The sequence below is a fragment of the Dasypus novemcinctus genome, chromosome X (assembly GCF_030445035.2).
Source record: "Dasypus novemcinctus isolate mDasNov1 chromosome X, mDasNov1.1.hap2, whole genome shotgun sequence".
In the NCBI taxonomy this organism is placed as follows: domain Eukaryota; kingdom Metazoa; phylum Chordata; class Mammalia; order Cingulata; family Dasypodidae; genus Dasypus; species Dasypus novemcinctus.
Window position 1 is genome coordinate 27,483,303 of NC_080704.1, and position 128,179 is coordinate 27,611,481.

At 37.9% G+C, this 128,179-nt stretch overlaps 1 protein-coding gene and 1 pseudogene across 7 annotated transcripts; one reads left to right on the forward strand and one right to left on the reverse strand.

The window, feature by feature from the left end:
- The first annotated feature begins 17,407 nt into the window (after positions 1 to 17,407).
- ZFX (zinc finger protein X-linked) lies at positions 17,408 to 91,487 on the forward strand. 7 transcript variants are annotated; one of them, XM_058291810.2, is made up of 8 exons: positions 17,408 to 17,670; positions 61,502 to 61,590; positions 64,513 to 65,082; positions 83,407 to 83,556; positions 83,765 to 83,908; positions 84,301 to 84,453; positions 84,981 to 85,121; positions 85,885 to 91,487. In XM_058291810.2, the coding sequence occupies exons 2-8, from the start codon at positions 61,530 to 61,532 to the stop codon at positions 87,066 to 87,068; spliced, it is 2,403 nt and encodes an 800-aa protein (XP_058147793.1). In that variant the 5' UTR covers positions 17,408 to 17,670; positions 61,502 to 61,529; the 3' UTR covers positions 87,069 to 91,487. The 7 variants fall into 7 exon arrangements, with proteins under 7 accessions (XP_058147793.1, XP_058147795.1, XP_004463815.1 ...); XM_004463758.4 differs by lacking the exon at positions 17,408 to 17,670 and adding an exon at positions 17,832 to 18,227; XM_058291809.2 differs by lacking the exon at positions 17,408 to 17,670 and adding an exon at positions 17,871 to 17,996.
- Positions 91,488 to 123,486: 31,999 nt separating this feature from the next.
- Positions 123,487 to 124,168, reverse strand: LOC101411796 (max-interacting protein 1 pseudogene; annotated as a pseudogene).
- Between the last annotated feature and the right edge of the window lie 4,011 nt (positions 124,169 to 128,179).

Consider the following 128,179-nt stretch of genomic DNA (forward strand, 5'->3'; position numbering starts at 1 on the left):
GATGTAAAGGAATTGTACACGAAAAATCACACAACATTGCTAAAAGAAATCAAAGAAGGTCTAAATAAATGGAAGGAGATTCCATGCCCATGGATTGGAAGTGTAAATATTGTTATTATTATATAAGTGTCAATACTACCCAAGCAATTTACAGATTCAATATAATGCTAATCAAACTTCTAACAACTTTCTTTGCAGAAATGGAAAAGCCAATCATCAGGTTTATGTGGAAGGGTAAGGGTCCCCAAATAGCCAAAGCCACCTTCAAATAGAATTAAGTTGGATGGACACTTAGGTTGCTTCTACCTTTTGGCAATTGTGATTAATGGCACTATGAACATTGGTATGTAAATATATATTCCAGTCCCTGATTTTGATTCTTTGAGCACATACCTAGTAGTGGGATTGCTGGGTCATATGATAGTTCTATACTTAGCTTTTAGAGGAACCATCAAACTATCTCCCACAGTGGTTGCAACATTTTACATTGCCACCAGCAATGACTGAGGGTCCTGATTTCTTCACATGCTTTCCAACACTAGTTATTTTCCATTTTGTTAATAGCAGCCATTCCAATGGGTATGAAATGGTGTCTTACTGTGGCTTTGATTTACATTTCTTTGATGGCTAAAGATGTTGTGTATTTTTTCATATGCTTTCTGGCCATTTGAATATCTTCTTTGGGGAGATGTCTATTCAAGTCTTTTTGCCCATTTTTTAATTGGGTTGTTTGTCTTTTTATGTTAAGTTGAAGGATTTCTTTACATATTCTCGATATTAAACCTTTTTCAAATATTTGGTTTCCAAATATTTTCTCCCATTTTGTCGGTTGTCATTTTACTTTCATGACAAAGTCCTTTGAGGACTTTAATTTTGATGAGGTCCTATTTGCCTAATTATCCTTTTCTTGTTTGTGTTTTGGGTGTAAAATATAAGAAACCACTGCTAAAACAAGGTCCTAAATATGCAATGATATGATTTTGAACCATTGCTGTATCAAAGTGCGATTCACAGTAGGAGCTGCATCCTGGCTCTTAAATAAGTTACTTAACCTCCCTGGGCTTCAGTTTTCTCATTTGCAAAATGAGGATAATAAGAACTCCTGTCTAATAGGGTTGTTGGAGAAGAAAATGACTCAATATATATAAAGCCCTTAGAACAGAGCCAGCCACATGCTGTGTGCTAAGTATTTGTTAGCTATTATTGTGAAAGATCATTTGGCAGCATGTGTGTATCTTTGGTTATATTTTTTTCCTTCAAAATTCCAGCTGTTGCTCCATTTTCTTCTGAAAGCTAATTTTGCAGAGCTTCTCTGAAACCCAACTGACAGTGTTTCCTCATAGCATCATGGTTAAGAGCTCTGGAGTTTGAGGACCTTGGATTGAATCCTGGCTGTCCCCTTACTAGATGTGTGACCTTGAGCACGTTACTTGACCTCTCTAGTCCTTATGCCGTCATCTGTAAAATGGGGCAATTAATAGAACTGTCCTGGAGTGAATCCTTTGCATTTCTTTGGCAAATCATCCTTCCTCCCTTTTATTTGGCCTTTTATTTTTATTTATATATTTATTTGTTTGTTTATTTTTAGGGTTCAGAGATTGAACCCGGGACCTCATAAGTGGAAAGCAGGAGCTCAACCGCTTGAGCTACATCTGTTCCCTTGGCCTTTTATTATTTTCCCCTCCAACCATATAATTCCGGTGGGACTTGCAATCATAATATCCTCAGCCCCTGGCTAATTATTGATCTTACTCCTTACTCTTGGCCACTGTGATGGATCCAAGGCTGAGCAGAGAACACAGAGACAACCAGGTGTTTGTATGCCAAGACCAGAAGAGAGGCTCTTTCTCGCTTTCTTCTGGGGTAACTGAGCTGGGATGATGTGAGAGCAGAGGAGGAAGCCTGTCTGCAGAGGAGAGGCTCAGGCTACCACACAGGATGAAGCAGCAGAGGCAGCTGGAGAGCAAACGGAGCCCGGCAAAATCATCTGAGTTCCTGAATCCAGGCACTTTAAAGGCCAGCACAACCACTTTATTGGGATGGTATGAGGTTTAAATGAGAGAATTCATGTTAAGAACCAAGTAGCATGCCAAACACAAGGTAAGCCATTAATAAATGATTTGTTTTCTTCTGTCATAATGATTGCCGGATTTTTTTCCATGTCGTTAAAATCGTTGTCAAATATGTCTGTGTGTAGGTAGTTAATTTTCCCTGAAACACGATGAGCTCGTTCGGTGTGCAGATAAAGATCTTTCTTCAGCTTAGGAAAATATTTTTCTAAAATATCTTTCATTACTGCATGTCTTTTATTTGTTCTGTTCTCAGCTGGGAACACCAAGTCGGTGTATATTGGGCTTCATTCTCTGTTCTCCTCATCTATCATCTCTCTCATAATTGTATGTCTCCTGAATGTTGGAGTTCCTCAGGGCTGGGACTTGGGTGATAGTATTAATCCTACGTCCTGGGCCATAAAAGGCACAGGGGGAGGGGGGGGATTTAAGCCTCTGGCTGCCGCGAGGCCAGCCCCTTTATCCTGGTCACCTTCTGGAATGGGTCTCTGCCATTTCCCAGTCCCAGCCGCCTCTCTGGCAGCCATGCTGGCAGGCACACGTAATACGTGCCTTATCAGTTACACAGATGTTACAGTCAGCAGCTCTGCACGATCCCAGAAACTTCTGCTGCTCAGACCAGCGGCATTGACATCACTTGGGAGCTTGTGGGCAATGCAGTATCTCACGTCCCATCATTCATTTCCCTGTAATTTTTTTCCCCTTCAATATGATGTTATCATAAAGTGGGGGCCCCTTTGCCAGGTATTTTGGGTCCACAACTCAGACTTTATTGAAGCTTAATTTTACTCAGTTAGAATCCTGCTGTCTTTGACTTGTCTCATTTTTCTGAGATTTACAAAACTTTCCACAGTTCAGCCAGCTGCTTTTAATTTTGTTCTCAATATGAGGCATTTGTTTCTGTTTGTTTGGTGTCTGTATGCAAAAAAAAAAAAACAAAACAAAAAAACAAAAAAGTTTGAGGTTCATTCAAAAACAGGGTAGAATTCAAATTTGTTCCATATGATATTTTGTGACTAGGAATTCTTAAGTTCTATAATTGGTGAGTATATATTTTCCTTAAGTTGTAATGTCAAATTACTTCTTTTAGCATATTTATTTTTTAATGTGTTTGGGGGTGAAAAAGTCATTATTTTATTAAAAAAGGAGTCATTGTTCAAAATGTGGTATAATTTTCAAGAGCTACTTTGGAAAATGTTGTTAATTGAAGGGTCATTATGTAATGTGGTTATGTATTATATTATATACTCAAAATGTGGTTTGTTGAGAGATGCCAGCCAATGAACTCTGTTACTCATCTGTGACAAGATAAATTGAGAGTGTTTAGAAACTTGTATTAGTCAGTCAAAGGGGTGCTGATGCAAAATACCAGAAGCCTGCTGGCTTTTATAAAGGGTATTTTTGGGGGTAGGATCTTACAGATACCAGGCTATAAAGCATAAATTACTTCCCTCAACAAAAGTCTTTTTCCACGTGTTGGAGCAAGATGGCTGGCAATGTCTGCCAGGGTTCAGGCTTCCTGGGTTCCTCCCTTTCAGGATCTTGCTTCTCTCTGGGTTCAGGGTTCCTTTCTTCCCAGGGCTTGCTTCTTCCTGGGCTCAGAGTTCCTCTCTTCCTGGGGCTGGCTTCTCTTTCCTCTGTGAGCTTACTTCCCAGGGCTCCAGCTTAAGGCTTCAGCATCAAACTCCAACATCAAAAACCCTTAACTCTGTCCTTTGCCATGCCCTAATGACATGGCCCAATCAAAGCCCTAATCATAACTCAATCATGCCCAGGTACAGACCAGATTACAAACATAATCCAATATCTATTTTTGGAATTCATAATCATATCAAACTGATACAAAACTTCTGTAACTTTCACAGAGTGATTTTATGTTTGATGACTCTGATAGCAAAAAATTCGGACTTGCACATTATGCCAAGTGAAATAAACCAGACACAAAAAGACAACTATTGCATGGTCTCAGTAATATGAACTAATTATGAAGAATAAGCACATGGAGTTAGAACCTAGACAATAGGTTACTAGGAGACAAGAGGAGGGCTGAGAAGGTGTACTGATGCTTAATGTATGTAGAAGTTTTAATTAACTTGACTGTAAAAGTGTGGAAATGGGTAGAGTCGATGATAACATAGTGAGTAGCAGCTGGTTTATAAATGGGATTATGATTGAAAAAAGCATAGTCTAGGGATGTAAATGTCAATTGAAAGCTAGAGAATAATCTAGGGACTGAATAACACAGTGAACCTAGAGGTGGAAGAGAATTGTGGCTAATAGTACAAATGCAAGAATGTCCTTCTGTGAACTAGAACGGATGCAAGTTACTATTGCAGGGTAGTGGGAATGTGGAGAAGCATGGGGAAAACACAAGCTTCTAATGGAACCTATGGACTAGGTTAACAGCAATACTGTAATATTCTTGCACCAATGCCAAAGATGTACTGTGTTGATAATGGGGGGAAATATGTCAAATGTGTGCTGTGGACCATAGTTAATGGTAATAGTCTGATTATCTTATACTCTGTAACAAGCGTGCCACAGCTGTGTAGTGTGTTGGTGAAGGGGTGTTATATGGGAATTCCATACTCTGCATGATTGTTCTGTAAGTTCACAACTTCTGTAATAAAAATCTATTTTTAAAAATTCCGTCTTGCATTTTATGTGTCAATTTTTAATTTCATTTGTCTAGTAATTTATTTTTATAATATTTTACCACATTTTCAGTGTGCAATAGATTGGAAAAAGAAAATCTGGTCCTTCGCCTAAGGTAGTTTGAGCAGCATTGATATAGAGCACATTTCCTGGCTTCAAGCAACAAAATGTGATATAAATAATATAATGAAAGCACAACTTTCCCCTACCCACAGTAGGGAAATTTAAAAAACATCTAAATAATTATTGGGTTAAAGAAGAAACCAAAATGAAAATTACAAAATATTTAGAACTGGACAGCAACAAAGCAACCTGTCAAATCTTGTGTGATATAGTGATATTTAGAGGAAAATTAAAGATTTCAATGCATATATTAGACAAGAAAAATATCAACAATTAAGGAGTTAATTATTCAGAAAAGGAAGGTATAAGTTAGGGTGCAGGCTAAGTAACCTTTTCAGTGAGACCCCACGGCATAGAAACTTAAAATTAAATACGATAGAACTCTATTTTCCTCCCACAAAACAGTTCTACAGTAGGTAGATGGTCCAGGGTTGGTACACAGCATACATTAATTTTTCATTTGCATGTCCAAAGCACCTACATTAGGTTGTCATCACCTCCCGGTAATCAGAAAGTGAAAAAGAGCCCAAACGTGTGCACATACAATTGTTTGAAATGCAGAACACTGACTCACCACCTCTTTCCCATTCCATTGGTCAGAACTTGGCCATATGGTGGCAAGTAGTGACAAAAGGAACCAAGAAATGTGTTTTTTAGCTGCAAAGCCATGTGTCCAATTAAACTTATTTTACTGGGGAACAGATGTGGCTCAAGCAATTGAGCGCCTGCTTCTCACATGGGAGGTCCTGGGTTTGGTATCCAGTACCTCCTAAATCCAAAAACAAACATCAAGCAAACAAATGAAAAAACCAACTCAGAGGAGCTGACATGGCTCAGTGGTTGAGCTCCAACTTCCCACATACGAGGTCCTCGGTTCAATTTCCAGCCCCAGTACCTCAAAACAAAACAATAAAAAAATTTATATTACTAAAAAGTAAGGGGGGTAAGATGTTGGGTAATTTGCAGTCTGCTATAAAAAGCATATTAATAAACTCAGAAAATTGAAGGAAGAAAATATGTATAAAAGCAAAATGCTATAAATAAAGAAAAATAAATGATTAACAAAACCAAAAGTTAATTAATTGAAAAGAATTTAAAAAATAGGGCAATTACTTGCAAGACTGGGAAAAATAGATGTCATAATTGACAATGGTAGTAATGAAAAGGGGGCATGATGATAGAAATGGTAAAGATTCAGAAACTCACAGGAGAATATTATGAACCACTTTATATAAATACATTTGAAAAGGCACAATGATATAGTCAATGTTCTAGAAAAATAAAAATTTCCTAAATGAATTCAAGAGGAAATAGAAATCAGACCCATAATCATTAATGAATTGATACAATAGTAAAGAGATCTAATCCCTTAAAATGCACACAAAAAATTCAGTCAGGCTCAGAGAGTTTTATAGGAGGGCTTTATCCAGCCTACAAAAGAACAAACAGTTCTTAACAATTTGAATAATAGTAACAATAATAATACTAAAAGAGAATGTTACACAATTTATTTAGACGCTAATTTAATCTTTCTGTGGGGTTGGTAGTAATGTCCCTGTCATTTTTTATTTTATTTATTTGCATCTTCTCTCTTTTCACTTTGTTAGTTTAGCTAAGTGTTTGGAAATTTTATTGATCTTCTTGAAGAACCAACTCTTTTTTTCAAAGAACCAACTTTTGGTTTTGTGGATTTTCTCTAATTTTTTTTTGTTCTCAATTTCACTTATTTCTGCTCTAATCTTTGTTATTTCTTTCCTTCTGCTTCCTTTGAGGTTAGTTTGCTCCTTTTTCCTAGTTTCTCCAGGTGTGCAGTTAGGTCTTTGATTTTAGCTATTTATTCCTTTTTAATGTAGGCATTTGGGACTACAAATTTCCCTCTTGACACTGCCTTTGCTGCATCCATATGTTTTTATATATTGTAGTCTCGTTTTCATTCATCTTGAGGTAGTTACTGATTTCTCTTGCAATTTCTTCTTTGACCCACTGATTACTTAAGAGTGCGTTGTTTAACCTCCATATATTTGTGAATTTTTCAGTTCTCTACCTACTATTGATTTCCAACTTCATTCCATTATGATCAGAGAAAGTGCTTTGTATAATTTCAATCTTTATACATTTATTGAGACTTGTTTCGTGATCCAACATGTAGTCTGTCCTGGAGAATGATCCATGAGCACTTGAGGGGAATGTATATACTGCTCTTCTGGGGCACAATGTTCTGTATGTCCTTATTGGCCCCCTGTCTAAATGTTCTATCTATTGATGAGAGAGGTGGGTCTTTTTTCTCTCTTTATGTTTTTTCAAATGTTACCTTCAAAAAATATAAGAAGTCCCCATATACCCCCTACCCCCCTCACTCCACTCCTCCTACAACAATCTCTTTCATCATCATGGGACAGTCATTACATTTGGTGAATACATTTTGGAGCACTGCTGCACCACACGGATAATGGTTTACATTGTAGTTTATATTCTCCCCCAGTCCACCCAGTGGGCCATGGCAGGACATACAACGTCCAGCTTCTGTCCCTACAGTACCACCCAGGAGTCTATTGTAGCGGTGTCTATTTCTCCCTTCAATTTTGCTCGTATTTACCTCATGTATTTTGGAGCATCCTGGTTTGGTGCATAAATATTTATGACTGTGTTTCTTCTTGGTGGGTTGCCCCTTTAATTAATATATAGTGTCCTTCTTTGTCTCTTATAACATTTTTGCATTTAAAGTCTATTTGGCTGATATCAGTTTGGCTACCCCAGCTCTTTTTCAGTTACTGTTTGCATGCAATATCTTTTTCCAAACTTTTACTTTCAATTTATTTGTGTCCTTGGGTCTAACGTGAGTCTTTTGTAGACAGCACATAGATGGACCATAGTTGTTGTGCTTTTTTTAAAAAGAAGTACCAAGGATTGAACCCAGGACCTCATACATGGGAAGCAGGTGTTTAACCACAGAGCTACATCTGCTCCTCTGGATCATGTCTTTTAATTCATTCTGCTAATCTGTGTCTTTTGATTGGGGAGTTTAATCCATTACTATTCAATGTTATTACTGTAAAGGCAGTACTTCTACCACTTAATCCTTTGGCTTTATACGTCATATCATATTTTTGTCTTTCTTTTTATCCTTTTAGTTACCCTTAATGATAATCTTCATTTCTACATTCTCCTCCAAGCCTCTTTCACTTTTCCTTTCAACCTGCATAACTTCCTTTAGTTTCTTTTTTATTTTTAATTTTTAAAAAATTATTTAATTAATTATTGGTATTCCCCTTTAGTATTTCTTTTTTTAAAAGATTTATTTATTTTTCCCCCTTTTTCCTCCAACCCCCCCCCCCCGTGCTGTTTTTGTTGTCTGTGTCCATTCGCTACTTGATCTTCTGTATCTATTTCTCTTTTTGTCTTCTCACTTTTTCTCTTCTAGGATTCACTGGGATTCAATCCTGGGGACCTCTTGATGTGGAGAAAGGTTCCCTGTCAGCTGCATCACCTCAGTTCCTATTCTCCATTGCACTTCACCTTGACTCTCCCCTTTGTCTCTCTTTTGTTGAGTCATCGTCTTGCTGTGTGACTCACTTGCATGGGCACTGACTTGCCACGTGGGTGTGATTTCTCATCTTCTTTTTCACCAGGAGGACCCAGGGATTGAACCCGGTTCCTCCCATATGGTAGGTAGAAACCCTATCACTTGAGCCACATCCGATTCCCCACTTTAGTATTTCTTGTAAGGCAGATATTGTATTAACAAACTCTCTCAGCTTGTTTGTATTTTAAATTCTCCCTCATTTTTAAAATTTTATTTTTAAAGACATTTTAGATTAAAGAAAACATGGGGAATTCCCATATACCCCATCCCTCTCCCCTCCCCCTCACATTTTCCTTATTAATAAAATCTTTTATTAATGTGGTACATTTGTTACAATTGATGAGCAGATATTGAAGTGTTGCTACTAACCATGGTCTATAGTTTACATTATGGTTTAAATTTTACACCATACAATTTTATGGGTTTTTCCCTCATTTTTGAAGGACAATTTTATCAGATAAAGAATTCTTGGCTGGCAGTTTTTCTCTTTTAGTATCTTAAATATATCATACCACTAAAGAAGCAAATTTAATAATTTTTTTTAGGAGGTACCAGGGATCAAACCTGGGACCTCATATATGAGAAGCTGGTGCTCAACCATTGAGCCACATCAGCTCCCCTGAGCCATGCCTCTCATCTGTTTTGCTTGTTGTTGCCTTTGTTCTTTCAGGAGGCACTGAGAACTGAGTCCAAGACCTCCCATGTAGGAGGCGGGAGTCCAACTACTTGAGCCACATCTGCTCCCTAATTTAATCTTGGTGTCAAAACTGGTAAAAGGTCTTACAGGGAAAGAAAATAATAAGTTAATATTACTTATAAACATAGATGAGAGAGTCATAAATATAGATGCAGATGCACTAGTTGAATACATCAGAGTATTACAAAGATTAAGATCAAGTAGAGTTTATCCCAAGAATGCATGGATGGTTTAACTTAGAGAAGCTAAATCCCTACATTAGCAGATTAAAGGACAAAAAATATTATTATCTCAATTTAACATTAATTCCTGATAAAAGTTCTTAGCAAACTAAGGATAGAGGAAATGTTCCTTATCTTGACATAATTTAGTTATCAAAAACCTACTCCTAAAATTGTCCTTAATGATGAAACTTCAGAGGTATTCTAGTTAAAGTCAGAAATAAGTCAATGATGTCCACCATCTTTACTTTCATTCAACATTTGCCTGGCCAGTGTAATCAAGCCAACCACCAACCAACCAACCAATCAACATCCATGAAAAAAACAATATTTGAAAGGAAGAGTTGAAATGGTCATTATTTGCTGGGGAAATGACTGTCTTCATAAAAATGAAGGAAGTGTACAAACTTTGGAACTAATAAAAGAAATCAGCAAGGTTGTATGATACAGTATCAACACACAATAATCAATAAAAGCTCACAATTCCTTAATTGCCATTCTTTTTTAAAAAAAGATTTATTTATTTATTTCTCCCCATCCCTTTGTTGTTTTTCACTTGCTGTGTCTGTTTGTATTCCATGTTACTCTAGGAGGCAGCTGGGACCTCTGATGTGGTAGGGAGGTGCCCTAATGCTTGCGCCACCTCTGCTCCCTGCTTTGCTGCATCTCTCATTCTGTTTTTCCTCCCCACATGTCAAGTTGCGTCAGCTTGCTGTGTCTGCCCATCACACCAGCTAGCTGTCTTCTTTGGGAGGCACTGGGATCCGAACCAGCGACCTCCCATGTGGTAGGAGGAAACCCAGTCTCCTGAACCATATTCACTTCCCATTGTCATTCTAAAATAACAAAAGGAAATAGACAGAAAACCCTGAAACCAAAAGTTTTTTCTTGCGCATTTGGTGCCAATACACCTTTGGCAGCAAAACTCTGAGTCTATTTACAGTCTTAATTTAGCCTATTTAATGGAATGCTCATAAATTTCATTGCAGAAACATTAATGTGTTTGATTCTAGAGTGCTTCCCAAAACTGTGGTAATGTTGCATAATACACAGTAAATGCAAGGCATTTCTTTCTAAAATTTGAAAAAACTGGCTTTGGAAACACATCTGGCCCTAAGCGTTTTGGATAAGGGATTATGGGCATATATTGTTTCTATACACCAACAATACATATTAGAAAATATCATAGAGAAAACCCCTCAGTTGTAATACCAATAAAACCTATAAGGTACCTAGAAATAAATCTAACTAAAGATGTTGTTGGCAATTTTTTATGAAGAAAATAACAAAGCACTATTGAAGTATATATTAGGAGGGAAAAAATTAATGAATAAACATAGCATATTCGCGGCTGGAAAGATTTAATAAGGAGACTACTTTTTTCCAAGTTAGTCTATAAATTCAATGTAGTGAAAAAAACCATCAGAATGTTTTGTAAAATTTGACCCAGTATTTTAAAAATTTACATAAAAATTTCTAAGATGAGCCCAGACATTTCTGAAAAATGAGAATAAAGTTGGGGTGGGGAGGAACTTGAACTAATAAAAAAAGATTTATAAGAATGCTATAGTAATTAACAGTGTAGTTTTCATGTAGGAATAGATGAATAAATCAATATACCAGAAGGGAGAGCATAGAAACATTCTTATGCACATATAAAAACAATCTTATATGACAGAGTTGGCACCAAAAATCATTATATGATGTACTGTTTAACAATGATGTTGTTAATAATTGGCATTCCATATAAAGAGAAACGAAATGAAATCCTTACCTCAAACCACACATGATAACGATAATAAGTTCCAGATAACTTAAAGAACTTAATGGCAAAAATTTTAATTGGTTAGAAGAAACTTTAAGAGGCAATATTTATGATCTTGGAAAAGGCATGCACTTCTCAGAGAAGATGTAAAAAGCACAGACTATAAAGGAAAAGTGATAGATTTGATTTTATGAAAATTAAAGAGTGCCCAACCCACCATAGTCTTTCAAAAGTTTGACCTGTACCTAGAGTAAATACTAAATTTTACACTATGACCCATTACACCTCTCTGTATGAAATGAATAAAATGACTTCATCAAACAATACTTTACTACTTGCGTTATACTCTGTATTTACTCTACTTTTAAGCAATTCTAGTTGTAGCACACTAAATTCATGGTTCTGAACCTTGGTATACATTAAATCACCTTGGAAGCATTAAAAAATATTTATATACTAAAGCTGGGATCCCATCCAGACAAATAAAATTAGAATCTCTGGGAGCGGGGCTGGAAAATTGTGTTTTAAAAAAGTTTCCCAGGTGGTTTTAATTGACTTCATGCCCTGCAATTTGAAAAACTACTTTAGTCAAAGAAAATTAAAACACAAGCAGCAGACAGGGAGATGATATTTGTGATATATATTTTTAAATTTTATTTATATATTTATATTTAATATAAATATATTTAATATTTATATGTAACAAGCAAATAATTAATGTTCAGAATACATAGAGTATTTCTATAAATGAATAAGAAAAAGAAAGTTCAATAGAAAAACACACAAAGCTTATTCCAAAGTAATTGCCAAACATGAGGAAAAGTGAATAGCTAATAAGATACAAAGATATTCTGAACTTTCCCTGTTAGCAAGCGAAAATAAATTTAAACAATCTTACCATTATCAGATTGGGAAAAATTAAAACTCTGAATGCATCAAGAGTTGGCCAAGGAGTGGAGAATTGGGAATTCTTTTATTCTGCTGGAAAGACTGTAAATTAGTATGGTCATTTGGGAGAGTAATATTGAAAATGTGCCACACCCACCAGTTTTGCTTCTTTATACTCCAAGAGAAGCTCTAATAGATGTGGACAAAGAAATCTTTATAAGGATGTATTAATATTTCTCATGGTGTCTTTGGTGTGTGGGCCACTTGTCAGCATAGCATCTGGACTCCTTCAGATTCCTGGGCTCTATCCTATACCTACTAAATCAAAATTCCTCTGAGTTGGGGCTCAGGAATTTGCATCTTTGCCAGGCTGTTCTTTCAGCAATTTGAGAACCATTACCATTTTCTTAATCATAACTGGTCTAATTTAACTTGTTTGCTTGCTTAATTATGCTAATCGTTTTGAAAATAAGCACTGTTATGTAGTCCACAGAAAAGTGAAGAAGGAAGCAACTAATATCTGTGATATTTGCTCTGTTCCAAAGATTTTTGGAATTTGAAGGTAAGCTTTTCTTTGTACATTTGTTTTTATTTTCCTATGGAATATTTCAAATATATACACAAGGAGAATAATGTATCAAACTTGCATGTATTCAGTGTCCATCTTCAACAATTGTCTGCTCACGGCCAATCTTTTTTTTTTTTAAGATTTATTTATTTATTTATTTCTCTCCCCTCCTCCCCCCCACCCCGGTTGTCTGTTTTCTGTGTCTATTTGCTGCGTCGTCTTTGTCTGCTTCTGTTGTTGTCAGCGGCACGGGAATCTGTGTTTCTTTTTGTTGCATCATCTTGCTGTGTCAGCTCTCCGTGTGGGCGGCGCCATTCCTGGGCAGGCTGCACTTCCTTTCGTGCTGGGTGGCTCTCCTTACGGGGTGCACTCCTTGCGCGTGGGGCTCCCCTACACGGGGACACCCCTGCGTGGCACGGCACTCCTTGTGCACATCAGCACTGCTCATGGGCCAGCTGCACACGGGTCAAGGAGGCCCGGGGTTTGAACCGCGGACCTCCCATGTGGTAGACGGACGCCCTAACCACTGGGCCAAGTCCACCACCTCACAGCCAATCTTATCCTCAATCCCTCCTCTGACCCCCAACCCCCATATTAGGAAGCAAATCTCTGGTATCATATCACTTTATCTGTAAATATTTTGATTATGTAGCTATAAAAGATGACTCATTTTCTAGATATAATCACATCAATATACCTGAACAAGTTAACAATAATTTACTTATATCAGCATATATCCAATCAGTGTTCACATTTCTTCAAGTGTCTCATAATTTTCCTATAGTTGTTTGTTTGAACCAGGATTGATATATTGTTCATCATTGCAATTGATTGATATGTCTTTTAAGTATTTTCTAATCTATTGGTTTCCCCTCCAGTTTTTTTTTTTAACAATTTATTTGTTGAAGAAAGCAGGTCATCTGTCCTCCGGAGTTTCTGTACAGTTTGGTTTTGTTGATTGCATTCCTGTGGTTTCATTTATATGTTTCTCTGTTCCCTGTATTTCCTGTAAATTGGTAGACCAAAAGGATCGATCAGGTTTGGGTTTGATTTTTTTGGCTAGTGGCATTGTGTACTTCCATCAAGATGTTTATGTCTGGTTGCCTTTCTGGTTGGCAACCATTGATAATTGTTACCTAAATCGATTAATTCATTAGGGGTTGCAAATTGAGCTATTCTAATTCTACCAAATCTTCTTCATGTATTAGCTGAAATAATACATTTTTAAAAATACATTTATTTTTTTATTTATCTTTCCCCACCCCCTTGTTGTTTGCACTTGCTGTGTCTGTTAGTCTTCTTTGTTTCTTTTAGAGGCACCAGTAACCAAACCCGGGACCTCCGATGTGGGAGTGAGGTGCCTAATTGCTTAAGCCACCTCTGTTCCCTGCTTTGTTGTTTATCTCCTTATGTTTTTCCTCTTGTGTCTCTTGTTCCGTCATCTCGTTGTGTCAGCTTGCTGCGTCAGCTTGCTGTGCCTGCCCATCACATCAGCTTGCTGTCTTGCTCATCTGCTTTAGGAGGTGCCAGGAACCTCTGCTCCCTGCTTTGCTGTGTCTCTCATTATGTTTTTCTTCTTGTGTCTCTTGTGTCATCTTGTTATGCCAGCCCACTGTCTTCTTTAGGAGGCACCGGGAACTGAACCACGGACCTCCCATGTGGTAGGCAGGAGCCCAATCACTTGAGCCACATCTGCTTCCCAGGTGAAATGATTCTATTTAAAGAAAATTCCCTTCATCAGCTATTTAGTTAATCTGAGGAATAGTCTTACAGGATAAATGCTAGTTTTCAAAATAATGTTTAGGTTCCCTAAAATTCTCCCAAAGTGATCATTGATTTATAATTCACATACCATAAAATTCACCCTTTTTTAAGTGTACAGGTTGGTGAATTTTAAGATATCCTGAAGTTGGGCAACCATCATCACTAGTTAATAATTTTTTGTCTCATTATAAACTCAAGAATTTGAATATATTTGATGTGTTTCAATCCATACCAATTATAATTCTTTTGACATTCAAATTATCTTATCTTTAGCCATTTGGAACCTGTTGAAACTGGCTCCTGAGACCTTTTGACAATCCCTAGTAAGCCTGATAATTCTTTATTTGCTTCCTGGTGTAAGAAGATGTTCCTTGCCCATCTTGCAGGAATCAGACATTTCTCCAAGGAACCCTGGTTTCTTTAGTGGAAGACTGTATACAGAGGATCCAATCTGTGCACCAGGGGTGCTCCCTATTGCTGGACATTGTTTCTAGGTCTCACTTACTGGCTTTTACCTCTTTAGTGGTGCTAGTTTGTTTGCTATGTCCTGTGATATATAATCCATCAGCTAGAATTTGGTTACTGGTGCTTTTCAGGAATTAAACAGTGTCTTATTCACCTAATGACTTGTGTGAAAAATACTGCTTGAAAATCACTTGTCAATCTTTGTTTAATTATTTAAGAAATAGTTTCCTTGGGGAGGATGTATGGTTTAGAGATTCAGATCAAAAAGTCTTATTTGGTGTTAATTATAGCAGCTCAATTCTTACAGAATATGCAATTTGCTCATGTTAAGATAATTTAAGTATGAAGAATATAAATGGTTTATTTTTTTTAATAAGGCATAAGAAACTAAGGCCTTTCTAGAGGAAAATATTTTTTAACCTTTGGGATATAAAATAACGAATTACCACAATTTTATTCAAAAAGGTATATATTTCCTCATAAGCCAATAATTTATTGTTTCCTATTTGGATTCCCATGAGTCAGTGATGTGAAGTGAAAATCAACAGCTTTTCTGACTAATCAAATCTTTCCTGGAAAAGAGATTGAAAGGCCTTGTATTGGTTATGGCTCAAGGACCTATAAATATGTCAGGAATACTTGTTATTAAAACACTGTCAAAACCTTGAGTAGGTGCCTTGAACTATCTGAGATACGTGAACAGTTCTGAAGGAAAAAATACATTTGAGCACATAATCAAAAGTCCTTTGACTGCTTTGAAACCAGCTATTTTGTATTCCTAGCATATGCTTTTGAAATGTTCTGCTCTCAGTCTCCCTAAATAAATTTCTCTTTTATTGTGAGTTTATTTAAGTGAGAAAATGAAAGCACTTTAGACTGTTTTTGTTCCGCCATACACAGAGTCCTTATTCAGAGTTCCCCTAGGGCAATCATCACATCTTTGTTTCCTCCTGGGCCCAGAATTCTATGGGTCCCCAATACTAAAACTGCGATCAAAGTAGCAACATAAAATAGGATATAGCAGGCCCTTTAAGAGCAAAGTGTCAGGGGCCCAGTCACCCAGTGCTTGATTTCCATGTTTTCACTCACCTTTGGTGTACTTAATGTCCTATTGTGAACACTTTCATAAACGACATTTTGTATTTTATTTCACCAAATGATTTCTGATGGCTTATGGTTCACACCTGATGTCTTCACTTTATCATTAATATTTTGTAATACTAATTAAGTGTACTTCTAGTAAAATGATTTTTTATTATATAGAATTCTTTATGGGCTTCCACAAATGGTCCTGAGGTACACATTACTTTCCTTTTTGTGAAAAAAAATAGTTGATTTTTATAGATCTATAGAATAATCTTTCTTGCCTTTTCTAACTAATAGAACTAGACTATCTTTTCTTTATTTCCCACCAAAGTTAACAATATGTGTGGAAAATAATGACAAAGGGCCATTTAAAAAAGTACCAATACTTAAACATCTTTTTCCCTTATACTAACTTGGATTCCCTCTCTTTTTAAAAAATGCTTTATATGGGTGGACTTACAAGTGTTTGATGGTAATTGTGGGAGAACGAACAAGAATGCTGACTTCAGGTTTTTGTGTTCTGAACATGCTGCTTACAGTTACACAGATGATGTAAGATGCCATTCTTGGCATACCACAGCACTAAACGGAGGCCTTTAGAAAGTACTTAAGACACTGGTTATCAATTTTTAAAAACTGTATTAATGTGAGTACACAAGTTATTTCTCATTTAATTTGAAAAAATATTTAACTACCTTTCTGTGAGTACAGACTACATAGTGTTGTCATTTTTTAAACAAAATTTATTCACCTGGGGAGAAAAATCAAAGCTAAAGCCTTGAGAGGAAAATGAAGATCTAGTACATTCTCGGAGATTTCTTCTTACTGTATTTTTATTTCTCCTTTTGTGAAAGCTTATCACGAGTGTAAGATGTCTGAGAGAAGAGAATTTGCATTCTGGGAGTTTTAGAGAGTAATGATAGGAAACTAAAGTACCTGGCCTCTCTATCTAAAGAGATTTCACACCAGTATGCTATTTGCTTTATAATATTTGTGTTCTTTATTGTTCAAAATGTCTTTAACATTTAGTGCCATATTGAAAAGTAAAGCATGTCGGAATCCGGATTAATGTAGAGTAAGACCACACTAACTTCTTACTAGAAACTTTTAAACATAGGTTGGGTCCCAAGTTCAGTATATCAAGATTGCATAAAAACTTAAAACTAATGAAAATGCAAAATATCGTTTTGGAGTTGATAAATTGCTGTTTGTTGAATTTAACCCCTATTTCCCTTCTTTCCTAAAAGTCCTTTTAAACTTTGATAGACTTGTTTAAGCAGTTTGAAAAAACAAACACGTATGCAATTTTGCTGCTTTCGCTGTATGTTTATTATAGAATGTGGAAAATTCGTTATTAAACCATTACTTATTTCATAGTCTCTCAAGCCCTACTAGACATAGGTAGAAAATATACTATACTTAAAAGATTCTTGTTCAATGCAATGCGCGAAACCACTTTCCCTTATTTCGTTTGGAAACGAATAAAACCAGATAGGTTCTGACTGCTTAATTTTTTAAAAATTAAACGGTTTGGTAGATGCTCTAGGTAACTCCTCTCCCCCTCCTTTTGCGCACACCCCCATTGAGACTGGCAAGCCCATTTTCACTTTATTTCAAAAAAAATTTTTTTTTTTTTTGGTAAGAGAAGACGAGGGACAGCGGGGGTTGCTAAATGTATCTTTTTCCCCAGCCACGGGGATGAAGAAAACATTTACTCTGGGCGGGGGGCTGTGGGCCTGCACACTACTCGAGCTGGCGCCTCGGCCAGGACGGGCGCGGGGAGGAGGTAGGTCTCCCGGGAGGCCTCGGGGGGAGGCCGCGGCCCACGGGAGATGGTGGGGGTGCGGCCGGGCCGCGCCGGGTGCGGGCCGCCTGCCTCTCCGTGGGGTCGGCGGGCGGCGGCCCCGCGCGGGCTTTACGGCCGAGGCGGCGGCAGCGGCGGCGCGTGTGTGGCGGCGGCGGGCGGGAGCGCGGAGGAGGTGGAAAGAAGGGGGGCGCTGTCACGGAGACTCCGGCCGCCGGAGACCCCGCCGCAGCGAGGCCACTAGGTTCCCCGGTCGCGGGGCGTGAGCGGCGCCGACCCGGGGCGCCAGGGGGACCCACCGGGCGAAGGTGGGGGCCCGTCTACCCTTCCGCATTTTCCTGGGTCTCTCTCCCGGGCGGTGACGTGACGTGCTGACGGCGGGCCCGTGCCGGGGAGCTGGGCCGCTTTTTGTCAGCTCCGAGCTCGGCCCCTCCTCCCTCCCTCCGCCCGCCCCACCAGTCGGAGCCCGGCCCAGTGCTCCAGAGAAAGGCCGGCCTGCAGCACCCGCCACCGTCGCCGACCGCCCGCACGCCCGTCCGGTGAGTCCCGGGCGCCGCCGCGGCCGTAGGGCCTAGCGGGCGCGCGGCGGCCTGGTCTCGGCCTGGTCCGCGGCCCGCGAGGCCCCCTCCCGCGCTAGGCCGGACGGCGTGGCGTGCGGCGCCGAGCAGGCCCCGAGGAGGCCGCAGTTAGGCCCGAGCTGGAGCCTGGCTGCCCCGAGCGGCGGCGGAGGCGCGCTCCGTAAGCGGGCGGGCGGTGGGGGAGGGTCGCCCGCAGGCCTGTGAGGCGGCCGGGGGGCTCGATGTCGGCGCCGCGGCGGGCCTGGGGCACAGCGCGGCGGTGAGGCCTGGCGGGGAGGCGGAGGCTGCAGGCGTGAGGTGAAGGCCGCAGGCCGGCCGTGCCGATTTTCGCTATGTAAATATCGGCGGGGGGGGGGGCGGAGGGACGGGGGACAAGATGGCGGCAGCTCGGCGCTTGCTGCAGGGGACGATTGAGGGGGTTGCCGGGAGGGGGAGCCGCCATCTTGAAGGTGGTGTCGGGAGAGAAAATTCCGCTACAGCCCGTGAGGGGGGGTGGGAGAGCGGGCGGCAGCGGCAGCGGCGCCGGTGACGGGTCCCGGAGGCCCGGCGCGGCGGCGTGAGCGCGCGGAGGGGGCGTGCTCGCTCCCCACCGCGGCCATTGCCCTTGCCGCCATGATGAGCGCTCGGGTTCCAGGCGCTCGGCGGCAGCGCCACCTTTCTGCCCTGCCTTCCCCAGCCGCGTGACTGGCTGCTGCTTCCGCTGCATTTTAACTGAGCTGCCGCAGGCAGCCGCCGTCGCCCGGGCGTCCCGCGCCAACTCGTCCCTCCGTGTCCCCGGCCCCGCGCCTGTCCCGCGTTTGTAGCCCACGCGAGGGCCGTCTGGGCGGTTGGCAATCCGGGCATCTGGGCTCATCGATGCCAAAGGAACCCTGAGGAAATTTTTTTTTTTTTTTTTAATAAAGGCATACGTGGCTGCTAGGGTGTCCTTGATGCGGTTGTTTTCTAGCAATCACTGATTGCCCCCTCATGTACCAGCCTGAATAAAAGAACAAAAATGAAATTTGACGGGAAAGAATTTCTCATCACTCTTGTCCAATAGGAACAGAAGTGCAGATTGCACTGCAAGAAAGCGGAGGAATAAAATTTTGAAGGAGTCTTTGTTCTCGTTTATTTGGAAACAACTTTCTTGGAAAACTCCATTTAAAGTATTACTGATCTCCCTATCCTATTTACTTTTTTCGACGGTTAAGAAAAGGACGAAGTTTTTCATTTTCTAATTGAAGCACATCATAATGTGATGCAATATTTATTGTTCATATACCTGTCACGGTACTTAAATTCTCTATTTTAAGTTTTAAGGTTGAGTTCCAACCCTTGAAGTACTTAAAAACATTTTTTTTTTTTTGCTAGCGAGGTTGTAGGTTTATAGAAAAATAAGAAAATACAGAGTTCCCATCATATACCCCTTCCCTCTACACACAGTTTCCCTATTATTAACACTTTGCATTAGTGTGGTACCTTTTTATAATCGATGAAACATAATTATATTCTTAACTGTAGTCCAATATTTACATTGGGGGTCGCTGTTGTACAGTCCTATGGTTTTTAAAAAATTTATTCTCAACATGTAACCTAAGATTTCTCCTCCTGCTTAGGAGAAAATATATATCTTAGTATATACCTTGAAGTACTTTCGATTGCACATTATGCAACTTTCATGGTAAACTCCCGGAGGCCAGTGTTAGCGACCTGCTGTGCTAGATGCTAAGAAATATTAAAAAGGTTCTTTTTTTTATTCATTTTTTAAAAAAATATTACATTCAAAAAATATGAAGTCCCATTCAACCCCACCGCCCCCAACCCCCCTCCCCCCACAGCAACACACTCTCCCATCATCATGACACATCCATTGCATTAGGTTCTTATAATGCAGACGGTGCAAGAATTTCGTTTTCCTGAGGTTAGATGAGACAAGGTGAAATGCACTAAATACCGCGGAAGAGGTACAGCCAATTACTGGGATTTCAGAGGAAGGCAGGTTTTCCATTTGGAGCATCAGGAAAGAGTTCCTGATGTAGGTGGCATTTTGAGAAGGTTAGTGAAGGACGGGAAGGACTTTGTTAGGCAAAGGTGGGGGTGGGGAAAGGGCATTTCAAGAGTTTTTAGAAAACAGCAAGTATTTACAATTTGGCTGTAGTGGATAGTATAGGTAGTGAAGTGGCAATTCCAGGTAGGTTGTGAAAGAGCTTGCTTGCCAGGTGGAGAGGCAGGGAGTCCTCAAGTAACTGACTGATGATGACACACCCGAGCTGTGCTTTATATTCACTTAACAGTACTGGCTCCAACCATTGGACTGGGAAAAGTTTCAAAGTTGATCAGTGTTTTTTCTTATTTGTTGTTTTTTGTGGCCCATACAAGGTGAGTGGTGTTTTCAAAAATGAGAAAGATTATCAAGGATGCTAAGAAGTTAAGCAAGATTTGATAATTTTTGAATGATCCATCTCTACTAGACTGCTGCTGCTTTTTTCTGTCCTATCTCACCCCAAATAATCTTTTGCTTAGAGGTATTATAATTTATATAGTAAACAAAGAGGTGTTTTAACCCTTTACCGAACTGTACTGAGGGGTTACTTCACAAAAATGAGGAATGAATCCAATAAGTATTACAATAGTAGTTTCCCCTTGGCGTCCTCCCACCTGCCCCCCCACCATGGTAGTTTTTAAGAAGTCACTTTTGAAAAGTAGAAGCGCGGTTATAAAAAAGACAGTGGCTGTCAGGTGGCCTTTTGCAACTGGTGTGCTTTCCCCTGGTGAAAGAAACCACCTTTTTGTTTGAGAAGGTAACTAAGGCTTTATGCTTAGCCAAACCTTCCAGCTTATGTTTTGATTTAGATTTGGCTATCCTAGAAGCACAAGTTCTGTGGAACATGAGGGAAACTGGTTCTCTAGAATTTTAAGATATAAACCTGTAGGTAGCATATGTGTTCACTAGACATTTGTTTCAGTTTTTCCATTTCCCCTAACTGCATAAGTCATAGCAGTGACACTCTGTGAGAAGACCCGAGGGGACTTGAGAATCTCAAGTTGATCCTAAAGGGCCATGGTTTAGAAAAAGTTTGAGAATCTGTGAATTGCGGGAGGCAGGCTAGAAGCGAATTGCTAAGGCAGGCTGTGGTTGTTGAGGTACTGGTAAACATAAACTGAAGAAGTAGTTGCTTTATATCTTGACAGCTGGGAAACACACAGAAGAGCTATAAAGTAGAGTTATATTACCGTGCAATATAGCATCAGTAGATGTCTCAGTATAGCGACAATAGATGTTCAAGATTAAGATTAAATTAGGCTCAAGCTGTAATTAAGACAGGTACGTATAGTTTAGATGGATTTCCGTCAGAAATGGTTAAATAGAAAATGTTTTTTCCCTTAGTAGGCCACCCTTGATCTGGAATACTGACTGGTGGAACATCCATCTTAGATAAATGAGGTGCAGATGCAAATTTCCTTTAAAGAAAAAAAAAAACTCCCATTGCTTTTTGTAAATGCTTTCTCTTTAACCCCATTTGGACTTGTATTGTCATTGTTAATATTCGTGTTTGTGCACACTGGCACTTTAGACCTTTATTTTTACTCTCTCAAATTCCTCAATCCCAGTCCTTGAAATCCCTCACCCCAGCAAAGATGACATAATCTTTTACTTAACCGGAGAAGGAGCCATGGTCATATGATAGAATTGGTTTTCCCTCCCTTCCACTTCATGCTTTGTCTCTATCTCTACCTCGGTTTTCCTCCCTTTCCAAACTGGCCTCCTGCCAAGCCCAGCTGCTGTCCCTGTGCTTATCACCATATCCTGCCTCCTTTGGAATGCACGTTTGTCAATGTCTCTTGCATCATTAGCCTCTGATGCTCTTGCTGGCTTCCTTTCCTCTCCTTACGATTATCACTAGGTTTGCTCATCTTAGAAGAACCTCACCTGTCTTCTCTTCCCTTTCATCAGTACTTTTATTTATTTATTTATTTTCATACCACTTATTTTAAATCCAGTATTTCCTAAATTGGGAAATGGTTCTACAACATGTTAATGGGTGTGCCACATAAAATGGTTCTGTATTTCAGAAACTGTGTGCCTCCTCTGTCTCTGTGGTTCTTCTTTACATCACCTAAATTTGGGATTTCCCTCAATGTCAGTCCTCTGTCCTTCTTTTTCTCGAATCTCGTCCCCTGACTTTGGTGTTCCTTATGTGTCTACCCTCTCTTCTAGCATCTCCAGTTACCTTAGCCATCTCCACCTAGGTTCTCATTGACACCCTACACTTACCATGGCTGAAACTAAATTTATCTGGCACATTCTAGATGCCCAGTTATATTTATTGAAAATCTTTTCTGACCCAGAGCCCCTGAAAAAACTGCTTTTTGCTTTCTTTCTGTTGATGGTACCGTCATTTTTCCAGGCTCATTCTTTCTTCTCTGTTCCATAGAGCAATGTAGACATCTTTAACATTTAGTCTATCATATTTTAACTGCATATTTATGTTTTTGTCTTATTTCCTAAACTGTGAATGTAGAGACAGGTTTTCATTCTGCTTTGTTTTTGAGCAGTACCAGGCATAAGGTCATTATCTCCAAAAACAGTTATCTCATTATTGGGTACAGAGAATTGTGTGTAGTTGAATAGGTTTCCAGTTGAAATCAAATATCCAGTTGTTTTTTGACCAAGAGGTGTGAATTTTGAGACACACCACGTCTGTTAGGGTACCACATTGAGACACAGGAGCTCAGTAACTGTCCCTCCATACCAAAGACATACAAAATTTGATTGGAATCTGACCAGCCCATTCTTATTCCTGCCATATTATTTTTTGAAACAACATTTTATAAAATCGAGGTTATCTTGTAATTATATTTTACTCAAAGGGAGGTATACTTTGAGAAAACCATGTGACATTGAAGTGAACAGCCATTTGGCTTTAAAAAAAAACACATTAAAAATGTTTAACTATGAAATATTTCAAAATTACTGAAAAACAAATAAAGTGTGGTCCAGGGATTCCTGGGGATCCCTACTATTCTTTCAGAGGGTTCACAAGGTCAAAACTACTTTCATAAAAATACTGTTATTTGCCTTTCTCATTCTCCTCCTGTATACTGGGTGAGTATAGTGCACAGTGGTGTTTTCCAAAGGCTTCATGACACATGATGTAATAGATTGAATGCAGAAACAGTTATGGGAATCCAGCTGTCCTCTATTAAGCCAAGCATTAAAGAGGTTTGCAAAAATGTGAAACAATGCCCCTTTTTGCAAAAATTTTTTGTTATAAAAAGTAGTTATTTTTAAATGTTTATGTAGTTTTCTTATGAATGGTCTTTTAAATGCTTTAGTTTCTAATGATAAATATCTGTAGTTATAACCCATAAGCAAAAGCTCTATGGGGTCTTCTGTGTAAGAGTATAAAAGGGTTCTGACACAAAAAAAGAAAGAAAAAAAAAGAGTTCTGAGACCAAGAAGCTTGAAAACTACTGATCTGGTTCATTCATTTTACTTGTATTTGGATGTATAAACTGTGGTTTATTTATCAATTCCTATGGAGGGATCATTACCTTGTTTGCAGTTTTGTGCAACTTCAAACAGCACTGCTATGTAAATCCTTGTATGTGGTTCTTCTATTTTGGGATTATAATAGAATTGTTAAATTGATAGTCCTATGAATTGTCAACTTTACTGGTGTTGCCAAATTGTTAAATTGTGTTTGAGTTGACATTCAACAGCTGTGTATGGGCCTTTTTCTTCATATCATTGCCCAAAGATTAGACTGCAGTTTTCTCCCATCTGTTGGATATAAATGGTATCTCATTGCTGTTTTTTTCTTTCCATTCTTTTTTCTTTTTAACTAGAGAAGTTGTGTGTTTACAGAATAATCATGCATAAAATACAGAGTTAATACCACATTATTAACACCTTGCATTAGTGTGGTACGTTTAGTACAATTGATGAAAGCACATTTTTATAATTGTACTATTAACTGTAGTTCATGGTTTAATTTAGGATTCACTGTGTTGTGCAGTTCTGTGGATTTAAAAAAAAAATTTTATTGTAGTAACATATATATAACCTAAAATTTCCCCATTTAACCATATTCACATATATAATCCAGTGCCATTAAGTATGTTTACAGTGTTGGGCTACCATCACCACCATCCATTAATCAAACATTTCTGTTGTCCCAAGTAAAAACTTTTTACGTTTTCAGCCTTGACTCCCTATTCCCTGTGTCCACTCCATTCCCTGGTAACCTTTATTCTAGATTCTGATGGTGAGTGAGTTTAATTCTAATTATTTTTTATCAGTGAGATCATGCAATATTTGTCCTTTAGTGTCTGGCTTATTTCACTCAACATGATGTCATCAGGGTTCATCTATATTGTCACATGTATCAGAACTTCATTCCTTTATATGGCTGAATACTATTCCATTGTGTGTATAGAGCACACTTTATTTAACCATTCATTGACACTTGGTTATCCGTTGATGAACACTTGGATTGCTTCCATCTTTTGGCATCTGGCTTTAATGTTGCTATAAACATCGGTATGCAAATGCCTGTTAGAGTTCCTGCTTTCAATTTTTTGGGTATATACCTAAGAGTGGGATTGCCAGGTCATATGGTAATTCCATATTTAATTTTTGAGAAAATTAAATATGTCTTCCACGGTGGCTTCACCACTATATTTCCACCAGCAATAAACATGTGTTCCTATTTCTCTATTTTCTCTCCAAAACCTTTAATATTCTATTTTCTTAACAGAAACCATTCTGCTGGGTGTGAAATGGTGTATCATTGTGGTCTTGATTTGCATTTCCCTAATGACTAATAATGCTGACTATCTTTTCATGTGATTTTTGACCATTTGTGTATCTTCTTTGGAGGTCTTTTTAAGTCTTTCCCATTTTCTTTTTGGGTTATTGTCTTCTTGCTGTTAAGTAGAAGGATTTCTTTATATATTCCGGACACTAAACCCTTACTGGATATGTGGTTTCCAAGTATTTTCTCCCACTGTGTATGTTGTCATTTCACCTTCTAGTCCTATGATGCACAAAAGTTTTTAATTTTGATGAGGTCCCATTTATCTATTTTTTTCTTTTGTTGTTTGTACTTTGGGTGTAAAGTCTAAAACCATTACCTATAACAAGATCCTAAAGATGCTTCCCTACAATTTCTTCTAGGAGATTTATAGTTCTAGCTTTTGTATGTAGTATAAGATTGGGATCCTCTTTTCATTCTTTTGCATATGGATGGATATCAAGCTCTTTCAGCACCATTTGTTGAAGACACTATTCTTTCTCAATTGAGTGGTCTTTACACCCTTGTCAAAGATCAGTTGGCCATAAACATGAGGGTTGATTTCTGAGCCCTCAATTTGATTCCATTGGTCTATATTATATATCGTGTGCCAGTATGTTATGCTGTTTTGATTATTGTGCATTTGTAATAAGTTTTAAGACCAGAAAGTGTGTGTCATCCAACTTAGTTCTTCCATTTGAAGATAGCTTTGGCTATATGGGGCCCTTTACCTTGCCACATAAACTTGATGGTAGATTGGTTTTTTCTTCTCGGCAAAGAATGTTGTTGGAATTTTGAATGGGTTTGCATTGAATTGGTAGAATTGACATCTTAATAGTATTTAGTCTTCCAATTCAGGAACATAAAGTGTCCTTTTATTTAGGCCTTCTTTGATTCTTTTGTCATTGTTGTGTAATTTTTCTGTATACCAAGTCCCTTATATCCTTGGTTAGATTTATTCCTAGTTATTTGATTCTTTTAGTTGCTATTATAAATGAAAGTTTTTTCTTCTTCTGATTGTTCATTACTAGTGTATAGAAACACTTCTGGTTTATAGGTGTTGATCTTGTACACCACTACTCTAGTAGCTTTGTTGTGGATTTTTCAGGATTTTTTGTATATAGGATCATCTGCAGGTAGGGAAAGTTTTACTTTTTCCTTTATAATTTGGATGCCTTTTCTTTTTCTTGCCTGACTGCTCTGGCTAGAACTTCCAGTACAATGTTGAATAACAGTGGTTACCAGTCGGCATCATGGTTTTGTTCCTTGGAACGCTTTGAGTCTTTGGCCATTAAGTGGCTTTGAGTTTTTCATATATGTCTTTTATCATGTTGAGGAAGTTTCCTTCTATTCTAGTTTTATGAATGTTCGAGAACGGGTGCTCAATTTTGTCAAATGCCAATTCTTTGTCAGTTAAGATGATCATGTTTTGTTTTTTCCCCCCTTCATTCTGTTAATGTGGTGTGTTACATTAATTGGCTTTCTCGCATTGAACCACATTTGTATACCTGAGATAAATCCTGCTTGATCATGGTATACACTTCTTTTAATGTGCTGTTGGATTCAGTTTGCTAGTGTGTTTTTGAGAATTTTTGCATCTATGTTCATAAGAGATATTGGTTTGTAATTTTCTTTTCTTGTGGTATCTTTATCTGGCTTTGGTGTGAAGGTGATGTTGGCCTCATAGAATGAGTTGGTAGTGTTCCCTCCTCTTCAGTATTATGGAAGAGTTTGAGCAGGATAGGTGTTAGTTCTTGGAATGTGTGGAAAATTTCCCTATGAACCATGTAGTCCTGGGCTTGTCTTTTTTGTGAGGTTTTTTGATTACTGATCCTCTCTCTTTACTCGTTACTGGTTTATTGAGATTTTTCTTTTTCAGTCACTGTAGGTAGTTCGTTTCTAGAATCTGTCCATTTCATCTAGATTATCTAATTTGTTGACATAGTTATTCCTAGTGTCCTCTTATAGTCCTTTTTATTTCAGTGGGGTCGTTAGTAACGTCCCCCTTTTAATTTCTGACTTTAGTCATTTGTGTTCTCTTTTTTTTGGCCAGTCTTGCTAAAGGTTTTCAATTTTATTGATCTTTTCAAAGAACTACTTTTTTTCTTTTTAATTCTCTTTCATTTATCTCTAATCTTTGTTCTTTCCTTCTGCTTGCTTTGAGTTTTCTGATTTGAAATCTTTCTTCCTTTTTAATATAAGGATTTTTCATTATAAAATTCTCAGACCTGCCTTTGCTTGTATGCCATAAGTTTTTATTTGTTTTCATTTGCCTCAAGATAATAATACATTGTTTAGGAAGAAATTGAATCATTGATGTGGAGACAGTGGCCATGAGAGTTGCTGAAGGCAGGGAGAGGGAAGAAGGGAGAGGGAAGTGATGTGCTATGGAGGCATTTTCGGGGTTTGGATTGTTCTGAATGATATTGCAGGGACAGATGCTGGATATTGTATATCCTACCATAACCCACTGAATATGCTGGGGGAGAGTGTAAACCACAATGTAAACTATAATCCGTGTGGTACAGCAGTGCTCCAAAATGTATTCACCAAATGCAATGAATGTGCCAGAGTGACGAAAGAGGTTGTTGATGTGGGAGGAGTGGGAGGGTGGGGGGTAGAGTATATGGGAACCTCTTATATTTTTTAATGTAGCTTTTTTTGTGATCTATGTGTCTTTTTTTCAAGATTTTATTTTTCATTTATTTCTCTCCCCTTCCCCCCCCTCCCCAGTTGTCTGCTCTCTGTGTCCAGTCACTGTGTGTTCTTTTTGTGACTGCTTCTGTCTTTATCAGCAGCACTGGGAATCCGTGTTTCTTTTTGTTGTGTCATCTTGTTGTGTCAGCTCTCTGTGTATGCAGTCCCATTGTTGGTCAGGCTGAACTTTCTTTTGCACAAGGCAACTCTCCTTACGGGGCACACTCCTTGCACGTGGGGCTCCCTTACGCGGGGGACACCCCTGCCTGGCACGGCACTCCTTGCGCACATCAGCACTGCGCATGGGCCACCTCCACACGGGTCAAGGAGGCCCGGGGTTTGAACCGCAAACCTCCCATGTGGTAGGCGGACGCCCTATCCATTGGGCCAAGTCCTCTTCCCATATGTATCTTTTTAGAAAGTAATTAAAAAGTAAAAACTTTAAAAAAGTATATTGTTTAATTTCTGCATATTTGTGAATTTTCCATTTTTCCCTCTGTTGTTGATTTGTACCTTCATTTCCTGTGGTCAGAGAAGATACATTGTATAATTTCAGTATTTTTTAATTTATTGAGACTTGTTTTTTGACTTAACATATGGTCTGTCTTATAAAATGATCCACCTGCACTAGAGAAGAATATGTATTCTATTGTTGTTGGGGAAGTGTCTCTATATGTCTTGGATTTAGTTGATTTAGAGTATCATTCAAATCTTCTATCAAATATTAAAAGTGTATTAAAGTCTCCTACTATTAATGTAGAACCCTCAATTTCTCCTTTCACATCTGTTAAAATTTACTTCATGTGTCTTGGGACTCTGCTGTTAGGTTGCATTTCTTGTTGAATTGACTCCTTTATCAGTGTATAGTGACCTTCTTTGTCCCTTGTAACTGTGACTTAAAGTCTATTTATCTGATTAGTATTAGTATGGCTCCCTTTTGGGTACTACTTGCATGGTGTATTATTTTGCCATCCTTTCACTTTCAGCCTACTTATGTCTTTGAACTTAAGGTGAGTCTCTTATAGATAGCATACAGTTTGGCCATGCTTTTTTTATTCATTGTGCCAGTCTTTGCCTTTTGACTGGAGAGTGTAAACCATTTACATTTAAAATCATTAGTGATAGTATAGGACTTTGGCCATTTTGCTATTTAGTCTTTGTAAGTCTTATACCTTTTACACCCCTCAATTTTTCTGTTAATGACTACTTTCATATCTGTTTGGTTTTTTTTTTTTGTATGGTACCATCTTATTTTTTTGCTTGTAACACGTTATATCTTTGTACATTGTATTTCCCAAACCATAGATTTAGCATAAGTTTTTAATGTGTTTGCATTTTAGCATTTCTAGGAAGTAAGAAGTGGAGTTACATACCAAAAAATACAATACAATAGTTATTGGCATTTATAATTACTCAGATGGTTTCCTTTACAGGAGACCATTATTTCTTTATGCTTCTTTGAACCACTGTGTAGTATCCTTTTCTTTCAGTCTGAAGAACTCCCTTTCACATTGCTTATAGGACAGATCTAGCAGTGATGAAATCCCTAGCCTTTTGTTTGTGGATATCTTAATCTCACCCTCATTTTTGAAAGAAAGTCTTGCTGAATATAAGATTCTTCGTTGGCAGTTATTTCTTTCAACCCTCAGCCTTCTTGCCTCTGGGTTTCTATTGAGAATTTTGGCAGTTAATCTAATTTGGGACTCCCTTGTACATAACAAGTTTCTCTTATGCTTTCAGAACTCTCCTGGTCCTTTGTATTTGACAGTTTGTTGTGTTTTCTTCAAGTTTATCCTCTTGTAATCTCTGGGCTTCTTGAATATGTGCATTCACAGCTTTTGCTCAGTTTGGGAAGTTTACTGTAATTATTTCTTTGAGTATTCCTTCTGCTCCTCTCTCTTTTCTCCTTCTGAGACCCCATAATATACACATTGCTACACTTGATGGTATCCCAGAGGTCTCTTTGGGTATTTTTGCTTTTTATAATTTTTTTCTTTTCCCTCCTCAGCCAGACTCATTTCAATTGTCTTGACTTTGAGTTTGTTGATTCTTTCTTCTTTCAGCTCTAGTCTGCTGTTGAAACCCTCCTGAGAATTTTTCATTTCAGTTGTGGTCTTTAATGCTATTTGATTTCTTTTTAAAATTTCTATCTCATTACTGAGATTCTCATATTCATTCATTGTTTTCCTAATCTCCTTTAGTACTTTCTCTGTATTTTCCTTCATGCCCTTGAGCATATGGAAGATAATTTTTAATAACTTTGTCCTCTATGTCTGTAGTCTGGTTTTCTTTGTTGATATTTTCTGGACTGTTATCCTTGGACTGTTATCCTCTTCCTTTGGATGGATCATCATTTCCTGTTTCTTTGTTTATCTTATGATTTTTTTCCCCACACTGTACATTTTAATATTTCAAAATGTTAACTGTGGGATTTACTCCCGGAGATATCCGTTTGCTGAGTTTGTAAACAGCTAGAGATAAGACACATTTTCTTGGGAGTCAGCCCTCTTATCAGGAAAGAATGCCCAAGGCAAATACAAATTGTAGGATCCTTCCTGTCTTCTCTGTTTCTTGTCCTGTGCTTGTGCTTGCTAGTGGCCTTAGGGATTCCCCTGTTTACAGGAGTTTGAGTGCCCCCTCTGCTTCCCAGGATACAAACCTTCTCCCTCTCCCCTTGATCCACTGTGACTTAAAACTGATAAGCCCGTGCCCCAGGCCATCTGCCTCAAGTTGTTTCTTACACTGCTTTCCTTGTCTAAAGTTGCTTTTGCTTGGAGGGCAAATTCTGGTGGGGGTGGGGCACACCAGAGTGGAGTTTCAGGAGTTAGTCTTTCCCAGTCAGAACAAGGCCAGGGGCCCACCAAGGGAGCAAGAAGTCCTGGCAGGCTCCAAACTGTTGTGGAGAGAGAATGAGGGAGGACCCAGGAGTGGTACCAGGAGCTGCTGCTTTGGCTCCCCAAAGCTGTGCCCTTTCTTGACCTCTCTGCAAATGCAGCCCTTCGCCTGTCCTCAGCTTGGAGGGCGCTTATGGGCTTTAAGTTTCTTCTGCTGTCTTTGCCTAAGGAAAGTTAGAACAATGGTCACCCTCAGAGCCAGGCCTGCAGGGCCCCCCCCCCCAGTGACCAGAAGTAGCTAATCAAAAGCCATGATCAGAGATCGGCCCTGCCTGCCCCAGATCTTGGGAAGTGGATTTTTATGTCCCTTTCTGGCACCTAGAAGCCAGGGTGGGGCTGAGTGATGGTAACTATCCTGGAGAGAGCACTTTACTGGTATTTGCAGTAAATTGCCAACCTCTTCCTCCCACTCTTCCCTGTATGCTTACAGTGGACTTGGGAGTTTCAAAATAGCTGATTCAGACAGTTCCTGCCTGTTTAATAGTTGTTCTGGTGGAGGGACTCATCACAATAGCTTCCTACTTCAGTCTTGCCACAGTCCTCTTTTATTGCTGTTTTAATTTACCATTTCTTAGGTTACTAGTAGTATTTATTATTAGTACAGGATAAATACTTTTTAACCATGTATTTATCCAGCGTTTTGAGTTTTATATGAATTGCACGTGCATATCCTTGGTCCATTTCTCTGTTGGGTTGCTGTCTTTTTCTTACTGATTTATGGATATTTTTATATTCCGGGTACTAATGATTTGCTGATTAGATGCACTGAAAATATTTTTTCCTATTTTAGCTTTTTTTTGGACTTTTTTTTTTGTATTTGGACTGCTTAGTTTGAAGGTAGTCAATTTTCTCAGTTTTTTCATTTACAGCTTGTGTTATTTTTGGTCCTCAAGAAATTCATCCCTTACCCCAAGATCATAAAGATGCTGTGTGTTCTTTATATTTTTATTATTTTTTTAAAGTTTGCTTCTCCATATTTAGCCTGTTAATCTGGAATTTTTTTATTAAAGATTTATTTTTATTTATTTAATTCCCCTCCCCTCCCCCGGTTGTCTGTTCTCTGTGTCTTTTTGCTGAGTCTTGTTTCTTTGTCCGCTTCTGTTGTCTTCAGCGGCATGGGAAGTGTGGGCGGCGCCATTCCTCGGCAGACTGCTCCCTCCTTCTCGCTGGGCGCCTCTCCTTATGGGTGCACTCCTTGCGCGTGGGGCTCCCCTACGCGGGGGACACCCCTGTGTAGCAGGGCACTCTTGCGCACATCAGCACTGCGCATGGGCCAGCTCCACACGGGTCAAGGAGGCCCGGGGCTTGAACCGTGGACCTCCCATGTGGTAGACGGACGCCCTAACCAGTGGGCCAAAGTCCGTTTCCCTTTTTTTCTCTATTGTGTGATGTGTAGTGTTCTGATTTTTATCTTTTTCACATGGATTTATCAAATAGTTCAGATTTTCTTCCCACTGATTTATAAGGCAACACTTGAGGTATATCATCTCTCATCTGTTTCTAGTTTCTCTCTTCCAGTTTCATTGGTCTATTTGCTTATCTCTACCTATACCACTCTATTTTAGTAATGATAGCTTTATATTAAATATAAACATAAATATAAAAATTAGTGTATCTTTTCTTCAGAATTATTTGTTATTTTTCTCCCTTTGTTCATTTTAGGGTTAGTTTGCAAATTTCCATGAAAATACAGTTGTATTTTTATTGTATTTGTATTAAATATGTTAAGTAGTAGAGCTGTGATTTGAATTTGGGCATGCTATACTACTTTTCATAAAACTCTGGCATAATTTTTGTTAGATTTATTGCTGGTTACCTTGTGATTTTTGTCATTGCGAATAGGATTTTCTTTTAGTTATTCTGTTTCGTTACTGCTGATGTATAGGAACACTTGCATTACATGTATTCATCCTGCAATCTTGCTGAATTCTCATTACCTTATTTCATAGATTCTGAGATGCACTTTTTTCCTCCTACATTTTAACATCTCTGAAATAAAAATATATCTTAAATTGTTGTTTTGTAATTACTGTTGTGTAGGCAGCAGTCATGATGTAGTTATCATCGCCTGCACATGCACAGACTTGGTCAAGCTGTTCATTTTGACATCACTTAAAAGAGTTACGTCATTGCTGATACAACATGTGTTATTTTTACATGCCAAATAATACAACAGAAGGCAGAAGAAATTTCAAAGTGGGTGACTGACTTGAAAGTAAATCCTGTAGATAATAATGGAACAATTTAAGAGCTGCACTATAAACATCCTTTTGGCAAAGGACCATATTGTTAAGAAAATATGGACATTAAACAGTGTTGAGAACAAAAGCAATCCATAACAGGACCCCGGGTGAAAAGTCTTAGGAATAGTCTACCAGTTTCTTTCACTTGTATTTTTCTTTCTTTATATGCACAATATATGATAAAAATCTGTCTAAATAAGTCTAAAATAATTATCACAATAAGCACAAAAAGAAAATTTCAAATAATAAAATTTTATATAGATTTAATTGACAGTAGTATTTTCTTAGTGGTTTGTAAAATAAAGAAGCATTTACAATTGGTGGCCTCCTTAGAGCCAGTGAAATGTGAGAGAGGGGCTCGATGGGGTAGGGAGCTCCAGGAGTCAACTCATCCTACATTGCGGTTAGTAATTAGCCAGAGCTATCTAAATCACTAGTTTGAGGGGCCCAGGAGAACAGAAAAGCATCCTGCAACATTGTTGGAAGAATGGAAGGAGGAAGCTGTTCATCTGCAGTGAATATTCATGAGTAGAGCACTCCTTGCCACAGAGGCCAGTGCCCATCTACCACTGGCACGGCAAGCCACTTTGGGAGCTATTCCTTAGCTGGAGTTGGAAGCTCCATTTCCCAAAAATGGGGGAGGAAGAAATGGTTTGGCACTGACTTCAGCTATGGATTAGTAAATTCATCTGGCTATATTCCAATCCTAAGAACATCTAACATTTGATTCTGTCCAAGTCAGGGGCCGGTAGCTTCCATTTTAACTCTGCCCCTGGCATGAGGTGAAGCAGGGCTGATTGAAAATTGCACTGAAGGTAGGGTCAGATTGCTTCCCTAGCCTGGGCTCTAGCCTCACCTTCAGGCAGGGAGGAAGCTGGGGGGACCTGCACTAGCCCCTCTGGGCAACTGCAAGTGCTTTTGGCTCACACAGACTAGGCCATTGAGCAAGGCTGTGGCTACATCCCTACCCCTGATAGGGCAAGAGGAGGGACCTTCCTCAGCCTTTTGGTGCAACTGCAGCCGCTTTTGGCTTGCATCGACTACACTGTTGGAACACCTGTGGCTACATCTCCACTCCCAATAGGACAGGAGGGGGATAGGTGTTTCCTTAGCCTCTCTGGGCAACTGCAGTTGCTTTTGGCCTGCACAGATTAAACTGTTGGAAATACCTGCGGCTCCATCCCTGCCCCTGACAGGGCAGTGGGGGGGGGGGGGGCAGTGCTCTCTCAGCCTCTCTGGGCAACTGCATTTGCTTTCAGCCCAAATGGACAAGATTGTTGTGCACACCTGTGGCTCCATCCCCATCCTGGCAGGGGAAGGGGGTGTGGAACCTTGTCAGTCTCTCTGGGCAACTGTGGTCAGTTTTGGCCCACACAATATAGTTTACTGCCCACACTTGCAGCTCCATCCCTGCTCCAGGCAGGAGGGGGGAAGGAGCATCATCATTTTCTCTGGGCACCTACAGATGGTCTTGGCTTGCACAGTGTGGATTACTGCACACAACTCCATCCTTACCCTGGCAGGGAAGAAAGTGGGAGAAGCTTCTTCAATTTCTAGGGCAATGTGGACAGCTTCAGCCTCTGTGGCTTGCAGTACCATTGCATCCTGGGGTCCTACTCTGCCACCAGCAAGGGAGAAAGGGCAAGAAACAGATGAAAAAGCTGAAAAAAAATTCAGATTGTCTAAACACGAGCCTCTATAAACTCTTCCAAATTTAGTTGAGCCAAGTATCAAAGAGGGGCTGTAGCACAAAGCCAGTCAAATTGAAAGCTATAGACTAAAGAGAGAAACCAAGTCCAGAATAAATACACCAAGTAAATCAGGTGCTGAGGCACCAGTAAAAAATACAAGTGATACCAAGAAACAGGAAGATATGGCCCAGTCAGAGGAGCAAACTAAATCCTCCAGATGACATGGAATAGTTGAGACAACTAATCACAGATGTTCAAACAAATCTTTTAAAAATTTGAACAAGATGGCTAAAGAGATTAAGGATATTAAGAAGACACTGGATGAGCACAAAGAAGACTATGAAGGCATACATAGAAAAATAGCAAATCTTATGGGGATGAAAGGCACAATAAATTTAAAATACACTGTAGGCATATACCAGCAGACTTGAAGAGACAGAAAGATCAGTGAGCTTGAAGACTGGGCCTCTGAAAGGGAACATGAACAGATAAAGAAAAGAATGGAAAAAATTGAACAGGGTCTCAGGAACTTAAATGATAGCAAGAAACGTGTAAACATATGTGTCATGGGTGTCTTGGAAGGAGAAGAGAAGGGAAAAGGCACAGAAGGAATATTTGAGGAAATAATGGTAGAACATTTCACAACTCTATTGAAGGACATAGATATTTATGTCCAAGAGGCACAATGTACTCCCATCTAAAATAAATCTGAATTGGCCTACCCTGAGACACATACTAATCATAATGTCAAATACCAAAGATAAAATCTTGATGACAGCAAGAGAAAAGTGATTTATCACATGCAAGGGATGCCCAATAAGATTGTGCTGATTTTTCATCAGAAACAGTGGAGGTAATCAGACAGTGGTATGATATATTTAAGATACTGCAAGAAAAAAACTGCCAAGAATTTTATAGCTGGCAAGGTTGTCTTTCAGAAATGAGGGCAAGTTTACAATACAGATAAACAGAAACCGAGAGTTCTTAACCAAGAAACCAGCTTTGCAAGAAATACTAAAGGGAATCCTACAGCCTGAAAAGAAAAGACAGGGGAGAGAGGCTTGTAAGAGAGTCTAGAAATGAAGATATTGTCAGTGAAAGTAATTAAAAGTAGATTCAATGAAATTTGGGAGTGTAGCAGTGTTTATGAATTCCAAAAAGCGATGTTGGATTTAGAAGTTTCATTTTTACTTGATTAAATAATGATTAAGGTTTTGATTGGGTCGTGTCAGTATGACATTGAGTCCCTGCCTCTTTGGTGGATGGGGACACAAAACAGCATGATAGAGGAGTTAGTTAGGAGTTTTGTTATTGGAGCCCTGGGAAGTAAATACACAGGAAGCAGTTATGTAAGGAAGGAGAGAAGGCTCCATTAGACACAGCAGAGACCCTGGAAAGAGAGAAGCCGTTAGCCTGATAGTCTACAGCTGACTTTGTGAAGGGACCAGAGTAGCTGAGCCTGGAGAGGAACAAGCCCTGGGAGAGAGATGAGACATAATAGCCTGCAGCTGATATTGGAAGAAGCTGGGACCACGGAGCCTGAAGAGGAAGAAGAAGAGGAAGCCTGAACCCTTGGAGATGTCAGCAGCCATCTTGCTCCAACATGTGGCAACAGATTTGATGAGAGAAGTAACTATGCTTTATGACCTCGGAACTGTAAGCTTCTACCCCAAATAAATATCCTTTATGAAAGCCAACAGATTTCTGGTATTTTGCATGAGCATCCCTTTGGCTGACTAATACAGGGAGGAATGCCAGTTTTATAATTCTTCTGTATTTTCTGTGTAATTATCTTGTCTGTGAATAATGAAATTTTATTTCTTCTTTTCCATTCTTTTTGCCTTTTTCTGGTCTTGCCTTTACTAGCACTTTCAGTGCAGTGTTGAATAGATGGATTGCTAATGGACGCCCTTCTCTAGGTACTTTATTCCATGCCTCTACTAGTAATGACTTCACTGCATCTGTTGATGTGCTGAATTGCATTAAGAGATTTTCTGATTTTAACCTATCCTTGAATTCCCAGGATATTTGCATTATACCATGTAATTTTCCTTTTCATGTAGTCTCTTGTTTTGCTAGCAGAGTTATGCTAATTCATAAATGAGTTGGGTAGTTTTCCTTCATTTTTGAACAAGTTGTATTAAATAGAGATGTTGATAAGGTTTTGGCTTTTTTGGGTCATTTATTCAAAATGAACATTCTAGAAAAATAAAAAAATTCCAAATAGATTGGTATAAAATATAGGTTTCTCTTATGGCTTTAAAAATCTCTAATTTCATTAATATGTTCCTTCTGATCTGTAATGTCAGGAGCTTGCCTATTTTATTAGCCTTTTCAGATGGCTCTTTTTATTGATATTTTCTATTTTTGCTCATAAGGTTAATATTTCATTCCTCTATTTGCATTTATTGTTATTTGAAAATGTTCTGAAGTTGGAGGTTTAGTTTATTAGTATTTAATCTTTTTTTATAATATATATATTTAAAACTATTTTCCTCCAAGTAAACTGTAGCTAGATGTTGTGAATTTGACATGAAGTGATTTTTGTTACTGTTTAGTTCTAAATATATTGTGATTTCTGTAATTACTTTTCCTGTTACCCATTGAATTATTTAGAACTTTGTTTTCAAACTTAAGGGATTTTTTTTTTTTTTGTATCATTTATGTCACATTTATTTCTAGTTGTATTACATTATGGTTGGGGAACAATGTATAATATTAATTCCTTATTATTTGTTTTTGTCATAATAAGTGATCAGTTTTAATAACATTTTATGTATGTTGTATGGTGGACTCTGTATAACTCTGTTAGATCATTCTTGTTAAGTTTTTGTTTGATACTCTTATATCATTACACATTTTTAGGTAGCTTCAGCTAAGCCACTCTTGTGCTGTAATTCTATCAACTTTACTGTATATACACCCTCACACAAATGCACACTGGTAAATGTGCTGTTACATGCATCTAGGTTTAGGACTGTTACATCTTATTGGCAGTTTCCCCCCTTTTATCATTAAGAAATTATGTATTTCTTCCCTAATAATGCTTTTTGTCAGGTAGTAAATATAGTTATACAGCTTATTGGTTAATGTTTGTCTGGTTCATCTTTTCCATCCTTTCCAGCTCTTCTGTTTTAAGTTGTAGGTCTATCTCTTGTAAAGAACATACTATCTTTTAAAATATATTCCATTGAGAGATTACTGGTTTAACAGCTGAATGTAATTTCTCATTGTTTATACAAAACATGTTTGAATTTATTAACCACTTAAATTTTGTTTTCTATTTGCTATGAAGTTGTTTGTCCCCCTTTTACAGCTTTTTATTGTACTGAGGTGATTTTCTCCCCCCACCTTGCAGTCTTTTAAAGAAAACTGGTTTATATGTTAAATGTTGTTTCTTTTCCTTCACTGATTATACTTAAATTTTAACATGTTTATTTGATTTAATGTAGCAAACTGATCAATATTTATATTTTCTTTCTATGATATGTGGCCAGAAAAAAATTTGAAATTCTCTGTGCTGGATAATAAAGAAAATGGCTGGGAAGGAGACGATGAGAAGAAAAATGATGGCCAAAACTTTACTTAGGATGAAAAGGATGAAAATAAAAGTCTAAAATGTTAGAGGAAGACATGATAAATGGAAGCTAAAGATATAACAGTGAGATGAAAGAACAGCATAAAGCACAGGGATTTGTTATCTGAGGAAATTTAATATGGAAAACAGCTATTTAAAGTTAAACCATTAAAAACTGGCATGAGAATTTGTCGAGACTTAAAGGACATAGAAAGATTGAAAGTAAAAGGACAGAAGAAATAGATACCGTGCAAACATTGACCAAAAATAACCTGGCATAACTATACTGATACTAGGCAAAGTAGACTTTATGATAAGTTTTACTAGGAGGACATTTCATAATGATAGGGGGGTAAATTCAAGGATACAGAAATCCTAACTTTGTATGCATCTGATAACATTGCCTCAAAATATATAAAGGGAGCGGAGGTGGCTCAAGCCATTGGGTGCCTCCCTCTTACATGGCAGGTCCCATGTTCAGTTCATGGTGTCTCCTAAAAAGATGAGCACACTGAGCAGACAGTGAACACAAACAATGGGTGTGTGTGTGTGTGTGTGTGTGTGTGTGTGCTGGAATAAATAAATCTTAAAAGAGTGTATGTATATATCTATATATCTACCTGTATATATATAAAGAAAAGCTGACAGAACTTAAAAGGAGAAATGAATAAATTGAATATCATAGTTGAGAGATCTTAGGACATCTCTTTTAGTAATGGATAAAATAATCAGGAAAAAATTAGTAAGGCTGTTGAAGAGTTAAGCAAATTTAGCCACTTTGATCTAATTGGCAATATAAACCCTTGTACTGAATAGCAAATTGGAATGTTTAGAGAAAAATAATATGCTGGGCCATAAAGTAAGCCTTAACAAATAGATATCATAAAGAGTATCTTCTCTAACTACAATAGACTTTAGTTATCAGAAACTAGAAACTTGCCCAAATTTCTAGGTATTAAGCTCTATACTTTCAAATAACCTGTGGGTCAGTGGTGAAATTGGAAATTATTTTAAAGTGCATTATAATGAAAATATGACATCAAAATTTGTAGGATGTAGCTGAAGCAGTTCTTAGATGGGAAATGTATAGTATTAAATACATAAATTAGAAAAGACTGAAAATCAACTTAAGCATCCATCTTTTTTTTCATTTTTTAATAGATATTACATTAAAAAAAAGCATCCATCTTAAGATAAAGAAAATAAGTAAAAATTTAAACCCGAAGGAAGTAGAAGGAAAGACAAAGTACAGAAATCAATGTTATAAAACAAATGTACAATAGGAAAAAAATCAGTAAGACCCAAAATTGATTCTTTGAAAAGACTTTAAAATAATATCAAGACAGATCAAGAAAAAAGATAGCACAAATTACTGATTTCAGTAATTAATGCCTTCAGACAGTAAAAAGATAAGATATTATGAAGTGTTATGCCTGATATTTGACAGTTTATTCTCAGCCCCCTTTGTTTGGTGAAAACCAAAGATCCCTTAACTGTGTCCACATTATACTGCATATTATTTAATAAATATATCACAGCCGCACCAACACATTCCCACAGGAATAATGGTGGTTTTTTTTTTTTTTTTTTTAATTTCAATTCAACCTTTGAACCCCTCATTAAGAACCCCTGGTTTAGATGAAATGGAGAAAATTGTAAACTAGCCAAAACAGACACAAGAAGAAATGAAAATTTTGATTAGTTCCATATGTCTTAAAGAACTTGAATCCATAATTAGAAACTCTCCCAGAAAGAAAACTCTAGTCCCAAATGGCTTAAGAGATGAGTTCTTTGAATCATTTAAAGAAGTAGCACCAGTCTCACACGAATTCTCCCAGAGAATAGGAAAAGAGGGAATCACTATTAAACTTCTTTTATGAAGTTGGTGTAACTAAAACCCAAAATCTAAGAAGAATTTATAAGAAAGGATTCTTGTAAATACAGTTGTAAAATTTTTGAACAAAATAGTAGTAAGTGAAACAAAATTATATATAAAAAGATAATAAATTGTGGCCAAGTTAGGTTTATTCCAGGAATATCCAGGTTGGTTTAACATTTGAAAATTGCTCAATATAATTCACTATGTTAGCATGTTAGAATGCAGAATTAAAATCACATAATCATCTCAATAGATGCAGAAAAATCATTTAATAAAATTAAACAGTAAGCTAGGAATAAAATGAAAAAAATTTTAACCTGATAAAGAGTATTGACAAAAAATCATACATAATGGTGAAATGCTAAGAGCTTTTCTTCTGAGATCAGGTACAAGTCATGGTTCTCCACTATTGTCTATTTAACACCATAATGGAGGCCCTAGCCAGCAGAGTACAGTGAGGAAAAAGAATTAAAATGTACATGAGGGTTGAAAAGGAAGGTATTAAAACTGTCATTGCTTGCAGACAAAATGATTATATATATAGAAAATCCAAAAGAAGTGACAAAATTCTATTGGAATTAATAAATTTAGTAAGGTTGCTAGATAATAAGCTCTATATGCAACATTTGTATCTCTCTATACTAGTAACAATTTGAAAATCAAATATAAAAGTAAACTATAATAAGAACAGAGAATTTCCAATACTTCCAAATAAATCCAACAAACCATATTAAGATCCTTAGTTAAACATTACTAAGAAAAATGAAAGAAGACCTGAATTAATGGAGACATGATATTCATGGATTGGAAATATCAGTGTGATAAAGATATTAGTTCTCCCTAAATCAATATGTAGAGCTAGTTCTCAAATATATATGGAAATGCAAAGGGCCAGGAATAGCAAAGGCAATCTTGGAGAAAAAAAGCTTTAAGACTTAAATTACCAGGAAGTGAATGTGACTCAAGCCATTAGGCTCCCATCTACCATATGATGGGAGGTCCAGGGTTCGATTCCCGGGGCCTCCTGGTGAAGGCAAGCTGGCCTGCACAGGAGTGCTGACCTGCGCTGCTAGCTGACTGGAGCGGGCGCAGCAAGATGACACAACACAAAGAGACACAGGAGAGACAAAAATGATTGAGACGCAGCAGACCGGGGAGCTGAGGTGGTGCAAGAGATTGGGCACCTTACTCCCAGTCCAGAAGGTCCTGGGATCGGTTCCCGGTGCCGCCTAAAGAGAAGATGAGCTGACACAGAAAAACGCACAGCAAATGCACACACACAGCAGATGGGAGGGAGGGGAGAAATGAATAAATAGATCTTTAAAAAAAAAAGACTTAAATTACCACCTGTCAAAGCTTATTATGAAACCTCGGTGATTTAAACAGTAGGCATAAAGCCAGATTGATCAGTGGAACATAATAGAATCCAAAAGCATGCCTTCATATATAAGTCAGTAGATTCACAACAAAGGTATATTGGGATTTTTATTGAATATAGAGGTTAGTTAGGGGAGAATTGACACTACTGCTCTAACATATTCAAGAGCAAGATTGGTTTCTCCATTTATTTCTTTTTAAAAAAATCCCACTTTGATTTTTCAATTATCCGTTAGAAGAGGGTTTTCCATTCTTAAATACTATATAAGAAAGCTTTTGACTTAAGTATATTAATTTTGTACCAGCACAATTTATGAATGTATACTAATAGTTTTTCAGTTTATTCTCTTGGATTTTCTAGATATGCCATATATAAATAAAATGTTTTTTTTTCAAATAATAATATCTTGCATTTCATTATCTTACCTAATTGCGTTGCCTAGCAGTTCCCTTCCCATACAATGCTAAATAATGATAGTGTTAATAAGCATCTTTGTCTTAATTCTGACTTATGGGAATACTTGTAGTGTTTTACCATATTGACCTTTGGCTTAATATGTACCTTTTAAAAAAAAAGATTATTTATTCATCCTCACCCCCACCCTCCTGTTGTCTGCTCTCTCTGTTCATTCGCTGTTCATTCTTCTGTATCTGCTTGTCTTCTCTTTTAGGTGTCACTGGAAACTGATCCTGGGACCTTACAGAGTGGGAGAGAGGTGCTCAGTCTATTGCATCACCTCAGCTCTCTAGTCTGCTGTGTCTCTTACTGTCTCTCCTCTCTTATTTCTTTTTGTTGCGTCATCTTGCTGTGCCAGCTCTCTCCCGGGGCCAGCTTGCCTTCACCATGAGACCCCAGGGGTCGAACCTTGGACCTCTCATATGGTAGACAGGAGCCCAATCACCTGAGTCACAGCTTCTCTTAATATGTACCTTTTTGCTATAAAGTGATACTGCTATCATTCCCCTATCCAAAAATACATACTGTAATAGAATATATTGAGTTTATGATCACATGTATTGTGGTTGGTTGTTTTTTGCTTTTTTTTTTTTTTAAGATTTATTTGTCTCTCCCTTCCCCCCACCCCCACCCCGGTTGTCTGCTCTCTGTGTCTATTTGCTGCATCTTCTTTGTCCGTTTCTGTTGTTGTTAGCAGCACGGGAACCTGTGTTTCTTTTTGTTGCGTCATCTTGTTGTGTCAGCTCTCCGTGTGTGCGGCACCATTCCTCGGCAGGCTGCACTTTCTTTCACGCTGGGCCGATCTCCTTACAAGGCACACTCCTTGCGCGTGGGGCAGGGGCCCTCCTTGTGCGCATCAGCACTGCGCGTGGGCCAGCTCCACACGGGTCATGGAGGCCCGGGGTTTGAACCGCAGACCTCCCATGTGGTAGACGGACGCCCTAACCACTGGGCCAAGTCCACCGCCTGTTTTTTGCTTTTTGTTTATATTTTATTTCAAAATAATCTTAGATATACAGGATGGTTGCAAATGTAATTAAAATATAATACAGAGAACTGGAATATATCGCCTATACAGATACCCAGATTTACCAACTTTTAGCATTTTGCTACATACATATGTTCTCTGTCTGTCCTTCCATCAGTATCTATTTTCTAAATATTGTATTGTAGGTTGCATTTGTCATGCTCTTTTAACATTTAATAATTCCATCCATATTTCCTAAAAACAAGACTATTCATAATATGTAATGACATTCACTACAGTTAACAATTTCAGAAAATTTCACACTGATATAAAGCATTCTGTGTTCCAGGTTTTCGGTTTGTTTGTTTTTTCAGTTGTCCAAATAATATCCTTTTGGATATTTTTGCCTCTATTATTAAATCCAGTCCAGGATCATGTATTATATTGTCATTTTTAGTCTCTTTTTAAAAAGTTATGGTAACATATATACAACATAAAATATCGTATCTTAACCACTCCCAAGCATGGCATTCAGCAGCATTAGTTACACTCACAATGTTGTGCTAACACCACCACTACCATCTATTAATTTTTTTTCCCATCATCCTAAACAAAAACCCATACCTGTTATGCATTATCTTCTCAGTCCCTCTCCCCTCACTCCAGTAACCTGTACTCTATTTTCTATCTCTGTGAATTTGCATATTCTAGTTATTTCATATTAAGAAGAATCATACCATTTCTGTTCTTTTGTATATGACTTATTTTATTCAACATGATATCTTCAAGGTTCATCCCTGTTGTACCATGTGTCAGAACTTCATTCCTTTTTTATGGGGAAATAATATTACACAGTATATATTACTACGTTTTGCTTGTCCATTCATCTGGTGATGGACATTTGGGTTGCTTCCACTTTCTGGCTATTGTGAATAATACTTTTATGGACATTAGTGTACACATCTCTATTTGAGTCCCAGTTTTCCATTCTTTGGGGTATATGACTAGAAGTGGGATTGCTGGATCATGTGGTAGTCCTTTCCTTTTTGAGGAATTGCTTTACTGTTTTCTACTGCCACTGTACCATTTTACATTCCTACGAACAGTGTACAAGGGTTCCTATTTCTTTGCATCCTGACCAGCACTTATTTTGTTTTGTTTTTTTTCTTCTTAATAATAGCCATTCTAGTGGGTGTGAGATTGCATCTCATGGAGGTATTGATTTGCATTTGCCTATTGGCTAATGATGTTAGGTATCTTTTCATGTGCTTATTATAAGGCCATTTGTATATCTTCACTGGAAAATATTCAAGTCCTTTGTTGATATTTTAAATTGTGGTTTTTTTTTTTTTACTTTTTAAAAATTTTCATTGTGGTAGCATATAAATACAAAATATCTCATTTTAACCATTTTTATGTGTACAATTCAGTGGCAATAATTATATTCACTATCTTGTACAACCATCACTATCTTCCCTTACAAAATGTTTTCAACAGAAATTTTGTCTCCTTTAACAAAAACTTCCCATCCCCCTTCCCCAGCCCCTGGCAACTTCTAATCTGCTTTCTTCTTTTTCTTTTAATTTTATTCTAGTAACATATCTATGACCTAAAATCTTCCCTTTAATTCACATATATAATTCGGTACTGTTAATTATATATACAATATTATGCTACCATCACCATCATCCATTACCAAAACTTTACAGTCAACCCCAGTAGAAATTATGTACAACTTAAGCATTGACTCCCCATTCCCTACCCTAAACCCAGTCCCTGGGAACTTTTGTTCTAGATTCTGACTCTCTGAGTTTGTTTATTCTAGTTATTTCATGTAATTGAGATCATCCAATGTTTGTCCTTTCATATCTGGTTTATTTCACTCAACATGATGTCTTTTTAAAATTTTATTTTGAAAGAAGCTCCCACACTTTTCCCCATTAACATCTTTCATCAGTGTGGTACATTTGTCACAATTGATGAACACATATTGAATCATTGCTACCAACCATGGTCTGTAGTTTACAGTTTGCGCCACACAATTTTATAGGTTTAATAAAATTTTTAATGGCCTGTATCCATCATTGCAATGTCATGCAAGACAATTCCAATTTCCCGAAAAGCCCCATGTTACACCTACTCCTCCCTCTTCATCCCCTCAGAACCTCTGGGGCCACTGCCTTTACATTAACTAGAACAGTAAGTCTACTTCAGTCCATAGTTGCATTCCCCCATGTCCCTTCATTCCTCAGTCTTGAGGATTCCGGGATTGTAATGCCCACTCTGTCTCCGATTGAGAGGGGGCCTAGATCCCATGGAGGAACTGTGCTGCTTGCAGTTGCAGACATTGTTTTTTGGAATGGATGTTGTACATTGTCATCCTTTTGTTAGTTGTCCTGGATGAGTCCAATGAACCGGAGAGTAGTTTTGACATGATGTCTTAAAGGCTCATCCATCTTGTTGCATGAACCAGAACGTATTCCTTTTTAATGCTTTTTAATGTAAATATTTAGTAATATTCCACTGAACGTATAGACGACATTTTGCTTTTCCATATATTGGTTCATGGACACTTAGGTTACTTCCATCTTTAGGCAGTTGTAAATAATGCTTCTGTGAACATCGGTGTGCAAGTAACTGAGTCCCTGCTTTGGGGTATATACCTAGTAGTGGGATTGTTGGGTTGTATGGTAATTCTTTAGTTTCTGAGGAACTGCCACTCTGTCTTCCATAGCAGCTGCACCATTTTACATTCCCACCAGCAATGAGTGAGTGTTCCTATATCACTATATCCTCTCCAACACTTAAAATTTTCTTTTTTTAAAAAAAAAAAATAGCCATTCTAGTGGGTGTGAATTGGTATCTTGTATTTTCATTTTCATTTCCTAAGAGCTAGTGCTGTTGAGCATCTTTTCTTGTGCCCTTTAGTCATTTATTTTTCCTCTCCAGAGAAATGTATATTCAAGTGTTTTGGTCATTTTTAAATTGGGTTGGCTGTCTTTTTATTGTTGAGTTGTAGGATTTCTTTATATATTTTGGGTATATCAGATATGTGGTTTCCAATTATTTTTCCCATTGTATAGGTTGTCTTTTCATTTTTATGATAAGGTCATCTGATACACAAAAGTAATTTTGAGGAGATCCCATTTATCTATTTTTTTCTTTTGTTCTTTGTGCTTTGGTTGTAAAGTCTTAAGAGACTATTGCCTATAATAAGATCCTGAAGATGTTCCCTATGTTTTCTTCTAGGAATTTTATAGTCCTAGTTCTTATATTTAGGTTTTGATCCATTTTTAGTTAGTTTTGTTTGTATATAGTGTGAGATTGTGGTTCCTCCTTCATACTTTTGCATATGGATATCCAGTTCTCCTAGCAAGCAGGATTGATACTGTTTTTGTCCCACATTATCTCTTTATATTTTGCATGTCCATTTTTAGGAAATCTGATTTTTCATTGTTCAACTGGGCATCAAGTGTATTCTGACTCTCATAGGAATTAAAGAATAGAGTATATTGAGGATATGGTAATACTGGGTTTGCATAATTTCCATTACTGAAGATCTTCACTTCTTCACACTACTCCAAGACACACTCTTCTGTCTTTTCCTTTCAACCTGCAGAACTACCTTTAGTAATTTTTGTAGTGTAGGTCTTTTGTTGACAATGAACTCTCTGTTCCTGTTTATGAATATTTAAATTCTCCCTCATTTTGAAGAACAGTTTTGCCAGATGAAGAGTTTCTGGCTGGCAGTTTTTCTCTTTCAGTACCTTAAATATATCCTACCACTGCCTTCTCACCTCCATGGTTTCTGATGAGAAATTGGCACTTAGACTTATTGAGCAGCCTTGTATGTGATGAATTGCTTTTCTCTTGCTGCTTTCAGAATTGTCTCTTTATCTTTGGTATTTGACATTCTGATTAGTATGTGTTTCGGTGTAGATCTGTTAGGGTGTATTCTGTTTGGAGTACCTTGTGCCTCTTGGACATGTATATTTATGTCTTTAATAAGATTTGGGAGAAAGTTGGCCACTATGTACTCAAATATTTTTCCTGCCCCTTTCCCTTTTCTCTTTCTGAGACAGTCATGATACTTAAGTTGGCATGCGTCATCCTGTCATTCAAGTCCCATAGATGCTGCTCAATTTTTCTGTCCTTTTCTCTATCTTTTCTTCTTACTGTATGATTTTGATTGTCCTGTCTTGTAAAAGTTAACTGATTCTTTCTTCTGCCCGTTCAAATCTGTTGGTGTATGCCTCTAGTACATTTTTAAAATCTCCATTATTGTCCCTTTCATCCCCATAATTTCTGTTATATTTTTTCTTAAACTTTCAAATTCTTTTTCATGTTCATACAGTGTCTTCTTAATATCCTTTAGCTCTATATGCATATGTTTTTCATGTCCTTGAATTGATTTAGAAGATTTGTTTGAACTTCTTTGATTAGTTCCAAATTGTGTGTCTTTTCTGAAGTTTTAATTTGTTCCCTTGACTGAGTCATACCTTTCTGTTACTTGGTATGACTTGTAATAGTTTTGCTTATGTCTGGACATGTGAATATTTTGAAGTGTTAACTTTCAAGGTAAGTTTCTTGCCTAGGGTTTTGTTATTGATTGGTTTTGTGTTATGACTCTTCTTTGACAATTGGTCCAAGTTATTCTTGGCCCGTTTTTATCTGTTCACATCTTCTCATAGTCTCTGCATGTGATTTTTGTCTTGGATATGCGGTACAATTTTCACAATTTTTGAGATTGGACATTGTGTGTGCAATTTTTTCACCTCCAGGAGAAAGCTTCCGTTCTACTGTTCCTTCTCTGGGAGTCTTGATCTGTTCTGTTTGTGTTTGTGTAGAGTTTTCTCCCCAGATCCTATGATAAACATGTTTAATTTCCCCTCACTCAGTGTCCACTTGTTTTTTTATAGCAGTTCAGCCCCCCACTCCTGCTTTGTGTGTGTGTGTGGCTTTTCTGCCTCTGGTTTCTTCCATGCTAGGGTATTCCACTCTGGAGTGGCAGATGGGATCAATCCATAAAGGTCCATTTTGCATTTAGGTGGTCCAGCAAACAAAGACTGGAATGATTGTGTGCACCTCTTGCCAACAGTTCTGTCATGGTTTCTTTTTTTTCCCCTGGGGCCCCTTTTGTTTGTGGCACTCCTTAGCTGCCTGTGTTCCACCCTGGGTCTTTGGACTTGGGTTCCTGCGCTTGGCTATTCGTGGGGTTCTTAGTCGCTGTTGTGAGTGGCTCTTTGTATGGTCTGTATCTGAGCTGCCTCTGTGCAAGTCACAGAGATGCTGTAAACAGTACTGAGTGATGGTGGGGGGTCCGGACTGGCAGGTCTGGGGTGTAAATATCCTTCCTGATTTTGGTGTTTCTTTTTCTTTGATTTAGCATTTGTGGAATCCTTCTGCAGTCCCTGTTGTACTTGAGGTATCCAAGCAAGTGGCCTTTGTTCTTTTATTAGTTGATTCTGGGGAGAGACTTTTCCATGGGATGTCTTACATTGCCATATTGATGACATCTCTCAGGGTTGTCTGTCTTGTTATTATTGAGTTGTAGAAGTTCCTTATATATTCTGATATTAAACCCTTTTTGGATAAAGTTTGCAAATATTTTCTTTTATTCTATAGGTTGCCTTTTTACTTTCTTGATAATGTCCTTTGATGAACAAAAGTTTATATGTTTGAAGTCCAACTTATCTATACTATCTTTTGGTGTCATATTTAAGAATCTGTTACCTAATACTAGGGACAGCTGTTTTCTATGTTTTCCTCTGAGACTTTCCATGTTTTTGTTCTAATATTTAGCTTGTCCATCCATTTCGAGTTAATTCTTATATATGGTGTGAGGTAGGAGTCCACTTTAATTCATTTGCATGTGTATATCCAGTTTTCCCAGCACTATTTGTTGAGGAGAGCTATTTTTTCCCCATTGAGTAGCCTTGACAAAAATCAGTTGGCCATAGATATGTAAGTTTATTTCTGAATTCTCAATCCTGTTCTTTGGTACTATGTCCTTGTGATAGTACCACATTGTTTTGATAATTATAGCTGTAATAAATTTTGAAATCCAGAAGTGTGAGTTCTCCAACTTTGTTCTTCTTTCTGAAAGTGTTTTTGGGTATTTTGGGTCCCTTGCTCTTCCATATGAATTTGATAGCGTTTCCATTTCTTCAAGAAGAGCTATTGGAATTTTGATAGCTATTCCCTTGAATTTCTGAATCACTTTTGAGTAGGATTGACATCTTAAATGATATTAAATTCTGCAATCCATGAGCACTGAATGTTTTTTCATTTATTTATTAGGGCCTGTGTTTTTTAAAGTAAAAGATTTAATGAAATAAAACTGTTGTAGAATTCACCTATTTTTTTTTCTTTTTTTTGAGGAGGTACTGGGATTGAACCCAGGACCTCATATATAGAAAGCAGGCACTTAACCACTGAGCTATACCTGCTCCCTGAATTCATCCTTTAAAAATGTACAATTCAGTGGTTTTTTCATAGGTTGAGTTGAGCTGCCATCACTACTATCTAATTTTAGAACATTTCATCACCCTGAAATGAAACCCTGTGCCCATTCACAGTCACTGCCCATTTCCACTTCCTGCAACTTCAGAACCATTAATCTACTTTCTGGTTCTGGATTTGCTTATTCTGGATATTTCTCATAAATGGAGTCATACATTTTGTGGCCTTTTGTGTCTGGCTCTTGTGCACTTATTGTAATGTTTTCAAAGTTCATCCATATTGTGCCATATATCATTACTTAATTCCTTTTTATTGTGTTTTTCACCTGTGTAAAGAAAATGATTTTCCATTCCAATTTGACTGAATATTTGTTTTAAATCAAAACTAGACATTAAATTTCAATTTTTCAGCACCTATTGAGACTATCCTAGGATTTTCCTTTTTTGACCTATTAATTTGGGGCATTATTTTGGCCCCATCCTTAATTTCTAGAATAAATATACTTTGTCAGGATCTGTTTGTATGTTTTGTTTTTTTTTTTTTGAGTGATTGATCACATTTGCAGATACTTACTTGGGATTCAAAATTAACCACTTTGTGGTTTGGTTAAATTATTTTTTTAGCTTTGTTTGAAATGGTAAAGTATAAAAGGAATTGCAGAACCCTTTCTCCTCTGTGTGTTGGCATAGGTCAGGTAGCTTTGAGCAAAACCTAGAGCTTCTTGTATGGGTAGCATTAGAAAACTTTCTTATTTTATCTTCATGGTGGTTGTTTGGGATTTCTGTATCTTTTTGGATTAGTATTGGTGATTTACAGTTTTCCCCAGTGTGCTAGCATAGAATTATAGACAGTGTTTTCTTAAAAGTTTTATAAGTTTTTTCTATATCTTTTTTTTTCTTATTTCAAATATGTATATTTGTGCTTTCCCCCAGTTTCTCCTTGCCCCTTTAAAATTATTATCTAGTGGTATTTTTAGAAAAAAAAATTATTGTGGTAACACAACATGCAGCTTCCCATTTTAACTACTTTCATGTGTATAAGTCAGTGATATTAATTACATTCACAATATTGGTTTGTTTTTTGTTTATTGTTTTAAATTTTCTGGCTCCCTAGCTTTGCTCCAGAGAATGCTAAATAAATGCTTGCTTATACTCAACCTGGAGTATGCCCATTGTTGGTCTTTTTTTTTTTTTTTTAAAGATTTATTATTTTATTTAATTTCCCCCCCCTCCCCTGGTTGTCTGTTCTTGGTGTCTATTTGCTGCGTCTTGTTTCTTTGTCCGCTTCTGTTGTTGTCAGCGGCACGGGAAGTGTGGGCGGCGCCATTCCTGGGCAGGCTGCTCTTTCTTTTCACGCTGGGCGGCTCTCCTTACGGGGCGCACTCCTTGCGCGTGGGGCTCTCACGCGGGGGACACCCTTGCGTGGCACGGCACTCCTTGCGCGCATCAGCCCTGCACATGGCCAGCTCCACACGGGTCAAGGAGGCCCGGGGTTTGAACCGCGGACCTCCCATATGGTAGACGGACGCCCTAACCACTGGGCCAAAGTCCGTTTCCCTCATTGTTGGTCTTTTGAGAAACAGATGCATTGCAAGCCAGCCTCTGCTTTACCCTTTTTTTTTTTTTTAATAATGATTCAAGAATTAATTTTTACATGGGAAACATACTGCTAATTGCATTAATAAAAGATCAGTGTTCTCCAACTGTCAATTTATAAAATTTTGTTCCAGTTGCTGAAAGGTCTGACAACATACGTACAGAGAACAGTGTTAGCACCTGCAGTGAGTTGACAAAACCTCATAGACCCAAAGTTATTGTATTTAGGAAAAGCAATAATAAGAAGCATGTGTTCATGTAGGTGTCGGTATTAGTAAAATTATTGTGGGTAATCTGGCAAGATGATGTTAACAAGGCTCATTGTTTAAGAATATCTAAAATATTTAAAAACTGTAAAGCTGCAACACATGAAATTTTTTAAGATTTATTTTTTTATACCCCCCCCCCCCTTGCTTGCTTGCTGTCTGCTCTTGCTTGCTTGCTGTCTGCTCTCTATGTCCATTCACTGTACGTTCTTCTGTGTCTGCTTATCTCCCCTTGTTGCATCATCTTGCTGCGCCAGCTCTCCACAGGAACGGGCCAGCTTGCCTTCCCAAGGAGGCCCTGGGATGTGAATCCAGGGCCTCCCATATGGTAGACGGGAGCCCATTAGATTGAGCCATATCCGCTTCCCTGCAACACATGAATTTTATAGCTAGTTACTAGCAAACTAAGGAAAATACTTATTAAATTTCAAGTAACATGAAAACAGGAAAGCACGTTTCCTAATCTATAAAATATCCAAAATTCTAGTGCATTACTGGGAAGAGTTTTGGAATACAAGATGTATTGCTTATTAAGAAGGGGTTCCTGGGAAGCGGACTTGGCCCAGTGGTCAGGGCGTCTGCTACCACATGGGAGGTCCGCGGTTCAAATCCGGACCTCCTTGATCCTTGTGGAGCTGGCTCATGTGCAGTGCTGATACGCACAAGGAGTGCTGTGCTATGCAGGGGTGTCCCCACATAGGGGAGCCCCACGCGCAAGTAGTGCACCCCATAAGGAAAGCCGCCCAGCACGAAAGAAAGAAAGTACAGCCTTCCTAAGAATGGCGCCGCCCACACGGAGAGCTGACACAAGATGACACAACAAAAAGAAACACAGATTCCCGTGCCGCTGACAACAACAGAAGTGGACAAAGAAGACGACACAGAGAAATAGACACAGAGAACAGACAAGCTGGGTGGGGGGTGGGGGAGGGGAGAAAAAATAAACCTTTTTTTAAAAAAAAAAAAAGGGGGGTTCCATAAGAAAAGCCTTTATTAAGTTAGCCACTGTGGGTTTTTGCAGTTCAGAGATGAATGAAATGCTTAGTTTTGAGGAAGATGGGAGGTGTAAGAAAAAATAAAAGCTTAAGAAAACAGTTTCTGATATCATCTTTCTTTACCATATACTGCATTTGACAGAAACTAACCTTCAAAAAATTTTTTACCCTTAAAATTTTAAAAACTCAGTTTATTCTATGTGCAGTGTAGTATAAATTCATCTCTTTCATATTATACCAAAATGCTATCTTCACTCTTTGAATCACATCCAGTCATTTACACATTCCACTCCAGTACACATGTAGCGAAGGGCAGAGCACTTCTTCAGAAGAAACACAGCAATAGGATTTTTGTCCAAAATCTCAGCAAATGCTAATAAACTATGCTTTTAAAAAATCACTATGAAATAAAAAAGATTGATTCAGAGAGTTGAGTTGTATTATACTCATTCTGTTATGACATACAGTAGGATGGTCTGTAACAAAAATGTGTTGATAAATTGTTGAATGCTTTAAATGGTAATACTTCTTTAAATAGGTTTGATTTGCATACCTTAAAGCTAGTTAGAAAGCATATGCATTTCCTAACATCAAGCTACAGTCTTAAAGACAAAGGCCTTTAAAGTAGTTTAGTACTTAGTGTTCATAGGACAGCAGTGCAGTTTGGTTCAGAGGATATTTTGCTAAGTCTTGATCTGAACTTGAAGAGGGGCCTTTGAAAAATAAAGCTTTAAGAAGGCTTGCCATTTTAGGACTTATAAATAGATTGTGAAAGTTCTAACTTTTAAGATTTTACACAAACATAACCATGAAGTTACTGGTTGGTTCAAAATGGTTTTATAGGAAAACTATACCAAAAACTTAGCTTTACCATTTTGGAGTAAAACAAACAACAGTTCCAAGTGGAATAGGGCAAGGAAGGACAGGACTCTCACATTTACAACAGCAGGCATATTCTTTTCCTTTTCTTGACAGGGGGGTCGGCAAGGTGGTTTGAATATAAAATATTCTTTTCTTAGGGAATAGAGTTTGAATTAAAGCTAGTAGGGTAATTTTATTAATTATTCACATCTTCTCTTTCCTTGTTTTTTTGAGCACTTGATCTTTCAGGTGTTGATAAAGTTGTTGTAACCTCCCACTATTGATTTTTTAGGTTTTTCATCATCTCATAATTGGTTTTTGGCTTTTATTTTGTTTTTATGTATTTCCATGCTGTTTTATTTGGCACATAAAAATTCATAATGACTTCAGATTCAACATAACTTAGAGAATACATGTATTTACTTTTCTTTCCTCTCAAAATAATATTGAAGACGAATTATAAAAATAAATCCAGAGAAATGGGGAAACCTGGGAGGTGTGCCACTTGTAAACCAGAATACGACGAACTTCTGGTTGAATAAAGCAAATGTGAATCAGTTAATGGCAAAATTCAAGAGAGCTTTGTGAATGTGTGATTCAGAAAGTAGGGAAGGACCATCCAAAAATTGACATTCTGAAACATCCTCAATGTTTGAATCAAGGAAGTCCTGGGAGAAAGAGTAAACTGTTGTTATATTTAGGTAGTTAGAGTTATGCCAAGCTAAGCCATTTACCTTTCATAATAGTTTTCTGTAGTGGTTTTCTTACCAGGAGAATGCCAAATATTCAGTTCTCTGAATTGCAAATTTGGACTTGGGAAATTCCAAAGTGGGTGCCATGGCAAGAAAGGTAGAGACAGTGCTTTACTTGAGGTAGCTTGCAGCTATTCTGGAGTATATTGAACTTCCAGCACCTGGAAGGCAGAATACTAGTTGACTGTTAAAGGAAAGCTGTTCTGGTTATATGTCTTCCTTCTCCCATGGACTCATTCTAGATAGGGTTCCTATGGTCACAACTTAAGCTCACTGCTAGACAAACAGGGATTTTCACTTGGGCTTCCTTATTGAGATACCCCAGCTATCAAAATGTTACTCTAGTCTAGACCCTCATTTACAAATTTGAACAGACAAGCAAGAAGAACCATGTTTTGAGGGAAAACTGTGAAAGAGAGGCACTAAGTTCAACCAACTGGATAATTAAACATCAGAGGGTACAGAATAAACTTAATTCCACAGAGATACTTGAGAGGATTGTGTAGCCACCCCCCAAAAAGGAAAGAAAGAAAATAGAAAAGATTGCTGTGAAAAAGAAGTGTTTTGTTTTGGATTTGAAATATTTAAATTAAAATTCAGTACATGGGTTGAAGATCAAATCATTGACTTAGAAGAAAGTTCAGGGATTCTCTGAGAATGTAGTTGAAAGCCAAATATGGAAGAAAAGTTAAAGTGATACGGAGGCTAGACCTAGGAGTTATTATATCCTATAATAGAAATTTTAATAAGAATGAACAGAGAAAATGGAAGAAAGTATAGAAACAATAGAAGAAAATTTCCCTGAGGTCAAGAAAGGCTCAAGAATTTCTATTGAAAGATCCTCTGGGTCTTGATATGAGTTGATGAGAGTTTATTAGAATGGTAGTAGTGATAATAAAAAAGAAGTGATGAATTTAAGAGCGACTGAGTCCAATTTAATTTGAGGGCTGAAGTGTAAAGAGAAGCGAAATAGGACCCAGGATTTGAAAACTAGCTGTCTGGAGAAATGATGGTTGACTCTGAACAACAGAGAGAAATATTAGGGGAAAAAATGTAGCTTAGAGGGAAGATATTAATTTGGCTTTAAAAAACATAACTTTTTACCAGTTATGATTTTCCCTAATAAAAAAATCTGTTATAAATCTGATATACTTCTGTTTGCCTTTTCTGCAGCTTGAGCAATTCCACCTACCATGTACAATAAAATTTGGTTCTCTGAGCATGACTTAGGGAAAGGAACTAGAGTCAAAAGTTATAAAATTAAAAGGCATTGAATATCTGGGGGACCAAAAGCAGAAAAATGATTTTTGTATGCATATTAGCTGCAGAGAGCAAAGTGAACATAAAGCACCCTGTTGAAAAGTTGCCCATGAGGGAGAACATGAATGATGTCTAGGCATCAAGAGATATAAAACAGAAACATTTACTGTATTTTTTTTTCACTTTGAAATCTTTTTTTAATTATATTTTTTTGAAGATATATAGATCACAAAAAATATTACATTAAAAATATAAGAGATTCCCATATATTCCCCCACCCACACTCATCCCACAATCAACATCCTCTTTCATCATTGTGGTACATTGTTTGCATTTGGTGAATACATTTTGGAGTACTGCTGCACCACATGGATTATAGTTTACATTGTAGTTTACACTCTCCCCCAGCACATTCAGTGGGTTATGGAAGGATATACAATGTCCAGCATCTGTCCCTGCCGTATCATTTAGGACAACTCCAAGTCCTGAAAATGCCCCTCCATCACATCTCTTCTTCCCTTTCCCTGGCCTCAGTGTACCGTGGCCACTTTCTCCACATCAATGCTACAGCTTCTTCCATTACTAGTCACAGTAGTTCTACAGTAGAATACCAGTAAGTCCACTCTAATCCATATTTTATTCCTCCATCCTGTGAACCCTGGGATGGTGATGTCCACTCCACCTCTATATCGAGTGAGGGCTTACATCCCACATGGTTGATAGATGTGACTCTCCTGCTTGCAGTTGTAGGCACTCTCTGTTCCCTGTGTGGTGGTTGACCATCTTCACCTTCCTGTTAGCTGACCTGGGTAGGTCCAACAAACCAGAGAGTAGGAGTTGCAACTCTACTGAGGCTGGGGCCCATCTGGCACATGGCCAGACCAGAGATTCAAGTCTCCTGAGTACACACCAACCCCAGTGCCAACCACAGGTTCAGTAAAAGTGACAGAAGAGGCATGTGTAGAAAGGGCACATCTGAGTCCAACTCCATCACATTCAGGAACACAAATCCCAAAGCAGGGCCCACTGACAAGGCACTAAACTCCAGAGCCTTCTGCCATGACATTAGAACCTGTGTGTCTCTATAGCCCTCAGGAGCACTATTGCCGGGATTGTATCTACCTTGGCTGTCTCTGGGATCCTGCTGAGGCATGTGTAAGCGTGACGCCTCTGATTTATCTCCCGGCTCTTTTTTGAAGCCTCTTAGCCATATAAACTCATTTGTCTTTTACCATTTCCCCCTTTTATTCAAGGTCTTTTTCTAGTTGCATCACCAGTTAGTGATTGGTAGTAATCCCTATGTGTCAGGGAGGCTCATCCCCGGGAGTCATGTCCCACCTGGGGGGAAGGTAATGCATTTACATGCTGAGTTTGGCGTAGAGAGTGGCCACATTTGAGAGCATGGAGGCTCTCAGGAGGTAACTCTTAGGCACCCTGCAGCTCTAGGTTAGTTGAAATTTCAGGGACACAGGCTTATAAGCATAGTCATCAGTATCAAGGGCTCATCATTGGACCATCCATCTTTATTGGTCTTTGCCCTTGCACTTGGGGAATTGTTGCTGTTTTATTGGGTAATGTGACAGAGCTCCCGAACTCAGTGCTCCTTCAGTTGTCGTTTGTAACTGTGACTACTATGAAAATACCCAACGAATATCCGAACATTTTTATACACCCTATATACATGCCCTGGAGAACTTGCTCCCAAACATGTGCCCCCCATCAATAACACCCCACACCAGTGTTTCTCCCCTGCCATAGTTGAACCTCTCTGTGGTCCAAAACTTCTTAAAATATGAAGCCTAATATATTGCCAAATTCAATTAGTAGGAAAATGAAATAAATTTACTGTATTTTAAAGAATGGAAGAAAGCTGTGTAAATTTCCTGGGTTTCTCCCAGCCCTGTAGGTTTTTCAACTTTGAATTTTTCTTCAGGCATTTTCAGAATCATGGCTCTTGCAACTGGGAAGGGAATATTTTGCTGAGTTTGAGGCGATATTGGGGCCCTGAAAGTATTTTGCGAGCCATTCGACAGACTAAATGTTAGTATTAGTCACTCAAATTACTAGACTCCTGGTTCTCTGAACAATTCTGCTTATTTGTCTTCAGATTCAACCAGTCTCTGGGCTTGGTTTCTGCTGCAAAGACATGAACAATTTGAATTAAATAATCAGTGCATGTTTTTCCACCCGTATCAAGATCCTAAGAGCTCTTCTGAGCAGATTCCCTTCTAAGATATTGGTTTCATTCTGATTGTTGGAGGGAATTAGCATTTCAAATCCCAGAGGTTACCAAGATGAGGTATAGTTATCTCTGATTCAGAAGTAAAAAAAATGTTGTTTTTTTCCCACCTATTTCTGTTTTTTTAAATGTTTATTATTTTTTTTAATTTTTACTAACTGCTAACATTTATTGAGCCCTTACTTTGTGCCTGGTTCTGCTCTCACACTATTTGAGTTTTTATTATGAAAAAGAGACGATAACCAGTCAGAAGAATTTATTGAACAATTATTGCTTACTTATGTCAAAATAAGGTGAATGAGCAGCCTCTGTGTAAACCAGAGTATGTGTTATGAGATGCATATGATGTGAAATAGTGGGACTAACAGAAAATAAGTCTGTTAGTGGGTTAATAATGGGTTAATATTTAGAGCACCCTGAATATTGAGGAACTGTGAAAGTTTTCAGAGGGGGAGTGTATGCCATGATTTAAGGCAGTGCTTTAAGAGGATTAATCTGCCTGCAGACTGCAGGAATGCTTGAGTACTTGGCACCAACTCTTACGTGTAATGAGGTTCCTAGTGATCTGTTGTGGGAGTGGGAGACAGGAGCAAGGCCAGTTTAGGGGCTATTTTCACCCCCCAGGGATCAAGAAATATGAACCTAAGAGTGAATGGTGACAGTGGGAATAAAAAGAAAGAGACCTGAGAAGTTGTGGAAAAGGAATTAACAAAAACTGGCAACCTGACTGAATATAAGCAGGGGAAAAGGTGGAGGTTATAGTGATCATGTCAGGAGAAAGCGGTGTTTTATCCAGGCGAAAATATTCAGCAGACATTCTGGTTTTAGTCTTACCTTGAGTATGTGAATTTTGGAAATCATCTTTGTGTAAATGTAGCTGAAACTGTAGGCAGAGGAGAGGACTGAGTATACACCCATTGGCGAGGTGCCAGGGGAGGCAGAGTAGCCTTAGTGAGGAAAGTGGGAAGAGAATTAGGATCTCAAAGAAACTGAGGAAGGAAAGAATTTCAAAATTGAGGGACTTAATTATCTGTCAAACTCTAATAGAAAAGTCAGAGAAAAGTCAAAGAGGGAGAATGCCAAGAAAAGAAAAGTTATTCTGCAGGTTGAGAATTTTTAAAGCTGATTAGGACTGGGTTTATGTTAGGATATTAGAGGAGCCCTTAAATATCTTAAATCACATTTATTGCCTTCTTAATTGACTTAATTTCGTGTAGTGTTATTTCGCTTTGCTTAGAAGATTAATTTACATTTATTATCTTATAATTACATTTTTAAAGGGGGAAAAATAATTACCTAGCCAGAACTGATTTTGGTGGGGAGAGGGCAGTGAGAACTTTTTCAGAAAATGAACACTTTCCATTTTTAAGGTTGAAGTTTTTTTGTGTGTGTTCAATATGTTAGCCATCTTAAGAGTTCCTTTTATTTATTTATTTATTTATTTATAAAAGATTTATTTATTTCTCTCCCTCCCCAGTTGTCTGTTCTGTGTGTCTGTTTGCTACGTTTTCTTCTTTGTCCGCTTCTGTTGTCAGCGGCATGGGAATCTGTGTTTCTTTTTGTTGCGTCATCTTGTTGTGTCAGCTCTCCGTGTGTGCGGTGCTGTTCCTGGGCAGGCTGCACTTTCTTTCGTGCTGGGTGGCTCTCCTTACGGGACGCACTCCTTGCGCGTGGGGCTCCCCTATGCGGGGGACACTTGAAGCAGTTTCAGTAAAGAAACATATACTGTTTCTTGAACATCAGTAGAATAGGTCTCAGAGTTGACATGTTGAAAATCTACTTGTTTAATTTTATAGATGTTAATTCGCTTTCTCATGGATATTTCTTTAAGACCCATATATATAAAATTTAGAATCTGAAAATAAAACATGGATAAGTATCCATAATATTTGGCGAATGGGTACAATAAGAGAAGGACAAGGGAAAGACTGTTGCCAGCTTTTTCTCTTTTTTGTCGTCTAAGGGATTTGGGGGGGAGATAAACCGTATATGACAGGGGAAAGATATTTCTGGCAGAAGGAAGCCTGCGCTCAATATAGACTTGTGGTCTCAGGGTACATTAGGTGTTTTTGTTTGACTGAAGAGTCTGTATGTGGTGTATGCGTGTTGGTTGTGGTGTGCTTGAAGGAGAGTTACGGGGGATGATGATGGAAAGGTATTTTGAGGCCAGATCTTAGAAGATTGCAGATCATGGAGTTTGAACTTGATTTGGAGGCAGCAGGGAGCCATTAACAGTTTTGAACAGAGGAATGACATCACATTAATTACGTTTTAGAAAAAAGACTGCTGTTCATAGAAATTTTAATAAGCATGCAGTACTTATCAGCAAAAAAAAAAAACCCGAAAAACACACATACACAAAACAAAACACATAATGATAAAGATAAAAGAAAGACGTATTTAAAAGCAAGTGATAAAGAAGAGATAGGGAAACCATTTAGGAGATTTATGCAGTACTTGTAGCATAAGTAAACTACTGATGTCTGCTCTTTTGAAATAGTATTAAGGAAGTATATCTATTATTTTATTGGTCAAGGTTCTTTTCATTGCAAGTTTTCTGCGTAAATAGAAAAGGGAGAATTAAGGTCATTGGGGTGTCTTTTAAAACTCAAGGCAAGATTGTAGCTGAAGCTCAGAAAGGTCTAGAAACAGGAGTTTAAAAGGTATTGGTAAACCTCCCCTTCCTGCTCTCTCTAATCTGTTTCTTAACAATGTTCACTGGATTCTTTTTATTTTTCATTTGTAAACTTTCTCCCACCAGGCTAAGTCACCGTGGTATTGGGCCTCCTTGGCTTCCATGTTCCTATGTTATAGTTTTGAGAGGTCACCAGGAGAGAGAGAGAAACAGAAAGAGCCAGACTCACTCTTGCTCATGGTTTTAGATTCTCACTGATTTTATCATACTCAAAGATGAACTTTTACCGTTTGTTAGTGCCAATCATCATAGCCAGGAGAGTATAAATACGCTGTGGGAGTTTACTCCTCTAGATCAGATGGGTCAGTCAGGTAAGAGAGGTCATGTGAGTTAGGCAGAAACTCCCAAGGGGTGTGTACTACAATTGTGCACTTTGAATTTTACTATTGTTTAATGTGTTGGTTGGAAGAGAGCAGACTACATTAAGTTTAGAGAAGTAATATGAAAATCTTGCAGAAATTTCCCCCAATAAATAAGATACCGAGTATGTTTATGTTGAACCTTAAAAAAACCAGTTAGACTTGTGGGCTGTGGGGGTATATTGCCTGAGAGGAGACAAAAGAGTGCTAGCAATTTACAATATTGTGCTACCATCACCACCATCCATTACTAAAATTTTTAGTCACCCAAACCAGAAACTCCCTATCCATTAAGCACTAACTCCCCTCCACCCCTACCCCTAGTCCCTGGTAACCTCTAATCTATTCTTTGTCTCTATGAATTTGCCTATTCTGGACATTTCATATGAGTAGAATCATACAATATTTGTCCTTTTCTCTCTGACTTATTTCACTTAGCATAATGTTTTCAAGGTTCATCAGTGATGAACATTATTTGATTTTTATGGCGGAATAATATTCTAGTGTGTGGATATACCACATTTTGCTTATCCATTCATCTTTTGGTGGATACTTGGGTTGTTTCTACCTTTTAGTCATTGTGGATAAATATTAGTGTACACATTTCTATTTAAGTCCCTGTTTTTCATTCTTTGGGGTATACGCCTAGAAGTGGAATTGCTGGGTCATAGGGTAGTTCTGTGTTTAACTTTCTGAGAAACCGCCAAACTTTTCCACAGTGGCTGTACCATTGTATATTCCCACCAGCAGTACACAAAAGTTCCGCTTTCTCTACATTCTCTTCAACATTTATTTTCCGTTTTTTAAATAATAGCCTTTCTAACAGGTATGAGGGGGTATCTCATTGTGGTTTTGATTTGCATTTCCCTAATGCCTGATGATGTTTAGCATTTTTTTCATGTGCTTATTGGCCATTTGTATAAATCATCTTCGGAAAGGTGTCATTTAAGTCCTTTGCCCATTTGTTAATTGGGTTAAATTTTTGTTGTTGAGTTGTAGGAGTTCTTTATATATTCTGGGTAGTAAACCCTTATCAAATATATGTTGCAACTATTTTGTCCCACGGATAGATAACGTTTTTATAAATGTTCATCAGTCACATAATTTGAGTGTTTCAGAAATGTAAATATCGAGACATTTTAAATACATGATGTAAAACGTTAATATTTGGTTTACTGTATTCCCTGATTTAGGAGCTGTGACTGATGTGAATTAAAGGCCATGGATGAAGATGGACTTGAATTGCAACCACAAGAGCCAAACTCATTTTTTGATGCAACAGGTATAGCTACTTGGGTTGTTCCACTTGCCAGCTACCAAATTTGGAGTCATTATCAAGAGGACAAATTGTTAGACTCTCACGTTGATATTCACACTTAAGTTTCTTATTATCCTATCAAAATACATGAATGTTAAAGTGAGCATATTACTATTCCCCTCCTCAAATGTTTGACTCCCTCACAACCAGCTCTCATCTTGTCAGTAACAGCAATATCAAAACCTTAGTGTTATCTTCAATTATTCTATCTTCCCCGGTTATACCACTAAGTCCTATTAGTTCTTCCTTTGAAATTGTTCTTTACATCTTCTCTTCATTCGACTTCCTACCACATAGACAAGCTGTATCATCTCTTTCTTAGTCTGCAGTAACTTTTAAACTGTTTTCCTTAACCTTAATCTCTTTCTTGATCTAACTCATCAATCTGAGTACTCATCCTAAAATAACTCGTGGATCATGTCATTTCTGTGTTCTCCATTGCCCAGCAGATAAAGTATAAACTCAAGGTCCTCCACATTTTGACCCTGACCTTTTACAACCCCGTCTCTCACAAGTTCTCAAAAGGAGCCTTTGGTATAGCAGACAGTCTTACCTTGGCAAAAGGGAAATTATATTCATGAACTTCTAATAATTTTTAAAAAGTTGACAATGTCAGGTTACCCATGGTCCCAGTTATGTAACATTGCAAAGTTACGTATGTTTTATAATGTGAAGTGGTTTTATATCACATTAGTTAGCTACCCTTATAAATAAAATGTTAATGACTTTTCCACTAGAATTTGAATGCTCATACTGCATTTAATATTAAAGAAATAGCAGATAACTTATCAAGAAATCAAATAAGTTATTTTTAATTTGCAAATTTCCTTTTATATCTAAATCTAGAGGGTGTATTTTTTACTTGGCCTAGTCTTTCAATTATTGTTTGTTAATTTCAGTTTGATAATGATAAATGCAAAGTTCTAATTCTTTCTTCATTAGAATACATATAATTAATGTGCTTGAAGGAAAGACTAAATCTTTTTGGAGAAAAACAGTATCGACTAGCTTAATTTTGCCACAAGCAAGTGTGGGTCATGGGCTAAGTGGTAGATTGAAAGGCTGTTGCATTTTAGTCCTGATTGTTAACACTTATGGTATTTGTTTATCTTTGAGCAAGTCACTTAATCTGCCAGGACCTCTGTTTTCATATGTCATAATAATAATGAAACCTCTCATTACAGTTTTTCAGAAACTTCCCATACATTCCCATTTGATCATCACAACAGTCCTGTGAGGTATGCATGGCAGATACTACTGTCCTCATATTACTGATGAGGAAACTGAAACTCAGAGGTTAAATGACTTGCCCAAGGTCACAAAACTAATAAGTGTCCAAACCCAGCTCTCTGATTTAGACCTTTTAACAATGCTCTTGCCACTAAATGCTTCCATATTCATGTCCTCAAACTTGAGATTACAGTGATCTATTACTTGATGTTAATATTGCAAATATTAAAGGCAAATAAGTAAAAAGCATTTTGTAAAAAGTTCTGTAGTAATAAAAGCAAACATATTCTTTCATTATTATTTCTAGATGTAATTAAAATGGGTATTAAGTGACTTTAAAGACTGCCTACAATTTTGAATCTTTTGGTCCTGTTGATCATTTTTGCTTGTTGAAGTCACATGTTTTTCTGAGGTCCTGGCCAGTGACACACAGTCATTGAGTTAGGTACCTGCTTGGACTCAGCCTGATCTGAGTCATAACTAGAAGCACTAATTGACTGAACAGCTTTTTAGGTAAGATTTTTATAAAATTTTGTTTGCTTTTTTCTAGACCAGGAGCCAAGACACTGGATTTGTTACATTTTGTTTTGTTTTGTTTTGTTTTGTTTTATATTTTCAATAAGTATATATGATTTCTCTTCACATTTGTGGCATCCATTCAGAATAATATTTACTGAGCACCATATGCTGTGCAAACCATGTGATCTTGGTTAAGTCATTTAATCTCACTGGGCTTCAATTGGTTCATCCCTCTCCTTTCTTCCTTAACTGCAGAGTACACTGGATTAGAGTTTTTTATATTCTGAAGGTTGTGCCTTGTGGGTTGAGAACTGGGCGGGGAGGGAGGAGATTAGAGGGAGTGGAGTACCCTGATTAAGTTGTGGTAGGCCCATCTCCAACTAACCTCACCTCACCCTCTACCACTCCAGAGTAGCTGCACTTTTATTCACTTTATCCACAGGGGTTCTTCAACCAGTTGTCTTTCCTCAACTGAGACCTTCTATCCCTCTTTTCATATGTGTCCTAATCCTTCTAAGTCCTAGATTCAGAGGGTATTTTCTAAATTTCCATAGTTATAGATGGAGGATCTTGGTGGGATATTGCATCAGAACAAAGTAGAAAGAATATGAAGAGAGAAGGAAAAAAAATGGAAGGGAAGTAAAAGAAATACGTGGGAAAGATAGAAAGAAGAAATACATGGTTGAAGGAGAGAGATGGGACAAGAAGAAAAAGAAATGAAACACAGTCATAATGAAGGAAAATGGTATATTTGCCACCTGGAGTTACATTATTTATTGAATTTTTATAATCCTCTCTTAAGTACCTGTGCATATGGGTTTTTTATTTTAGTGTGCCTAAAATTTTTCTTTTTTGAATATTTTTCTTCTGTGACTGTCTCGCTTGTTGTGCTTTCCTAGTATTACTTTATTAACTGATTTGGAATGAGTAAAAAAAAAGTTCTTGTGTTAAATATCTCTATTTCTAATATGATTCAAAAAATAGAATCCCTCTTTATTTCTTTAATCTATCTTAATGTTTGAGAAAAATGGAGGAGTTAGTCTGCTCTCCTGGTAGAAATTAAATAACATTTGCGTTATTTGAGCTAGTCATGCATTCCTACCTGAAATTTGTCATTTTAATTTTTGTTTTTTTAAGGAGCTGATGCTACACACATGGATGGTGATCAGATTGTTGTGGAAGTACAAGAAACTGTTTTTGTTTCAGATGTTGTGGATTCAGACATAACCGTGCATAACTTTGTTCCTGATGACCCAGACTCCGTTGTAATCCAAGATGTTATTGAGGACGTTGTTATAGAAGATGTTCAATGCCCAGATATTATGGAAGAAGCAGATGTATCTGAAACTGTCATTATTCCTGAGCAAGTGCTGGATTCAGATGTAACTGAAGAAGTTTCTTTAGCACATTGCACAGTCCCAGATGATGTTTTAGCTTCTGACATTACTTCAGCCTCAATGTCTATGCCAGAACATGTCTTGACGAGTGAATCTATACATGTGCCTGATGTTGGACATGTTGAACATGTGGTTCATGATAATGTAGTGGAAGCAGAAATCGTCACTGATCCTCTGACAACTGACGTAGTTTCAGAAGAAGTATTGGTAGCAGACTGTGCTTCTGAAGCAGTCATAGATGCCAACGGGATCCCTGTGGACCAGCAAGATGACGACAAAGGCAACTGTGAGGACTACCTTATGATATCCTGTAAGTCTTGGGGGTACAATGATTGTCAGAGGTGTTTTTGAAGGCTGTCTTTTCTAACATATCAATGGTGGCATTTTCTTGACTAAAACTTTTATAAAATTATAAGTAAATCTCAAGCCTACCTGCATTATTGTTTCAGTTTGGATCCTATAAGATAACTCAAAACTAAGGAAAGAGAAATGATGCAAAGTAAAGAGTTGTTTCTACGTAGGAATGGAATAGAAAGATGAGATTTCTTCAGTCTAGAAAGGTAAAGGTTAAAAGAGATAGAACTAAACTTATATATAAGTAATTTGGTCAAATATTTTCTTTCCCAAGTTGATCCCCTTTTAAATTTCAGGAGTTTCCTAATTCTAATAAAGGCTGGGAACAGCCTAATCATTCCCGTCATGATTTCACAAAGTTTAGTTCTATCTCTGTGAAGATCATCTGCTAATATGGAAGAACAGAAGCAGAGGTTGGGTAAGAAGCTCAAATGGCAAAGGGTTGAAAAGCTTTAGTCTCACGGGAATTGGCAAGGACAGGAAGCTAAGCACTTATAAAATAGATTGCTGAACTGCATTGAGAGGCCAGCAGAGGTTGAGAGTCTTAAGCTTGTAAGACATACTCTTCAATATGATGATGCTATTTTAAAATACCACTGCTAGATTTTCTTTTGTAAGACCAGGCAATCCAGGGGCAAGGGTAGAGAAAGTAGAGTTAGATTCATCCTGATTTGTGAGAGGAAGAGGGTCTGGTGAAATACTTAAGAGGAGAAAGCACTCTTGGTTCTCCTTGACTTCTTTAGATTTTCTGCTCTTTCTGTAAACTACTTTTCTAAGGACTAAAAGGAGTGGCATTGCTCTGACCTTTAGCTGCACACTATCTCTTGCCTTTACTACTCTTTTAGGAAGTTAAACCCTCCAAGGAAGCCATTAAAAACAACAACAACAACAACAACAACAAAAAAACAGATGTTGCTTTAGTAACAGTTGACACAGTACACTGGATTCTTGTATTACAGAATCCAGACTTATAAAATTTTCATTAAAAACCTTATTTATAGTCCTCTTTCTTCTGGCCCTGGGTTTTTCCATGTTTCTGTGAATTTTAATGTTTTTAACAAAGTAAATATGGATGGACATAAACTTTCCTTTTAAAATAAAATGTCCTATCCAAGCTAAAAGAATTCAAAGATTTGAAAACACACACACATGTTATCTACTTTACTATAATGAGAAATGGTTGGATTGTTTTTAAATTGGGTTTAAGGATGGTGCTTTTTTGGGACTGTCTTTTGTCTTTCTAATATGCAGTCATGTCTGCCCTTTTTTTCTTCCCTCCACACCATTTTCCTTTTTCCCTTCAAAGTAATGATCATATTAAAAAACTTAATTTACTATTGGCATTGGAGTCAAACCAGTTGAATACTTCGGAATAAATTAGCATTTCTATTGTTTTTGCTTCTCAGTGAAGATACATTTATGCTGCTTTGTACCTTAAAACCTATTTTGATTTCAGAAGATTAGAGTTGATAAAGATTTTGTGGTAAGCATATAGAGGAACTATTTTCTGACTTTATCCATGATGGAGAATTCTGAGGTGGTATTATTAACAGTCAACTGTAATGCTTTCATAATATGAGAAATGGTAGTTGTGCGTTCATCACTTCAGTTATTATGAGAGCATTTTCATTATTTCAATAATAATAAAAACAGACAAAATTGTTGCACAACTACATGATTATACCAAATACCATTGATTGTACACTTTGGATGAACTGTATGTTTTATTAATATGTATCAATAAAATTGATTTGTTTAAAAAAAAAACAAGTGGTAGTATCTCTGAATTCCTATTTTTACTACATAGACTAAAGAAGAATAAGAACAGATGTCTAAATACTGTCTTCTCTTAAAAAAAAATGTCAGTAAGTCATTGGATCTAAGAGCCAAATAAATGGCTTTTATAAAATGTTTAGTGTCCAACGTGGAGGATTTCCTCCCTCCGAAGGTCTTATTTAAAATGATGACGATGAAGCAGTCCTCATTCTTTGTAGTGTCATAGTAGTATATCTAGATACAAATGTCCTTTGACACAGTACATCTGCCTCAGGCTGACCTCTTTCTAGTCTTTGCAGTCTCAATGTTAAAATTGCTTCTGAAATAATTATGTTTCTTGAGGACAGTATCTTCCCTATCAAACCCTGTGTACATTAGGCTGAATAAACAGATACATGACTGTTACAGCCGAAAATCGGTGCACACCATGCCTCATCTAAAGTATTAATGATACATTTCTTCCCTGCCAGGAACTATTGGCTATTGGTATTGGCTAGATAGTGGTGGTAGTGCTTCATGGCACTTAGGATTTTTCTGGCTCTCTGAGAGATGGAATGTTTGAGTCATCCCCTTGTTACTCAAGTTAGTTCTTAGTTCTTCTTAATCTGAGATAACTGCCAGACTGTCCGTAATCTCTTTGCAGTGATCCTGGAGTTTCACATTGCAGCTGGATAGTTAAAATGCCACTTAATTAAGTGTCACTTATACAATAAGGAAAGTTGGACGAGATCTGGTGATGATGAGTCAGGCATTGCCTTACAACAGCTGCAAGAAGCAAAATGTTCTTTGCATGTCTCTGTTATTAACATGATCAATGAGATGTCATTCTTTCAGTCTTGTTGACATCTCCCAGGTCTTTTAATTAGTACGGTTAGGTAGAAGATGAGTAGGAATTAGGTGTTCCTTTCTAATCCTAGGATCAGCTCAAGGGTTGACATCAACTTTTTTGGGGGTGACAGTTGTATCGAGGCATAATTTATATACCACACAATGTATGCATTTTAAGTGTGCAATTCAGTGATTTTTAGTATATTCACAGAGTTGTACAACCATCACCACAGTCAGTTTGAGAACATTCCTGTCACCCCATAAAGAAACTCTGTACCCTTTAGCTGTCACTCCTCCTATGCCCCCATCCTCCACAACCCTAGGTAACCACCAATCTAATCTACTTTCTATCTCTATAGATTTGCCTATTTTGGACATTCCACATAAATGGAATCCTGTAATATGTAGTCTTTTGTGACTGGCTTTACTCACTTAGCATAATGTTTTCAAGGTTTATCATCCACATTGTGCATGTTATCGGTACTTCATTCTTTTTTATTGTTGAATAATATTTCTTCGTATGGCTATATTACATTTTAGTTATCTGTTCATCAGTTAGTGGACATTTGGATTGTTTCAACTTTTGGCTATTATGAATAATGCTGCTTTCAACATTTGTGTACAAGTTTTTGGGTGAACATATATTTTCATTTCTCTTGGGGTATGTACCTTAGAGTGGAATTACTGGATCATATGGTTAACTCCATGTTTAACCTTTTGAGGAGCTCCCAGACTGTTTTCCAGAGCACTTGCATCATTTTACATTCCTAGCAGTAGAGTTATGAGGGTTCCAGTTTCTCCACATCCTAGTCAATAATTATTATCTATCCTTTTAGTTATAACCTTCTTAATGAGTATGAAATCGTACTCCTTGTGGTTTTTATTTGCATTTTCCTGATGGATAATGATGTTGAGCATCATTTCATGTCCTTATTTGCCATTTGTATATCTTATTTGAAAAAATGTTCAGGTCTTTTGTGCCCATATTGGGTTATTTTTTATTATTGAGTCAAATAGATGATTTACAAATATTTTCTCAGATTCTGTGGGGTATCTTTTTATTTTCTTTTTGTTTTTTTAAAAGATTTTTTCTTTTTAAAATTTCTCTCCCCTTCCCACCCCCCCACCCGAGTTTTCTGTTCTCTGTGACTGTTCACTGTGTGTTCTTCTGTGTCCGTTTCTATTGTTGTATTGTTGTCAGTGGCATCAGGAATCTGTGTCTATTCTTGTTGCATCATCTTGCTGCATCAGCTCTCCACGTGTGCGGTGCCACTCCTGGGCAGGCTGAACTTTCTTTTGCGCTGGGCGGCTCTCCTTATGGGCCACACTCCTTGCGTATGGGGCTCCCCTATGCGGGGGACACCCCTGCATGGCACGGCACTCCTTGCGCGCATCAGCACCACGCGTGGGCCAGCTCCACACGGGTCAAGGAGGCCTTGGGTTTGAACCTTGGACCTTCCATGTGGTAGGCGGACGCCCTATCAACTGGGCCAAGTTCGCTTCCCATCTTTTTGTTTTCTTGATGGTGTCCTTTGATGTAGGAAAGTTTCTAATCTTGATCAAGTACCATTTATTTATATTTTCTCTTGTTACTTGTACTTTTGGTGTCATTTAGGCAACCATTGCCTAATCCAAGGTCACAAAGATTTATACTTATGTTTCTTTCTAAACATTTTATAGTTTTAGCACTTAAATTTAGGTCTTTGACCCATATGGAATTAATTTTTGTATATGGGGTGTGGTAAGGGCTCAACTCCATCCTTTACATGTGGATTGACCCAGCACCATTTGTTGAAGATAACATTCTTTCCCTATTGAATGGTCTTGACACCTTTGTTTGAAACCAGTTGACTAAATGTGAGGATTTATTTCTGGATTCTCAATTCTTTCTATTGATTTACATGTCTGTCATCATGCCAGTACCACACTGTGTTAATTACTGTAGTTTTATAATAAGTTTTGAAATCAATAAGTGTGAGTCCTCCAACTTTGTTCTTTTTCAAGATTGTGTTTTGTCTGTGCCAGTCCCTTTAGTTTCTGTATAAACTTTAGGAACAGCTTGTTAATTTCTACTAAGAAGCCAACCTGGGATTCTGATAGAGATGATGTCGAATCTGTAGGTCAATTTGGGGAGTATTGCAATCTTAACAATATTAAGTCTTCTGATCCATGAATATGGTATATCTTTACATTTATTTAGTTCTTTAATTTCTTTCAACAGTGTTTTGTAGTTTCAGAAAATAGTTTGTGCTTTGAAATAATTTATTTTCCCTTAAATTTTTTATTTTGAAATAATTCAGATTTACAGGGCAGTTGCAAAAATAGGGAATCAACTTTTGAAACCAGATGGCATTACTATGGTTCTATTCACCTTTGGCAGAATTCTTTAAGTTGTAGAAAGCTTTCTCAAGTTTAATGAACCTGAGGTTCCCAGTTTTGGGGCTTGCCTAATTTTAACTCAAAAGTTTAAGTTTTTGCATTTGGTAAGCATTTATTATCTGCTTACTGCATACACTACCCTGATTCAAAGGGCTACTTAAGTTCCACGTTGAGTATGTCTAGGTACCATAGTTTTGGGGGTCAATTCAATGATGAAATAAAATGTATCCTGTCACTATGAAGCTTTTTTTTTTCTTTTTTCTTTTTTAAATTTATCTCCCCCTGCCTCCCTGGTTGTTTGCGGTCACTGTCTGCTCTCTGTGTCTGCTTGTCTTCTCTTTAGGAGACACTAGAAACTGAACCCAGGACCTCCCATGTGGAAGACAGGCACTCAGTCACCTGAGCCACCTCAGCCCCCTAGTTTGTTGTGTCTCTCATTGTCTTTCCTCTCTGTGTCTCTTTCGTTGCATCATCTTGTTGTGTCAGCTCGCCACACCTGGCTGCCGCACTAGTTCGCCTTCTCCAGGAGGCACCGGGAACCGAACACAGAACCTCCCATGTGGTAGGCGGAAGCCCAATCACTTGAGCCATGTCCACTTCCCAATATTAAGCTTTTGCTTCTTGTTCTTTCTACCCCTCCCCCCCCCCCAACCTATTTTAATTGTTTGGACTTTTTCTCCCATATTGTTCCCTGCAGTTTTCACTTTGCTTTTCTCCTGCCCTTTTCAGAGCGTCTTGAATAGAATGGCACATTTGCTACAGGATCATTACTCCCTTGTCTAGCAGGACAGTAAGCAGTAGCCTAAGTAGCTTCTCTCTGTCCCTGATGATTTTTCTGTCCCAGTTCCCATGGAAACAGCCTAGCGAGAAAAGGGAATGATGTAGCCCATCAGAAGAAGTCAATAAGTTTGCCATTCTGCTCTCAGGTGCTAGTGGTGGAGCAGCTTTGTGTTACTGGGAAGCTGTGCAGTACTATGATTAAGAGCTCAGGCTCTGGAGTCAGGCTGCCTGTGTTCACGTCCCTGCTCTTCGCTTACTTGCTGTGTAACCTAAGCAAGTTACTTAACCTCTCAAGACTTTGGTTTCCTGCCCTGTAAAATGGAGATGACTGTAGTACCTATTTTATGGAGCTGTTGGGAGAATTAAATGAATTAAAACATGTAAAGCTTTTAGAATAACACATTGTAAATGTTAGCTGCTAATACATGTTAACTAGTTTTCTGTGGCTCAGCTCTTTCCCAGCAAATAGCAGTTCCTTTCTACCCAGAATTATCAGCAGGATTAAATTACTGCTTACTGAGAAGAGGCTTCTTGGACAATATGGACATGTCATGGTTGTGATGAATCTTAATTTCCGTTTCCCTTCCAGTTTCCTGTAATCTTGATATTTGAGAGGATTTAAGATTAAGGCTTATTGCTAGGAGTGGGTAGCGAATTTGCAAAGCTTACTATTCTGAATATTGAAGTCTACATTTTAGCAGAATTAATAAATGATGGTGATGGGTTCTTACAGAAACTAGGGTGCTTGGTAGTACGTGTCTACTTTACGTAGTAACATCAAAGGAGACAATTAGATCCTTTTTGGAGCTTGGAGTTCCTCCTGCCTAAGGCAGAACACTTGGCAAGATAGTCTCTATTCTAATGTACACCTAATGATTCTTCATAGCTAATGAGCATTTTAATAAAATATGTATTCAGTAATTTTAAGGAATTTTAAAATAGACAAAAAAATTATAACAAATAATTTAAGCTTAGAATCCTTTAAACCAACATGGTTAAGTGAAAGTGAGTGACCATTTTAATGCATTGATTGGATATTGTACTTTGTGCAGACCATATTTAAATAAAACTGTTTGATGAGCGTGTGGGTGGAGTAATAATACAGCCGTGTTATCTCTTTGTTTTTGTAGTCTTAGACCAAGGACTGTTTATTTCACCAAATTAAAATTTGTATTCAAAACACTGTTTCCTGCATTATATAACTGCTTGCATGAAAGCTGAATGTAAATAAGTAATTAGATTGGATTGTTTTTTACTATTGCTTTTTAATCTGTTTTTGTCTGCTAGCATCTATATATAATTAAAGTGCATTTGAATTAATGTTTCAGAGATGAGCTCAGGTGCTAATGTGTGTAAAATTGCCTTCAGACTCACTGACCTATCTTCTATTGACCGAAACCTTTGAGACTATTGCCAGTTCAATCAGAAGATATAATTATATTTGTTTAGTAAGGTTTGTTATTAATAAAGCTCTCCTCTTGGGAAGGGGAGAAAGCATTTAGGGTTGTATTTATGGTTTGCTTGTTATCTAATCAACTCAGTATGTGCAGTTTATTTTTTATTTTTTTAATTTATGCTTTTTTATCCCAAGGAGATGATTTAGTTCGAGATTTATAACAAGTTGATAGCAATAAAAATAAGTAATAGTAAATCCTCAGTTAAGGGTATCTATGTGCCAGACTTACTATAATATTGTTTTCCTTACAACAACCTTATAATATTGGTGTTATCACCATTTTATCACCATTTTACAGATTGGTAACTGTTTCAATAACTTACCAAAGGTTATACATCTAGCTAGCATTAGTGTGAGGATTTGATATCAAGTGTGTTTTATTCCAGTGTCCACTATCTACTCACATTTCCTCTCTTCATTTGTGTGTGTGTATATAAAGTTAATACTATGAAACAGTAGAGTTAAGATAAATAAGTTTATTAGTGAATGGTGAAGGCGAATTGAATTCTGATGATTACTAAACTTTACAATATTGCTGAATATACCCAATTTCAACAAAGTTAGGAAGTAATTAGGGGAGGGGCCTAGATATTTTCTTCATGTAGCAGAAGCTACCCAGAGAGCCTCAGATTCCCATCTGTTTTTCTATCAGAAAAATTCTTTTTTTTTTTTTTTTCAAATTTTTCTTATATGAGAAAAAGAAAGCAGGGAAGTGGATGTGGCTCAAGTGATGGGGACTCTGCCTACCATATGGGAGGACCTGGGCTCAATCCCTGGGGCCTCCTGGTGAAAAAGAAGAGAAAGCTTTCCTGTGCAGTGAGCCAAGTGCCTGTGCAGTGAGCCCAGTGCCCGCGTGAGTGCCCCTGTGGTGAGCCAGTGCCCGCGCAGCAAGCCAAGTGCCCGCTCAAGTGAGTCATACAGCAAGATGACAACGCAACAAAAGAGAGACTGAAGGGGAAAGTCAAGGTGAAGTGCAGCAGAGACCAGGAACTGAGGTGGCACAATTGACAGGGAACCTCTTTCCACATCAGAGGTCCCCAGGATTGAATCCCGATGAATCCTAGAGGAGAAAGACGAGAAGAGAAGACAAAAAGAGAAATAGATACAGATCATCTCACAGTAAATGGACACAGACAGCAAAACAGCAGGATGGAAAGGAAAAAAAAAAGACAAAAGAAAAAACATATATGAACTATTTTTTTTTCTCTTACTCATGTTTGCTTTTCTTGTGTTTTCATTCATTCAAAAACATTGATCAGCCATGATGAGCTGTGAACCTTGCTAGATGTTAGAAATAAACAATGAAAAGTCTTTGGATTTTGAGAGTTCACAGTCTTGGAAGGAAGACATACAGAAACAGACAATTACGTTTGAGTGTGAAAAAGGTATATAAATGGATGTGCAAAGTATTTTGGAAGCACAGAGTGAGAAAATGGCAAAAAAAAATTGGTATGCTTGTGTGAGGAGATAAGTACTATAAAAGCTTTATAAACCATAGTACCATGGAAGCTCAGTTGAAGCCATGACTGAATTTATTTCATCTCTACTCCTGTCCATTTCCTTTCCTTCTGTGTTTTAAAACAAGTTCCATATATCATTTCCTGCATAAATATTTCAGTATATATTTCTAAAAGACAAGGATTTTCTTAAAAAAACAACAACAATAAAGCTATGTATTACCATTTTCACATCTTTTAAAAAAGTAATTTGGGGAAAAACTCAATTTGAAGGATGAATAAAATGTTAAATAGGTGACCCAGGAGGGAGGAATGGCATTCCCGGCACTGGCAAGGGTGGGTGCAGAAAGTGACAAAATAGACAGGGCCTGAATCTTAAAGGCGCTTGAAAACACTAAGAAGCCTACCTTAACCTTTTTGATGTGGGAAACTGTCAAAGGGTTTCAAGCAGATTAATGGTAACATAGTTAGGTTTATAGTTTAGAAAGATAATGTTGATGTTGAGGATGGACAAGGTAAGAGCAGAATTGGAAATAAAAAGTACACTGTGAAGTTATTGTAGTAGTTCAGGTAAGAGAGATGATGTAACAGTTTGATTTAAGGTTCTGTCAGTAGAGTTTGGCAAAAACTGTTTCATGACCTATTTAGGAAGTAGAAAGTGTATTAAATTTACGGTCAAGAAAGCAGGAGGGTTTGAAGCTCACTCCCTGGTCTCTGGCATGTGCAGCTGGGCAGATGGCAAGACCATTAACAGAGGAAGAGAAAATTTGGACATGCTGAAAAAGATCTATCTACAAGGTTGGCTGCATACATCAATGATGAAAATGGCTCCCCCTGCAAATGTGGAGCGTGGTGCCCCTGGCTATCTAGGTTTTTTTTGACCGGTTGGTGTGATGTTAGCATCTACTTAGTCGTGAATTTGGTCATAGTAGACAGTAAAAAAATGATTCAGGGAATGTGTGAATAAATGAAATCCAAATCCCTGTGTTTAATGCATAAACTCTAAGGATCAGTTTAGTCTCATGCTATATCGATTCCAGAGGCTATTTATTTGTGCAGAAGAAATGGTAAAATATTTGTTTATTCTTTTCTTTGATGGGCTAATTATTGGCTATGTATGTCTTTTACCATTACTTTTATGTATGTTCCTACCACTTTTCTTTCTTAAACCATTTGGTAAAACGCAGAATAAAATTTTGGAATTTTGAAAACACATACAATTAGGAGATAAGAGTAGGGCTGAGGTGTTCCCGATACTTAATGTAGAAGTTTTAATTAATGTGACTGTAAAAGTATGGAAATGGATAGAGTTGATGGTAATATGTAGTGAGTAGAGCTAACGCAGCTGGTTTATAAATGGGATATTGGCTGAAAACAGTAGTCTAGGGATGTAAATGTCAATTGAAAGAAAGCTGGAGAATAATCTAGGGACTGAATAACAGTGAACCCAGAGGTGGATGAGAATTGTGGTTAATAGTACAGATATGGGAGTGTCCTTCTGTGAACTAGAACCAAATGTACATCACTATTGCAAGGTGTTAAGAATGTGGAGAATCATGGGAAAGATACAATTAATGTAACCCATGGACCATAGTTAACAGCAATTCTGTAATATTCTTGCATCAATGCCAAATATGTAATGTCTTAATAGTGGAAGGGGTAATGGAAGTAATAGTCTGATGGTGTTATCTTGTGATCTGTAGCAAATCTACCACACTTTAGTATGTTGGTGGAGGGGTGTTATATCAGAATTCCGCACATGTGCATGACTGCTTTGTAAGTTCACAGCCTCTCTTAATAAAAATATATTTTAAAAATACATATCCACATGGAAATAGTTCTGAAATGTGAGAAAAGTCTTATTTACTGGGCTTAAGGATCTTTTAGAGAAGATGTATTGAACTAATCTTTGTAAAACCTGTTCTGATGAAATTCTTTTAATCAGTCTAGAATTGCTGTCTTTATTGTAAATGCTCTGAAATTTACTTAGAAATCAATACTAAAATTAGTGAATTAAAGATTTTCAGCCTAATGTTCAATCTGGTGTTAGATTTATACTGAAAATAAAACATGCACATAAGGCAAAGATGCTTTATTTAGTCTCACCACCACCAAGGAAAACTTGGAAAAAAGGTCTATATCTTTAAAGCATTACAAGCAGTTGAAGCTTCAGATTGGCCTTGTGACTAATATTTTTTGTTTCTCAGCTTGAGACTTAGACGAAATTGTCGTTTAACTTGCTCTTTGTGAGGTAATTGGCAGGGGGGTGAGGAAAGAATGCAGAGAGAATGAGAGAAGATGCCTTTCTTTTCAAGATCCTAGAGAAGCAATGTAGTATGCAAATGGCTGCTGCTTACTACTATATGAATTTGGGCAAGTTGACTATCTTCTCACTGGCCTTGGTTTCCTTATTTGTAAAATGACAGTAAGACTGCTTGGCCTGTGGGGTGGTTGTGAGCATTGGAGGTCATGTGCATGAGGCATTCAGCTCAGGGACTGCCACGCAACCAGACTGAAATCGCTAGCCATTGTTAGCATTCACAGTTGATGGTTTCTGTTGAGCTAGCAAGGCTAAATCTGGATTCCCTTCTGACCTCTATGTTGTCCTGTCGGGGAATTCTTGGGTAAGAGCAGGTACAGGGTAGGGTTGTAATGATTCCTTTCTTTCCCTCTGAATTTATAGTATTAAGAACTCATTTCTTGATTAAATACGTTTAGTTAACTATGTTTTAGATCAATTTAGTGCAATTTGACAAATATTTTCCATTAATTATGTCTCTGACACCATGCTACAGATCACTGTGACATAGGACAGGCACTTGAATGGCTCTGACCCTTTATATCCTCCCCTTTAGAATCAGGCTAATTAAACTTAATTAAGGAAGTCAGATCATAATCAATTATTTGAAATCCTTTTTAGGCTATATAATAAAAAATAAGGTGGAATTTTAACCCAAGAAAGAGGGTCCCTGAGGAGGCAGAGAAGGGGGGGTCTAAAAGTGAAATTATAAATGCACTTATCCACTAAAACATTTACCTTCTTGACAGAATACTTCCTGCAAGTTAATTAGCCTTTTAGATGCTCCAGTTTTACATATGTGAAGTAGAGATAAAACATGTAAGTCATAGGGTTGTTTGTTATCAGTGATTTCATGAAAAGATAAAGGGAAACCTCTTAAAAGAGTGCCTGGGACTTAAGAGTTACTCATTAACTTGGTTATCTTTTTAGGAGGAAATACCCATTCTTGGTATCTTCACCATTAAATAGCCACATAAACCATTGCAGCCTGCCCATATACAAACCCTAAGAATGTTGAAAAATACCAAATTGATTCTATAGTTTTTCTTTTAACTGGATTTTGGGTTTAAAGGTAAAAGTAAAGCAAACCTAGAGGTGATTAGGAAGTAAGACTGTTGGACTTAACCAGAGAAAGTTAGAACAGGCTTATGATTCAGAGAACCTAATTCTCTCTTAGATGACAACACTGAGATGTATGGTCTTATGAAAAGCTCTAGTTTTTTTCCTTAACATCAAGATTCACAACTGTGAATCTTGTTAAACCTTTAATTTGTATATTCAAGCCAGTCTCTTTTTTGTTTTTGTTTTTGGCTTAAAAATGTTTTTATTGTAACATATATCATAAAATTTGCCATTTTAACCATTTTTAAGTTCAGTGCCATTAATTACATTTACAATGTTGTGTTACCATTACCACTATCAATTACCAAAACTTTTTCATCATCTCAGATAGAAACTCTGTACCCATTAACTCCTCATTTCCCCTTTTCTCTGACCCCTGTTAGCCTATAAATCTACTTTCTGTCTAGAAACAGAAAGTTTGCTCATTCTAGATATTTTGCATAAGTAAAATCATACAATACATGGTCTTTTGTTTCTGGCTTTTTTCATGTAGCATAATGTTTTCCAGGTTCATTTGTGTTACAGCAAGTATCAGAATTTCATTTTTTACAGCTGAGTAATATTCCATTGTATGTATATACCACATTTTTAAAATAAAGTGATCTGTTGATGGACACTTGTTGCTTTTTCTCCTATTGGCTATTCTGAATATGCTGCTATGAACATTGCTACACAAATATCTCTTTGAGTCTTTTGGGTATATAACTAGGAGTGAAATTGCTGGATCGTAGAGTAATTTTAGGTTTCCCTTTCTGAGAAACCATCCAGCTGTTTTCCACAGTGGCTGCACCATTTCACCTTCTCAGCAGCAATGCATGAGAGTTCCAGTTCTTTACATGTTCTCTAATGCTTGTTATTTTCTGTTATTTTGCAATAATAGTCATCCCAGTAATGGTATCTATTCACATCTTTTATTTATTTGTTTGTTTGTTTGTTTGTTTTAAAAATAGTTAGATTACCTAAATGATACATAAAAAATGTAGGGGATTCCCTTATGTCCCACTGCCTACCCCTCCCCACATTAACAACATCCTTCATTAGTGTGGTACATTTGTCGTAATTGATGAACACATATTGGAGCATTGCCACTAAGTGTGGGTTATAGTTTACGTTATAGTTTAAACTCTCTCCTGTATAATTTTTTAAGTTATGACAAGATATATAATGGCCTGTATCTGTCATTGCAGTGTCATTCAGGACAATTCCAGTGTCCCGAAAATTCCCCCATATTATACCCATTTTTCCCTCTCCCTCCCCTCTGAACGCCTCTGGTGGCCACTACCTCCACATCAATGATAAACGTTCTTCCATTGCTAGAATAACTATAAGTCAATAGTAGAATAACAGTATACCTACTCTAGTCCATTGTTCATTCCCCAATCCTGAGGATTCTGTGAAGGTGATGTCCACTCCACCTCTAATTGAGAGGGGGCTTAGATCGCATGGGACAGATGGATGGGACTATCTTGCTTGCAGTTGCAGACTCTCTCTGTTCCTTGGGATGGGCATTGTCATATTCAAGTCTTTTGCCCATTTTTTAATTGGGTTTGTCTTTTTCTTGTTGAGCTATAGTAGTTTTTTATATTTGAACATCAAACCCTTATCAGATACATGATTTCCAAATATCTTCTCCCATTCTGTAGGTTGTATTTAATTTTTGATGAAGTCCAATTTATCTATTTTTTATAATTGAGGCTCATGCTCTTGGTGTCATTGAAGAATCTACTGCCAAATCCAAGGTCATGAAAAGTTTACCCTGTGCTATATTCTAAGCATGTTATGGTTTTAGTTCTTATATTCAGGTCATTGATCCACTTTGAGTTTTTGTATATGGTGTGAGGTAAGGGTCCAACTTCATTTTTTGTACCTGGAAATCCAGTTTTCTCAGATCATTTATCAAAGAGACTTTTTTCTTCATTGAGTGGACTTGGCACCATTGTGAAAAAACCAATTGGCTATAAGTGTACTTCTTTTTGGATTCTCAGTTCTTTTGGTCTATATGTCTATCCTTATGCCAATATCACAGTGTTTTTGATTACTATAGTTTTGTAGTAAGTTTAGAAATTGGGAAGTGTGAGTTCTCCAATATTGTTCTTTGTAAATGGTTTTGTTTTTCAGTACTCCTTGCAATTCTTTTATGAATTTGTAGATTGGATTTTCCATTTCTGCAAAAAGGCTGTTGGAAATTTTTTTAACTTTTTGTAATACATTCAAACTTACAGGACCAAAACAATACAAACCCCATACATTGACGTGCCCCTCCCCCTCCCCCACCGAGATGCAGCTCCATCAATTTTAACATTTTTTCATATTTGCCATTCATTCTAATCATCCATCCATCTTACCTATCAGTCCCTTTTCTGAACACTTAAGTGTAGGTTGTATATACCACATTTCTTGGATACTTAACACATTGCTTGAGAAGAGTGTTTACTAATGTAACCATCTTAAGTATGATTATCAAGTTCTAGAAATGTAACATTGATATAAAGCTTACAGTTTATATTCCGAAGTTTTCGTATGTCCCAATAATGTCTCTTTGAGCCTTTTCTCCTCCCTTGCTAGATCCTATCCAGAATCATGTACTGCATTTAATTGTCTAATTGTTGCCCTTTCTTTTTTTTAGTGTGGGAACATCTATGCAACATATACTTTATAGTCTCAACCACTTCCAAGCACACATTCCCTGAAATTAATCATATTCACAAGGATGCAGTACCCTCTTATTACTAAAATTTTCCCATATCCCCAAACAGGAATCCTATACCCATTATGCATTAGCCCCCCATTGCCCTCCCCCTCTGCCCCTGGCAACCTGTACTCTAAATTTGGCTCTGTGAGCTTGCATATTCTCTGGTATTTTCTTTGTAGTTACCATGGGGCTTAGAGTTAACATCCTAAATCTGTAACAAGTCTCGTTGCTTTGGTACCTACTTCACTTCAATAGTATACACACACTACGTTCCTAAAGTTCCCTCTGTCCCCCACCTTTATGTTGTTCTTGTCACACATTATATGTTTATATATTATGAGTCCCAAACCACTAACTTGCCATTACATTTTAATGCATCTGCCCTTTAAATCCTGCAGGAAGTAAAAAGTGGAGTTACAGACCAAAAGTATAATAGTACTGGCATTTATATTTATACATGTTGTTACCCTCACTGGAGATCTTTATTTCTTCATGAGGCCTCGATCTGTTCTCCATTGTCCTTTCCTTTCAACCTGCAGAACTCTCTTTACCGTCACTTATAGGGCCGAACTACAGATGATCTTCAGCTTTTTTTTTTTTTTTTTTTTTTTTGAGGTACCAGCAACTGGGGATTGAGCCCGGGACCTTGTGCGAGGGAAGCTGGCACTCAACCACCGAGCCATATTGGCTTCCCTGAGTTGTTTGTTTTGCTTGTTGTTGATTTTTGTTTTTGCAAGAGGTACTGAAAACCAAACCCATTTGGGAGGTGGGAACTCAACCACTTGAGCCACATCTGCGCCCTGTTCAGCTTTTGTTTATCAGGAATCTCCCCCTCATATTTTGAAAGATAGTTTTGTTGGAATAGAAATCTTGGTTGGCAATTTTTTGCTTGTTGTACTTTAAATATGTCATCTCATTGCCTTTTTGCCTCCATGGTTTCCTGTGAGAAATCAGTACTTGATCTTATTAATGCTCCCATATATGTGACACGTTGCTTCTCTTTTACAGCTTTCAGAATTTTCTCTTTATCTTTGGCATTCAACAATCTGATTTCAATATGGTGCAGTGCGGGTCTACTAGGGTTTATCCTTTTAGGAGTTTGTTGAGCATCTTGGGTGTGTATATTCATGTCTTTCATTAAATTTGGAAAGTTTTCAGCCATTATTTCTTTGTCTGCCCCTTTCTCTCTTTGTTCTCTTTCTACACCTCCCACAATGCATATATTGGGATGCTTGATGGTGTTCTGCAGGCTCCTCAGCTGTGTTCATTTTTTTTCATTCATCCTCTTCCTCAGACTGAATGATTTCATTTGTCTTACCTTCAAGTTTTCTGATTTTTCTTCTGCCAGCTCCAATCTGCTGTGTTGAACCCCTCTAGGGATTTCTAGTTACTCTGTAGCTCTTTGGTTCCTTTTCATAATTTCTATCTCTCCCTTGATATTCTCTTTGTGTTCTTCTCTTATTTTCCTAATTTCTGTTAGTTTTTTGTCCACGAATTCCTTTAACTCTCTGAGCATATTTAAGACTAATTTTTTAAAGTTTTTGTGTGATATGTGCCAGGTCTGGTACTCCTCATTGATGGTTTTTTATGCTTTAATCTTCTCTTTTGCCTTGGCCATTGCTTCCTATTTCTTTGTATGTTTTGTAATCTTTTGTTGAAACCTGGATATTTTGGTATTTTAATGTCTTTATGGCTAAAATTTTAGACTCTGTGGTTTCTGTTCCTGAAGCTTGAATGCAGCTGATACTATAATAGAGTTTTTCTTGAATGCCTGGCACTAACTTTCCAAATAAAAGGAAGATTTTTCCCAGTCTTTGCACATTGACCTGTGCAAGTGCTCTCCTTCAGGGCTTATCCTACAGTGAGTTTACTGAATAGCTCCAGGCCAAATCACAGAGGTCATCCTGATTCTTTCTGGGCATGCATCTTGTCCTGGGCATATATGTGTGTGACCCAAGGATTTCCCCCACTTACACATATACGAATGTTCCTTCCCCTCTTCCCTAGGGAACCGTTTCCTCATCGTCTTGGGCACTGCACTGTATGTCCTACAGCCAGCAGTGCCTTGCCCCAGGCAGCACAGCTTGACTGCTCTCCCACAGGCTTTGTGTAGGAGTGCTCTGTGAACCAACTTCTACATACAGGGCAAGTTTTGGGGCGGTGAGTCCCTCAGGCCACCACCAAATAGATTGGGCCTGACATACATGCTGGTCGTGTATGCTTGAGGGTTACTCCGCTCCTGGGACCAAGGATTTCCGCTGGGAGTGCAGGCCTGCTTCAGGCTGAGTCAGTGAGAGGTAGGGGAGGGGCCAGCCTGGGGCTCCTGAGATCCTACCCCTTTTAAGTAGCCTTTTTCGGTAGGAGAGGAGAGGTTATTTCAAGGACGGCCAGAGTGGGATAAAGTTCAACCTTGCTATAACTTTCCAGAGCAACTTTGTGCATACAACTGATCTGGCTGATCCCCAGTCTGGTTTTGAGGCTAGAAGTCCAAAACCGAGGAGGCGTCAGGAGGGCGATGCTTTCTCCTCAGACTCTGTAACGTTCTAATGCTGGCTGCTGGCACTCCTTGGGGTTCTTTGGCTTGTATCCCTGCCTCCTGTCCCATGGCTGTGTCCTCTCCTTTCTCTCGGTTCTCTTTTTAACATAGCACAGGCCACCTTCATTAAGGAGGCCAATGACTATATGACAGTATGTTTGATTTTACATATTGTTGTATTTGCCAGCATGAACCTAGACTCATTACTGTCATAAACTAAAGTGTTTGTGTATTGTGTATGTTTTATATGTATGTACATGCTGTGTATATGTGAGCATAGTTTTAAGATTAAATTAAAATTTACATTGGCCATCTTATTGTAGGGTTTCTTTCTAGCAATCATATATATAATATTTTTTGTTTTTTTAAGTTGAACGGATTTCTTTTATTACAACCCTTCTTTATATGTAATACGTAATATGAATCTCCAATAGAGAGGGATAAATTACATAGCATTTCCACAGAGTACCTATTGACAGGAGCTTGTCTGCCTCCTCATGATGCAGCAATCACATTTTAGTTATTTTTAAATGTACTCTTGTAGTGGAAATAGAGCAGATCAAATAATACTCAAGAATAGTGACCATGAAGTAGTGCTTCTAAAATATTAAGACCTGTGTTTCCTGATTTTACTGCTAGGACATTCTTTCCAAGGTCTTTAAGTATTATAAGATTTTTACCTTATGGATTAACAAAGACTAAGTATATTTTTTCATTACTGATTAGTTTTCTAGACTATCAAGTGCTTTCTCTATGTGGAGTGTTTGTTGCCTTAATATGTGATCCCATCTTGAGAATTCTTTAGAAATACACTATTTCTACTTGTCTAGGTAGAAAGCATCTAGTTTTATGTGAGTCAAGTTAGAGATTGTATTTGTAGAAAGGACTTTGGAAAATGGTAACATTTTACTGAAGTATATGCTGTTATTATTTGTTGTATTTCCTGCCTTTTTAGTGGATGATGCTGGCAAAATAGAACATGATGGTTCCTCTGGAATGACCATGGACACAGAATCGGAAATTGATCCCTGTAAAGTGGATGGCACTTGCCCTGAAGTCATCAAAGTTTACATTTTCAAAGCTGACCCCGGAGAGGATGACTTAGGTAAAAGGAAACCTTCAGCATATTGTACATTCTGATCCATATCTTCAACCTGATTACTTTTGGGTTGTTTAGTTTGAAAACATTTGCGGTCTTTTCTGGAGATAACGTGTAGTAATATAAACATTGTAAAAAAAAAAAAAGTAATAAGTGAAATGGGCGGAAATGAAGTTTTCAAATAAATCCTTGGAGCTTTCATCTTCCCCGATAGGTGGAACAGTAGACATTGTGGAGAGTGAACCTGAGAATGACCATGGAGTTGAGCTACTTGATCAGAATAGCAGTATTCGTGTTCCAAGGGAAAAGATGGTCTATATGACTGTAAATGACTCTCAGCAAGAAGATGAAGATTTAAGTAAGTAGGTGGTCTTTTTGTGGGAGAAAATTTTGTTTCTGTAAGTTTTGTTTTTTTTTTTTTTTATGCAGCCACTATTTGAAGGAAACAAGTAGCTTTATTATGCTGCCATATCCTAAGGGTAAGGGAAAACATCAGTGATTCTTCATGTATGCTTAGAATGTTGCTTTAAAAACAAATTATGGTGAAAGCCAAGAAATTAATGATTCTTTCAACAAGTATTTATTGAGTGCTTACTATATGTGAAAGCAATTTTCTAGGTATGTGACATTTGAACCTTCTTTCTGTGTGTCTGTTAACTGAATTCAAATCAAAATGTCTTTCCTGTGACCTCTGTATACCTTGTCACAAAAGGTGGTATTTTTTGTTTTTTTTTATAATTTTCTGCTTAGATGTTGCTGAAATTGCTGACGAAGTTTATATGGAAGTGATCGTAGGAGAGGAGGATGCCGCCGCAGCCGCAGCAGCTGCTGCAGCACATGAACAGCAAATGGATGACAACGAAATCAAAACCTTCATGCCAATAGCATGGGCAGCAGCTTATGGTAAGTCAACATAGCAACTCTTAGGATTGAGTTGGTTGGTTCTTGAACATGAATTCGTGATTTAAAAACTGTTTCTGTGGCCATAGGTTTCAGAAATCTGAAATACCAGTACCCTGTAAGGGTTATTTGATTTAAATAAGAGTAGAGGAAGATTATAAAGTCTACCTTTTGTCTTTTTAACAGGAATTTCCTTCATGTCTATTACGTAGAAGGAAGTACTGCAAGTACACAGGCTTTCAAGCTGAAACTTTTCATCTTGATTATATCTGGCTCATGACTTTACAATTTTGGGAGGCAACAAGGGAGTCCATGGGGCCAAATGCTGACATGTATTTTTTAGAGTTGGAAGCTAGGCATTTCCTATGGTCTTGCTATAAACATGTTTTTAAAACCCATTGCCTAGAATGGGGAATTTCTGTCATTCATGAGTATCATGGCTTATTTTTCATTGTTGCGATTAATAAAAAATCCCTAATTCTTTATAATTTATAATACTGTATAATTTTGTTTTTAATGCACATTGTTAGGTAATAATTCTGATGGAATTGAAAACCGGAATGGCACTGCAAGTGCCCTCTTGCACATAGATGAGTCTGCTGGGCTCGGCAGGCTGGCTAAACAAAAACCAAAGAAAAGGAGAAGACCTGATTCCAGGCAGTACCAAACAGGTGAGGGCATATGAGTTCCCCAGCGCAGCGTTCCCTGTGCATTCTTAGACTAAACTCTAGTATATGCGTCCACAGAGGGGTTGTGATGACGTTTTAGCTTTTGTATTGGGTTTGAAAATAAAATTTTAAAAATTCAGTGATATTCATGAATGATTTCCTTAGATAAAAAGAAACAGGAAATGGCTCAAACATGGGAAAAGTAATTAAAATGCAGGTAATTTTTAGAGGATGTGAAAAGAAATCCCTTAACTATGTTATAAGCATTAACTAAAACTAAATATATTTAAGGAATCTAATAGTGTCAGCATAAAGCAGGCATAATTTACAGAGCAGTGGGACAAGTACTTTGGTCATATGTCTTGTCTATTCTTATATACTGATTTGCATATTAAAATTTTATGGGTGTATTTAAGCTTTAATGTAAATTAACATAAGTGATGGCTTTTGGAATAATCAAGGCAGAAATTTTAGTAACAAAACTTTATGAAAGATTCCCACAGATTTCTAAATCAATATAGTGTGAATCACTAGTTGATAGAAGTTACTTTTAAAAAAAGACTGGAGGGAGTGAGATTGGTACAATAATATTGAATGAAGTTTCCACAACAGGTTCTCTTATATTGAAAAACAAAGGAATGTTAAGTAGCAAACAACCTAACTTAAGAGTACTTGCCCAGTAATGTTCAGAACACACAATTTAAATTCTTGCAGGAAACGAAACAGAACTTTGTACTCTCATGCTCTTGTCTTTTCCTTTTCTTAGCAATAATCATTGGCCCTGATGGACACCCCCTGACAGTCTATCCTTGCATGATTTGTGGGAAGAAGTTTAAGTCGAGAGGTTTCTTGAAGAGGCACATGAAAAACCATCCTGAACACCTAACCAAGAAGAAATACCGCTGTACTGACTGTGATTACACTACCAACAAGAAGATAAGTTTACACAACCACCTAGAGAGCCACAAGCTGACCAGCAAGGCAGAGAAGGCCATTGAATGCGATGAGTGTGGGAAACATTTCTCTCATGCTGGGGCTTTGTTTACTCACAAAATGGTGCATAAGGAAAAGGGAGCCAACAAAATGCACAAGTGTAAATTCTGTGAATATGAGACCGCTGAACAAGGATTGTTGAATCGCCACCTTTTGGCGGTCCACAGCAAGAACTTTCCTCATATTTGTGTGGAGTGCGGTAAAGGTTTTCGTCATCCATCAGAGCTCAAAAAGCACATGCGAATCCATACTGGGGAGAAGCCGTACCAGTGCCAGTACTGCGAATATAGGTCTGCAGACTCCTCTAACTTGAAAACCCATGTAAAAACTAAGCATAGTAAAGAGATGCCATTCAAATGTGACATTTGTCTTCTGACTTTCTCAGATACCAAAGAGGTGCAGCAACATGCTCTTATCCACCAAGAAAGCAAAACACACCAGTGTTTGCATTGTGACCACAAGAGTTCGAACTCAAGCGATTTGAAACGACACATAATTTCAGTTCACACAAAGGACTACCCCCACAAGTGTGACATGTGTGATAAAGGCTTTCACAGGCCTTCAGAACTCAAGAAACATGTGGCTGCCCACAAGGGTAAAAAAATGCACCAGTGTAGACATTGTGACTTTAAGATTGCAGATCCATTTGTTCTGAGTCGCCATATTCTCTCAGTTCACACAAAAGATCTTCCGTTTAGGTGTAAGCGATGTAGAAAAGGATTTAGGCAACAGAATGAGCTTAAAAAGCACATGAAGACGCACAGTGGCCGGAAAGTCTATCAGTGTGAATACTGTGAGTACAGCACTACGGATGCCTCAGGCTTTAAACGGCACGTTATTTCCATTCATACGAAAGACTATCCTCACCGTTGTGAGTACTGCAAGAAAGGGTTCCGAAGACCTTCGGAAAAGAACCAGCACATAATGCGACATCACAAAGAAGTTGGCCTGCCCTAACAGGACTTTTCCAGACTTTTATAGAGATTGGCCTTGAAGCAGAAAATTCATTTGGAAGCCAATCAGTCTTGTTCACATACAATACTGTATATTGATTTATGCTGTGTACAAATAGATTATTGCTTCTAGTTGACTTTTTTTTTTTTTTTTACATTTTGTTCAATAGTGTGTTCTGAATTCTATTCAGTTTGTTTAATAAATGGGGAAAAGCAGCAACAAGCAAGTTGCTTTTAATAAAGTAGTCCCTGATTCTGTACTGAACTTTTCTATCTTAGAGGTTTTATATTTATTTAAATATTTACCTTGCTTACCTTGATGGTTGATGGTACTCTTCTAAGACCATTTAACTTAAAGTTAAGGTAACTTTAGACTGGTACTCTGAAAGTATTCATGTTGACTTTTTTTTTTTCTAACAAATTTCTCACAATAAAATCGTCAGAGACCTCTACTACTATAAATGGGAGATTTTATGGTCAGGTCTAATTATAATGACACGAAAGTCATATACTTGTCTTGCTTAATATTTTCAAACCACATGACATTGTAAGTTTCCATTTGAGCTTTTGCATACCTAGCATTGCTGAGTAAAGAACAGTGGCTGGGTTTGTGTTTAACTTTCATTTTGTCTAGCTTTCTTTGGAGTATTTACATCTTTTGTCAATATAGCAGACTTTTAGAGAACCTAATTGAAAAATTTTGCTTGATCCTGTTGTGTTTTTATTATTCTGTCTGTGCTGCTTTGTCTTGGAATGGTTGTGTGCTATAAATGAGACTTACTGAGGACTGAATTTTGGACTCTCCTAGAGGTAATTCGTGGCTCATAGGATCTTTTGCAACTTTATATATATAAATGTACCCTGACTTATATATATCTATACACATATATATGACATGTATCTGTGTGTATTGCTTATTTTACATATTTATACACACAACCCCAAGTAGTAGTTGTTTAAAATCTATAATGAAAAGTATTAAATTTACAATAACGTGAAAGATCCAGGGATGCATGAGAGAGCATTTTGTAAATCATGCTCTTCAGAGAGACTACTCAGGTGAAGAATTAGAAGGAAAAATAAGGACACTAGTATTTTTAAAGAATAAAGGTATTTTCTTTTAAATATCTTTGGTAATTGAGAAATAGAAGTTAAGATGTTTCTAGATAGAATGTTTTCATACAATTTCAGCTTCATGCCTTTATATTTTTCTGAAAAGCTAATGAGTATCCAGATATAATCCTCTAAGTTTTCTCTGAGAAGCCCATGAGAGAATTCTGTGTCTCACCAAATAAGGGGGACTAAGAGGAAGCAGTGGCCCCATGTACCAGAATGGGTGCTAATTACCACTTACACCAAGCCTGCTTTGTTATTCCTTAGACAGTTATAGTTAGCAAATGTTAAAAAAAAAAATTTAACACTCAAGTTGGCTTTGATTAGAAGATAAAGGTGTGTTTTAAGTGTGTAATGAAAATCTGAGGCCTTATTTGGAATATCACCAAGTCTTTCACAGTTTTGTTTTTCATTGAAAGTTGACATTTTTTAAAACAAATCAGACTGAGTCAGAGTCATAAATTTATAAAATTAATGTAGTTATTAGGTTTTGGCTATGTTAATATGTATCTTGGAGAACAGAAAATACTTTTTGGGGTCCCTTACGCTGGCTCTTGGCACATAAGTATCTGGCACGTCGTGGGAGATGAGAAATTTTCTTCCCATTCGGTAACTACCTTGCCACTCCAATATGGTGCTCCATCCCCTCCTTGCTGTCAAGATTTAACCTTTCACTTTTCTCTTTGATATGGATATTTATATTCAGAAGTTATAATTATAAGGTTAGAAATCTACATATTTGGTGTTTGACAAGCCTCTGAAGTGCTCGACTGATTTTGTCTAGTTCTAAATCAAGTGCTTTAGGCTGGTAGGAACTCCATCCTAAATGCCAGTCAAAGCCAAGGGATGGATTTTGGAATTCCTATACTTGTTGGCCCCGATAACATGCCTTTTTTTCTTATTCTTTTTTTTTTTTTTAATAAGTAACTTACAGTTGTGTGATTCATTGCCCTTCAGTACTATTCTTGAAAGCTCTGTCTTTTTTTGTGTGAGAACCTTTAAAATCTCCCTTAGTTTTTATTTTTCCCTGAAATAATGTAAAAGAAAACCCTTAAATAAAAGAAATTTAAGAATTTTGAAACATCCTGTAAAATTAATACAGAAAATAGAAATAATTGGTCATTTAACTATATTTTTTTAAATAAACTGAAAGATAAAGAACACAACACTGTACACACTTTATATTTCTCTTACATAGTCTGGAATCATACACAGTTTTCTTTTTTTAAAGCACAATATTGAAACCTTTAAAAGGTATTTAAGGGTTTGGTCAAGTGAATATGATAAAATGTATTTGTCTGTATAAAGAAAAAATGAAATTGTAGTCACTGTTATGTACTGACATTAGTTACAACCTAGTTTTAATTCCTAAAACACTTTTGATTAGCAAAGCTAAAAAAAAGGATGTTTCAGTTAAATGTTTTAAAGAGGTACAGATTTTTACAAGGACATAATATAAGTTATTGTTCTGTAGAAATATCCTATTAAATATTGTATGTCCCTCCCTCTGTACAATTTGTAAAAAAAAAAAGTAAAATACATAAAAAGAAAATCATATAGGGATGTGTGACATTGTAATTGTGTATTTGAGAATAACGTGCAAAAATAAAAATCAATATTTTCCTGTTAATGTTTAGTCTATTTGATACCAGTACTAAGTTAATGCTTTTTCTTAAAAAAATGTACAGTTTTTTGTAAACCTAATAAACAGCAAAAGCAGTGGATTATTTTCATTTCCCCATTTCTTAATTCATTTTATACAGCAATGGAATGCAGAATGCTTGATTGCTCTGAATTTTGTGATTTGGATGCAAATACTGATAATATTTCAGTCCTATGAATTTGCAAGTAATATTTCAGAGAAGTTTAGAGGTAATTGGTGAGTCTTTGATGAGCATGTCCTTGAAATTCACTTTTTTCTTTTATCTCCATAAAGGATTTGTTTTATTAGCATCTTCAGTTCCCTGGAGATAAATTTCCCATGCATAAAGTGGTTTTTGAGAGCAGAGCACTTCAAGATCATTTCAGTATAAATCTGCAGCACATTTAGTCAGTGGGGATTGTCACCACCTCCACAGGAGAAGACCCTGCTGCACTAGAGTTACCTCTTTGTGCTCAGTTTGGAGGGCTCTAGTAAACACTAACATACTAGAAAATGGGTCATTGTCATAGTAAAAACTGCAAGTTATGTACTTTATCAAGAGTCAAGAGAGAATAAGAGGACAGGTTTGAGCCATCTGAAAAGATGCGATTCTGCAGGTTTTCCCAGTAGTTGAAACAATAAATAAAAGGAGTTAATTGATTGTTAGGACATGGTGAATGGTCACTGTGCAGAGCCGTAAGTCAGTCAAAACCATAGCATGCTGAAAAGGTTCATTGTAATAAAATGCCTGCCCGATAGGTAATACCTGCCCAGGCCTGTGATCCCAAGCAGTCTAACATACTGCCCTGTTGGCAAGAAATCTCAGTATTAACAATTTCCTTTATTCCCCACAAATTTTAGGATTCACTAAGGAAAAGTATTACGACCAATCTAAATCTTAAAAGGTGTGATATTTCGGAGCAGTGGTTTTCAAAGTGTGACCTGGGGACTGGCTGCATCAGCATCACCTGGGAACCTGTTAGAAATTCAAATTCTCAGCTCCACCCCAAACCCAAAGAAACTGGGGGTGGGACCCAGGGATCTGGGTTTTAACATGTTCTCCAAGAGATTCTGGTACATGCTCAAGTTTGGAAAACACTGGTTTTAGAGCACTTGAGGAACTTAAAAGTTGACCAGTGTAACATTTTGTATGATAGACAAGAAAATTCCACACAAACCCAAAAACAAAACACCAGAAATAAGCAGTGAAGGTGAAATAGGACCCAGTTAGTTTACTCTTTTGATTTACCCTTCTTAAATTGTGGGCCTGCCAGTCAAGAAGTATATCTTTAATGCACACGTAAATAGCCTACATTTCATAAATTTAGTATGGCCTCCATTAAGTTAACATTCCTCAAAGGTAAATAGAATTCAGAGGAAGGATTTAGCAAGTAAGAGAAGGGCTGAAAAGTGTGTGTGTGTGAGTGTTTTTTTAATTGATTGCCCCAAGGTTACTTAAGTCATATTTGAAAAACCATTTTTGCCACATTCTGCAACTGTTTTGGAAAGGTCAAAATTAAGTTGCCCTTATGATTTGTTTTATCCTTTGTTTCATCATGTATATATTGTTTGCCTTTTACATGAAATAATTCTTGCATTTGTTATATATTGTTCCTGTTATTTTGACATTTTGCTATTGTAAATAAATTCCTATTTTGTTTTAAGTTACCCTAGTGGAGTGTTGGCTATAGACAAGGCATATGCACAGACACGCGTGGAAATGAGGAGGCTTAAATTGCACAACTAATAAATCCCCAATACTTTACAAGCTGCAAGTGATGCAACCCCTTGAGTGGTTCAGCGCTGATGGAAGTATCACTGTTGCATAGAGGTATAACACCTGTACCTACCCAGATTTTAAAATTATTTTCATGACTTCTGAGATAGAAATACTTAGTTCATTATTGACGTCTGAGGTGGTTGTTTTTCCTTGCTTTGTGTTCCCTATCCACTTGGTCTATGTTAACTGGTGTTGCTGGTAATGGTAAACAAAGAATCTGACATCCTAGTGACCCGTTGATATTATTAAAGCCATTAGGATACTTGGCTACAGAAAACCTGCTTAGGAATTGTAGATGGCATTTTGCTGTGTGGATTACCACAGAAATTTCTAAACACATTGACTAAAGTTGAATAACTAGACAATATTATTTCGTTCTCCAAGACAATATTATTTCTGCTTTTCCTTTATGACTTTAAATACAGAATCCATTTTCCTTTTGCCTGAGATTCTTTGAAATAAGGAAAGGTACTGCAAAGCCATCTCTTGGGGTTTGGAGGTGCTAATCACTGCTGTCCACCCCTCCAGGTTTTAACCACATTGAAAATAAACATAAGAAACTACCAATGGGGGGGGGGAGGAGGGGAGAGAAGTAAATAAATCTTTAAAAAAAAAAAAAAACTACCAATTGAACGTGCAACTTAATACGAGTAAAGCTGAATTTAGAGACCTGGAGGCCAAAATAGGTCTACCCGCTATTTCCCCCCACTCTGGGCCTTGACTAATGCAGCAAATCACTTGAAGGCATGGGGCCTACTTTATAGTCCTCGGAGTGGGCAATGGAGAGGCTGGTTGGTCTCCCACCAGAGAAATGGAGCAAGTGGTAGGGAATGGCTGCAGCATCCTCCCCAGCTTGGGAGGGGAAAGGCAGGGTCTAATAAAATAAGGGTTAGTCCAATTCTGGGTTGCCCTCGGGCATTAGCATACTAGCAAAATTTGAGCTCTTTTACCTTTATAGTCTTGCTTATTTGTGTCAGTCTTTCCCCTATTGACTCCACACTTCCCGCTTTTTAGGATGGTTGTGACAGACTTTCAGAGGTTTAGTTCCTATTTCTTCCAGGGCAGTATGCTTTAATTTTTCTTCTGAAAAATAATTTTCAAATGGCAAAAGTATTTACTGTTATTCAAAGATGGAAACCATGCAAGTTTTTATTGCATGTTTTCACAACAAAAATTGGAAAAATGATCACCCACCATGCCACCTACTTTGGTAAAGGGATTGTTTGTCTTCGTGCCCTTCCCATCTTGGTCCAGAGTCATAAATATTTTTTCCATCTTGTAAACCACAGCATCAATTCTGTGTTTTGACGATTTGCTTTTCAAACATCAAGCATTTTTCATTTCTACTGGTTGCCTTACTTTTTTTTTTTTAAATGTACATTCTTTTTGGAGAGGATTTGGAAATTTCAGAATAGTACAAAAAAGAAAGTAAAGTTCCCCCCTCCCCCCAGTCCCAATTACCCAGAAAATCATTATCCTTCAAAAAATGTCCTTCTTGAGGGTTAATATTATTAGAGTTTCAATTGCAAAATACACGTTATTATAGTAGATGTTGTACACCAAAAAATAAGTACGAAGACAAACTAAAGGATCTCCCACACTTCTTCCAAGCCAACTTCCTTGAGATAATCATAGTTAACAGACTGTGTGCATATTCCTCTACACCTTTCCTCTATGCTCACACAAACCTGTACCAAGATTCATATAAAAAGTGAGAGAAGGCTCTGGAACATTTAGGTTGTTATTCAAAATTTTTGACCCAAATGAGATTACATAGCTCTACAGGTCACTTAATATATTGTCCATCCCTCCGGGACAACAGACTGAGCTCTATCTCATCTTAATAGCTGAATAACACTCCATGTATTGGACATGCCATAATTTATTTAGCCACTCCCTCTATTGATGGACATTTAGGTTTCCAATTTTCTGCCACTACAGGAATGCTGGAGTAACTATCATTGTACATATAATCCTTACACACTTGTGCTCTGATTTCTGTAGGATGAATTCTCCCAAGATAAGACTGCCAAGTGAAAGGATATGTGCTATTTTTAAAATTTTGCTAGTTATTACCGAATTATTTTCTGCCAGAATATAAGTTCCAGGAATGCAGGGAGTTTGGTCTGTTTTGTTTACTGCTGTTCACCTAGAACAGCACCTGATGCGTAGCAGGTGCTGAATAAATACTTGTTGGATGTTGAAGGTTGAAGGGTTGTAGCAATTCACACTCCCATAGCAATATAAGAGAGGGTCTATTCCCCTCAGTCTCACGTGGGGGTTATAGCCAATTTCACAGTGGGCTTTTTAAGTCTGTGCCATCAGTTTAGACATGCTTTGACCTGTCTCCCAGTGAGGTGAAGTAATACTTTCATGGGTCTGACGACCCTTTGGGTTTTCTCTTTAACTGCCTGTTCAAATCCTCTGCCCCTTTTTCTGTTTGGGATTTTCTGTATATTAGACCTGTTAATTTCTAAACTGTAACTAGGTTACAGTTTATCTTGTTATTGTATATATGCTATCTTTTTAGATAAACTTTTTATTTGGAAATAATTTCAAACTTACAAGACAGTTGCAAATTAATTCAAAACCCATACAGAGAACTCCAACATACCCCATCCAGACACCCAGATCCACCAACTTTTGCCCTGTCATTCTATCCATCGCTCTCTCTCACTTTCATTCCAAGGCTCTTCAAATATACTCCTAGATTTTCTTCTGATATTTTAATTGTTTTAATTTTATTTGGATTTTTATAGCATTAAAATTATTTTGGAATATGCTGTTTGGTAGAGGTTAGTTTTTTTTTTCTCTTGGATAGAGAGCCAGTTATACCAGTACCATTTATTAAGTCATCCTCTACCCCCATGAACTGAAAAGACACTTTGTTATATGTTAAGTTCACATATATCCTTGCATTTATTTCTGAAATCTATTCCTTTTACTGATCTATTTGTTATTCCTGTGCCAAAACCTTGTTATTTTACACACAGTAATCTATGTGTGTTAACTTTAATATCTAGGAGGCAAATCCCTCTTTTGTTGTATTCTTTTTCATAGTTTGCTTGACATTTATCCTTCCATAGGAACATTACAATCATTTACACAGTTTCCCATAAAAGACCCATTGGGATTTTTAATTCAAGTTGCATGAACTTTTTAATAAGAAACTGAGCCTGTCATTTTTATCCTATTGTCTTCACATCCATGTTCCTCCATTTATTCTGATCTTGTTTTACATTCTTTAATAACATTTTATTACATTCTTCATATAAGTCCAACACTCTTCATAAGTACATTATACTTTCTGGAGCTACCTAGATACTGCAAGACTACAGAGAAAAGCTATTTGTTTTTAAATGTTATTCATGTACCCTGCTAATTTATCAATTATCTTTCCAATTTTGATTGTGCATTAGTACTCTTGAATCTGTGTGTGTGCAATCATATCACAAAAAGTTGTCAATTATTTTCTTTTTATGTCTTACATTAACTAGAACTTCTAAAACAATGTTAAGTAATATATAAGTAGTGGTGATAGCTCTATTCCTGTGTTGCTCTCAATTTTAGTGGCAACACTTTATTATTTAACTATTTAATATACTGTTAGTTTTGGAAAATAGCCTCTACCAAAGTTAACTAGTTTCCTCCCTTTATTATTTACTTAGAGATCTTACTAGGAATGGCTTATACGATCAAATGGCTTTTAGCCATCTATTAATTTAATTATTTGGCTATCTCTTTTAATTTGTTGTTGTAATGAAGTATATTGAGTTACACTGATAGATTTTCTAAAGTAAAACCATACTCATATTTTTAGAATAAAAATAAGCATTTTTTAAATCATTCTTTAAATATATTGTTGCTTAAAATGGCTAGCATTTTATATAGAATGTTTGTATCTATGTTCACAATTCTGGAATTTTCTTGTTTTGTACTATTGTTATCAGGTTTGAATATTAATGAAACACAAGCTTCATAGGATTAATTTGGAAACTTTTCTATAATCTAGAATGGTTCAAAAATCAACAGGTGGCAAAAACAAAATGAAAGAAGGACAAAATAAACACTAAACTAAATCAAAGGTGTTATCTGATTTTTAAAGATTAGATAGAATTCAGTTGTAAAAGCTTTTGGGTCTCTTTATAAATGAGAGGTCTTTATTCTTCTGATCTCTTCTATGTTAATTGGTCCATCAAATTTTCTTCTTAAATAAATGCTGTTATCTATATTTGACTTGGGAAATCATCCATTTTTCTCTAGATCAGTACTTCTCGTATATTAATATGTATACAAATCACCCGGGGTGGGGGGGGTTGTTGTAAAATGCTCATTCTGATTCAGTGGACCTGGGGTGGGGCCTATGATTCTGAGATGCTAACAAGCTCCCTGGTGATGCTGCTGGGCCGAGGGTCACATTATGAGTATCCCGGCTCTGTAGGAATTCAGTGGTTGTTAATTTTGGCTAACACCAGAATCATGTCAGGGAGCCCTTAGACATCCCGGGCCACACCTGAGACCAATTAAATTAGAATCTCCAGGAGTGGGACTCGGGCATCACTGTTTTTTCAAGCTCCTTAAGCGATTGCAACATGCAGCCAAGGTGGAGAACCACTTTTCTAGATTTTCAATTTATTGCCATAGAGGTGGACATAACCTTATAATTATTTTAATCTCTTGCATTTCTGATTATATTACCATGTTTTGTTTTCTCTCATCTTTTTCTTTAATCAGTCTTTCACAGTGTGGTGGTTTGAAGCTGTATGTACCCCCAGAAAAACATGTTCTTTAATCTATTTCTGTGGGTGTGAATCCATTGTAAATAGGCCTTTTTTTCCCTCTCCCCTTCCCCCACACCCCCTGCCCCGTTGTCTGTTCTCTGCGTCCATTTTGCTGCGTGTTCTTCTTTGTCTGCTTCTGTTGTTGTCAGCGGCATGGGAATCTGTGTTTCTTTTTGTTGCGTCATCTTGCTGTGTCAGCTCTCTGTGCGTGCGGCACCATTCCTGGGCAGGCTGCACTTTCTTTCGCGCTGGGCGGCTCTCCTTACTGGGTGCACTCCTTGCGCGTGGGGCTCCCCTTCCGGGGGACACCCCTGCATGGCAGGGCACTCCTTGCGCGCATCAGCACTGCACATGGGCCAGTTCCACACGGGTCAAGGAGGCCCGGGGTTTGAACCGCAGACCTCCCATGTGGTAGACGGATGCCCTAACCACTGGGCCAAGTCCACTTCCTGTAAATAGGACTTTTTGAGGAGGTTATTTCAGTTAAAGAGTGACCCACATCAATCACGATGGGTCTTAATCCTCTGTTATAAATGGGATGCATACAGAGAGAGAAAGCAAGCCAGGGAAGGAAGAAGCTGAAATTCAACAGAACCGGAAAAGAACCCAGAGGCCAGGAGACACACCCACATGCCTTGTCACATGACCGTTAGAGGCACAAAGATCGCTGGCAGCCAGCCCTAGAATGCCAGTCTTCTGGAGGAAAGCATCACCTTGATGATGCCTTGATTTTGACTTTTTCCTAGCCTCAAATCATGAGTGAATTAATTCCCATTTATTCCCAGCCCATCTCATGGTATTTGAACAGCCCAGGAAACTAAAACACAGAGGTGTAGCTATTTCATAGGCATTATCAAAGAAACAGTTCTTAATTTTATTGGTCCTTTATGATTTTTGTTTTTCACTTAATTAATTTCCTCTTTCACTGTTACTCATTTTCTTTTGGTTTAATTTGTTATCTAGGTTTAATATCTTAAGTTCCATGCTTGATTTAATTTTTTAAAATGTTTTTTATTGAAGTATATCATTCATACATGAACATACATGAACAATAAGTGTATAGTGAAAGTTACTTGATTTAATTTTATTTCTTTTTAAATGAAGGCTGTACATTTCCTTTGGCATAAAGCTTTAACTGTGTACCATCGAGTATGAATTGTTTCCTCATAACTCTCTAGATGGTCTTACATATCACCCTCTGAAGAAGCAAGCAGGTTACTAAGCCTAGGACCTCTAGGAAGAGGGATCCTGAACTAACCAATAGGAAGAGGGATCCTGAGTCAACCAATAGGGTAAGAGAGTTTTCAACCATTAGAACCCAGTGCTTTAATTGTCAGGTAATCAGCACCTCTCGTAATCAGCCAATCAGTATTCCCCAGTTAGGATACCCTGTTTGCATAATATGCTAATCTGGTTTTCTAACCAATGCCCTTGCTCAGAACCAGTGATTGACCAATCAGAACATCACAACTGGGGCTCCACCCCCAAGGGCGATCACACAGCTAGACTATATCAAGAGGAACTCCGGAGCCCTGAATACGCATTCCATCTTTGCCCTGGCCAGAGAAATGTTGAGCTGCAATGCCGAGTCAAGCTGTGAAAGCCAAGCTGAGCTGCAAACACTGGCTGAGCAACAAATGCCAAGCCGAGCTGAGCTGAATGCTGAGGTGTGAGATGTGACGAGCTGAGAATGCCAAGCCGAGCTGTAACAACAAATACTGAGTGGCAAGTCGGGCTGCAACACTGAGCTATGCACTTCCATTGGTACCTTGGCCAGCTTGCGCCTTGGCCCAGGCTTGAGCTGTAACACTAAAGGGGCTTCCACTGGCACCTTGGCTAGGTTTGTGCCTTGGCGCAGGTTGAGCTGTAACACTGAAGGCGCTTCCACTGGTGCCTCAGCCAGGCTTGTGCCTCAGCTAGGCTTGTGCAACAACACCACGGGGCATTTCCATCATTGCCCTCACCCGGTTCGAGTTCAATACTGAGCTGGTTAAATGAAGTTTGATTGTACTGAGGTCGTGTTTCTTCATTCTGAAGTTCATTTGAACCAGAGAATAAAAGTTGGCAACAACACCTTCCCCTCCCCCCCACCCTGCTGTTTGTGCTTTCTGTCCATTCACCGTGTGATTTTCTGTATCTATTTCTTTTTGTCTTCTTGTTATTCTCCTCTAGGATTCACCAGGATTTGATCCTGGGGACCTCTGATGTGGAGAGAGGTTCCCTGTCAATTGTGTCACCTTGACTCTCCCCTTCATCTCTCTTTTGTTGCATCATCATCTTGCTGCATGTCTTGCTTGTGCGTGTACTGGCTCACTGTGCAGGTACTTGACTTGCTGTGCGGTCACTTGGCTCGCCACGTGGGCACTGGCTTGCCATGCAGGCACTGGCTCCCCACGTGGGCACTCATCTCTCTGCATGGGCACTCGGCTTGCCATGTGGGCACTCAGCTTGCCATCGGGCACTCACGTGGACACTTGGCTCACTGCATGGGGCACTTGGCTCACCACAACAGCACAGACTTGCTGCGCAGGCACGCTTTCTCTTCTTTTTCACCAGGAGGCCCCAGGGATTGAACCCGGGTCCTCCCATATGGTAGGTGGAGACTTTATCATTTGAGCCACATCTGCTTCCCACATATCACTTTTGATTTCCTCTTTATAATAGTATTTAATTCCAAGTAGGAACATTTTTTATTAATCTCTTTAGTGTTTTTTTAAACATATTTTTTATTTATTTTTAAAAGATACAAAGATCACACAAAATATTACATTAAAAAAATAAAAAAATATGCTCCACTCCTCATACACGCCCCCCCTTTTCCCACATCAACAACTTTCATTAGTGTGATACATTCATTGCAATCTCTTTAGTGTGGATTTCTAATTTTATTAGTTTGGGTTCAAAGAAAAGCCTGTATGATCTCTACATTGTTTGGATTTTCTTTGTTTTCTTTTTGGGCAAAGTTCTTGGGAAATATAACACAGACATGTCAGTATAATGCATATTTCTCCATTTATAGGTATAAACTTATAGGCAAAATTAAGCTTGACTATTATTCAAATTCTCTATATCCTTGCTATTTTTTGACTACTTGATTTTTTATTTTTTGAAAAAAAATCTCCCACCATGTGAGTATTTTTATGCAGTTTCCTTGTATTTTAAATTTTGTTGTATGTATGTGGCTTCTATGGTTTTTTGTTACATAGATGGTTGACCTATCTTTTTCATGATTATATTTTTATACAGCGTCTATTTTTGTCTCCTTGAATATATTTGGTCTATTTCAACAGTCCTTTCTTATTATCTCTTACATGACAAATTCTCAGTCATATTATCATAATCTGTTTAGATGTAGGTGTACATTATAGGATTTATTGTTATTGCTTTTCTGTGTCCATTTCATCTTTCCTTACTTGACATCTCTTTGCCAAATAAATTGTAATTCAAGTGATGTATGCCTTATGTTTGTTCCCTCATATCTGGTATGTGGGTATATATTCCTTCTGAGGCCTTGACTACCCTCAAACAATTATTTTTGCCTTGAAAGATTGTATCTTATTTGTGTGGGAGTATAATCTTTTGGTCACAGTCTCTCTTCTTTCATAGTTGATAGATGTTGTTTTACTGTTTTCCAACTTCAGTGTTATGAGAAGTCGGGTGCTAGTCTGGTTCTCTTTTAATGCTGCTGTGAACAGTCACAGACAAGTTTTTGCTTTGACATATGGTTTCATTTCTCTTGGGAATGCAATTGCTAGATCATATGCTAAACTCTGTTAAACTTTTTTAAAAATTTTTATTGTGGTAACATACATGTAACATAAACTTTCCCATTTTAACCATTTTGAGTGTATACAATTCAGTGGTTTTAATCACATTCACAATATTGTGCTATCACCACCATCCACTACCAAAACTTTTTCATCATGCCAAACAGAAACTCTCTACCAATTATTAAGCAGTAACTCCCCATCTCCCTCACCTCCTCTGGTAACTTCTAACCTACTTTCTGCCTCTGTGACTTTGCTTATTCTAGATAGTTCATCTAAGTGGGATCATATAATATTTGGCCTTTTGTGTCTGGGTTATTTCACTCAGCATAATGACTATGTTTAATATTTTGAGGCACTGCCAGATTGTTTCCCAAAGCAGCTGCACCATTTTTTTTTTCCTTCTGAAAGCTAAGAGAAAGGACTTTCGCTACTCATGGAAGTTATAATTACCTGTGTCCCCTTGTTCATTGAGTCAGCAAATACTTATTGAGCATCTACTCTAAGTGAGCCACATGACATACAGATGAGGGTAGGAGAGAAAATAGGCAGTCTATGTAATGTGACACTCTTACCCCGATACCATTTACAGTCCACCCACAGTACACACTCTCTCCCACACCCCCACCAAAAAAAGATGCCTTAATTGAAGCAGGAACCATTTGAAGCCATTACGGGAAACTCCCTTTTTATTTTGCTATTTGACTTCAAAGTCTCCAAGGTGTTCATTCTTAAGCAATTTTCCTGGGCCTCAACCCCCACCCCCAGAGGTTTATAAAAAGTTAAGTCCAGAGTAGCCATTGTCCCTGCAATCTGTATTTTTAACAAGCACCCCAGGTGACGAATGTAGTTGATATAGGGAACCACAGAATGAGAAACAGTGGTTCAGAGGTGAAGTTGATTACATGGTATTGCCTTTGTTAACTTTTGCTCTATCAAGTTCCAAAGCAACATGGCAGGTTGTGAGAACAGAATAAATTAGTTTGGGAGAAACTAATGTTCTTCCCCAGAGCCAAACTCGTGAAGTCTAAATGTGAGACTTCCTTCAGGATGGCTTCCCTGACCCCTTCCCCCAAGTCTGTTCTCTGTGCCTTTCACATACTCCTCCAGGGCCTTGCAGCCCATCTAGCCCACATTGAGGGATTCATGTTGCCAACAACTTGTCCGAAAGTTCCATTGGAATAGAGTTCCATGAGAAGAGTGACCCATGTCTGTCTTGCTCATAATTGTATTTCTAGTGCCTGTCTGACTTGAGTCAAGTCACTTAAACTGTCTCCCCTTATATTAATCAGTCAAAGAGATACTGATGCAAAGTAGCAGAAATCTATTGACTTTATAAAGGGTATTTATTTGGGGTAAAAAAAAGCTTACAGTCCCAAGGCTGTGGAAGGTCCAACTCAAGGTATCATAAGAGGTACTTTCTCACCAAAGTCAGCTGCCACGTGTTGAAGCAAGATGGCGGATAATCTCTGCTTGGTGTCTCAGGGCTTCCTGTATCAGTCTCAGGCAATAGGGCTCATTTCTTTCCGTGCCTTCTCAGCTGCTCAGCATCTCTGTTCTTCTCAGCGGCAAACTATCAGGTGAATGTCTCATCTCTCCCCTGATCCCGAGGATCAAACATGACAGAGCTCTCTCTTTTGTGTCTTCTTGAGTGAGTGTCCATTTATATAGGCTCCACTAAGGGACTCATCCTGAATCACATCTTACTGATGTGGTTGAATCAAAGCCCTGATCTTAATAGGTAATTTAATCAAGGGCCCCTCAACTGAATCCAATACAATAAAAGGGTATCACACTCAGAATTAGTTTACAACTAATTTTTCTCTTTTTTGGGATTCATAAAATAATCTCAAGCTGCTGCTCTCCTGAATTGCCTTATCTGTAAAATGGGGCAGTATTACTCACAGTGGCTGCACCATTTTTCATTCCTACCAGCCTTGTATGAGGGTTTAAATTTCTCCACAGCCTCATCAACATTTACTATTATCTGTCTTTTAGATTCTAGCTATATTCCAGGGGTGTGAAGTGGTATCTCCTTGTGGTTTTGATTTGCATTTCCCTGATGACTAATGATGTTGAGCATGTTTTTCATGTGCTTATGTGGCCATTTATATATCTTTAGAGAAATGTCTATTCAGCTCCTTAGCCCATTTTTCAGTTGGATTGTCTTTTTATTATTGAATTGTAAGAGTTCTTTATATATTCTAGACACCAGTTTCATGAATTACTATAGTTTCAAAAGAATTCTTACATCTCTTAGGGCAAGTCCATCTACTTTGTTCTTTGTCCTCAAGGGTATCTTAGCTTTCTTGGTTCTTTGCAATTCCATATAATGTATCTTTTGATTACTTATAATATGCGTACAAATATGTCATTCTTATGTTTACCTTTTCTTAAAGAAATATTTTTATTTTCAAACTTTTGGTTGGCTCATGCTTTAGATCTCTAGTAAACAGCCTATAGGTAAATTTTAAAAATTCAATATGCAATCTTAGCCTTTTAACTGTAATTGTTTTAATGCAGGGTTCTTTTTTTTTTAAAGATTTATTTATTTATTTAATCCCCCCCCCACCCCCGGTTGTCTGTTCTCTGTGTCTATTTGCTGCGTCTTGTTTCTTTGTCCGCTTCTGTTGTCGTCAGCGGCATGGGAAGTGTGGGCGGCGCCATTCCTGGGCAGGCTGCACTTTCTTTCGCGCTGGGCGGCTCTCCTTACGGGCGCACTCCTTGCGCGTGGGGCTCCCCTACGCGGGGGACACCCCTGCGTGGCACGGCACTCCTTGCGCGCATCAGCACTGCGCATGGGCCAGCTCCACACGGGTCAAGGAGGCCCGGGTTGAACCGCGGACCTCCCATGTGGTAGACGGACGCCCTAACCACTGGGCCAAGTCCATTTCCCTAATGCAGGGTTCTTAACCATCTTTATTCCATGGACACCTTGGCCAGTCATATGAAAACCATGGACCCCTTACTAAGTCCATACTATATTGTTTATTACTTAATAAATATATCACGCCTGTACCAACACATCCCCACAAGAATGTTTTTTTAAAATTTTCAACTCAAGCTCATGGACCCCTGGTTAAGAACCCGTTTTAATGTAATCATTGATTTATTTGATATGTATCCAAACTGCTGAATATTTTTATTATAAAAATTTTAACGTATAAACAAAACAGAGGGAATAGGATAGTGAACCCCCATTTACCTATCATTCATATTCAATAATTATCAACATTTTGCCAATCTTTTTCATCTATCTCCCCCCACACACACATTTTTTTAAATGTTGGAATGTTTTAAAGCAAATCCTAGCTTTATATAGTTTCACCAATAAATATTTAAGTGTCCTTCTCAAAGAGAAGACATTTTTTTAAAAACTACCATGCTATTATAAGATCCAGAAATGTTTACAATAATTACTTAATGTCATCTATTATCTAATCCATATTCAAATTTCCCTGATTGACTTTTTTCTTCTAAAAGAGTTCTTCACCCACACACCCATCTTTTTAAATTGTCATTTATTTTTCTGAGAAACCAGATCATTTATCATGTAGAATGTCTCACAGACAGTATTGGGCTGGTTGCTTCCTCATGATTTCATTTAACGTGCTCATCTCTTCCTCATAATTCCTGTAAACAAGCAGTTAGATCTAAAGGCTTGATTAGATTTGAGTTCAATATTTTCAAGACTTCACAGGTGGTGATGTTACTTCATATTGCATCACATCATGGGGCACATAATGTCTGGTTGTCCCACTTTCAGTGATGCTAAGATGGTTGAGTGGATTTAAATGTATTTTTACCTTTCATTATCCTACTTGCTTTATTTTGGATTTATTATTTTTTTATTATTCATTTCTTTCCTTTTGTTCATCTGCTAGTAAAAGAAATTCCTATTACTATTTGGATAGTGGTTACCCTGGACATTATAACATAGTTCCCTAACTTATTACAGTCAAATGTTAGTTGGTACTTTTACACAACTCTGAGAAAATGTAAGGCCATAGAACACCTTAACTACCTTATCCCCTGTATTGGGTAGGGTTCCCAAGAGAAACAGAATTAACAAGATATATATCTCTTTATATATATAAAGAGATTTATTATAGGAATTAGCTCATACAACTGTGGGGATTGGCAAGTCTGAATTCCACAGGGCAGGCCACAAGCTGGAAATGGATGGAGGTGAAGTTGAATTCACCAGGAGAAGCTAGTTGGCTGAAGTAGAGGTTGAAATTCTTCTTGCCAATTTCTTTAATCCTCAGTTCTGGTTTTAAATATCTCCAACTGATTGGATGAGGAGACACGCCCCCCCACCCCCAACATTGCTGAGGGCAATCTTTGTTTATTGTAGATGCAATCTACTGTAAATGTAATTGTATTAGTAAACCAAAGGGGTGCTGATGAAAAGTACCAGAAATCTGTTGGCTTTTATAAAGGGTATTTATTTGGAGTAAAAGCTCACAGTTACAAGGCCCTAAAGAGTCCAACTCAAGGTTAGTTCCTCACCGAACTCTGTTGCCATGTGTTGAAGCAGGATGGCAGGCGATGTCTATGAGGGTTCAGGCTTCCTCTTTCCTCTTAAGGCTCTGTGGGTCCAGCTTCATCCAATCTCAGCTTGTAGGCTGGCATAAGGCTTGTCTCTCTTCCTGGAGTTTGTTTCTTTCTGGGCTCAGCTACTCTGGTCTCGTCATGTGGTCAGCTGTAAACTATCAGGTGAATGGCTCATCTCTCTTCCTAGGGACTCTGCCATATCTATGGAGTCTTCTCTCTTCCTCTGTGTATCTACTTCTGTGTTCTTGATTGTCTGTTTACATAGCCCATGAAGAGGGTGGGGACTCAAACTGAGTTACACTCTACTGACATGGTTAAATCAAAGTCCTAATCTTAACATAATTTAATCAAAGACATCTCAGCTTAATCTAATATAGTCAAAGTGTATCACACCCAGAGGAACAGACCAGTTTACAAACATAATCAATATCTCTTTTTGGAATTCATGTATAATATCAAGCTGCCACAGTAATTAACTGGCTATAGATGCAAATCCATCTAAGAAATACCCTCACAGTAACAATCAGGCTAGCGTTTGTTTGACCAAACAACAGAACACCATAATGTAGCCAAGATGATGCATGAAATTAGTCATCCCAACTCCCCAACTTAAATATAACTTTTGTTATATGAGTTCTCTCTGTTTAAAACCCTCTAAGACATTTTTATTATAAGTCAATGCTCATTTTTTTATTCACATCTGTACTGGTTTTAGTACTCTTCTTTCCTGATCGCTGATCTTTTCTCTGTTATCATTTTTGTTCTGCCAGAGGACACACTTTAGAATTTCCTTTACTGTGTGTCCACTGGTGGCAAATTTTCCTTAGGTGTTGTTCGTGTTATCTTTATTCTTGAAGGATATTTTTTCTAGGTGTAGAATTCTAGGTTCACAGTTATTTTGCTTATACTGTTTTCTTGATTCCACTGTTGCTACTGAGAAGTCAGCTTTTGGTCTATTGCTCCTTGGAAGATAAACAATACCCTCCCCCATTTACTCCTCCTCCCCCTGCAGTTTCCCTATGATGTGTCTAGGTGTGGATTTCTTATTTATCCTCCTTGGGATGTTTTGTGCTTCTTGAAAGACATATTAATGTCTTTCATTATCACTTTAACTGTTGCTTCTTTCCTATTGCCTCTCCTCTCCTTCTGTGAATCAAGTAAAATATATCTTGTGCCTGCTTATTGTGTCTTCTGTGCCTCTTACACTTTTTAAAAAATTGTTTTGTCTTTATTTTTTTAATGTTACATTAAAAAAATATGAGGGCCCCATATACCCCCCCACCCCCCTCACCCCACTCCTCCCATAACAACAACCTCCTCCATCATCATGGGGCATTCATTGCACTTGGTGAATTCATCTCTGAGCACCACTGCACCACAAGGTCAATGGTCCACATTATAGTTTACACTCTCCCCCAGTCCACCCTCTTACACTTTTAGAAGAATTTTCTATTCTTTAGATTTCTCCATGCTTCATTCTGGGTAGTTTCTTTTGATCTATTTTCTTTCTTTTTTTAAAAAAGGATTTATTATTTTTATTTCTCTCCCCTTCCTCCCCCCCCCCCCCCCCCCCGGTTGTCTGCTCTCTTTGTCCATTTACTGTGTGTTCTTCTGTGTCTGCTTGTATTCATGTCAGTGGCGCCGGGAATCTGTGTCTCTTTTTTGTTGTGTCATCTTGCTGCATCAGCTCTCTATGTGTGTGGTGCCACTCCAGGGCAGGCTGTGCTATTTTGCATGGGGCAGCTCTCCTTGCAGGGTACACTCCTTGCACATAGGGTTCCCCTACTCAGGGGACACCCCTGCATGGCACGGCACTCCTTGCACGTGGGCCAGCTCCACATGGGTCAAGGAGGCCTGAGGTTTGAACCCTGGACCTCCCATATGATACACAGATGCTCTATCAGTTGAGCCAATTCTGCTACCCTTGACCTTTTTTCTAGTCCAGTAGGTTTATCATTGGCTGCATGTAATCTGCTGTTAATCCTACCCACTGAGTACTGTTAATACTACCGATTGAGTTTTTAAAAAGTAAAAAAATGTGGGAAACTGGCTTATCTATTTGTTGTTTCCTCTTATTGTAGAAGATGTTGCAATTTGCTTCCTGTTATTATAAATGTTACCTTATTGTAGATGTTGCAAGTTGCTTCCTATTATTGTAGAGGATGTTGCAAGTTGCTTCCTGTAGCAAACAGCTGCTTGTTAGCTTCCAAATAAATACAATGTGGAAACTAGGGTTGAGGCTCTCAGTTTCAGAAGCTGTGAAGTTCTCTGGTCCCATCTTTGTTTCCTCTCTTGTGTCTTTCTTTCTGTCCTTTTATTTCTTCAGTTCTGCATTGACTTCCCTTCTTGCAGACCTATTGCTGAGCTGGTCTCAGCAAAAAACAAACAAACAAACAAACAAAAAAACCACCACAACTTTTTATTTTGAAATAATTTCAAATTTGCCGGACATTTGCGAAAAGAATACAAAACCCACAAAGATTACTCCAACATAGCCCCTACCCAATACCCAGAACTACCAGTTTGAACATTTTGCCACATTTGCCATCCTTTCTCTCTCTTTTCCTCCTTCCTCCATCCATCCATCCATCTATCTATCTATCTATCTATCTATCTATCTATCTATCTATCTGTTAGCTATATATACAATGCTCTTTGAACACATAATACTTACAAGTACACTTCCTAAGAACAAGGATATTCACTTATGTAAGCATCATAAGTGAAGTTATCAAGTTCAAGAAGTTTAACACTCACATGAAGCTTATAGTTTATATTTTAAGTTTTTCATATGTCCTAATAATGTCCTTTTGAGCCTTTTCTCCTCCATCATTAGATCTTGTCCAGGATTATGTACTGCATTTAATTGTCATGGTCTCTTTAGTTGCTCTTTTTTTTGTGGAAACATATAAACAACATAAACTTTTCCATCTCACCCACTCCTAAGTGTACACTTTATTGGTATTAATTACATTCACAAAATTGCACTACTCTCACCACCATCCATTATGAGAACTTTCCCATCACCCCACACAGAAACTATAAGGTATTAACCCCCCATTCCCCTTCTTCCCCACACCTGGTAACCTGTACTCTAGTTTCTGTCTCTATGATTGCATATTCTGGCTATTTCATATAAGTGGACTCATACAATAATATCTATCCCTTTGTGTATGATTTATTTCTCTCAATATGTTGTCTTCAAAGTTCATCCATGTTGTGGCATGTATCAGAACTTCATTCCTTTTTAAGGCTGAATAATATTCCATGGTATGTTTTTATTACATTTTGTTTATCCATTTGGGTTGTTTCCACCTTTTACAATTGTGACTAATGCTGCTATGAACACTAATGTACAAGTATCTGTCCAAGTCCGGATTATAGGTTTTTCAGTTCTAAAATTTCCAGTTTGCTTTTTTCAAACCTGCAATGCCAGTTTCTATAACTTTTTCAGATTTCTTGAAGTATAACTGCAATACACTAAACTGTACATATAATTTGATGAGTTTTGCCATATATATTCAGCACCAAAACCATCATCATGGTCAAGGTAATGAACAGATTCATTGTCCCTAAAAGTTTTCTTTTGCCTTTTTGTAATTCCTCCCTCTGCTCTCTGCCTCTCTCACCCACCCCAGGAAACTACTGATGTACTTTCTGTCAGTATAGATACATTTGCATTTTCGAGAATTTTATATAAATGGAGTGATACAGCATGTACTCTTTTTTTTTGGTCTGGTTTCTTTCACTCAGCATGATTATTTTGAGATTCATCTATATTGCTGAGATTCACTCCTTTTAATTACTGAGTAGTAGTATTCTGTTGTATGCATATACCACAACTTATTTATCCATTCATCTATTGGCGTATATTTGGGGTATTTGCAGTTTTGGGCTATTATAAACAAAGCTGCTTCATGAACATTCATGTGCAGTCTTTGTGTGGGCATGTGCCTTCATTTCTCTTGGGTAAGTACCTAAGTGGAAAGACTGTTTGCATTATAGGTGTATGTTTAACATTTTACACAACCAAACTTTTTTTTTTCAAAATGGTGGTAATCATTTTACAATTCCACTAGCAGTGCTGAGAGTTCCAATTTTTCCACATCCTCACCAACCCTTGTTATAGTCAATCTATTTAATTTTAGCAATTCTGAAAGGTATGTAGTGGTATCTCATTGTGGTTCTTTTCACATTTTATTTTTTTTTGAAACAACGTACTGTAAAATTAATCTTTCTGGTGTATAGGTCTATGGAGGTTTAAAAATTAACATACAAGAAAACTGACTTTTAAAATATTTATCTATTTGTTTCTTTTTGGTGTACAGATCTACAAATTTTAGGAAATATATAGATTTGTGTAACTACCACCACAATCTGGATACAGAAAAATTCCATTATCCCACCAAATCTCCTTAATATACCCCTTTGTCATCACATCCTTACTCCACCCCTAACCTCTGGTAACCAATTATTTGTTTTCTATTACTATAATTTTGTCTTTTCCAGAATGTCATATAAACGTAATCATACAATATATAATATTTTGAGACTTGTTTCTTTCACTCAGTATAGTGCCTTTGAAATTCATACATGTTGTTGTGTGTATGAGTTTGTTTATTTTTATTCCTGAATAGTATTCCATTATAAGGATGTACCAGAAATCATTTCTAAATGAAAGGCATTTGGGTTGTTTCCAGTTTGGGGCAATTCCAAATAGAGCTTCTATAAGCATTCCTGTACAGGTTTTTGTGTGAATGTAAAGTTTTTGTTTATTTAGGATAAATACCTAGGAGTGGAATTTATGGGTAACGTGGTTAAGTACATGTTTAACTTTAATTTTTTTACACTTTTTAAATTAAAGTTAATAGATCACAAAGAATGCCACATTAAAAAACATAACAGTTTCCCATACACCCCACTTCCCACCCCCCACCCCATCATTGTTGTAAATTGTATTTTTTAAAGATATATATATCACTCACAAAAAAGTTACATTAAATGTTTAACTTTAAAAGAAACTGCCAACATGCTTCGTAGAGTAGTTATACCATTTTGTGTTCCCATTAGCAATGTATGAGAGTTCCAGTTGTTCCATAATCTTGTCAGCACTTGGTATTGTCAGGTTTTTTAAAAAATCATTCTAATAGATATGTAATACTATCAAATTATGTTTTCAATTTGCATTTCCATAATGAAGAGTAATACTGAGCATTTCTTCATAAGCTCATTTACCATCCATATATTCTCTTTAAGTGTCTGGTTAATATATTTTGCCCATTTAAAAATGTTTTTACTTTTAGTTTTCTTACTGTTGAGCTATGAGTTTCTTTACATACCCTAAGTACAAATCCTTTGTTGGAAATGTGATTTGCAATATTTTCTTCTTGTCTGTAGCTTGTCTTTTCATTGTCTTAATAGTATCTTTCACAGATAAGAAGTTTTAAATTTGGAAGTCCAACATTTCAATGTTTTTTTTTCTTTTATGGATTATGCTTTTGATGTCCTACCTAAGCACTTTTTGTCTAATGCCCAGGTCAAGAAGATTTTCTCTGTTTTATTCTAAAAGTTTTATATTTTACAGTTTAGATTTAGATTTGTGTCCATTTTTAGTTAATTTTTGCATATATCGTGAGATTCAGGCTGAAATTAATTTTTCTTTTTATTATTATTTTTTGCATATGAATGTCCAGTTGTTCCAATACTGTTTGTTGAAAAGACTATATTTTCTTCATTTAATTGAGTTTACACCTTTGTCACAAATCAATTGGCCGTATTTGTGTAGTTTTCTTTCTGTACTCTTATTTCTGTTCCACTGATATATGCATCTATCCCTTTCCAATACACATTGTCCTGAGTACTAAAGCCTTATAGTAAGTCTTAAAGTAACCTCAGAGTACATCCTAAAATTGGGTAGTGTGAATACCACAACTTTGTTTTATTTTATTTTATTTTATTTTATTTGGTTATTCTAGTTCCCTTGACTTTCCACATAAATTTTAGAATTAGTTTGTCTATATATTAAAACATTTCTGTTGGGATTTTGATCAGAATTGAATTGAATCTGTAGATCTATTTGGGGAGAATTGACATATTAATTATATTGAGTCTTCAAGTCCATAAACATAATGCATCTCTCTATATATTTAGATCATCTTTTTTATTTCTTTCATCAGCATTTTGTAGTTTTCAGCACACTGATCATGTCCATGTTTTATTAGATTTATAACTAAGTATTTCATTTTGAGGCAAAAGTACATGGTATTGTTTCATAAATTTCTGTTTCCAATAATGTTTCATTGCTAATATATAGAAATACAATAGATTTTTGTATGTTGACCTTGTGTCCCGCGACCTTTCTAAGTTCATTTATTAGTTCTAGGAGCTAATTTTGTTATAGACTTCTTGGAACATTCTACATAGACAATCATGTCATCTGTGACACATTTTTTTTTACTTTTTTCATTCCCATCTTATGATCTTATGCAATTTATTTCTTTTTTCTTGCCTTATTGTACTGGCTACTACTTTGGTACAGTATTAAATAGGAGAGGGGGAAAGCATTCAGCCTTTCACTGATGAGTAATATGTTAGTTGTGAGGGTTATATAGATGCTCTTTATCATGTTTGCTGAGTATTTTTATGGGAAAGGATGTTGGATTTTTGTCAAATGCTTTTTCTTTCGAGATGATATTATTTTTCTCTTTTTAGTTTGTTAATATGGTGAATTACATTGATTGATATTTGAATGTTAAATAAACTTTGCATTCCTGGGATAAACCACACTTAGTCATGGTGTATTTTCCTTTTAAAATGTTGTTGGGGGAAACGGACTTTGGCCCAGTGGTTAGGGCGTCCGTCTACCATATGGGAGGTCCACGGTTCAAACCCCGGGCCTCCTTGACCCGTGTGGAGCTGGCCATGCGCAGCGCTGATGCGCGCAAGGAGTGCCGTGCCACGCAAGGGTGTCCCCCGCGTGGGGGAGCCCCACGTGCAAGGAGTGCGCCCATGAGGAAAAGCCGCCCAGCGTGAAAAGAAAGAGCAGCCTGCCCAGGAATGGCACCGCCCACACTTCCCGTGCCGCTGACGACAACAGAAGCGGACAAAGAAACAAGACGCAGCGAATAGACTCCAAGAACAGACAACCAGGGGAGGGGGGGAATATTAAATAAATAAATAAATCTTTTAAAAATAAAAAAATAAAAAAAAAATAAAATGTTGTTGGATTCAATTTGCCAAAATTTAAAAAAAATGTTTTCTTTATTAGAGAAATTGTGGGTTTGCAGAACAATCATGCATAAAATACAGGCTTTCTATATACCAACACCTCACATTGATGTGGAACATTTGTTACAATTGATGATAGCACACTTTTATAATCGTACTGTTAAGTCCATGTTTAATTTAGGGTTTGCTGTTTGTGTACTGTAGTTTCATTCCAAATAGGAACCCTGTGCATTTAAAAACTTAGCCTTCCATTCCCTATCCCTACCCTTCCCCTGGTAAACTATATTCTAGATTCTGACTCTATGAGTTTGCTTATCCTAATTATTTCGAATCAGTGAGATCATTCAATAGTTGTCCTTTTGTGTCTGTCTTATTTCATGAAACATGATGTCTTCAAGGTTCATCCGTATTGTCACATGCATCAGGACTTCATTTCTTTTTATGGATGAATAATATTCTATTGTATGTGTATACCACATTTTATTTATCCATTCATTGGTTGATGGACACTTGGGTTATGTCCATCTTTTGGCAATTGTGAATAATGCCTCTGTGAACAATGGTGTGCAAATATCTGTTTGAGTCCCTGCTTTCAATTGGGTATATATCTAATAGTGGGATTGCCAGGTCATATGGTAGTTCTATACTTAGCTTTCTGAGAAACTGACAAACTATCTTCTACAGTGGCTGCACCATTTTTACATTCCCACCAGCAATGAATGAGTGTTCCTGTTTCTCCATATCCTCTCCAACACTTATTTTCAGTTTTTTTTTTAAATAGCAGCCATTCTAATGGGTGTAAAATGGTACTTCATTGTGGTTTTAATTTGCATTTCTCTGATGACTAATGATGTTGAGCATCTTTTCATGTGCTTTCTGGTCATTTGGGGAGATGTCTGTTCAAGTCTTTTGCCCATTTTAAAAATTGAGTTGTTTGTCTTTTCTTTTTGTTGTTAAGTTGAAGGATTTCTTTATATATTTTGGATTAGTTTGTTAAAATTGTGTTCAGAATTTTTGTATCTATCTTCATGAAGGATATTGGTTTGTGTTTTTCTTTTCCTGTAATGTCTTTTTCTGGTTTGATATCAGAGTAATGCTGGCCTTAGAATGACTTGGGAAGAATTCCTTCTTCAATTTTCTGGATGAGTTAGTATATAATTGTTATTATTTCTTCCTTAGATGGTTGGTAGAATTTAGTTGTGAAGCTACCTGGGCCTGGAGTTTTCTTTGTGGGAAGTTTTTCAACTACAAAGTCAACTTCTTTGATAAAGGGCTATTCAGGTTGTCTTTTTCTTTTTCAGTTAGCTTTAGTAGCTTCTGTCTTTCAAGGAATTTGTCCATTTTATTTAATTGTTGAACTTATTAGCATAAAGTTGTTAGTAATATTCCTTTATTATACTTTTAATAATTAGATTCTGTAGTCATGTCACCTGTCATTCCTGATATTGATGACTTTGATTTTTATTTTCCTGATCAATATGACTAGAGGCATATAAATTTTATTTAAATTCTCCAAGAACCAGTATTGGGTATGATCAATTTCTCTATTCTATTTCTATTTCATTGATTTCTTCTCTGATCTTTAGCATTATTTTTCTTTTGATTAATTTGGGTTCAGCTTTCTCTTTCTTTCTAGTTTCTTGAAGTAGAAGCAGAAGTAAATTATTTCAGGCCTTTTTGCTGTTATGATTTAGGCATGTAATGCTTTAAATTTTTACCTAAATTTTACTTTAGAGGCATCCCACAAATTTTGAAATTTTGTGTTTCCATTTTTAATTTAGTTAAATTCACTTTTCTAATTTCCTTTTTGATTTATTTATTGACCCATTGGTTATTTAGAAGTGTGTTATTTAGTTTCCAAATAATTGAAAAGAATGTGCATTTTGCTGTTTTTGGTGTGCGGGGTGTTCTATAAATGTCAACCAGGTCAAGGTGGTTGATAATTTTCTTCAAGTCTTCTATATCCTTACTGATTTAATGTCTACTCCTATCAGTTATTGAGAGGGGAGGATTTTGAAATCTATGGCTATAATTGTGAATTTGTCTTTTTCTCCTTGTAGTTCTATCAGTTTTTGCATCATGTATTTTATTTTTTATAATAAAAAAAAAAGACTTATTTATTTATCTCTCCTCACCACCTCATTGTTTGCACTTGCTGTGCCTGTTCATCTTCTTTGTTTCTTTAGGAGGTACCAGGAACTGAACCTGGGACCTCTGATGTGGGAGGGAGGTGCTTAATCACTTAAGCCACCACCATTCCCTGCTTTTGTTGTGTCTCTCATTATGTTTTCCTTTGTGTCTCTTGTTGCATCATCTTCTTGCGACAGCTTGCTGCACCTGCCTGTTGTGCCAGCTCGCCATCCTGCTTGTCCTCTTTAGGAAGCACTGGGAGCCTCTGCTCCCTGCTTTATTGGGTCTCTCATTATGTTTTTCTTCTTGTGCTTCTTGTTGCATCAACTTTGTCAGCTTGCTGCATCTGCCCGTCACACCAGCTCGCTGTCTTCTTTAGGAGTTACTGGAAACTGAACCATGGACCTCTTGAGCCACGTCCACTTCCCCATCATGTATTTTATTTTTTTATTTTTTATTAAAGATTTATTTATTTTCCCCCTTTCCCCTCCTCCCACCCTGCTGTTTTTGCTGTCTGTGTTGTCTTCTCTTCTCATTTTCTCTCCTCTAGGATTCACTGGTTTCAATCCTGGAGACCTTTGATTGGGAGAGAGGTTCCCTGTCAATTGTGCCACCTCAGTTCCTGGTTTCTGTGGTGCTTCACATTGATTCTCCCCTTGTCTCTCTTTTGATGCATCATCATCTTGCCACATAGCTCACTTGCACGGGGCACTGGCTCACCATGTGGCGTTTTGTGTGGGCACTCGTGTGGGCACTGGCTTATCACGCAGGCACTTGCGTGAGTGCTGGCCTGCTGTGCAGGCATGCTTTCTCTTCTTCTTTTTCACCAGGAGACTCCAGAGATTGAACCCAGGTCCTCCCATATGGTAGGTGGAAGCTCTATCAGTTGCACCACATCCGCTTCCCCCCATCAAGTATTTTAAAACTCTGCCATCAGGTGCATAAAGATTTTGTGCCCTCTTGATGTATTCCTTTATCATTATGGAATGTCCTTCTTTATTCCTGATAACAGTATTTGATATGAAATCTACTTTGTCTAATACTAATATAGCACTCCAGATTTCTTATTAGTATTAGCATGGTGTATCTTTTACCATTTTAAAAATATTTATGTCTTTATATTTAATTTTTTCTTGTAGGCAATATATAGTTATATTTGCTTTTTTAAAATCCAATCTGACAAATTCTTCCTTTTATTTGGAGTGTTTAGACAATGTACATTTAATGTAATTATTTATATGGTTAGGCTTAAGTCTAATCATCTTTTGTTTTCAGTTTTTTCCCATGAGTTCTTTTTTTCCCTTTTGCTTCTTTATCTGATTTCTTCTGGATTGTGTATTTTTTATGATTCTATTTTATCTCCTTTATATGCTCCTAAGCTATAACCGTTTATTTTGTTATTTTAGCAGTTGGTATAGGGTTCAAAATATACATCTTCAACTTACCATAGTCTGCCTTCAAGAGATATTTTACCACTTCACTTATAGTGTAGGAATCTTAAAATGGTATACTTTCCTTTCTACTCCTTTGGGTCTTTGTCCTGTTGTTTTCATACATTTTACTTTTTCATATGTCATAACCCCTATAATAGATGGTTATTTTTTGTTTAAATGCCAATTACCTTTTTAAAAAAATGAATAATTTAAAAAATTCTAATACACTTGCCCAATGTAGTTACCATTTCTTGAGTTCATTTTTTTTTTGCATGTATTTCCATCTGTTATCATTTTCCTTTTGCCTGAAGAAACTTTAACATGTCTTGTGGTGTAGGTCTTCTGTAAGGGAAAAAAAGTATTTTCCTTTCATTTTTAAAAATATATATTTTTTATTTATTTTAAAAAGATACATAGATCACACAGAACGTTACCTTAAAAAATATATAGGAGATTCCCATATGCCCCACTCCCCACACCCCCCACTTTTCCCACATCAACAACTTCTTTCATTAGTGTGGTACATTCATTGCATTTGATGAGTACATTTTGGAGCACTGCTACACAGCCTGGATTATAGTTTATGTTGCAGTTTACACTCTCACCCAGTCCATTCAATAAGTTATGGTGATATATAATGTCCGCATCTGTCCCTGCAATATCATTCAGGACAACTCCAAGTCCTGAAAATGCCCCCATATTGCACCTCTTTTTTCCTCACCCTGCCATCAGCAACTCCAGTGGCCACTGTCTCCACGTCAATGATATAATTTCTTCCATTGCTAGAGTCACAATAATTCTATAGTAGAATACCAGTAAGTCTACTCTAGTCCATACTTTATTCCCCAATCCTGAGGACTCTGGGATGGTGATGCCCACTCCACCTCTAATTGAGAGGGGGCTTTGATCCCCCATGGCTGATGGATGGGACTCTCTTGCTTGCAGTTGTAGACTCTCTTGGTTCCCTGGTGTGGTGGTTGACCATCCTCACCTCCTTGTTAGCTGACCTGGGTAAGTCCAACAAACTGGAGAGTAGGTGCTACAACATTGCTGAGGCTCAGGGCCTAGCTGGTACCTGGATAGCCTAGAGATTCAAGACTCCTGAGCATACACCAACCCCAGCGCCAACCACAGGTTCAATAAAAGGGACAGAAGAGGCATGTGTAGAGAAGTCACATCTAAGTCCAAGTCCATCACATTCAGGAGCACAAATTCCAAAGTAGGGCCCATTGGCAAGGCACTGAAGTCCAGAGCCATCTGTCATGCCCGTAGGACCTGGGTGTCTCTGTAGCCCTCAGGAGCACCACAGCCTTTTCCTTTCATTTTTGAAAGACATTTTCACTTAGTATAAATTCTAGGTTTATTTTTTATTCTTTTAATGTTCTAAAGATATTTCTCCACTGTCTTTCTGGTTCTGAAAAGAAATATGCCATTGCTCTATATGTGATAGTCTTTTTTAAATTGTCTGGCTGCTTTTAAGATTTTTCTCTTTATCACTGGTTTTGAGCAATTTGATTATGATGTGACTTGATATAATTTTCATTGTGGCCCAGTGGTTAGGTTATCCATCTGCCACATGGGAGGTTGCAGTTCAAACCCCGGGCCTCCTTGACCCGTGTGCAGCTGGCCCATGCACAGTGCTGATGCGCGCAAGGAGTGCCCTGCCACACAGGGGTGTCTCCCATGTAGGGGAGCCCCACGCGCAAGGAGTGTGCCCCATAAGGAGAGCCGCCCAGTGCGAAAGGAATGGCGCCACACACACGGAGAGCTGACACAACAAGATGACACAACAAAAAGAAACACAGATTCCCATGCCACTGACGACAACAGAAGCAGACAAAGAAACAAGACACAGCAAATAGACACAAAACAGACAACTGGGGGAGGGGAGAGAAATAAATAAATCTTTTTTTTAAAAAAAAGTTCATAGAAATTCTTGGATCTGTGAGTTTATAGTTTTCATGGTATTTGGAAAAATTGGGGCTTTTATTATTTCCTCAAATATTTTTCTGTCCATCTTCCTCTCTTTTGGGAACTTTAATTACATATATGTTAGACCTATGAAGTTGTCTCACCACTTATTGATGCTCAATTCATTTTGTAAAATTCTGTTTATCTCTCTGTGTTTTGTTTTGGATGGTTTCTACTGCTATATTTTGACCCTTTCTAATCTTTTTTTTGGTAATGTCCTAATCTGCTATTAATTGAGTGCATTTTTCTTCCCAGACATTTTAATTTCCATCTCTAGAAGTTCAATTTGAATCTTTTAAAAATATCTTCCATGCCTTTACCTACCTCTTTAAGTATGAAAATGGTTGTCTCTTTTGAACATATGAAATAACTGTTATAACTCTTGTAATGTTCTTGTCTGCTAATTCTAACATCTGTGTCATTTTGGGGTTGGTTTTGGTTAATTGACTTTTTCCCCTTTTACAGGTTGCATTTTATTTTCTTATGTAGTGTATTTACTTTAGCTTAGGGGTTCTTAACCTTTTTTGTTCCACGGACCCCTTTCCCAGTCAGGTGAAAACCACGGACCCCTTACTAAGTCCACGCTACACTGTATTATTTAAGAAATATGTCACACCTGTACCAACACGTCCTAACAAGAATAATGGTTTTGCTTTTTTAAAATTTCAATTCAAGCTCATGGATGCCTTGTTAAGAACCCCTGCTTTAGCTTCAGGACGACAGCTAGGGAAGAGCAGTTCACCTATATCTAATCAGGGATTAAGCTAATTTTAAGATGGGAATGAGTCTTTTTGAGGGCTTATCTTTTTCTGATTAACCCTTATTCCGAGTATTTGGCCTTTCAGAAAATCCAGGTGAAAGCATGGGGTGTTTATCAGGATCCCTTTTCCCTGGTTGACCCTCAACTCAAATTTCTCCCTATCCCTTTGAGACCATTCGAAGTACTGCTCAGCTCCTCAGTCCATGTGCCATCACTTTCTGCCAAGCTTTTCAGCCTTTCACCTGGCTTCTTTAGAATCAGTTAGTGCCTCAAGGGGAAAAGTAGCACTGAATGTTGGTTTTATCTTTATGTGTTTCTCATCTCCCTTAGATATTGACTCCCAAGCCCTCACTGTATTGGTAACGCTATGATATCTTTGAATAGAGGTGTGTTTTTTTTTGTTCTTTATTATTATCATTATTATTATTAAAGAAGTTTTAGAGTACTTAAATGTTACATAAAAAATATAGGGGGTTAGCGGACTTGGCCCAGTGGTTAGGGCGTCCGTCTACCACATGGGAGGTCTGCGGTTCAAACCCCGGGCCTCCTTGACCCGTGTGGAGCTGGCCCATGCGCAGTGCTGATGCGCGCAAGGAGTGCCAGTGCCATGCAGGGGTGTCCCCTGCGTGGGGGAGCCCCACACGCAAGGAGTGCGCCCCGTAAGGAGAGCCGCCCAGCGCGAAAGAAGGTGCAGCCTGCCCAGGAATGGCGCCGCACACACGGAGAGCTGACACAGCAAGATGAAGCAACAAAAAGAAACACAGATTCCCGTGCCGCTGACAACAACAGAAGCGGACAAAGAAGAACATGCAGCGAATAGACACAGAGAACAGACAACTGGGGTGGGGGGTGGGGGAGAGAAATAAATAAAATACATCTTTAAAAAAATATATAGGGGATTCCCATATACATATTGAAGCATTGCTACTAACCATGGTCTATAGTTATTATGGTTTACACTTTGTACCGTACAATTTTATAGGTTTTGACAAAATGCATAATGGCCTGTATCAATCATTGCAATGTCATGCAGAACAATTCCAATGTCCCCAAAATGCCCCATGTTACACCTATTCTTTCCTCTCCCTCCCTTCAGAACCTCTGGTGACCACTGTCTTTATATCAATGTTACAAGTTCTTCCATCACTAGAATAATAATAAGTCTACTTTAGTCCACAGTCGCATTCCTCCCTTATGTTTGTTCATTCCTCAGTCTTGAGGATTTTGGAATTGGAATGGTGATGCCCACTCTGCTTCCGATTGAGAGGGGGCTTAAATCCCACAGGGCAGATGGATGGAACTGTCTTGCTTGCAATTGTAGATACTTTCTGCTTTTTGGGATGGGTGTTGTCTATCATTATCTTTTCATTAGTTGTCCTGGGTGAGGGTAGGTATTGGCTGCAACTCTGCTGAGATACAGGGCTCAACTGGCATAGGAACAGCTGGAAGATTTAAGTCTCTTGGAAACATATTTAACGGGTATAGTGTTAATAGTAGGTTCAAATAAAACGGGCATAAGAACCATGTGTAGGAAAATCATAAATGAGTCCAACATTTTATGAACAGAGATTTTAAAAGATTTGGCCTGTTTTTTTCTGGTTGCCTTGGTGAGAGAGTTGGTATGCAACAAGTTAGTCTACTATTGCCAGAAATAAAAAAATTGACCTTTTATTTTTTATTGGTTACTCTATTTTACTTCATCAAGGTGTTTGAAATTTGCATTCTATTCTGTAATCATAATTTCCACAGTAGTTTAGTGTCACTTCTAGATTTATGTGGATGCAGTGTTTTCAGCATTGCAGTACCCATTTCAAGCTCTTTATTTTGATTCAGTGTTTGGTTAGTTGGATTTTATTCACAATTTTTTTTCTCAGGGAGCTTCCTTCTCTTGTTCCAATCTGGCTTGATTTCTCTTCAGGTCTATTGGTGTAGTTGCTATCCTTGAAATGTGTCTTATTTTCTGACTTGTATTTACTGTTTCTTTATGTCTTTCTCTTTCTAGGCTTACATGCTCACATACTGGAATACATTCTCTAAGTTACTGAAAAGGGTTTGAGGAAATAAACTTTGAGTTCATGCATATCTGAGTTTGTCTTTATTCTGCTTTCAGTCTTGATAGTTGAAGCTATATTATTGCATTGTCTTATAGCATTTAGAGGTACAGATGAGAATTCTGATGACAATAGTACTCTACTTCTTTTGAAGGCAAGGTAATCTATCTTTCCTCTTTGGACATTTTATGAATTTCTTTATCCTTGGTGTTCTGATAGTTCACCACAACATATCCTTTAAAATTTATCCTACTTGACATTTCATTGGCTTTTTAAACATGAAAAACTGTTCTTTTTTTCACCTCTGGGGAATTTTCATCTATTGTTTCTTTCGCTCTTCTGGGACTTAAGATAGATCAATGCTGATACTTCTGGATCTGTCCTCATTCTTGCTTTACTTTTTTTTTCTCCTAAATGTGGTTATCTTTATTTTCTTCTTCCTTGCTCAGCCCTATCTAAAACATAAAATAAAACTACATGACTGAAATTAGCAACCCATTAAAATCAGCAATAAGTTATGAAAATCCAAGCTTTTTTAACTTTACCTATAGCATTTTAAATATTTTTATTGAAGTATATCATTTATATATGAACATACATAAACAATTAAGTGTATAGTAAAGTTGTGAACTTACAAAGCAAACATGCATAGCATCATACTGGGCTCCCATACATCACCCCTCCACCAACACCTTGCACTGTTGTGATACATTTGTTACAAACTATGCAAGAGCATCACCTGAACATTACTACTAACTGTAGTCCATATATTACTTTTGGTATGTTTTTTTCCCCAACCCACCTGTATTAGTCAGCCAAAGGGGTGCTGAAGTAAAGTACCAGAACTCTTTTGGCTTTTATAAAGGGTATTTATTTGGGGTAGAAGCTTATAGTCACAAGGCCATAAGGAGTAAATTACTTCCCTCACCAAAGTCTGTTGCCACGTGTTGGAGCAAGATGGCTGCAGGTCTCTGTGAGGGTTCAGCCTTCCTCTTCCTCCTAAGGTTCCATGGACCCAGCTCTCCTTTGATCTCAGCTGGACGCTAGCATAAGTCTTATTTCTCTCCCTGGGGCTTTCCAGGCTTTCTCAACAGTTCAGAGCTCTGGTCTCTTTAGCTGCAAACTATCAGGCAAACGGCTTGGCTCTCTCCCCGGGACTCCAGTGTCCAAAACTAAACTCTCTGTGTTTTCCTTCTCTGTTGATTTACTTCCCTGTCTTTGATTAAGCATCTGTTTATATAGCCCACAAAGGGGGGGGGGGCAGGGACTCAAACCGAGTCTGAAACCTCTGAATCTAATACACTCTAATACACCTAGAGGAACAGACCAGTTTACAAACATAATCCAATATCTATTTTTGGAATTCATAAACAATACAAACTGCCAAACTACCCTATTATTTTTTAATATATTTTTATTACAGAGGTTGTGAACTTACAAAACAATCATGTGCATGTGTAGAATTCCCATATAACACATCCTCACCAATACACCACACCCATGGTGGAATATTTGTTACAGATTATGAGATATCATCAGACTACTACCACCAACCAAAGTTCATAGCGTACATTTGGCACACTTTTTCTGTAGGCTTCTCTCCCCATTATCAACACAGTATATCTTTGGCGTTGATGGAAGAATATTACAGTATTACTGTTAACCACAGTCCATAGGTCACTCCAGTTGTATTTTTCCCATGCTTCTCCATATTTTCCCCACGACCCTGCAATAGTGATGTACATTTGCTCTAGCTCACAGAAGGACATTCTTGCATCTACCATTGCATTAGTCAGCCAAAGGGGTGCTGACGCAAAGTACCAGAAATCTCCCAGAAGGCTTTCTGGGGTAAGGGAGAGGACTAGAGGGGAAATTTGGAGTTTAAAAGACAAAGAAAATATTCATAAAAGCAACAGTAGCAGCTGACAGTGGATTGTGAGGACAGAGAGAGACTACCAGTAGGAAAATGGAAACAAATCTTTACATTAAAAATAAGACAAATAATGAACTTATCTATGTTGACTGTGGTAGCACTTAACTATGTTAACTATGATAGTGTGCCTACCTTAGATATCAGATGTTTAAACGCTGGTAAAGGGTAATGATTCTAAAAGAAAACAAAAGTATTAGCATTGGCCTTTTCAGGATGTACCGGAGATTGAATCCAGCACCTCATACATGGGAAGCAGATGCTCAACCACTTGAGCTACATCTACTCCCCCCTCATTCATTTTGTGCACTATAAAAAGAGTGAGGTGGGAGGTGTTTTATCATTATTAAATATTGAATTAAAATAGATGATTTTTTCCCATGTGTTTTTCCACTATAAAAGGCATCTATGGTTTTTTATAGACAAGCTTTAAAAAGTTGTCATTTTGGCTTGCAACACATACAAACAGTTATCAAAATCTGAAAGTAAAATGCTGCCATGGCCTGCTTATCTGCTTACTCAGCTCTCCCAGCCCATGCAGACACAGAAGTATGTGGAGCTTTTTCCCAGATCATTACTCATATGCCTTGTAAGGCAGAGGCTGTCATGCATGGACTGCCCCCATGCTGCCCAGGGGCCTAGGGTAGCTAGCTGGTGAGCTGGTAGTTTGGTGCCCTAATGCTAACAATGCATAACATTGAAGGATAAGGTTAGCTTGCTGAGCATGGAATCCAACAGAAAGCTCAGCTGCATGATGATCTCTCTCTCTCTCTTTTTTTTTTTAAAGAATTGATCACCCACAGGTTTCGTGAGAAGCTGTCCCAGGCTGAATTATAATAGCTCTAGCTATCCAAGATTAATGCCTGACAGTCATGTCTTGTCATTACTGTAGGTTTGATTTTGTTTGTTTGTTCTAAGGATCCTAAAGCAGAGGAAGGGTTCGTAATTCTATCTTTAAACGTGTCTACTCAATACTGTGTGAGCAACCTGGAAAAGAAAAAGAGGGTGGAATCTCCAATGTCCTCTTTTCAATCAACAAAATAAAATCAAGGAAATTTCATGCAAGCTTTCAGCTGCCATTAGAAATTGTGATTTTTTCCAATAGGAATATTTGTTCTGCTGGGGAAGCTCTGCCCCACATTTTGCTAAGAATTTGCTTGCATGCAGTTCTTCTGGCCATTGTGTCATCAAGTATAGTTTTGTTTAGTTTTAAAGAGGAGACTGTATCATGAACCCAATTGAAGAGATTGACTTGAACTGGCCCACTGAATAGTGTTACGTCATGCTGGCTTCCAGGAAGTAAAGGAAAGCTTGACACTGGACTAGAGTGACCCTCTTCTCTCGCAAGACTCTGCAGGCTGCAGTGGTCTTCCATGTCACTGATACTGGTGGGATTGATATTGTCCACTTCTCCTTGAGAGACCTCTGTGTTTCAATATCCACTTCAATTTCCTCTCGCTCTGGATCAGAAAGATCTGAAGAAGTAGTTGATCCAATGCTATCCCTTCATACTCATTCCATTGCCTGAGGACCCTGTGGCTGTTCAATCGCTGCTTGAAAAAGCTCTGTTCTCCTGCCAAGTTCTTGAGCTGGCGCTGGCTCTGGCTCTTCCTCTGGGCTTCTTCAAGTTTCTTGATGGGTGCTTTGGCTTTGTTGAGTGAACCAAGTGATGTGTGCCTTGTGCAGTCTGGCCCAAGTGGAAGCAGAACTTTTAAGCATTCTAAACACAGGCGCAGACGAACTCCTTGATTCTTTTCTGGCTTATAATATGTAGACCTGTTGGCAGAGCTGGTGTTACAGCTTCCACTGTTCTGTGCCCAGCTCAGCCTCCGTGGGGGCTTTGAATGCTGCAGCCAGGGGTTGGGCATGGAGGGGAACATTGAAGCATTGTCCTATTACACACTCTCACCCCCCATGCTCCCCAAACTCAGCTATTTCCAGCAGACGCTGCACGTGGACCATCCACACAGCATTGGTCTGCTCCCAGTTTGTTTTCCTCTCAGTGTGAGCTTTCTCTTAACTCTTCTTTCACATTTTTCATCTTTTTTCCCTTTTATATTGTGTTCCAAGAAAATCACTCAGAAAAAATTTGCTCTTCAGCTAGAGTTTTTTACATTTGAAATGTTTGTTTTTCCAAATCTTTAATTGCGCTGTTTCTTAATAGCTGATTCTTGTTTTATGAATGTGATAGCCTCTCTAGTCTTTCTCCAGATATTAATTTTAATCAATTTTAAGCCATCTTCTGTTTATCACATCTACTCTTAAAAATTTTAAGTCAGGACCGCATGTGATTCATTTATTTCAAGGCATCCATCCAAAAAAATCTAGGTCAGCAGCCAAAATTCATGACAAGTAATTTACAGCTTTAGTCTCTTGAGAAAAGCCAAAGAGGAAATGCATTTTTTATGCCTATCTAACATCTTAAGTATCCCTTCTTCCCACTGCTGCCTACACAGCTAGCATTTGGTCTCTGAAAATCTCTCCCACCATCATTTTCCACCCCCTCCCCCCAAACCCCCTCTAATATCTAGTCCATATGGATTTTTTTTTCTTTGCCTGTCTTCTTCCCAAACTTGTTATATCCAGGTTCTTTACTTTTTATCTCCTTCTTGTGCATTATCTGTGGGTTCTCCACGACAAAGCAAAACCCAAAAGCTGTAAAATGCAGACGAATCTTTCTCCCTTAGAAACTAAGGCAGTGAGGGAAGATTGTGAATGATCTACTACAAAATTTTTTTGTCCCTTTTCCATTTTCTCCAAGGATGTATTTGGAGGTCTGTGTAAAGAGAATCCCAGTGTTTAATAGTGGCACCCAGAGACTACTTCTCCTACAGTTCAATCTCCAGCCTTCTCCTGCTGGGGTGAGTTTAGTTACTTCTTGACATCCTGGAGACTCTGCCAGACTGAGCCTGAGTCCATCATGATTCTATCTCACAAACCTTAGAGCCACGGAGTGGCAGATACTCCGAAACTGTTGCCCTGTGTAATATGAAAATGCGAATGTGTTCACCAAATAGACAGCGGCATGACTGCAGGCTGCTGCAGCATGACCTTCCTTTTTACAACTTGAAGCAAACTCAGGCCACGTAGAATTTTCCCCCAGTGTTTGGAGGTAGTGTTTTAGGTTTCATTTCACATTTGTCTGAGTTTCCAAAATGCCAGGGCCCGAGTGGCCAAATAATCACTGCCACCCCCTTTGTGTGATTCATCTTCAACTGTGCAGTCTCCCAGGTGAACTCTTGGGAGGGGGAGCCCTGCTCCGATTTCAGGACCCTGCTTATCCAAACCACTTGGATCTGGCTTATCTTGGATCCCCTCTAGATCTACCGCAGAATTGTCAGTCTGAGCTTTATGACTTAATCTTGTTTTGGGAGGGCAAACTACGTGAACTCGTGGACTTCTTCCACTTAGTTTCACCAGCAGTGAGGAGGCAGAAGATTGTGATGAGGTCTAGGATAATTTAATCGATCCTGACAATAAATCAGGATTCCAGGTCCTTAATCTAGATCAGTGGTCCCCAACTCTAGCTGCACCATGCACTGGGAGCATTTGATAAGTTCCTCTGCCTGAGATCCAGCCCAGGCTAATTGAACGAGAGTCTCTGAGGCAGACGACTAGGCATCAGTATTTTTCCAAAGCTCCTCAGGTGATTCAATGTGTAGCCAAGGTCAGGAACCTCTGTTCCTGGCCTTCAGGTTTTGCTTTCTTCTTCCCCAGGAGATAACCACTGTAATAGTTGTTCCAGCCTGAACAAATAGATAGTGCCCTTTTCCTCTTCTCACCAACAAGGGCTAATAAATTGGACCTATGAATTGCAGCAACTGTTTATTCTGCCATTCTCTCTAGGGCTATGAAGCAAACCTCAAAACAAAAACAAGCAAAAAGGAACAATTTTGGTGACCTTGGGGCCATAGAGTCACTTAAGTGATGTGCAGCTCTTGGGGCTTCCACCCTTATACCGTTTCATTGGCAACGTCAGCTCACAGGTCAGTCTTAATCAGCTATCTTTAAGAGGCACTTCGTACTAATTTATGATGTTCCTGGTAGCATGTATTCCATACTAGTGGTTTCAAAGCCTAAAATCTCACAAGCCTCACAAAGGCTGCTAAATCCCAGGGGACTGATGGCTCTGGTGGCGCCTCATTGGTCCCTGAGAGAATGCAGGCATGTCGGTCACATACACACTGTCACCAGCCAAGAACAGCTTCAATTTCATAAGAAACTGGGCATCTTTGGAGGCTAGGTTTGCAGTGGCATCTGATTTACAACTTCAGACTTTCTTAATTTGGTAGACTTAGGTTATGCCAAATACGTTTGGTTCTCTCTCTGGTATATACAGTTCGAAACCGCATATTCTCCTGAAATTTGCCACTCTGATTCTGGACTTCATGATGTCCCTCTCTTGAACTCTCTGAGGTTAGAGTCAGACCTAACATAGTTTGGACCTGGGCAACTCCTGTTCTTTAACATCATTTTTTCTGATAGTCTGGTACTCATGGTGAAATGGTTTTCCTGTTCAGGTCTAACACAAAAGTTTTAATTTGAATTCTAGCAGACAACCACACCTTAAACCCCAAAAGATGGCTTGTAGCACCCCAAAATGTAATCCAGGTTCACTACCCATTGCCTTGTTGAGGAAGAGATGGGACAGTCAATAACTATCCTATGCATGAATTTTTCTTCTCTTTGTCTTCTACTCGGGGGAAAGGAAAGGTTTGTGAGTGATTGGAGAGGTAAAAGGTGGAGCATATCCATCCTCGCAGTCGGGCAAATACACAAATTGGTTCTTACCTTTACAATCCAAGATATATGGAGCCTAAGCAAGAGCTTGGAGTGTTGTCCCTCATCATTTCAACCCATTTGTGTTTCTGTGTCCAGCTAGTAGAGCTGAAGGACCATGAAATGGCCCTTGAACCATTTAGCCCTTCTATCTTCATCCCTTCCCCATATTTCTTGGTCATTTTATTACTTTCTATTCCCTCTCAGTGTTCCTGTCTCCTCTTCTGTCATGGGCTGTCAGCCCCACTGTACTCTACCCAGTTCCCCTGCTGTGTGGGGGGGAAGAAAGCTCTAGGCCCTGAAGGTGGAGATGGTGGGTGGAAGAGTCTATCATGGTGCTGTGAGGTCTGGGTGAAATTGTCATAAAGAAATCAGACATTCCTATGAAGGATAACTTTCTTTTGGGTCTATATTCTGAACGTAATTATACTGAAAGAGTTCACATCACCTTCTCAGCTTTTAATGACATTTTTAAAAGCCTCCTTCTGTTAGCTCAGCCTTGAGATGTTTCATGCTCCTCAAGGTAGGGAGCAGAAAACAAACAAAAACCCGCCCAAAACAGAACTCCCTCTCCCATGTCTAGTTCCTCTGTATTTCTTGTGTTGGCTGCGCTTGTTGCCTGTCTTTCAAGGCTTTGGATTTCCTCAGATGTTTAGAGATTTTTGTTTGGTTTGCTCATGCTTGTGTTTGAGAATTCCTGCTTGTCTGGCTGTGGATTCCGGTTTGGGTATTGGAGCTTGCTTGTAGGGTTATGGGGCAGGAGTGGGGATACTTGGCTGCCTCTCTCTCTTGGGGTTTGCTGGCTTCCTGAGGGCAGTTTTAGGTAGAGCTCAGCACAAACCCCTGGGTACAGGGGATACATGACAGAAAGAGAGATTTGAGCAAGAGAAATGCTTCACATGTATCGCCTTCGTATTAACAGCCCAGAAGCTCACTCCATGCGCCCCACACTCTAGCTGTTGCTTCTGAACATCCCATTTCCTCAGAGTTCTCTTGGGTTTGTTTGGCTCACAGATTTGATCATACCTTCTATTTTTTTCTTCAGGAATTCCTCAACATTTCTGGTTTTCAGTCTTTTGCTTTCTAGTGGTGTTATACATAAATATTTTAAAAAGGTTTTTTTCCTGTTATTTCCAGGCATTTGGAAAGAATTTAGGTGCATGTGATCAGTTTGCAATTTTATCCAAATGCCAG

What these genes read in the sequence shown, in the direction of transcription:
- ZFX (XM_058291810.2), top strand. Translation starts at nt 61,530, where the DNA reads ATGGATGAAGATGGACTTGAATTGCAACCACAAGAGCCAAACTCATTT. An exon ending in GGACTACCTTATGATATCCT is followed by an intron (nt 65,083 to 83,406) that starts GTAAGTCTTGGG and finishes CTGCCTTTTTAG; the next exon opens with TGGATGATGCTGGCAAAATA. An exon ending in GCAAGAAGATGAAGATTTAA is followed by an intron (nt 83,909 to 84,300) that starts GTAAGTAGGTGG and finishes TTTTCTGCTTAG; the next exon opens with ATGTTGCTGAAATTGCTGAC.